This window comes from Lagenorhynchus albirostris, chromosome 15, assembly GCF_949774975.1.
Source record: "Lagenorhynchus albirostris chromosome 15, mLagAlb1.1, whole genome shotgun sequence".
Lineage (NCBI taxonomy): Eukaryota > Metazoa > Chordata > Mammalia > Artiodactyla > Delphinidae > Lagenorhynchus > Lagenorhynchus albirostris.
Genome location: NC_083109.1, coordinates 4,651,813 through 4,792,745, shown reverse-complemented (window position 1 = coordinate 4,792,745; position 140,933 = coordinate 4,651,813). Strand labels below are relative to the sequence as shown.

Below are 140,933 nucleotides of genomic sequence, written 5' to 3'. Positions count from 1 at the left end.
GAAATGGATTGTCCGCTGAAGCCTCCGGAAGGAACCAGCTCTGCCCACACCTTGACTTTCGCCCCGTGAGGCCCACCTTGGTCTTCCGACCTCCAGGACCATGAGACAGCAGATTCGTGTTGTTTAAGCGACCAAGTTGGTGGTAGTTTTTTTACAGCAGCAACAGGAAACTCACACCACCGGCTTTGGAGTGAACAGAACTGGGTATCCGTATCTTGGCTCCGGAGCGGAGTATCTGCGTGCCCCTGGCCGAGGAGCCCGCTCTCACCTTGATTTCCTCATCTGTAAAATGTGTATCTACCTCATCAGGTGGCTCGTCCACTCAAGTCCTATTTCTTGAGCACCAACTACGTGCAGGCGCTTCCGTGTCCCCTGCCTGACGTGGAGGACGAGCTCAGCCTACAACACCACCCGGACCCTGGTCCCCGCCCACGGCGGGCCCTGGCAGGATCTACTCCTTTGGTTTTGCTGTGGAGCTGGGGGCTGAGCAGAGGGTGTTCTGTGGACTCTGACCCCGGACGAGGGGCACAGATGGGTGCACGTGGGCACGTCGATGCTCCGTTTGGTGGGCGTGGATGGACGGACCCACGTGCTCCAGGACTCTTGAAGGCAGCCTCCTTGTCATCAGAGGGTGGGGAGGGCTGAGCTGGGTCAGTGGCAGAGGTGAACAGTGGGGTCCCGAGAAGAGCGGGAAGCCCACGTGGACGGGCGGGCTCTTTGTGACCTTGACGGTTTGGCAACTTCTCCCTCCTCTCTCCTCTCCTTCCTCCTTTTCTCTTTTTCTCCTTTCCTTCTTCTCTCTTCCCTTCTCCTTCTGCTTCTCTCTTACTGTCTTTCTTCCACAAGTAGCAATTATGCTTAGTGAGTGTGTGTGTATGTGTGTGTGTGTGTGTGTGTTGTTTTATTTAATAAATCTCGTATCTAAACCTGGCCCGCTCCTGGGTGGTCCCAGCATCTATCCCCTCCAAGCCCCAGAGTATACACGAGCGAGAACAATCTGACAACACAAAAACGCTTTGAGGAGACATCTCCCGGGGCAGATTTGGGGCTCTGAACCTCCTTGCTGGACGCCTCTCCTCCTGGTTGGATCCCCTTCCCGCCTCCCTCCCTCGTCCTGGGGAGGCCAGCTGGGTGGTGCTTGGGGCAGAGGCCCCGGGCTTCTGAGAACCCTGCAGGAAACCTCTGTCATGCCTTCTGGTTTCATGAGGTGGTCTTGGACGCTGACTAGACCCACCAGATTGGAGCCCAAGAAAATGAAGAATGGGGTCCCGCGAGGGTCTGACCCGGTATAGAGTTTCATTCTGTTGGCTCAGATGCGCCATGGTGAGCGCTTTCTGAAACTCTGGGGGCCCCTGCCATAGCCTGGAACTAAGCACAGTGCTTCCTGCTGCCACGGAAATCACAGCCCCGGACGCCAGCCTCCAGCCTCCCCATCTTGGCTTTCCCTCCACCTCCTCCAAAAGCCCACCCATCACCGTCTGAACTCCACCCCACACGTCGAGGGACTCACTGTCTCCTGCAGACCTGCTCATGCCCCCCTGTTCTCAGGGAGTCTCACCACCATCCCCTCTCCCGGCCACCCAACTTCAAATCCACGCACCAGACTTTCCTCTCTCCCCTGCTCCACAGCTGACCCTGGCCACGCCGCCTCCTCCAAGGACTCTGCTGGCCTCGCCAGGGAAGGTGTGCGCATGCGTGGAATTGGCTCTGTTGCGGTCCCTCCGTCAGCCCCCAGCCAGTTGGCAGCACCGGGATGCGGACCTTGTCGAGTTCACGGCTGCGTCCGTCCCTGGGCTGAGCACTCGGTTGGTGCCTGACGACGTCAGGGTAGATCGGCAAGGAAACAAACGCATTCCTCTGACTTGATCACAGCACTCCAGTCTCTTGCAGAGTTTCGTCAATTCCCTCTCAGAAATAAGCCTCCTTGCCACTGCATGCGGTTGAATTGTATCCCCTACAAAGAGATGCCTGCCCGGAGCTTCAGAATATGACCTCATGTGGCATCAGGGTTTTGGCGGATGTAATTAAGGTAAAACCTGGAGATGAGATCGTCCTAAATTAGGGAGGACCCTAAATCTAATGACAGTTGTCCTTATAAGAGACAGAAGAGGAGGAGACAGACATGGAGGGGAAGGTCGTGTGCAGACGGAGGCGTCTACAAGCCAGGGATTGCTGGAAGCCCTCAGCATCTGGGAGAGCCCTGCGGCAGATCTCCTCAATCTTCAGAGGGAACAGGGCTGCCAACACACCTTGACTTTGGACTCCTGGCCTCCAGAACCAGGAGAGCATACATTTCTCTTGTTTGAATCCTCCCAGCTTGGGGCAGTCTATGGCAGCCCTAGGAGAGCAATGCACCCTCCTTACTGGATCTAATAACCCACCCCAAGGAGCTCCATCAGCCCACCATAGATCCCAACCTCTCATCTACCTTGAAACCTGGTCTCTAGCTGGGGATGTGGCCTGTTCCTGTCTCCCCAGTGCCCCCCACTTGTGAATCCAGCCCATCTCCTGGGCCCCCAGCCACCATCTCTCTGCCCCCTGTGGTTCTCTAGAGAGCAGACTTCCTTGCTCTGCTACTGGAGAAGATGGACGTTGTTGCCTCTGATGGCCTGCCATCTATTCCCCCCTCTTCTGGTAATGGTGCATTGACTTTCCTTTAGGGGTGGGAGGCTATCCTTCCCCTATTTTCAACCCATGAGGTCTTCGTGGGGTCCATGACCCAGGGCGACTTAATCAGAGCAGTCCACTCTCTGTCCACTGTGGCTCGCTTAGAGATGGGCCCATGACTGGTGGGTCAAGGAGATGCACTCATGGGCTTTGGGTGGGACTGTAGGGAAGCAAGCCTTTCCTATGGGATGGCTGAGGTGGGAAGCTATAAACTGGGATCCACCACGAGCCACTGTGTGCGGAGAAACTGACTAAGAAAGAAGCCAACAGGGAGGAAACCAGAGCTCAGAGCAGAGCAAGATACCTACAGCACCTTTAATGTGCCTGGGTCTCCCCGTGTCTGCAATCCACCCTATCCCTCCAGATAGGCGCTTTCATGAGAGAGTGAAGCCCCACGTTTTCCCTTGAGCCACACTGAACTGAGTTTCTGCTCTTGTCAACCAAAAGAGCATTGCTGACCCAAGAAGACAAACTGTACCTCCTCCCAGAGATGAACAAAAACGAGGGCAACAGGGAGAGTGTTTTCTTCTCACACAGCCCTGATCACCTTCGGGTTCCTCTGGCCAGAGGCCACGTCCATGGCTCTCGAGTCCCCACTGACCCTCTCCCCGCACTGGAACTAAACGAGTCGCACTGATCTGGGAGCCGTCTCCCTGTTTTCAGTCCTCCCTCCAAATCACTGCTACGCTTTTCTTCCTAAAAACCCAGGCCTCCTGTCCCCCTCACCTCCACCCCACTTAGTTCCCAGCTCTGTAACTCACTTGCTGCTCTGAGGACGCACAAGCTTATGTCTGAGTTGTTTGCCTGCCGTCTCTGCTCCAGACCTTGGGCTGCAGAGACGGGGATGGTGCGACAGCCGGGGAGCCCCGTCTGCGCGCTGGGTGCTTGTTAGATGCACGAGGCAACGACTGGTCCCAGCTCCGGGGGCCCAAACCCACCCAGAGCACCTGTGATGTGCCGGGCCTCATTCTAAGCACATCCCACGGACTGTGATCCTGGGAAGTGGTGTTAATCGTCTCCATGTCTTGTAGATGAGGACACGGGGGAAAGGGCCGTGGAGTGACTCGTCCATGGCCGCATGCGGCTGGTATGGGATGGGTGGGGGGAGGAGGTCCCTGGTTCCAAAGCCCACGGCTTACCAGGAGGAGAAGGAGAGAGAAAAGAAGGAGGGGGGGAGGGAAGGAAGGAGGGGGAGGGAGGGAAGGAGGGGAGGGGCTGTGGGTGTGTGCACGCGGGCGTGTGTGGTGTGGGTTGTATAAGTGAGCGTGCCTGAGTGTGTGGGTCTGTGTGCAAGGATGTGTGTGAATGTGGCTGTGAGTCAGAGTGAGGTGGGGATGTTTGTGCGGGTGTGTACAGGTGGGTGTGAGTGTGTGTGTGTGTGTGTGTGCGCGTGTGTGTGTGTGTGTGTGTGTGTGTGGCGTCCCTGCTGCTACCCGCCGGCTGCCCATCACCACGTGCGTTTTGCTGCTGGGCCTCATCAGCGTGCGCAGCGCATCTCTGGCCGAGCTGACTCACGCCAGCAACTCGCCGCGCCGCCGGGTGAGTCACTCCCGGCAGAGCCGCAGGGGTGCGGGCCCTGCGGCACCGAATCCCCACCTGCCTCCTGTTCTCAGCCTGAGCCGCGTGGTCCGCCCACACGGCGCCTCTGGCCCTCATTGTCTCGAAAATGCCACTTCGTGGGCTGGGATGGGAGGGTGACGCCCCCAGAGACTGAGGACGCTCTTCCCAGACAGACACAGAGGGCAGAGGGCAGGCAGATGCGCTGTCCAGACTGCCTGCCCAGCAGCCCCTCGGGTGCCGCTCACGTGCAGGCAGGGGGCACCGTCGAGGTCATAGCAGCCCCTGCCCATCGGGAGAGATGGACAGCAGACAGACAGACAGATAAATAAGAAGGAGCAGACCGCACGGCGAGAGCGCTGCTCTGTGTTCCTTCGCAGGTGTTAGGACCGCCTGAGACGTCGTCCCCGTTTATTTGTGTCCTGAGCACACACCCCTCAGTCAGGGCTGGACCCTGTGCCTGCCCCAGCCTTGCCCACCCAGAAGGGGAGGAGGCAGGGGTGGAGGACGGCCAGGCAGCCCCCGAGGGACGCCCCCCCACTGGGCTCTCCATTCACCCCGCTCCCGGCGGTGCCCACCCAGCACTGGGCGCTGCCTGGGTGAGCTCAGTCTACGAACCACATCCAAACACCCAGATTTGCAGAGAGCAATGCAATCAGCTTGACTTTCCCCAATGAGCTTGACTCTGGGGACTGGAGAAGTGACATGTAGCACTTTCCAAACCATTTATAGATCAGTTTGTTACCACTGATGACAGAAAGCACACTATAGTGGCGGGAGATCTCGAGATTTGGGTTTTGGCTATTTCGTATTGCATTGTGGTCCTGGCAGGGCTGTAGGCTGAAGCCACGCAGCCTTGGGCCTTCCTGCCACGCATACTTCCCTTTGCCTGGCACCACCCTTGACTGGGATCCTTAGCAATTTTCTCCTCTGCAGAAAATTGCTGGGCCTCCCAAGTGCCCAGCTCAGGGATGGCTCAAGTTTGGGGTTCGAGACAGGTTTCTTGGGCGACCTGGCAAGATGGTGGAGGTCAAATCTGTTGAAATTGGTTCCATGTCTGTTTGTGTCTCAAACTTTTCCTTCTGACACTCTGGTTCCCTCCTCTCCTTCCATGTCTTTGCCTTGGCTTTCTCCTCTCCCCACCTGCTTCCTTGTCCTCTTCTTCCTCTCTTTCGCTCTCTCTCCTCCTTCTTACAACTTCCCTGTTCCTCTCTGAGTAGAATTCAAGGAACTTTAAGGACAGGACAAGAGTGAGCTCGTCAGGGTCCCTTGCCTTGGTGACCCATCTCATACTGAGAATTGGGTTCCTTGTTGTATCTGCTGAAGTTGCTTTTCTAGAAGAGTCTGTGAGATACACACACCGGACGGCATAGTGGTGCCCTTCAAAGTCATAAGACTAATTCGATTCCCAGCTCCCCTGTAGTGTGCCGGGGCTCACTTTCTTGGAAGGAAGCCAGGCACGGTCCCAGCCGGCCTGAGCGCGAGGCAGAGGGCGGCAAGGCCAGCAGAGGAGCCGAGGAGAGGAGCGCAGGTCCAGGCTGGGAACCAATATGGCGCTGGGTGGAAGTGGCAATGGGGTGGCCCTGGGTGCGGCTCCGTGTGGTCTTGGTCAAACCCCTTCCCCTCTTGGATCCTGTTTCCTGACCAATTAAAGGGAGACCCATTCCCTCGCACGGGGATGACATGAGACATTTGTTGAGTGCCCGGCACACGAGAGGGTTCTGTCCTCACGCGAGGGCTAGACGGAGGTGTCTTCCACCGTGATTCCCACTGGGCAGAAGAAGAAACTAACGCGTTCTTTCCGCATGTTTCCCGCCTCTCTCTTGAGGGCTTCGGAGGCCAAGCTACGGGTTTGGACTCCCCCGGTGGGGTCGGGGGTAGGGACCAGCCCCGGAAGTCTGTGCTGGGCAAGGCGCATCTCATCCCTCGTGGCCTGTGGGGCGAAGGACCTCGGGGGCTCTGGAGCAGCCAGTATGTTCCGGTTTCTGGGAATGTCCCTCTCCGCAACCTCGTTGCTGGGGAGCCTCCTGTCTAGGGTCTCTGGAAGGCTCGCCTCCTTGTATTTCCTTCCACACTGGTGTCCTGACAGCATTGTGTGCTGGGGTGGGGGTCGGAGGTGGCTGTCAGAATATTGTTTCCCTCGAGCAGCTCGCACAACTGCTGAGATATTTGGTGACATGCCCTCTGTAAGGCCTGTGCCCAGAGACCCTGTCTTCCAGTGGCTGCCAGGGCTTTCCATGCCGGGTCACCTTTCCCGGGGACCATCAATATATGGAACTTATTTTTAATTTAAGAGAACAACAGACTCCTCCCTCCCCTCCCTCCCCCGCCCCCTGCCACTGCCCCTGGCTGTCCCAGAAACACAGGGTTGTTGCTACCTCTGGGGTTTTGCTACTGTGTCCAGCCTGGAAAATCTTCTCCACCCAACCCCCGCTTGGCTTGGCCAAACTTTCCCAGGCTTTGGGGGCCACGCCAATGCCCTGGAAGGACCAGAAAAGCCCCACAGACACCCTTGACCCTTCCCACCTCCCCATCACCCCCTGACCTCTGGGCTAGCAAACTGCGTTGCTCTCTCCCTGAGCATCTCCTCTCCCTACCCTTGAGACAGTGTCTGAGAAGGAGAACAGAGACTTGGGAGGGTCTGGATGAAAAGTCCGAGGGGACATAGCCTCGTGGAGCTGGGCGCTGCACAGAAAGTCCTGGAGCTGCCAGCACCAGGAACGCCTACCTGGACTCTTTCTCCACACCGGCCACTTTCTAACTGCCAAGATGCATTATTTGATATCGTTCTCATTGAAAGCCCATTCTGTAGGCGGGAAAGCCCAGTCTCAGGGAAGCTGAGCGGTCTGCCCAAATAGATAGAGTGGTCCAGTGGGGACTTGACCTGGACTCTGACCCCAAAGCCGGGGCCTCCTACCTCCTCCGTGGACTGGCCCCCGTGTCGAGTCCATCACGGCTGCCTTTTAAGACCCAGCTGGGGGAGGGGCCCCTCTGAGTACTTAACATCAGTGACAAAGATGGGTTTTTGCTGAGATTCCTTTTGTCATGAGGGATTTAAGTCAGTTAGGTTTGGGGTGGGGGAAGAGAGAAGGAGAGAGACAGGGAAGGGTGGGGTCATTGTGGCTAATTCAGTGCCTGGCACACCTCCCTCCGGGCCTCTCCTGGCTCCAGAAGCCCCCTCCCCAGCTGGCATGTCACCAGCCACCCCTGCAGATGACAGCCTGTGATTCACTGTCAGCCATCTGCTTTCTCACTGCGGGGGCCCAGAGCGGGACCCATAGGGCTGGGGGGCAGCTGCAGGTTGACCCGACGCAGCTCCTGGATGGTTTGCATTTTGGGAGACGCTGGGAGAGGCTTGGTCTCACCCAAGTCTGCAGATAGCAGCATCTCACCATCCTGGGTTGGAGTTTCTAAACAGTCAGATAACCTCGCTCCCAGAGAAACAGCCTGAATGCCATTTACAGAGAGTGACACGATTTAATGAGCTAAAGCCTTGGGCATCCATGAACCAATGTATGGTGCTAGCCATGATGAAATGGCTGTTTTCTTAAGAGATACCCAAACCGAATGTCATCCAGAGCTCCTAGAGCTTCAGAGAAACTCCTCAGCTCTAGCCTATTGAAATTTCAGGCAAAATCCAAACATTTGTCAGTCTTATCACTACCGTGAAAATGATGTGTTTTTCTAATATTATGTGGAACCCATTTGCCAAGGGAGAGATGCCCCAGCTGCCTTGGGGGCTTAAAGCCAGCATCTTCCCCCTTGTTTCACATAATGCACACACAAAATTCCAATACCAGTTTCTAGAGGAAAGATTTTAGATGGGTGGCTTGTCCTCGAGAAGTTTAAACAGACAGAAGGGAGATAAATATTAAACTTTCATTAACTCCCAGTTGCCTCGAACTAGCTGTTCTTCTAAAGACTCCAGCGTGGGGAAACTAGAGCAAGTGGACAGCTAAATATAAGACCTACTCCTTGAAAAAAAAAAAACAAGAAAGGCTATCCCCCCACATCCCACCATTGTGGATCCCTCGGACAATGACCCCCTCAGACAGTAGCCCTACGGGCCCCCTTTGAAAGGGCACTATCCTCCCCCCAGCCCCAGGTGTCTGTCTCTTCTGCCAGCCTTGGACAAATGGCTCCCTCCCCTGAGTTGCTAAAACATTTATCATCCCTACGATTCATGGGGCAATTAATCATGTGCTGCCTTGAACATGTCTTCTGCTGTTGTATTGAACAGCTGTTTAACCCTTATCAGTGGTGAAGCTTTCGGTATCTTGTCTTTCTAACCAGACGTGGGCTTCCAGAGGGCTGGGCAGGCGTCCACCTCTCTCTCCCCTGCCCGTAGCCAGAATGTGCCTGGTATGTCACCATCAGGGGACGGGCTGTGTCTCCCGTTAAGAGTCAAGCGCTTAGCACAGAGAATGGTTACTCGTAAGTGCTCGAGAGCCTTTGGGTTAACATTATTGGCAGTAGTATTGCTATTTGCTTTACTCAGATAGGCACCCAGCACCTACCATATGCCAGGTGCTTCTGAAACCACCCAAAGACGGTGCCCGTGGAATCCAGTTGGAAACTCTAGGCACTCTGGAATCCAGTTGGAAACTCTAGGCACTATTCCCTACTGAGAGGATGCATTTATCCCCCGGGTGAGAACTTGTCTTTCCTCCAAGGCCCTCGGTTTGTGTCAAGGACCCTTCAAGTCTGGGCAAAGGTGGTTGTTTTGGTCTCAAGAGCTGTGTGTGATTTTCAAAGAATAGAGGGTTTGTAGGCAGATCCTCATCGACTTCTTCCCCAGAGAAATCAGGAAACGGCCCCAAGGGGGGAAGTGCTGCATAGGGGGCATCGCTGGTGTGGCAGGGGCTCAGAGAGGCCCGTGCTCACTGTGGCCAGAGATACTCATCCGTGTCCCAGCAACAACCCTTCCTGGACAAGGGAGAGGGTAAAAAAGCACAGGAGGCTGGGGGAATGTGTGTGTATAGAGCAGCGGTCCCCAACCGTTTTGGCACCAGGGACCGGTTTCGTGGAAGACAATTTTTCCACGGACGGGGGGCTGGGTGGCGGGGAATGGCTCAGGCGGTGATGCGAGCGATGGAGAGCGGCAGGTGATGCCTCGCTCGCTCACCTCCTGCCGTGCAGCCCGGCTCCTAACAGGCGTGGCCCGGGGGCTGGGGATCCCTGGTATATATAGAAACTACTTCCTTGTCATTTTCAATAAAATGGTTATTGTTGGACCATCCAGGAGCGCTCTACCTACCTCTGCCTACGCCAGCTCCCTCATCTGGTTTTTCAAAGTCCCTCTGGTTCCTGTGTGGAAACCTGGGAGCCCAGCGAGGGGACCTGTCATGATGTCATGGAGCAGGGAGGCAGCGGGGGGACCAGGCGGGACCAGATGGGAAGAAGCCGGTGTGTTCCAAAGCCCGCCTTCCTGAACCCCACACCTGGCTTTCCTCCCCCTTCCCCCAGCACCCTGCCTGTGTGTTGGTCTCCGCCATGAACAGGGGGCTCCCTGAGGGCAGTCACTCTGGTTTGACTGCCTCTGAACACTGGAAGGCAGGCAGGCCAGTCCTTAGGTCTCTTTTCCTGGTTCAGATCTTCCCACGAATCCATCTGCGGGCTTCGTTACAGCACCCGGGCCCTGGAATAAGAGGAGGCTTAGCTCCCAGGCTGTATATTATTCCATTCAAAGCCTAGCCTTTTCAGCCATGCTTCATTCCTGCCTGGAGTTTATGACTCTCACGGGGTCCATTCTACCACCCACTTTCCAGCAAAAGCGGGATTCAGGGACAGCTGGGACCAGCCTCAGGCCCAGGAAGAGAGAGACCCACATCTCCCCAGAGGGCACCTGGCCCTGGGGACAATGGGCCCTCTGTTAGCCCGTGGTGATGTTACTAGGACTTAAAGACTCTTCCGTGGCCCTGGCTTGCTTTTTAAGAAACAAAACAAGTTAAAAACATACCACTCCAGAAAACAAAGTAAAAATCAGTGATGATGGAATCCAAGGGGCGGGATGACCCGAGCTCCATCCTGGCCCTAAAGAAAGAAGGCAACGCAGGCCCTTCCTGAAGTCATCCTGGCAAACGGGGCTGCGTAGACCCCATTGAGGGGGGTTGGCGCTGAGGAGGGGTGGGAGGTGGGAGGTGGTACCCACCAGGGCAACAAGCCAGAGGGCAGCTCTGACTGTTAATGTTGCCTTCAGCTCTGGGGCGTCTGGACCTGAGGACAGCTCTGGATGCCCAGGGGCTGCTGTCCACATCCAGCCGCTGTCCTGATCGCCCCTGGCGTGGACCGAATTGTGTCTTCCCCAAATTTCACATCTATCCAGAACCTCAGTGGCCTTATTCGGAAGGAAGATCTTCGCAGATGTACCTAGTTAAGGCTCTTGAGATGAAGTTATTGGTGGGCCCTAAATTATTATTCAGGTGGGCCCTAAATCCAATGACTGGTGTCCTTATAAGAAGAGGAGAGGGGACTTCCCTGGTGGTACAGTGGTTAAGAATCCGCCTACCAATGCAGGGGAGACAGGTTCGATCCCTGGTCCGGGAAGATGCCACATGCCGTGGAGCAACTAAACCCATTCGCCACAACTACGAGCCTGTGCTCCAGAGCCCACGAGCCACAACTACTGAGCCCGCGGGCCTCAACTACTGAGCCCACCTGCCACAACTACTGAAGCCCACTCGCCTCGAACCCGTGCTCTGCAACAAGAGAAGCCACCACAATGAGAAGCCCGTGCACCACAACGAAGAGTAGCCCCCGCTCGCCACAACTAGAGAAAGCCTGCGCGCAGCAACAGAGACCCAATGCAGCCAAAAAAAAAGAAGAGGAAAGGAGAAGACAGAGGCAGAGGGGAGAGGATGATGTGAAGACAGAGGCAGAGATTGGAGGGATGCAGCCACAAGTCGACCACCAGAAGCTGGAAGAGGCCAGGAAAGGATCCTCCCCTAGAGCCTGCAGAGGGAGTACGGCCTTGCCCACACCTTGATTTCAGATGTCTGGCCTCCAGAACTGGGAGAGATTAGATTCCTGTTGTTTTAAGTCACCCAGTTTGTGACACTTTGTTTCAGCAGCCCCAAGACACTGATACAACCCAAAGGAGGTTGAACTGGAGTCTGGGTGGGAAGACAGTTGCAGAAATCAAAGAAACCTGGATGGGACGCTGCACAAAAGATGGGGGACTGGGCTGTGGGGGCTGTTCCAGGCTGCATGGGGCTCTGATAGCCAGAAAGGTGGGGAGGAAATGGGTAGCCTAGAGACCATCCAAGATGGTGGGCCAGGGCCCTCGGGCCTTCTCCAGACGTGGGCTGGGCTCCAGGTCTGTGTCTGACATGGCTTCCCACTTCAGACCAGAGGCCCTGGGATGGCTGTGGCCAGGGGCAGCAGCAGACCTTCTCGGGGTTCCTCCCAACCAAGGGAGAGCCCCTCAGCCCTGAGCCCATGTGGGGAGCCAACGCCTTGACTCTGGCCAGGCCCCACCTGCCTCCCCTTCTGAGACCCTTTGCGGCAGAGTCTCTGAATAAAGAGTACCAGGGCCTGAGAGGGTAATGCCGTCCAGGTTTGAGCCCTGGCTCTCTTGCTTACTAGCTGCGCAGCCTTGAACAAGCAACTTCACTTCTCTGAGCTCCTCTCTCCCCCTCTTTAAAATGTTGGCCAAGCCTCTCTGAGCCTCAGTTTCCCCATCTATAAAATGGAGGTACTGGGTTGTTAGAAGGACTGAAAGGAACTTGGCTGGGGGACTCTTAGCACAGGGCCCGGGCCAGGTGCATGGGCATTAGGGCTTTTGTTCATCTTATCCCGTGCTAAGGGACAATTTCTCCATTGTTTTCCATCAGCCAATGGGTTGGCCGCACCATTGCTTGCCCCCAATGCTCACCCCACCCGCAATTCATGTGGGAATGTTGTGCAGAAGCCAGCTTCTCGGAGGACCAGTGAGCTCACTTCAGGGGACAGGGTTGCTGTACGGGTTTCCGCAGCAGAAGAGTTAACAGCAACTTCAGGGTAGTGACCAGGGTTCCATGAGATGTGCAATGTGGTTTGTTGCTTTCTAGACAGGCTTTGCAAAGGCCTCCTTGTCCCTTGCACCTTCCACGAAACCTTTTGAGCTTCATTCCTTCTTCCTTCTTTGGACAAATATTTATTGATCACCTATAGTGTGCCTGACCATCTGTGTTAGGGCCAGAGTCATGAGCTGCCCGGGCCAACTCAGATCTTTTTTTTTTTTTTTTTACCATTTTCATAGCGTTTATTTTTATTTATTTTTTTAACCATTAAAAAATTTTTATTCATTCATGCAGGCATTCAATGTAGTCATTCATTTATTTTTGTTTTATTGAAGTACAGTTGATGTACAATATTATATAAGTCACAGGTATACAAGAGTGACTCACAATTTTTAAAGGTTATCCTCCATTTATAGCTATTATAGAATATTGGCTATAGTCCCTGTGTTGTGCAATATATTCTTGTAGCTTATTTTATACGTGATAATTTGTACCTCTCAATCCCCTACCCCATCCTGCCCCTCCCCCCTTCCCTCTCCCCACTGGTAACCACTGGTTTGTTCTCTATATCTGTGAGTCTGCTTCTTTTTTGTTATGTTCCGTAGTTTGTTGTATTTTTTAGATTCCACATATAAGTGACATCATACAGTATTTGGCTTTCTCTGTCTGACTTATTTCACTTAGCATATACCCTCTGAGTCTATCCATGTTATTGCAAATGGCAAACTTTCCTTCTTTATGATGGCTGAGTAGTATTCCATTGTGTGTGTGTATATATATATACACCACATCTTCTTTATCCATTCATCTGTTGATGGACACTTGGGTTGCTTCTATATCCTGCAGGCCAGCTCACATCTAGTGGACAACACAAGGTGCTGAGATAGAGACTTATGGGAAGACCCAGCAGGAGGGTGCAGCCAGAGGACTTCTCTGAGGGGGAGTCATTTGAGCTGGGACTTGGAGGTGAGGAAGGAGCCAGCCATGGGAGGAGCTAGGACAAGAGCAGTTTAGGCAGAAAGAACAGCAGATGCAAAGGCCCTGGGGAGGGGAAGGCTTGGCCAGTTCTAAGAATGTATCCAAGGCTCCCGTGGCTGCATAGCAGTGGGTTCCACTGAGGAGCAGGGATGCAGGATTGCCGTGTGATCAGAGACAAATGCCCTAGTGAGACAGCCAACACACTGGCATGCCTCCTCCTCTAGGAAGTCTTTCAGGCTGGCCATGGTGGAAGTGAGCAGTAGCCCCTCAGGAAGCCTAGGCCTTCTGCCATGGCCTCATCTGGCCATCGGCACTCACGGCTCTGCCTCCTAAGGGTCTTTGCTTTATGACGGATGGGTGTCTAATCCTCCCAAGATACACAGAATAGGGTGACAAGACGTCTGTTACTCCACTGATCACCAGGATAGATGTGACACATCTGGCTGGCCAAGTGGGTGACCCCTTATCTCCCAGAGCTACATACTGAGAGACCTTCCCAAGGAGGAGCAGCCCAGAGCTCTACGTCAAACAGAATTCTGGAGGGACACGTGCAGTGAATGATTAGCGATGTCTGCTAGGAGCACGGGAGGGAAGAGAGCGGCAGGCATACCATGTATTCGCCATCCTTCATCACTGAGAGCCTCATTCCCCCTCCCCAAAGCCCCATATATTGTCTAGGTCTTAACCCAGTGGTATATACATGATAGATGTTAAAAATATTTGTTATTTGATCGATAGTTTATTCAACAGTCGTTATATAGCCTAGTGACTACAAGCTAGAATAAGCGAGGGGGAGAAGAGCCTGAGGGGCTGGGAGGATCTGTGTGTTGGAGAGGAGACTGGGCGGGGGGATGTGCCAAAGACCAAGATCTCGCCAGTCTGGGTGTAAAGGAGTCATTCTTCTACGCCTACTAAGTACAGACGACGTGCCTGGCGCTGTCCTGGATGTTGGAAGTACCGTGGTCCCCGCTCAGGAAGGCACCTTCCTGTCTCTAGTTTCATGAACTCGATACCGGGGAAACCCTGCTTGCCTCTCCCAAGGCCAGGTCCTCAGGGCTGAGATGCTGGGCCGGTGTGGGAGTCTCCGCACTCCCTACGGAGGGGGAGTGGGGATCTGTGCTGTTTGACAAACACTCTTATGAAAGCAGCCCTCGGCAGGCAGGAGGGAGAAAGGCCCTATTTAATGGGGCCGCGTGTCAGAGTCTGGAGCTTACATTTTCTTCTTGAGAAAGGAGAAATGCCATTGAGACCCACCCCCCTCAAATGCATACATGGGGGCGTGATTTATTAAGCCACACGTCAGCCAGTGTTTTCTCTGAGTAACTGTGAAATCTTTGCTCCTCTCTGAACAAGACACCAACAGTATGGTCACTGTATACCTTTTTCCACTTTTTCCAGAGCCAAGAACCAAGGGAAAAAAATTAAAAATGAAAGTGTAAGAAAAGTAAAGCTTAGGCCATACCCACCCCAGTTTGGGGAGCTGTGTAAGGGAGGTTCTCAAAGAAACGCCAGGCCCCAACTGGCCTTCCTTGTTGGGATCTGATGTGCTGGAGGGCCACAGACCCCTCTCTCCCCACAGCTCGGGAACACATCTCCCACCGAAACGGGGCTGATGCTCCTGTAGGTCACAGAGCAGCAGGAACACGGGGCCTTTGGGAGGCACCCTGCGGGCCTTTCTGAGCACTCAGAGGAAGTGACATCTTTTCCCAAGAGAAGGGCCTCCTAGGCGGTGATGTGTCCCGGTCCAGGTGAGGGGTTGCCTCGCACCAGCTTGGGGTCCAAGTCTTTCCCGGTTCCCAACAGTGTCAATGTGCCCCAGTCCTTGAGGCAGCAAGAGCCTTCCCCTTGAAGGCCGCCAAGTCCTGACAGCTACCAGCCTTGGGGACACCATCCAGGGCCTTGGGACATAAAGAGCAGTGGATCTCAACTGGGGGTGTCTGACAGTGTCTGGAGACATTTTTGGTTGTTACAGTTCAGGTTTTATACTGGCCTCTCATGGGTGTGGACCAGGAAAGCTGGTCAGCCTCCCAGCAGAGAACCAACCAGTCCCCAGGTTGGGGACCTGATCTAGAGAGATTTCTCTCCAGCTTCCTTTCTTTCGAATGCTTGCAGCCACGTGGAAACTCCTCCTTCTGTCTCTCCGAACTCTCCTGTGGGTCAAGAATATATGTGCTCACCTGAGGAGCGGACAGACTGAGGAGTCCGGTGGGGAAGTGACCTCCTTGAAGGCCAGGGACAGTCATTGGACAGCTGTTCCCGCCCCTCCCCACCTCCCTCACTCTGTCCTACTCGGTTCTTTGATGGTGGCCTGTTGCACCTTTAAAATCAAGTGAGAGCGAGAGCGCCAGAAACATTCCTGCAACCTTTTCCACCAGAGGAAAGAACGTGAAGCCAGCTGGAGATCCGTGGTTGTTAAAAGACAAAAACAAATCAGAAAGAAAGAAAATGTTCTTAATGGTGAATCTCCCTGGAGCAGAGAAGAAAGTGCTGGCCAGCCCTTGTGTCACATGGAGACGTTCTGGAGAAGTTTTGGGAGAAGGGCCTCGGAACCCTTCCATTTCAGGTGACGGCCAGGGCAGGCGACCACAGGGATGGGGGAATGAGACCACCCAGCCGGTGGAAGCCCGCCAGACCCAGCGTGGAAAGGAAAGGCCGACTCAGAAACTCCTCTGTGGCTGTAGCTTGCAGGGACTGGATGGGGGCTTCCAGGCCAGAGGAACTGCTGCTCTCGGACCACAGCCCTTAGGGGCACAAAACGTTTCAGAACCGGAGAGGGAGACGCAGAGGTGGCCCACAAGTAAAGACTCGAGGAATGGGCAACAGCCCGATTAGATTCAGCCAAACCCCAAGTCCTTCGGGCGACATCACAGGTGCTGCTATTCCCTCTCCCTGAGACACTCTTCCCCAGACAGTTTCTCTGCTCCAGGGTCACCTCCTCCTAGAGGCCTTCCCGGATCACCCTTCATGTGATTCTACTGCCTGCCCTGAGGCAGGGACCTTGCGTCTTGCCGGCCACGGCATCCACTGCAGCCGGCTCTGTGCCTGGCACACCCTCAGTGTCTGTCCCACCCCTGTTCCTGGGGGCTCTGCTACGGCTGTCCTCGGAGGACTTGCTTACAAGGTGCTCTTGGCTGGGCGGGCTTAACCAAGGTCATCGTGGGTGGCATTCGTAGATTCCCTCAAAATTTACAACATGATTGAGGGGCTGGGTGTGGGCCCTGGAGCCAGCCGGACCTGAGTTCCATCTTGGCTCTGCCTCTCCATGACCTCAGGAACGCTGGCCCCTAGGACTGTTTGGAGGGTTATTTGAGATGACTCGGATCGGGTGCTGAGCACAGATGTAGCACAGCACCTCCTCCCCGCAAGGAGAAGCACGGTTAGGCAGAGTTTCTTGAAAAATGGGATGCTTTTTCTTCGTGAGCCAAGAGCCTGGGGATGTTTCTTTCCCAGTAGGTCCTTTGGGGGCCACCAAATCTTTCCAGCCTCTGTGTGCCTCGATTTTAAGAACAAGGAGCTGTGAAAAAACTGCTCCCACACATGGGGAACTCAATCATGGGATTTGCATGAAAAGCAGCCCAAAGCAGCCTTGTTTAGCATCCAGACATGCAGGGCCCCTCCCCAGTACCCTTCCCAGGTGTTAAAGATGGCCCATCAGAGCCTCCTGCACTGGAAACAAAGGAGTTGTCTGTTCAGTCACCGTTGCCCATGCCCAGCATTACTGTCAGGGGCCCAGGGAGCCCTGCTCCAGCCAGACCAGCCTCTGGGGAAGGGATGCTGCCCCGCCATCTCTTCGGGATATTGTCCAGGCCCCCCCGGTAATCCACCCCCCAACTCAGGAGACAAGCCCATCGACGATTCTTCATTCTGGGCTGGTGACGGCTCGGCTTCCCAGGAGCGAGGAAATCATCAGGCCTGGGGGCTCCCTCCTATCACTCTGGATCCATCTGTTGCTTGGAAAGTTCCTGCAGGACCAGGGCCATTGGCCAAGGCTGACACAGGGGGCAGAACAGCCCTCATTTCACACGGAGCTGCACCCTGAGCCTGTAGCCCTGCCGCCAGCATGCCAGCTCACGCAGCCTCCGGCTTAGCCTCAAGCCCAGGCGCCTTCGGCAGGGGTGCAGTCAGCCTGCCGGGGCCTCGTGCACTCTCCAGGAGCCAAGCGTGGGGTCCGTCCCCTGCTCTATTCCCACCGTGGGGACTGCCTCTCTCTCCCAGGACATCCATCATTCACTTACTATTCATTTATTCTTTCATTCACTCCACAAATGTTTACAAAGCCCTCACTCTGCCCGAGCATAATATAGAAATGAATCTGTGGTCCCGCAGCTCTTTGTGGTTCTGAAATGGACACAAGGAAATCCTTGTTTGCGGTCTCTGGGGCTCGCTGTTCCTTCTGCCGGCCCTTCTTCCACTAACAACACTCTGATTTTCCTTGGGAAGGCCTCCCCACACCTGCCTCAGCCCTTGTGGGTGAACCAGGCCAGGCCACACAGACCCTCCCTCCCCCAGGGATAAAGATTGATTGGTTCTGGGATGAAGAGGCAGGTGACCTAAATCTGACCAACGAGGCTCAGTTCTGGGACCTTTACTGGAATGACCAATGAGTCCAGAAACGCTGGTCGAGGCCAAAGAATCCATTCATCTTCCATCAATCCAGGAAGGCTTTTTGAAGGTAGAGCTTCGGGTCTTAAATGATGGGAGAGAAGTGAGTGCAGCCAGCCCTCCCACAAGGTGACCAGTCATCTTCCGACCCAAGGGAAGCTGGCTGTGTTCTAAGCCTGTGTATGGCCTGGCTGAAGGGTCCGAGTCCTTTCCCCAGCATGTAAGTGGTTCCCTGCTTCCGTCCCCTCTGACCTGCACCCCCAGCCCACTTCCTGCTCGGGAACAGGCCACGATCTAAGTGATTTAGCGAGAAGGGAGACCCACTCTCCCAGAGACCCACACAGAGGAGATGCTGGTCTTCATCGGGGACCCAGGGAAGGTCCTAATTCTTCTCAGAGGGACTCTAGTGTGCTGAAGGCCACGGTGGGGGTCGAGCTGGGTTCAAGGCCAAATCCTGCCACTGGGCAGTACGTGACCTTGGCCAAATGGCTTCCCTCCTGCGGCCTCCATGGTCTCTAAGTATCTATCTAATAAATTCATTATTTCTAAATCAATTAGATAGAAATGCTGAGGCCAGGAGGCTTGGAACAGGAGCCAGAGACGTGGAGCAATGACCCTTGGGAAGGTGGCTGCCATCTGTTGTGTTCTGAGAGGTCCTCCCTCTGCTGAAAGGGGGCCCAACTCCCCGAGACCATTTCTCCCCTTTCGTTTTTCTTCTGTTCCAGGAAGAGCAGGGTAGGAAATTCTGTTGAAAAAAGGCAGAAGGGCTCCGCGTTGCTAATGGCATCCCGGGGTAATGAAACGTAAAACCGTGTGAGTTATTCAGCTTCACATAATGCTTTTATCAGGGGCCTGGAAAGCACTCCTTGGCAGGAGGAAGTCTGATTTCCTTGGAAAGATGGAATTCTGGTGAGACCAGCAGGGAGCCGGGCCCTCCCAGCACAGGCGCAGGGTGGCAGATCTGCAAGTCAGCCCGAGGCAAAGACCAAGACGTGAAATTTCTCTCCCTCCCTCTCTGACACACACGCACCTCTCCCTCCCTCTCTGACACACACACAGCAAGACCACGGTTTATCCCCACTTCTCAAAGGAAAAGCTGTGTGTGGCCTCTCACGTGGCCAACTTTGAAAGATACCTTGACTCCAGGATGCTTCTAGAATAAAATCCAAACGCCCGACTTCCAAGGCCAACGAGGCCCTCGGCTCTGACCTCACCCCTCACGCTCTCCCCTCCTTCACGACCAGCCAGCCTGTCGGCTCCTACCTGTTCCTCAAAAGCTCTGGCTTGGCCCACCTCGGAGCCCTTGACCTCGACCTTCAGTCTGAGCCTCTACGACTGGCCTTCCCTGCTGTCCTTCAGATCAAGGTCGCTTGTTCTGAGAGGCCTTCCCTGAAACATCCCTGGTCTAAAGCAGGCCACTTTTTTTTAGTTTTCTGCTGGCGAATCCTTACTTTCTGAGATCGCATTATTTATTTGCTGTTTATTTTCTGATTCTTCCTCCTGGCAAGGGAACTGTCGGAGGACAGGCGGCACACTGGTTTGTCCATCCTGTGTCCCAAGTCAGGAACGATGCCTCCAGAAACTTGCAACTCCTTGTGGCCCATCCCGACTACAAACATGGAAGAAAGGGGATTCTAGGAAATGTCGTTCAGCCTGGCCAAGTGCTATGGTCTGAATGCTTGTTTCCCCCCACTGCCCCCCCGAAACTCCTGTGTTGAAATCCTAACCCCCAAGGTGACGGTATTAGGAGGTGGGGCCTCTGGGAGATGACTGGGCTCCATCTCCATGACTGGAGCCCTCATGAATGGGATTAGTGCCCTTATAAAGGAGGACCCGTCGAGCTCCCTCGCCCCCTTCCACCGGGTGAGAAGACACCAGTGATTCACCAGGACGAGGGCCCTCACCCGTGGTCGACCTTGCTCGCACCTTAATCTTGGCTCTTCCCAGCCTCCAGGTCTGTGAGGAGTAAATTTCTGTTGTTTATAAGCTAGTCTGAGGCATTTTGTTCTAGCAGCCTGTCTGGACTGAACCGGGCAACCGAGATACCAAGTTAGCATATTGGAGAGCCATCCTGAATCAGTATTGACTGATGGAGTGAGTGAGTGGTTTTGGATTAAGGTGTGAACTCCTTAGGCTGGAACATCATTCTCATTACGGTGCATTATGGTGTATCTTCTACCTGCCCATCGTCCTCCCAACCATCTTTAAGGGTCTAGGAACACCCAGGCTCGTCTGAGCATCCCGTCCCCCAGAATACTGCTCTTCACCCATCCATTGGCTGGCCCTCAGCACCTTTTAAGATTCAAGCTTCAAGCGATGGCTCCTTTTGGAGTCATTTTACACCAAGGCTGAGTCACAGCCTTCCTCTGTGCTCCCCTGCTGGCTCTCCTCCCTGGAAGCCACCATTATTCCATATTTCTTGCATCTCTTTCTAGAGATGTCTAGTCATTTGCCAGCAAAACACATATATAATTTTTCCTCATGTGAAATAGAGCATACAGCATTTTTTTTTCTGGATCTTGCTTTTTTTTTTTCTCTCTTAACACTGTATCTTGGAGACCTTTCCAAATCAATGTATACTGAACTGCTTTATCCTTTTTAACTGCTCTACAGGATTCCATATGGATGGACCATAACCTATTGCATCAGTGGCTTTTTGCTGGGAATTCAGATTGTCTGCCCGTTTTCACTCTGATAAACAACACTGCAGTGAACATCTTTGTACATGACCATATCATGCTTCTGCCCCTTCCCCACCTGGACAACTTCTGATGCTCTATGAGATTCCCTCTGAGAAGCCCCCATTAACCTTCATTAAGTGAGGCCAGCTGCCCCTCTCTGGCTTCCAGGCAGCTGGTGGGTATGTCCCCTGTAACACTTACTGGAAGATATTTATTGAAGTGTCTGACTTTCCTTGTGTCTGGTTCATCTCTGAACCTCCGGCACAATCCACAGTGCCTGACACAGAGTAGGCATGAGATAAGTGCTTATGGATTGAACGCATGTCACATTTAAACCCCTGACCTTCAGGGGACTCCAGATCTCGCTCCTTCTGCATGGTCACCTCCCCAGTGTTTACGGGGCTCAGTGGGGCTCTCTCCTGGTCCCTCGCCCACCTTCTTCTGAGCCCTGCTTCTTCAGCTCTGCCCATGCTGCTTCCCCCTCTCTGGAATGTCCTCCCCCTTCTGAAGCCCTTTCCCATCGTTCCAGGAAGAGGTCCTCCTCTGCTTCCTTCATGAGGAAGCTTTCGCTGAAATATCAATCTCTCCCTTTTCTGAACCGCTGCTGCCTTTATAGTCACTTTGGCATATTTTTTCAAGCTCCAATGCTCACTAATTTTTTCCCGTCTGTTGGTTTTGTGTCCCCAGCTAGACAGTGAGTTCTTTGAGAGCAGAGCGTCTTCCATGACCCCAGAGGCTCCATGATGCTGTGTTCATGGTGGCTGTTCAATACTTCTGTATTGGGAAAGCAGGTGGTGCCTTCATTGACTGAGTGGGATCTCAAGGCCGATGGCTGGAAATGGTGCTCAGAGCACCAAGGAGGTGCTAAACATCTCAGTCCTGGTAACCTTTGAAGTAGGAGATGCGACCCATGTAGAAAAGTCTGTGGGAGCTTGGCCCCTCCCTAGACCTCTATCCCACCCTGCTTAGACTGGGTCTTCGGCAAGAGTGAGTCCCAGTTACATCAAGTCGTGTCACTCTGTGGTCCCCATGGGCCTGCACACAACTCTCCACTGAATGTTGCAAGTGGCACACGCCCTGCTTCCCCGGCTCCTTGGGGGAAAGAGGGCACCTAGAGAGAATTGAATGAGTTTCACTCAGACTCATGCCCAGTCATATTTCCATAGATAATTTGCCTCCAGTCTGACTCACTCAGCCTCTATTTCCACCAAAAAGACATGAAGCACACCGTTGATCCCATCAGGGGAGAATAGGTGAGTCACATCTAATAGAGCCAAAGGAAACACTTAACTAGGTTTGTAACTGAACTTTGGAAGCAAAAAAAGAGAAAGAGGGTGGGTACCAGAGGCATGTGTTTACCCCCGACAATCCAACCTTGAGGCTCAAATTGGTTTAGACTGTGGCTAAGGATGAGCCGGACTTTCAGAGGAGATCTGCCAATTGGAGACGCAGAATTCAGCTGGAATTTTCTCCTTCTGTCCTCAGTTTATACAAACCTCTCCTTAGCCCCAATACCTCGAGCCATTTGGGCTTATGGATGCCTCCTGATCACAGGTAGCTGGCCCTAAAGACATCTACCTGGACTTCGCTTGGTCCAGCCTGGCCTCACAAACCTCACATCCCAAACCCTGGGCTTTGGTTGTAAAACAAGGATCCATCTTCCCACTGTGATGTGCTATAACCTGCCTCATTCCACATCCCCCATCAGCAGTGCTCAAATGTCATTCATCCAGTCACGCTCAATGAGCAAGTACTTCCCTCGGCAGTGCCTGCCCTCCCCACGGCCCCCAACGAGTGGAGAAGACAGATGTGGAAACAGACCAACACAAGACAGCGTGGCGTGTCCTCCAGGCCATGAATGGACATGGTGCTTTGTGCTCCAAGAAGGGGAAGTGACAGATGTTGCCTGCGGGGCTGGGGACAGGCTCACTGGTGACATTGGAACCTGATCTTGAAAGGTGAGTGAGTCTTCCAGGAGGAGGGGGTGGGAGTGAAGGAAAAAATTCAAGGCAGAAGCTATCAGATGTCAAAAGGCACAGAAATGGTAAACACGGAGGGTGCGGAGAATGTTCCACCAGGCATAGGATTCCCCGTGGGCGTGGCTCGAGAGGCATGGGCACTACAGGCATTTAAAGGCAAAGTTAAGGCGTTCATTTTTTCTCCACATGCCGTAGGATGACAGAGCAGCCGTCTAATCAGGAGAGAAGCACAACCAGATTGATCTTTTTGGGAAGGTGACGGTTTAGAGAACATCCTGCATCAGGGACCAGCATTAGACGCGTGGAGACAAGGCTGAGAGGCCGCTGTTGTGATTTTCCAGGCAAAAGGGACAAGACCAGTGGAGTGGTCGTGGGCGCAGAGGGGCAGAAGGACCGCCCATACGTAGGAGGAGGAATCTTTTGCATTCTGGTTGTGGATGGTACGTTGGCTCAGGCAAGGAGGATCTAGGATGGTGGATGATGGCAAAGGCTCTGCTTAGGGGCTCGGCTGACTGGTGGTACCACTGATGATCAGGAATCCAGGAGGAGGAGTCGGGGGGAAGCCAGGGGTTCACTGTGGGACGGGGAGGACATCCAGGAGGCTCTGTGCTGTTGGACACGGTGGAGTCTGTGGAGAGAACCTCTCGCTAGGTGGTCCCTGAAACCACGGGTAGGTAAAGGGTAAGATAAGAAAAGCAAGAACCAAACATCTGGGGACTGGGCCACAGACAGACTACGAAGGAGTGAGTTTCAAGGAGAGGCAGATGGCCACGTGTGAAGGGCACAGAGTAAGGATTGAAAACTGGCTTGAGGCAGAAACCTGCTGCATGCGAGTACCCAGTGTCCCTTTTCTTGGGTCCAACACACTGATTTCAGAAAGGGCGAACTTGCAGTACATTTTGTTTGGGTAGCTCAGACCCAGCTGCCCTCACCTTCCTGAGTCCAGAAGTGGTCACAGGACCTAAGCCCGACCAATCAGATGATCACTACTTTCTGGCCACAGTTTGGTGTTTAGGGTCCAGGGATGAGGATGGAACTAAGACAGGCCAGTGAGAGTCGGTTCTAGCCTTTTGTTGAAGTTATTGAGAAAGAGAAGCGTCCTTTCTACTGGGGTTGCTATGCCATGAGACACCAGGGCTGGGCTTCCAGGTATCAATTTGCCACCACCTGGGGAGAGCTAGCCCGAGCATGAAACCCACGCAGAGGAAGGAAGAGCTGAGAGATAGACTCTTGTGAATAGCATTTCCCCTCTGGATCCAGCTCTGCCTAGATTTTTCTTTCCTTTTTTTTTTCTTTCTTTTTTTTTTTTTTTTTAGTTATTTGGGCCAATACATTTGCTTTTAAGCTGAAACCAATTTGATTTGGGTTCTGTCCCTTGCAGCCCAAGGAATCTTGACTCCTACTAGGCCACGTGGCTAATGAGAGGCTGCTGGTCACCAGGGTGGCATCTGGAGAAGACTGGGTCCAGGTCTGTACTTGACAACACTCAGAATACCATGGACAGGCCAGTGGTTACCACCATGAGAAAAAAAAAAAAAAGAAATAGATGAGCTGGCTGTGTCTCAACGCCTGTTAACATGAAAACACAATGATTTCCTTTATATTTTTCAAGGGTTGAGTCATCCAGGTCAGCCCCGCCTCGGCACTTTGACTAATTGATCTTGCCAAGGAAGATGGTTAAGATGTGAAGGTTGATTTATTTGAGGACACATGTGTCAACATCATCCCACAGAAGAAAACAGAGCACAGAAGAGAATAGAATGTATGCTTTGCTGGCATGAGCTGTTACTTAAGAGGTTTCTTTGGGGACCTCAAAGATCAAAAGCCATGAGGTTAGATATCTCAGTCTTGAAGTTGATCAAACACAGCCACATGGTATGATGGCCCAGGGCCCCAGGAGAGGATGTTCGTTTCCCAATGGCACAGACAAGGTTGGGGGACTATTTTACGTGGGGTGATCTGAGTCCTGAGTCGTGAGAAGGAGCCAGTAGTGTGAATAGACTAAGTAGGCAGGAGCGGCAAGTTCTAAGGCGGTCTGAGAAGTAGTAGGAGGGCCAGTGTAGCTGGAGCACCGTGAGGAGGAAGTGGGGAAAGAGGACCAGAGGCCTTGACCTGCTGGCATATGCTGGTCCTTAATATATTTCCTCTCATCTTTCCATCTGTCATTCATCTAGTCCATAAACATTTACGACATGTAGACAATGGGTGGCACTAAGAATTGAAGGAAGAGTTCACAAAGCAAAAGGGGAAAGACCCACAATCTAGGCAGAGAAAACCACCTGATCCAAGGCCTGGAAAGGGAAGAGCTTGCTGTTTGGGGTGGAGGGCTGTTGGGAACGGTCTTGAATGCCTGGCCTCCCTCCCCGCAGACCCCCCACCATACAGAACGCCCACGTGCAGAACGCCAGGAAATGTTGATACGTGAAAAAAATGTGTCAGTGAAATTCGTGATCCTGGGATCAGTCAGATATAATCTTACACTATTTTCAGCCAAGGGGTAGCAGTGAACAAAGGCTTAAGGAACAGTGAGGGGAGAAACACTTAAGATGGAGACTATTCCATCAATTAGCTTAATCTGTTTCTGCCAACCAAGAAAAGACCGTCATTAGTTACTATTAGTGATGGCCCGGCTTGGAGAACACCTGTTTTCTGCTGAGCGTCGCTGGTGTGGGCCAGAGGGAGCTGTTTCAGAGCCTCAATCAGGCAGTAACATGATGAGAGTCGCGCTTTGGAAAGGTCACCACGGCTGCAGGGTAGAGGATGGATGGAGGGAAAGAGAGAGTGTGTGTTAGGCTGTTGGAGAAACACACATGATGAGAAGCAGCATTTGGGCACAACAGTGGAGGCTGCATTCCTTGAAGGCCAGAGGTTTGCTCTGGTTCAGCCGTTTTAGCAGTGCCTGGCAAGAGCTAGGCAGAGCCACTGCTAGATTTTTTAGAAATGCTTCCTGAATTGAATTGTCTGCTATAAAAACCTAATGGAGTCTGGACAAAACAAAACTTGCCTCTCTCTGGCATCTCTCTGCTCACGAGAGGCATTGTGGCTGAAGGCAGACAGAGCTAGGGAGTTTCCAGAGGTTGGAAATACTCAAGGTTTTGAGGAGCTATTTGGGGAGACAGATCACAAAGCTCCTGTTTCCTAAATCTGGTCAGAATCTGCCTGTTACGTCGGATCTGTGCAGAGGAGACATTCATGAGGCTCAGGGGCTTCTGCTGCTCATCCTGATAAAAGAATGACCATCTGTCTTCCAAAAGGTGCTAGGAAGGCCCAAGGTAAAAGGTGTCCATTTGAGACTGTTTAAACCCCTTTTCCACCTGTTTAGACACATCTGGGTTCCTAAGACACAGAATAAGAATTTTGAAATGTATTCAGGGAGTACCCAGTTCCCACCACCATGACCTACTATTTGGAGTTTGCCGTGAAGCCTTCCAGGGAGAGTCCAGCCTACGTGAGCTTTGTGTCAGCAAGACGGCTCCTGAAATAAAACACGTGGCCACGGTCGGCACACTTAGTACGCGCTGGCCCCAGATGAGGGCTCCGTGAGCCCTATCTCATCTAAACTCCTTCCCTGAAGGGTGTGGGTCTGGCGCTGCTGACCCATTTTGTCTAACCACTGACCTATCTGCACTTGAAAACCTTCTCCTGCCCCTGCCATTGTCTGGCTTCAGCCAGGAAAGTCCATGTTTATGGTTCCCTTCCTCACTGATTAAGATGACAAGAAGACAATGAAACACTTGTCTCCCAAAGTGACTTCTTGCATCCACTGGCAAAATGTTAGAAAGTGGGTACAAAGCCCAAGAAACAGGACACCCAGGCTCTTTGAGCTTGGGGAGTATTACAGAATCCTATCCCAGGCCAAGAATGAGTCACAATGAAAGCTTTTAAAATATAAAACCATCAACCTAGATTTCAATTCCAAGGAAACACATACTTGGCCATGAGGGAATGCTTGAAAAAAAAAAAAATCAGGCTTGAGCCACTTGACAGGAAAATAAAACAGCCAAGGAACATTCAAATGTAATGATTTACATCCTCCCTCTCCCCCCAACCCACCTCCCTTCCAGTATGGGTCAGGGCGTACACGGACTGGACACGGTCTCCACCAGTGTGCATGCCCTGGCCAGGGCTTCCATTTCACTTAACACTGTTTCATGCACATGATCTTGTGCCTGGACGCAGCCAGGTTATAACTGCACGCTGCCATCTTTGGGTTGCTATGCCAGTCTCACGGATTCTTCATGATTTCCCTGCTCTTGGGCTCTCGGGTTGCTTGAGGTGGCTGTTTGGAGAATACAGGGATTTTTCTTCCATTATTTATGTGGGCAAGCGCCCGTTCATCTCTCTCAAAGAAATGGAAGCTTGATTGATTTCCTAAATGTAAGAACGAGATTGTCCTGCAATAAATATTTAAGACTGACCAGGAAGGGTGACCACCATCTGCTGAAACACAAGCCCAGGAATTACTTTGTTAAGCTTTCCCAGTGAAGGGAATGAATGAATAACCATCCTATATAATATCTGCTCAGTACCTGATAGTTGACAAAGGTTTTCACTTATCTCATTGGATCTTCACAATAGCCCCGAGAGGTAGACAGGGCACGGATTATACGGATTTTTAAACCCCCACATTTTCCCCTTCCTAACCGATAAGGGCTCTAAAGGCTTAAAGTCACTTGAGGGAGGTCAGAGAGTTTGTGGAGGGTATCGCGGGTCTCTAATTCATTCATGCACATCAAAACAAAACATTTATCTGGAGCCTGGCCCCAAATAGATGAAATGGCAGAGGGTACAAAGATGAATAAAACACGGTGCCTGAACAGGAAGATCACGTTCTAGCCTGGGGGAGAAAGCCAGAGATAAACACGTCCCTGCTTTGCAAGGTGATGAGTGCTCAAAAGAAAGGAACAGGGTGCGGACCACGTTTCTAATCTGATGTCTTGCCGAACACCGGCTCGGTTGTTATTTACAATATCTGTCCCCCGAAGCGGGGAGCAGGGGGCTTAGCCGTGCGCCCCGGGTCAGGTCTCACTGCGGGGATCGCACGCGGTGTGGGGACAGTTCTCTCCCTCTTTCGGCAAACAGGCACATATCTCCCGGGGTGCCGAGCTTGCCGGGGGTCCGCACACAGGTTCCCCGAATTTCCCTCCACGAGATAAGCGGGGTCCCTGCCTTTGGAGCAGCGGCTTTCTCCCGCCGCAGCCTCCCGCTCGGAGAGGCAGGCAGCTCGCTGTCCGCGGAGACACGCGGCGGCGAGACGGTTGCGAGGTTTTGTCTCCCCCGAGCATCGTCCACCGCCCGCGAAAGCCCGCGAACGAGCGCCGCTAACCCGCGCATCTCCCTCTCCCGCCGCCTGGCTCCGGAAACCACAGCCCCTTCCTCGAAACGAACGCGCCAGCCCTGCTCGCTGGCTCTCCCGTTTCTTTTTCTTTTATGCATTTTGATATATCCTTCCCAAAGATATGTTTCACAACAATTTTTAGTTACACAACCGATGCACAGAAACATTCTCCTTTAGGAAAGAAAAATGATATATTTCTATCTAGCAGGTCGCCAGCTGCCCGGCGGATGCCCGGCGGAACTCCGCCGGGCGCCCCGCGGGTGCAGCTGAGAGCCGCACGCGGGTCTCCGCGCCGCCTGGGCGGCCGCCCTTTGTGAGCGCCGACACCGGCTTTGTGTTTCCCGTTTTGCTTTCCTTCTTTTTTGCAAACCCGGAGCTTAGCACGCGGGAAACGCTCGGAAAATACACACGTGTGTGTAAAGTTTGTTTAATGCAGGACCAATTGCGGGGATGGGGGCCGTTCCCGAATGCCGGGGCGATTTTCCTTTGTTAAGACCTCAGTCGCGAGCGTGGCACGGCGGCCCCGGCTCGCCCGGGGAGGGGAAGCCTGCACAGCCCCGGGCCCGGGCCCGGGGGAGGCGCGGCCGCCTGGCTCCGCGACCCCGACCCCCTCGGGCCCGCGCGCCCGGCCCAGGCCGTTTCTGGCTCGGGCTTCGGCCTCGGGTCGCCCAGGGGGTGACCTCGTGCCGCCGGTGGGGTGGCCTCGTGCGGCCCGTGGTGTGGCCCCGGGCTGGACACCTCTCGGGGCGACCGCCTAGTCCCTGCTCGCGCGCTCGGGCTCGGGCGGCTCGATCCCAACGCGCCCCGGCGGAGCCCCTGCCCGAATCCCGGCCACCCGGGTCCCCAACCTCCAGCCGCGGTCGTGAGGGGCTCCCCGACCCGACTCCAGCGCCGGAAAGCGGGCCGGGGGCGCGGGGGGCGCGGGACCAGGCTTGGCACGCCGACGCGTGGGCCCACTAGGCAGGGAAAAGTTGCTGGGGGCGGAGGGGGCTGTCAAAGTTTCGGGGAACTTTTCCACTTGAGATTCTACAACCCTGCAGTGCCCCCTACAGAAAGCGGCAGCCGGGGAGGGCGGGCACCCCCCACGACCCCCGACCGCAAGCGGCGGCGCGGCCCAGGCAGCCTGGAGCTCTAGCTGCAGATTTTGCTTTTGCTTTTTTTTTTTTTTTTCCCTCCTGGTTGTTTTTCTGATACATCTTTTTTTTTTTTTTCCAGAATTGGAAAAAAAAAAAAAAGAAAGAAAAAGAAAAAAAGCGAGCGTGAGCCTCCGCCTGCAGTGGAGCGTGCTCGGCCTCCAGAGGCAGTCGTCTCCAACTTTTCCTCTCCCGCCCCAACTCCGCGCGCCTCAAACTACGGCTCTGCAGGAGCCCAAATTTGCCTGCCGCTCGACTCCACTCTAATAACCGCGCCCAGGCCCCTGGCGGTTGTTTGCAACGTGGGGGCCACGCTCTCGAGGCTCAGGCCCGCCCGGCGGCCCGCTCCCGGTGCCTGGGCCCAGTTGGGAAGGGGAAACCGAGCGTCGCGGGAGCACCCCGGGAGAGGGCGGAGCGCTCCCGTGCCCCGGGGCAGGGGGGGGGGGTAGGGATCTCCCGCGCCCGGAACGTTGCGAGCAAGGCTTATGAACGTCGCAGGGGGGCACTCGCGAGAGACGGACAGGAAGAGGGCCAGGGGGGACGCCAGAACCCGGGACCGTAGCACGGAAACGGCCCGGGGCTGAGCAGGAGTCAGATCCCGGGATGGAGGGAGCCGGAGAAGAGGAGTGAGGAGGCCGGGGAGGCAGGCCCTGCTGCCCTCCTGCAGGCCGGCAGCCTGCTGTGGCAGTGCAGGACCAGGCCGCCCACAAAGGGAAGGGGTCAGGAGGTCGGGCCTCGGCCTTAGCAGGCTCAGACCAGGCCCCAGAAGGCAGCAGCAGGAGTTCAGGGCCCAGGCCTGGCTCAGGTTGTCCAAAGGGAACCTCAAGCAGGCCTCCCAGGCCCCTGGTGGGGAAACTGAGCTGGAGACAGGCCTGAGGGCCCGGCCCAGACGCCTGTGTGTCAAGTTAGGCAGAGCCGGCTAAGGCCCTAGGGGGTGTCAGAGACTAATGTGGTAGGGGGCTTCAGGGCCTCCCAGTCCAGAGCCGGATTGGCGAGTTAGACGCTTGTAGATCCAGGGTTGGATTGGGGAGGGGTCTCTGGGAAGTTGGCTAGCAACGCAAGGATTGGGGGGATTTAAGTGCTTAGAGATCGAAGGCAGGTCTTGGGTAGGGGGAGTCAGACAATCGGAAAGCCTAGGTGGTTATTTGGGGAGGGGTCTTTGCACTTAGACGAAGCGCAGAGCAGCGGCTGCTCAGCTGAAGGCCTGAGGCCTCGTCCAGAGAAGCTCCTGTGAAGGGTGGGCTAGACTAGGCCAGGCCAAGAGAAAGAAAGTGAATAAATCTGGAATCGAAGTGGGCGGGGGGCCCCTGAGCGGGGGTCACAAAGGGTGAGACATGGCCACCAGGCGTTTAACGGACGCTTTCTTGTTGTTGCGGAATAATTCCATCCAAAACCGGCAGCTGTTAGCCGAGCAAGTGAGTAGTCACACCACCTGCAGCCCTCTGCATTCACGTAGTATCGCTGCGGTGAGTCTCCCGGCGGCCTCTCCGACACACGCACCGTGTGCACTGCGGCTCTGCCTGTTTGTCTGTCTCTGTCTGTCTCTCTGTTTAAAAAAGAAGATAAGACTAGTACGGAAATGCAGGGTCTCTTGGCTGGGGTCCGAGAGCATCGATCACCCTAGCTGGGGAAGAACCAGTGCTAGGCCCCTGCTCCACCTCTGCCTTGCACTCTCTCCTCACTTCCGCATCCCTCCCAGTCCCCCACCCCCCCACCCCGCCTCCCCGCCGGCCGTCCCTGCGCGACCCGCAGCCTCCAATTTACATATGTTTTAGCACTAAGGTTTGGAAGCTTTGGGCCTTTCTGAAGCCTTTTCGTTCCGTTTTGTTTTAAGCTCCCCTCCCCCACTCCGCCCCCGCAGACTGAGCCTCACTTCGGTTCTGCTGGTCGGGTTGCAGGCTCGCAGACCCAAATCCTTGCAAATGCACGATGCCCTTCCCCCAAAGAGGAAGGAGTTGTTGTTTTGGTTTTTTTTTTTCGTCCGTTTTCTTTTAATGGCCTCGCAGCCCTCTGTGTTTCGTGTTCCCTGTGAATAATTGCTTCGCTGTTTTTCCTGGGGGCTCTCGTTTGTGAGGCTGTAAGGTGCTAGCTTCTTCGTTTTCCATTTCCCAGACAGGAAATTAAGCTTTTCCCTCCATTCGAACTTTTTAAAAAGAACATGGTGTGTATGTGAAAATCAACCCCCCCAAATAGCCCACGGTTTTTGATTTAATTAACCTGAAACTTTCTTTAGCCCAGCAGTAGAATCTTTTACTGGGAGGGCCTGGAAAGATTGCTGTTGCTTTTCTGTTTGTTTAAGGGGCTCCTTTCTCTTCCTGAGCCTCAGTTTCCTGGTCTGTTGAATAAGGGGGTGTGTGTGCATGATCTAAACAGGAGGAGGAAGATGAGCTCTGTGGTAGCCTAAATGGAAAAGTGAAGTTATGAAACTAGTTTGTGGTGGTGGTCGTGGGGGGTCCTTGCTGTAGACGGGCTGGGTTTGAATAGAAGCAGCATTGGAGGAGGAGAGAATAAAGTCACCCCAAGACCAGGTTCTTGGAGGTTATACTTGACATATACAGTTTGGGGAATCTCACATTTATTTCACCTGTTAGGGACTGTATTCCCTTTACATTTTTTCTTTATGACTTGATCTAAATGCGTCACAAAAATCAGGCCATCTGTCTTGATTATTGACAGAGAGTCTACAAAGACAGTTTTTCCTTTTTGTAAAAATCACAAGAGGAAAATGTATTTGGTCAGCTTGCGTATATAGAAAAGATATTGTAAACTGTGAGCAGTTTTAGGAATAAAGTCACAGTAAACTTAGGTCAAAAAGCATAGAAAACAGAGGGACAGAGTGTGTTTAGCTTTTCATTTACTTAAGAATTTGAAGGTTTTTTACGTTTGTAAACTGAAAGAAGTCGTATTATACTGAAGTAAGTGCAAAATGGGAACGGGCTAATTCCAGCGCTAATTTGGAAAAGAATGTTCTGAAATAAGCCAAGAAATAGAGAGTAGAAGTGGGTGGAAAAAAAAAAAAGATCCTCCATGAAACTTTAGTTTTGCTAAATAAGATGTAAAAATTGCATGTTCCTTAAATGACTTGATTTTATGCTACCTCGTGGGGAGAAAAAAACAGAACTAAAACTCCCGTTAATGTTTTCGAAGATGTCAGTGTTTAACTGATTTTAAAACATAATGTTTGCTTTAAAATTTTTAATCATGTAAGGTTCAGAATACACAGAACCATAGGATAACATGAGACTTTTTTTTATAATCATTTGGTCAGACGGTTTAAAAACCTGGTGTCTGAGATAGGCAGCTTTTTAAAAGTGCATCTCTAAGTCAAATCTATTTTTAAAATGCTTTTCGAAGTTAGGTAAATTTAAATATATATATAAACTAAGTCAAATATTTTCAAATATATAGCTAAACTGTACAATTTGGAAAAACAGATATGTCAGAAAATGTACAGGTATATTTAGCTAACTCAGACATTTTCTTGAAAATAGATTTCTAAGTCAGACTAAAAATACATGCCTAAGTCAGAGCGGTAAGAAGTGTTTTTTACATATTATACCATTTAAAATGTTACGTATATTGGTTTGACTATTTAAAATCTTTCTCAGATCATTATGAGCAATTAGATCATTTAAAAGATCCTTGTAGTCAATTAAGACTATCTAAAATATAGATTTTTGCAGTTAAACAAAGATGGTTTGCCTAAGTTAGAATTAAATAGAAGTCACACGTTTATATATTTTAATTGTGTGCATTAAAAAACATGGCATGTCATAAATTTCCGAAGTGTTTAGGGGTGAATTATTATATTTTCAGCTTGCTCACAGTTGATTCTACAGAAACCATTTATACACACACACAGACACGCAAAATTAAATATGTCAAGATGTTAGCATGACTACATAGAGGGTACAATATTTTCAGTTTTTCTGGAAGTTGGAAAAATGTTATAAACATTTTGGGGAAAACTATGTCTAACACAATTTTTAAAACTTTATTAAATAACTGATCTGATATTTTTCACTGCATGTCTAGCTCATAAAAATTTTTAAACCTCATTTCTGAGTTGTAAATTTCAAAATCATGTAGCAAATCAAACAAAATTAATGCTATAAAATTTGAATATGGACTGGGTTTTAGGAGGTATTAAGAAATTGTTAGTTAATTAAACTAATCAAATAAATTTGTTAGCTCTATTAGAGGGGTCTCCTGAAATGTTTCGTATTGAAATGTCAAAACATCACCTAGTTTATATACTTAACCCCCCCCTCCATAAAGGAAACAAATAAGGCAGAGTGTAACAAATTGTTAAGTCTACTGATGAATATGTGGGGAGAGGCTATGCCATTTTACATAGTTTTCTATATGTTTGAAAAATCATAAATAAAAACAACAAATACCTGGCATGTTAAAAACACAAGTAAAACAATTAAAAGGCAATTTGTATATATTTATCTAAAACTCAGGTAATTAAAAAAGGAAGTAACTAAATTCTAGAGTGTAACTTAATTAAAAAATCATAAACTGAAATTTCTACTTCCTAGTTAGAAGAAAAAGCTGTAGACCTTGATTTTGGGGTGTGCAAATTATCTCACAATTAGAAATAAATCACATCTGAAATATTTTTGTTTGTTTGTTTTAAATCTGAATTTGCACATCCTTATTTTAGGTGAAAGTTGTGGAAATTGATTGTCAAGTGGTGTTTGTGTGTGCGTGTGTGTATTACACACCTCAAAACAAAGGGCACTTAAAGCCACATCATTCAAAGAATTTAAACAGGCCTTTTTTTGCATCCTAGTTGGAGGAAAAAAGTAGAAGTTGGTGGGTGGTGGTGGTGGGGTTACTGTGTGTACCTATACACGCATATAAAACAGGTCTGTGCCGCATTCAGGCAGATATGTCACAGCTAAGCAGGAATTTAAGGAGGATGTGCGGTGACAAAACAAACAAAACGTCCCAAGGGCCAGAAGGGACCTAAAGGTCGTTTGACCCAACATCCCCTCTGTGATAACCCCTCTGCCTGCCTTCCTTGACCGCATTATGTGATGGGGATAGGAAATTCCAGCAGCCGTCACCCCTACCTCTTTCACTGCGAAAAAAAGTCCTTGCCTCTATTAACCCCATCTCTGCCTGTGTCTTGCATCCTGTGATCCTAGCCCTGCTTCTGGTCCCCGGGTCTCTGACACAGGAAGCCTCTTCCTTCTCCTGCAGGAGAGATAACCCTGCAGCTTGCTGGTGCCCCGGAGCTTTCTCTAGCTCAGCAGTCCCGGCTCAGGCAGAGACGTTAAGTTTTCTTGCCTATGAATGAAGTCTAGTTTTTCTGTGTGCTTTTTAAAGTTCAGCACCCAGAACTGAACAAAATTCTACTTAATTGTATTCTCGGTTGTGTTGATATTAGTAAAACTAATTGTTAAAAATAGACCAGGGGTTTAATGTTTAGACTGTCAGCAAAAATGCAGCTGTTGGCATTTCCCATTCATTCTGTTTTGGTCTCAGTTTTGGATGCCTCATCACGGTTATGCCTCAGGGCAGCGTGAAATAGAGGGAAGAGCCCTGGAGTTTAAACCTGGGAATTTAGGGCTAAGTTTCACTCTGTGGCTGACCAGAATGTAGGTCTTCCTGCAAGCTTTTAATCTCTTCTGACATCTTTTGCCTTAATTATAAATGGAGGGTTTGAGTTAGGTGATTTCTAGTGGCCCTGTGGATTCAGCAGTGCTTTCTCAGATTCTGTTTCCATACATTGTTTCTCCTGACCAAGGCTTGCATCCCTAGCTTTAACTTGAAAAGGAGGAAATCACAGTCAACAAACAGCATTGCCCTCCTCATCAGCCCGATGTTACCTCAGAAATCCTCAAAAGTAGCTCCAATACTGTGGAGAAGAAGCTTTAACGTTCTGTCTGCCAAGTGCAGGTTTTAAGGCAGCACCTCATTCAGGTAGTTACAGGCAGCTTAGCTTTAAGGAGCTGGAATGAATTTACAGCATTAAATAATCGTTCAAAAAAACGTGTAAAGTCTTGAATGAATGATAAGTAGATGTTGAGTTGCTGTTCTGATCCGATGAGGTGCTGTGTGACTTGTGTGATTTCCTTTGATCTCCTGAAACAGATCTTATAGAGGGATTTGAGCTACTTTGTTAGTGTTTACTGCTTCATGTACTCTCTGTTTCAGAATAATGCACAATCTATAAATGGAAGCTAGAGTTAATTGGTCTTAGATTAGTTTGAAAGTAGCACATTATTTTTAATAAAACATGGTGTGCTTTGGGGAAAAAAACAACTGAGGATTAACTGTGGTTTTAAGAAAACTGAGGTCCTTCTTCAGTCTTGACTATAATATTAGCCAAGATTTATTGAGAGCTTACTATGTGCCTGGCACTGGGCTTAGCCCTCTCCAGGTGTAACCCTACTTCATCCTCACAGAGCTCCATCAAATAGGTGGTGTTGTTTTCTCATGATACAGATCTGGAAACTAAGGCTTAGAGGAGTTAGGAAACTTGCTCAGTATTGCCCACCTAGTGAGCCAGGGAACTGGAATGGGAACTCAGGCAGACCTGGCCCGGAGCCCTGTATTACCTGCTGGGCCGCAGGAGTGCTGGGTGCTTTTCCCGGACTTGTACTGCAGGTCCCGGAGAATGGAAGAACCCATTAAAAAAAATCTTTTTTTTTCCTTACGATGGGATTGCATCTTTATCTCATTTTACAACCATGCAAGTCCATTTTGACTTGCATATTGAAAGTTCTATGTTTTAGTCCATGCTGAGTCTGTTGGAAAGTTAGTTCTCTGTCTTTAGAATCCAAGTATGAAATCATTGTATATTTCTCTTTAGATCTATTTGCTTTTCTGCTTCTAAAGATTCCATTTGAGCAGAGAGGCATACTTGAGAATAAGGGTACTTTGTTGGATAAAAGTGAAGCAAACTTTTACTTTGGTAGTAACAGAAATAAAGTAAGTATCACTATAGCATAGACCTGTATTTCCAACTCATTTTGCTCAACTCTTCCAGACTTCCTGAGTAAACACAGATGGGTTTCCACTTATTTTTCAGTTTTATGTAGAAAGTTCTTTAGACAATAAATTCCACATGCTACTTGGAGTTTTCAGTATTTGCTCGATTGTATGCCATTGGCAGGTCAGAAACCTAGATGTAGACGTTATAAAGATTTAGAAGGTGATGGTATGCAGTACCGTGTTTTCATTTGGCTGTATTTTGGTTTTTCCTGATGGTAATTCTAAATGTTTTAATTCAGGTCTTGACAACATTTTCTGGTAAATTGGTGGCAGGGGGAGTTTTGAAAGGCCTTCTGTTTTTAAGTAGCAAAATGGGAGGGGATAATGCTCTTCAAAAAGATGACCTCCTGAATTTAATTCCCAATGTGGCATGGTAGTAGCTGCCCATCACTAGTAACTCCCTGAATTGTTAATAAAATTAGAGAAACTGGAAGGTGGGGTGGAAAGAGGCCTGAACACCTGGGTCTGTCCCCATCTCAGCCCTGTGACTTTGGGGAAATGGATTTATATATTCCGAAGCTTGATTTTCCTATTTGTTAAAAAAAAAAAAAAAAAAAAAAGAGTCGTATCTAGCCCATGATTCTGATTTCACCTCTTGTCAACTAATAATTGTAGAAACCAAAAGATCAGGGTGTGTGCTTGGTTGATAATCCAAGAGGCCAGGCTCATGTGCAGCAGAGATCTTAACCAGGGTTTGCAGTAATGCTTTATCCAAAGATTGGATGCCAAGGAGCCACTGCAGAACAGGCAGATGTGCAGACTGAGATACTGAATTAGGGGTTTTGCTTTGTGTCTTGTTTTATTAACAAAATCACTTCCATGCTTTCTTGCTGAAAATGTTAAGCTTTTAAAAAAATAAAGAGGTTTTCTTTTTAAAGTAAAAGGTAATTAAATCAGATTTCCATTTGACACTAACTTCTCTATTAATATCTTGTAGTACTACTGTTATGGCAGGGTGTGTATAGAAATATAGTTCTCTTGCTCTCATGGCAAAGTGTAGAAGGAATGAAGAGCACTTTCTATAGTGTCAGCTGATTGGATTTTTACATGGAGGAATGTTGTGGTTACACTGTTATTGCTGTCATTGTTTAATAATATTTTGGCCCTGATAGACCAGTTTCATTTGCACTATTAATTTTTAAAGAAAGAAGTTATGGTTTTTTATTTTCTAAATTGACTGCTCAGCATAAAAAAAAATCAACAGTTGATTATTGAAATTCACCACTAATTATTTCAGTGATCAATACTGTAAAAAAAAAAAAAACCTAGTTGTTCAGATTATCTGTCATTAGTAAATGTCTGTTCAGAAGATAGAGTTCCACTTTGATCGAAAAAAGAACCTTTGGTTTTAAATTGAAACTTAAATCTTCTGCCTGCCTGTGCTGCTTCCTTTCTACTCCTCCTTTAAAAACCAAAACAACAACAGCAAAAAAACCCTCTCCTTACCTTTTGTTTTGTTTTACTTTCCTTTATAATAGCCTAATAAATAACTGTGTGCCTTCTAGACTAATAATAAATAACTGTGTGCCTTCTAGACTAATAATAATGCATGCGAAGCAAATGGGAAGAGTTTTTCTTTTCTTTTACCACCTGTGTCTCTCTCCGGGGAAGAGTGGTTTCTCGGCTTGCTTATTACCACGGAGAAAGCCGTGTCTTCGGGATTTAATCTGTAGAGCCCTTGCATATGTGGTCACTCGAATATTATCTGAATTCGGCCATAGACAATTTGGGGGGTTTTCATTTTCTAATTTTGCTGCATCTGCAGGGCTGATTTACATGTTAAAATTTACATTTATTTGACATGGTAAAATTACATTTCAGCTTTGCTCTCTTGATTTTATCTTCCTCAGGGAAATTTAGAATCTTGTGTATGATATTTGATATTTATGAAACAGTACCATTATATTTTATTGAAACTAAAGCGAGTGTGTTTTATTTGTTTCTATTGTATTTTAATTTTTACAACTATTTATTGTTTGTATCCTATCTCATTTACCAAAACAACAATCATGGTAAATAAAAATAAAAAACATAATAAGGTAAATATTGACGTAGCTTTTTTTTTAAAAAAAAAATGGAAGAATCAGAAGGGGGAGATTTTTTTAAATGCTTTGGTTAGTGGATCTTTATTTTTAGTCAACTTTACAGTTGCGTAAAATCTCAGTGTTTTCTCAACTGACCATCCCTTATCTGTCTGTCTGTCCCCATCCCTCTTTTTTTTTTGCTATCCCTAACTGGATGGGCTGATGGGAACAACATATCTCTCAGGAGCTGGATGAGGTATTGTGTTTTGACTATTTTTGTATGTTAGTTTATAAAATTATGCCTGTTTTTCTGAAATCTTTGGTCATATGTAAAATGCTAAGAGTGTACACATATTTTAGCATTTGTTTTGATTACTTCTAATTGTCGTGTTTTACAATTTAATACTTAGGATTTATTTAATGTATTTTCACGCCAGGTGAATGGATGATCTAGGGAAGGGCTTAGGAACATTATTTACTACTGTCGGGAAAGTGTCTCAACTTTGGAAGCAGTAAAATTTCTTGCACTTAAAATAAGCCAGACTGTTTTTAGGATTATGCGTGCAGCTCCCTTGATTCCTGAGACTGTGCAGTGAGGTTGCTCAGAGGTGTAGAAGGACGTGATGTCTGGCAAAAGCCCTAAGGAAGCAGGACCCGGAGCCACTAGACCTGTTGAGATGTCTGCTGAGGTGTCACTGGCCCCGAGCGAGTGGCCCTCCGGTTGTGCTGACTGACTAATCGTTACGTGCCCCCCCAACTTCCTAGCAGCACGATTTTGGCCTTTTCATCACTTATTAGCAATTCTCCCAGAAGATGGAGAGGGTACGTGTTCACAGCACTTTATTCTAGTCGTCTGAATAAAAGCGTTGAGGAAAAAGGGGATTGAACTGTGATTGTTGGTTTTGTGTTTCTGTTATCTTTTCAGCCATGAAGGGGTTGAAAATATTTTTCCTAAAGGTAGACCTTTTTAAAAGAGTCCTTTTAAAATTGGGGGTGGGAGGGTGTCATTGGTTTTTGTTTTAATTTTAGAAGTATGAACGGTGAGGTGGGGTTAGGGCCACTGTCTTCAAAACCAGTGGGGTCCCTTACTAGTTGATAATAACAACAGATGGGAAACAACCTAAAGGTCCTTCGTGGAGAACTGGTTAAATAAATTATATAGCAACTCTAATTCCCTGTACTGTACCTGTTAAAAAGAGTGCAGCCGGTCTCTGAGGGCTGCAGGGAATGAGCTCCCAGACACATGGCCAAGTGGGGGAGAAGCCTGATGCGAAACACTGGACACCGCGATTCCTACTCTTAAAAAAAAAAAAAATTTATTTTTTTAAGAAAAATAACTAACATTCAGGCTTGTGTGTACTTAGATTTTTGAAAAGAGACAGAAGAAACTATTAACAGTGGATACCTTCCAGGAAAAGTCTGGGATGGAAGGGAAACTGCCTTTCTGTTGCAAACCCTTTCCGTAGGTTGGATATATATTTTTGAACCATGTGTATCTATTACTTGAGTCATTAAAAAACAATTAGTATTTAAAACCAAACCCATCCATCTAAGAATGGATGCTACCGCTTACTGAACGGTTTGGAAATGTGGGACTTGTGGCCCCAAAAAGGAAGTGGGCCGTGGGGAAAAAACAAACAGCAGAACAGCTTAAGTTTGAACACTTCTCCCACGGGGCCTGTCAAGGGTCGTCTTTCCTGAGGGCTCCGCCGTCTGAACCTATTTCCAGTCTCTCCTACTTCCTCTTCAGGCAGCAAGTTCCAGACACCGGCTCCCCCCGCAGAAATTCTCTCTGCCACAATCTCTAGCAGAGACCCCGAGTGGAGAGCTCCTTCCCAGCCACACGCACCTCACGTGCCAAGAGGCCCTCCGAGCTCCAAGCCTTTCCATTCCGGGGCCACGTGGCCCTTCGGCCACCCGAGCCACTCACTTCCCCTTCTTGTCCTTTGTCCAGAACCATTGTATCAGTGAAGTGAATTGTATGTGACCTGTCTTTTATTGACTTCATTCATTCATTCTATTTACTGTTGTCTCACGCAGCTAATTATAATTGCGTGTTTATTACCGCGAAGTGCTAGGCACTGGCCGAGGAGCTGGGGCTGTGTTAGGAACGGTGTCCAGAGCCTCACCTTGCCAAGGCTGCGGTAGAGTTTCGAATCGATCCTGGCGTGGGTCTGATGGAAGCCCACCCCCTGGGTAGGTGAGGCCTGAGCACACTGTCCTGACTGCGTCACGGGTGGCCTCCTGCAGTGTGTTCACATTGGTTTGTCGTTTATCCTACTCAAACCAATTCGAAAATCTGCTGCACCTTGGGGATAGCAGGCTGTGTTCTCCAGGAATACTAAGTAAGGTGTGCCCAGGGAGAAAGCCCACCCACCGTTCACCCTTTTGCCCAGTGTACGGCCCTGTCCTCTGCTCTCTGCTCTCATCTACTCCCTGCCTAGGACAAAGTCATCTCCCAAGTTGTTGGGTTTTAAAATTCATAGGAGGAACTATTAAAAAATAACAAGGTGTAAAATCAGGCTCCCAAACCATATAGCCTGGGAAGGGCAGGGTGAAGTAGCAGGGACGTGGGGGCCACAGGCTGGCTCACTGGTCCCCCTGCTGAGGGCAGCATTGAGAAGGAAAGTCTGTGAGCCCCTCGGTGTCTGTATTTGTAGAACAGGGAGCAGTCCCCTCTGCACTTTTGTTGTTGGGACTAAAATGACCAAGTCAGTGGGGGTCCAGTACCAACAGAGCGCAGGTAGTTGTTGCTCCCTACTTTTTTTTTTTTTTTAGGATGTATATAAGAGTTGAGAAAAAAAGGAAAATCAGTGAAACTAGTAACACTGTATCTGGGTGGTGTGATTGTCAGATTTTTTAAATTTCTATATGTGTTGCACATTTAAAGAAGTGTCAATTTTGAACATTTATTGTTTCATAATCAGAGAAAGTAAACACTTTTAAAACTATCACAGATTAAAAGAAAACAGAACTGTAGGGCTGACAGTCCCTGATTCTCTTTTCTACAGCAGGCTTATTCACTCCCTCAAAGAACTGAGATTTCTTCAGCCTAATTGTCTCAATTAGCCTTCCGAGCCCAGTGAGTTACGCTTGTGGTCTGACTGCATCATACACACTCCCACACTGTCTCAGGTGGAAACCAGAGCTGCCAGGCTGTAATTGTCCACGTCCCTTCTGGACTGTTTTTAAATGTTCGTTGCCACAGAACATTTAAAAAGTCCAGAATTGTCAGTACTGGTTCTTATTACCAGGGCCTTATGGCTGAACTTGGTGTGTTTTTTTACATGGGTGTGTGGCTGGGGGGTGGGAGGGGCTGTGTTTGACTTTCCTAGTCCCTGCAGGGGCCCTGCCATTTCCGTAATCTTACGGTACCCCAAATCAGCCTTCTCGTAAAGGCAGGGTTCGCTAAGAGGAGGAAGGCTGTATGTTTGGGACAGCAAGATTTACAAGACTGTGCTCGTGTGTGTGTGAGTGTGTGTGTGTGTGTGTGTGTGTGTGTGTGTGTGTGTGTGCGTGCTCCGTCCATAGATCAAGCACTCATGCATACTGTCTGGTACTCTTTAAAGGGACAGTTGTCAGTGTCTAAAGTGGACCAGGAACAGAAGGTAATTTTGATGAGCTGAACAAGAAGCCTTTGGGTGCGCCATTGTGAGCACCCATTTCAATCTTCCTGCCTTGATGGAGTTGAGCTGGATGACTGGGTTGTGGTCGTGCACCCTAGAGTTCTTGGAGGACAAGAGTTACAAATCAAAGAGACAAGAATTCTTAATCCTCATAAATAAAATTTTATTAAAAAAATTTTCTTATTTAAAAAGTAAGAAAGATTTTTTTTTTTACTTCAGAAGCACAAGTTCATTAAGAAAAGCTTTAATGACCAACACCATCTATTTGGGAGGGGGACACCGAATGGAGTAGGGACAAGTAAAGAGAATGAAAAGTCTGGCAGCTTTTTAAGGTCTGAACCGACTTGGATGGCAACTTGAAAACTGATACATTCTGGATCTTAAAAATGAGAAAACGTGTTGAGATTGGCAGTGAGGTTTCTGAAGTTGAAAGGGTGATTGTTTTGCATTTAAGATGTATTTTTTTAATGTTCATATTTGTTCCCATTTTTAAGTGACATTTATCTTCAATTAGGTTTTCCCTTCCCAAAACAGTCTTAAAAAAAAATAGTACATACTGTGAAATATATTACAAATCCATACTGATAAAATAAATGCCACATTTCTTCTGAGTCAGGCTGCATTTCTTTATCATGATGAGCTATTGCTGCAGATTATACCATAAAGGGGACAAATTCTTCCCTGTTTAAAGCTCTCAGTCTCAAAGAATCAGCTCTTCTGTCTTATTGGCAACATCCTGATACAGCATGTGGGAAAGCCAGGGCCAGCTAGATGGGCTAGCATCTGTCCCCCTCACGTGGGCATCTCTCGATTAGCAAGCTTCCTTAGGACACTTGAAGAGGGTGTGTTCGCACACTCTTTTACATGCGTTTTTTGGGGGAACGCATCTATGGTGTAAAATCAAGTACTGCTTAAAAAAGATTTGAATCCACTTCAACTGACTTTTCATATGTGATTTATAATTTCTTATTTGTTTCAGAGAAGTTGATACTAATTATCGTGCAGATAAATTCAGGTGAATGCCATCTCTGTATCCTTTTTAGTTTAATGTATGTTAGTAAACCGTAACCGCAGTTCAAAATCGTGAGTTTAAAAACGCGAAATAAAACAAATTCCTATTATTACTTTATTGAGATACGGTGTCATAGTAAAACATAGTGGGTTAGGTGATAAACTGGCGTAGTAGAAACTATGACCCGTAGGTGTGGCTTTGTATGAACAGCTGGAGATGAAAGATCAAGTTCTGCTCGCGGGCAACTCTACAGTGCCTGCTATGTAGCTGGCAGATGCTGGGTGCTGATGTGTGATTTGTCCCTTCCGTTTTGGTCCTCGTGCCCTCCACAGAGTTGCATGGCTCTTGGTGACTTTGGGGCAGGACTTCTGAGGAATACACAGCTCTGTGTGGAGTGAGGTCTGCACCTTGGGGCTGCATCTGCAGCTGGTCCTCGAGAGCGGCTGCTCTGTGGATGCCTCTGTGCTCAGCCAGAGCCTGTCCTGTAGTCCCTGGTGTAGTTGGTAGGGAGTGGATCCGAGGACCGTGTCTGGTGTTATCGTTTAAGTCTGAGGGCTTGTTGTCCTGGTGCGTTTAGCAAGTTACAGTTATATTTCACGCGCCTGCCAATCCGGGTGGACGGTGCTCCTGGAGTAGCCGATCCAGGTTTTAATCTGTCACATAATACGCTGTGACCTTGGGCAAGCTAGTTAACTTTCCTGAGTTTCAATTTCCTCATTTATAGATTGGAATAATAGTTCCTAGCTCACCTAGCTTTTGTGAGGATTAAAATAATAAAGAGAATGTAAACTTCCTGTTAGTGAACTCTTAAAAACAGACGAGGTGGCTCTGGTTGAGAATTACCATGTCACAGACGCAGAGCCCCAGATAGTGCAGGTGGGATGACGCACCATTTGTTTAAGACCTGAAATGACACCGGCCCTGCAGGGTCCACGCGGCGGCGGAATGCGCTGGCCCTGATCACGACTCAGACACTCTGGGAGCACTTCTGGGGCTGCTGGTCCCCTGAGCCAGTGGGGGCAGCGCCACCCCAGGCATGACGGGTGGCAGACGCAGGACTCTCATTTGCTTTTAGGGATTTTGCTACAATCTCTCTGCTCGGGATTTAGGGCTTATTACTTGAAGAGTTCTTTTAATTTAGGCTTTTCCTTATGTGATTTATCTTCCCCCTTCGTCTGAGGATGTTAAACATTTTGCCTTGTTCCTTTATTGTTAGAAAAGCAAACAGGTATTTGCCGAATGAATGAAAAACAATAAACTTAGATAAATGCAGAGGTGGGGAGAAAAGCAATATAAATTCTTCACCCAATTCTGCAGTGTGATTTAGAAAATTTACAAAGTGTTACCTGTAAGGGACTTTCATGTGCTGTTTTCCGTTCTATTTTGATCATCATTTGCATCTTTTGAAACTGGCATTTGTAAGCGCTGGGCTCCAGAGGGTACCTCGGGACCCTTTCAGCATTTACTGCCTCCAGGCCAGAGGGCAGCTTCAGCATGCTGAACCCATGATTTCCCTCCCATTCTTAAAAGCTTCCTCCGGCAGTGTATTATATAGGTAAAGTAAACAAGAACTATCGAGATCATTTCAAAATAAGTGAAAATGTTGCCCGTGGACATTTAACCAAAGGAAAGGACAGTGTAAGAGTGCCTTGAAATTTCAAGGATTGCTTTTGCCAAATGGTGGATAATTTGCTGACTGTTTTGGGCAATTCTTTCACACAGTTTAACACATGGTTAATGATCTTGTGACTAAGATAACTAGATCAGCCCTATTTACAAAATAAGCTAAGTGTATGTAAGTAAACCGTGACCTTTTTGTGTTAGTTCCATTTACAGCCTAGAATTTTTTTTTAACTTGCATCTGTCTGATCAAATTAATTGCTGAGGTTCATGCCATCCCATCATAGTATAGTACTAAGGTTTTTCTTGTAAGGATCTTTTGTTGACTTTTTCATTACATTTCCATAGCCAGAGCAAGTCAAATGCATGTTCACAAGTATGCCCAAGGAAATTAAGAAGTGGTGCATGAAGAGAGAGGAAAACCATTCCATACCCTAGCAGTATCAGAAGCAAGTTTGTAACACAGGGAAGTGCATTTATTCCTCCATTTCTGAATCTTCTTAGGGAGCAGCAGTAAAAGGGAGTAAGACTGTGCTTATCTAAATTGAATTTGAATAATTTTTTAATGTCCCTTTATTTCCCTGTAGCTTGCTGATGATCGCATGGCTCTGGTGTCGGGCATTAGCTTAGACCCAGAAGCAGCAATTGGCGTGACAAAGCGGTTACCTCCTAAATGGGTGGATGGAGTGGATGAAGTAAGTTGAATGTTGGTTTCACACTCTCTTATTTATTGAGGTAATTAGGACATTAACGTATTTTAAGATACCTGCCAGAAAGACTCGAATGAGTGTCCCTGGAAGTACGTTAGGTTTAGGATTATTCTGTTCACATACCACAAGAAAGGGGTGTGTGTGTGTGTGTGCACGCTTGTGATTTTGGTTTTAGTACTAACTACCTGAATTATAGAAATAAACTGAAGAACTGTGTAACCAGGAGGAGTGCTATTTGAATGTCTGGTCGTTTGAATTAAAAGTTGCTCAGGCAGCTACAAGTTGGCTGAAGACTGAGCTCCGTACTGTGAGTGTAGCCAGTTGTCTCAGAGGCAGGCAGACAGATACCTGGCAGGCAGCAGTGATGTTCTGTGATTTCATTTGTTTAGATACAGTACGATGTTGGCCGGATTAAACAGAAGATGAAGGAGTTAGCCAGCCTTCATGACCAGCACTTAAACAGACCCACCCTGGATGACAGCCTCGAGCAGGAGCATGCCATCGAAATAACCACCCAAGAGATCACGCAGGTGAGGACGGAAGGGGCCCGCAGGCGGGAGCCTGCGCTTCCCAGCCTTCTCCCCCTCTCAAAATCCAGAACGCGGTCCGGCTCTAAATCAGATTGCAGATTAGTCCCAGAGTTCCACTTCCCAACCGGAGGTTCACAGAGGGACTCTAGGAGGCCCTGAGCTGCTCCAGGTGGCAGCATCTGCTCCATGCCTTGGAGGAGTGGGGACTGTTTTTCATTTGTTCGTAGATGCTACTGTGGATTGATTTGAAAATTAAATTCAGAACATTATTGAGTTCAATCATTTGGTTTTAAGATGTGTAAGTTCTATTGTATACTAGTGTGCAAAATTTTTTCATGTTAAAAAAAATGGTGGTTGTAACTGAAAGGATGGAGAGCTATTGCCCCAGACTGAGTATATTAGTATCCTAGAGAAACTCAGCATCCTAGAAATGTTTCTTGTAAAATGTTAAATTTGAATAATTTTAAAATAATGTGACTAGTGTGTAAACTAGCACTTACATCTTTCATTTGTTAAATCTCCTGTGTGGCTGATGCGCAGAGAAGCGGTGTGGTGGGTGGGAAAGCCCTGGGGTGTTGGAGTGTTTGGATCCTGGCTTTTAGCGATGTAACAACGGCATGATTCTCATTTAATCCCTTGGACTCCAGTGTTCTCGTCTGTAAAATGGGAGTGATAATAATAATACCTGCCTCTTAGGGTGGTTGTCGGGACTAAATGAGAAGAAGCCCGTAAGGAGTGATGCACACAGCGTGCGCGCAGGCGCACGCGCGCCCCATTTGTTCAGGTCCGGTTCAGCATTGATCTCTTGGCCATTCTCCGAGCCAGCCGGTCTGGACAGAGCGCTGTGTGCCTCACTCTGGCCGGTGAGCGAAGAGGCCGAGGGGCACCTTGGGCCATCCCCGCACACCCGCCGGCCTGCTGTGAGCGCCACCTGTTCTCCCAGCTCTTCCACAGGTGCCAGCGTGCGGTGCAGGCGCTGCCCAGCCAGGCCCGCAGGGCCTGCTCGGAGCAGGAAGAGCGGCTGCTTCGCAACGTGGCGGGCTCCCTGGCGCAGACTCTGCAGGAGCTGTCCGCCCGCTTCCGGCGCGCGCAGTCGGGCTACCTCAAGCGTGAGTGTCCGCCCGTGCAGGGCCTCGTGCGTAACGGGGGTTCCGGCGTTAGAGCCTGCAACAGCTTGGTGTTTTTACCCTTCTCTGTTGCTACTAGTCTCCATTTTGTCCTGTGCCTTTCGTTGTTAGCTTTTGAGCACGTTCCCACCTTACGGAACAGAAAGGAGCTCCCTTCGGCCCCCAGTGGGAAACCACGGCGACAGGGTGTCTAATCGTTCTCATCTAAAACAGAACAAAACAGAAACATAGGCCGCGGCCAGTTTAAAGTGTCTGAAAATCAGCCTGGCACATTTTGAAGCTTGTAGCTTTCTAGATGCTAGGGGCGGGAGAGCTGCTGCTAAGTGGGTAAGGGACGGCTGTAATCATGTTAAAGCTTCGTATTTGCACAACAAGAAGTATTCGAGAGAGCGTCTCAACACCTTTCCTGGGAGTAGTTTAAACAAACGTTTTCTCCCCAGGCACAGTGATTTACTCGGCCTCCCTTCCTTCCTGAATAGTGCCAAGTCAGCCTTCAGCTACACCCTCATTCTGATTACCCTATAAACTGGTTTTTCCTTTATTGCCATTGTAATCAATAGTATCCCCACATGCTCCCCCAAAACTAGTTCTCCCTCCTCCTGACAACTGGCATATTTGTGTTTTAATTTTACTATTTCTAAAATTTGACTAGGGCCATTTGGAATTCTACTAGAGATGGTTTTAGGGAGAGATGTTGATTTTTTTTTTAATGTTTTGTAACAGCAGTTAGATTAAATATTTCTGCTTCTCTTAGAGATTCTCACATGGTTGTGTCATTTTGTCATTCACTTGGCATCCAGCGAGTTATACACATTTACGGTGTGACTTTTGTCTTAGATAACCCCAAGTACTCCATACTGTTGCATGTTTGTAGTCCTTTACTGTCCCCCCCACCTCTGTTGGAGGTGAGATAGGGCTCTTTTAAAGCTGCTAAGAATGTCTCCATTTTGACTGTTGAGTTTTACTCTAGATTTCCCCTTTTTAATGGTGGGACAGTAACCAGGATGGTTTACGTATTCAAGTAAAGTGAATTCCTATCCATGATAGGCCTGAAGAATCGAGAGGAAAGATCCCAGCATTTTTTTGATACATCAGTACCACTGATGGACGATGGAGACGATAATACTCTTTATGATCGGGTACGTGAGGGGCTGCAGAATTGACTGCTGTGCATTTGCGCTCCGGTCTGTTTTCCTTCTCTTCGTGGACCTTTAACTTCCATGCGATGCAAATGGATCAGCCCTGCGTGACGTGCACATCCATCAAGTGGCTTTTGCAGCCGGCGGAAGAACGGTCATGGGGGCCATACTGTTTCTTCCTTTCCAAAGGCTGCAGGGAGACCTTGTCATCTGCCTTCCAGAACCTTCCGGAAAGCAGTCTGCCCACCCCACTCCTGGGAAGAACCCAGAGGTGCGCAGGCTTCTCCCCGGTGGTTTTGCTCCTTAGCCCTTGGGTAGCTGCAAACGCGGGGTTCTCTGTGTCCCCTGCTTTGGCCGCTAGCGCTTTAGAGCCCGCTTGTTTGGGGAATTTGGATCTTTCCTGTTAGGGAAGAATAAGCGCTTATCTGTGGTTTATGTGCTTTATAGCACTAGTTTCAGAATTTATTTCCTTTCAGCGACATCTAAAATGGTACACTGTAGCTTTCCTGAGGGGAGTGGAAGCTAACGCACACATTTCGTCCTTTTTGTTTTGCTAGGGTTTCACAGATGACCAGTTGGCGCTGGTGGGGCAGAGCACGCTGATGGTGGACGCGCGGGAGCGGGAGGTTGGCCGCATCGTGCAGTCTATTTGCGACCTAAACGAGATATTTAGGGACCTAGGGGCCATGATTGCAGAACAGGTACGTGAACTTACCTGCCTCCCCACCGGGCTTTCCTGCCATAGTATCTAGTCCTTCTCCAGACTTTTCTGGTTCTGCACTTCCGTCAGGAAAACGATTTGAACCTACTCCCCTAATGTATGTATATGTGTGTGGAAGGATTGTGTACATATACTGCTATCGTTCCCCATAAAAACACTAATAAACTTTTTTTTAGATAAAAAACAAATGTCAGTGACAGTTCTCCTAGTCTCTGCCTCTACCCCAAGGGTGCTTATGGGAGCACCCCACGGTGGGGGCCTGGTTGGTCTGCCCATGCTCAGCAGTGATTCTGCCAATAGATAAGGTTTCCCTTCTAATTTTGGCAGGTTATTGTGTAATGGCAACTGGAACCACTAGCTCTTGAGTAGAATTAAATTGTTTGTTCGCTGTTGCAATCTGATTAGGGTATTTTATTATCTTGCCAGCAGGGATTTGGGTCCTGATCCCCCTGAAACCAGCCTCAGAATGGAGTGGCGAGGCTCTGGGAGATCTAGTTACATTAATTACTCCCGAGGCTCCCACGGAACTGCTCTTGCTGTCGTCTCCTAACACAGCACGTTTCCATTCACAGCCCTGTCCTTCTGCGTAGCCCGGTGTCCCTTCTTCCTGTTTGAACCAAGAGATTAAACAATTAAAAACAAAATTCTCCCTGAGGCGAGTGTGTAATTTTACATGTGGCTTGGAGCTTACCGTGTTTGTTCTGACCCATGGAGCCGCATGGTGACTGACGTTTATGGACATGATAGTCAATTTCCAGACCTCATCGTAACCAGGCCTGGCTTAACTGGCCCTCTCTGCTTGCTTGAATCCAAGTATTTAAGCAACAAACGGGCACAGACGCAAGCCCTTCACCACTCAGAGCCTATTTCCACTGAACCGTATATTTTTTAAAGCCCCAGTAAGTCTGAATATGGCATATCCTGCAGTGGCTAAATCCAAAAAAGAAACCTCAATTTGTCAGTATCTCTTTCTCCTGAGCTAGACTTTTATTGCAACTAGTGCAGCAGCCTGCCACTGAGTGCCTAGTATTGCACGGTGATGGATTCCAGACCTGGCAGTGTGTACCTTTTCATCACAGTTAAGTAAAACAGATAATTCTGTGGATAATGATGTCTGCAATTTGCATCTCTTATTTTTGAAGTTCCGTTTTCCCAGTTGTGGTTGTTGATCGTCTGTAACTGTCATTTATTACTCAGGGTACCGTCCTTGATAGAATCGACTATAATGTTGAACAGTCCTGTATCAAAACTGAAGATGGCTTGAAACAGCTTCACAAGGTAATGCCATATCTTTCAGTGGTTGAGAATTTGAAGAACTATTATGAGATATCAAGAATTCATGAGAGGCTTCTCTTCCATCATAACTGTCTTCGGCATTCTCGTCTGCCGTCGGCTCGAGATAGGACTGTAAAAATGCACCGTGTCGTTTTATTCAGAGCCGACCACGTGCACTGTTGCCATTTTCCTGCAGTTAATGATTCCGGGTGTACCTCACACGCAGGTCTGAAATTGCCGAGAATCCCCTTTCGTGACAGGGAATTCTGAAGGAATTGGGGTTTTCTCCCTTTTAGAAAGTGTTTTATTCCTTGTTTAGGTCTTCTGGTTTTAGGAAATCGACTTGAGTGGGTATTTGTTAAAATATGTGTTGAGCATTCTATCTGCTTGTTGCTGCTGACTCAGGCCTCTCTTTGTTGTGATACTTTTCTGATAAATTGCTGGTGGGGATTCATTCTGGAGGAGATAAAAATCTATTTTCCCTTTTAATTACCGCAGTATATCTGTGTACTACCTTGAGGAAAGAGTAGTTTGTTGAAGTGAGAGTATTAGCTCTGTGATTCTTGGCTAATAGTAAAGTGGCTGTTTCAGGAATGTTTTTCATGATATTTGTTAAAAATAGATGGAAAACATCTTAAAAATCCTGTAATGAGTTATGAGAAACATACACATACGCTGCTGAGTGACTCTCATATATAATTGGGTGCATGTTTTCTTTAAAAGGAATGTGATACTTCACAAATAAAATAAATTGTGTCCATTTCCTCATGTCTTTGAGACCTAGCAGTATTCCTAGCCGTATATAATGGTCATTTTTCCTAGTACATTCACTAATGTACTTCTCTATCACCTTTCTGAAACCAGCCACTTCCTGTGGCAGAGATGGCCGCATCTGACGGTAGTGTCAGGTTTACAGAAAGACCTCGCATAGGTCTGACCAGAAGCCCGTCACTGCCTCTTCCCCGTGCTTTTGTCACCACATGCCGGATGGGGAATGGCGCTCCAGCATAGACTGAGAAGACAGAGGCTTGCCTTGTACGTGCAGAGGGCTTTTTAAGCGTTGGGTTCGTTCGTTTGCCAAGCTTTGTGTATTAAAAGAGTGAAAACTAACTTCAGTTTGTCACTCTGTAATGCCCGGCCTTTCATATGCTGTTGAATTACGCATCGGTTTTGAAGTTTCTTAAATAAAAACTAGCGAAACTTGTTTTTTGATATAACACAGATAAAGGGAAAAAGCTTTCTCCGCGCGAGTGTACAAATCTAGTGGGAACTAAAAATTTTGTTTAAGGTTCTGCTTTATAAACCGTTGTGAGAGGTTTCGGAGTCTGTCACTTGGTGTCAGCTTCCGTGGTGTTGCCGGTTACTTACTAGAAAACTAAGCACGCGCCGTCCTCTTCCTCCAGGCACGGCTGGCCGTCGCCTTGGCGGTCGGCTCATCTGAGGCTGACGGAGCCTTGGGAGCTGCTCCACACGGGCCGGGCTCTCCAGACGGGTGAACCTGTCTGCGCTGAGGTTTCCTCCTGTGGCTGAGTGGCTCCTGGTGGGCGGGCAGGCTCGCTTAGGAAACAGACGTCCTGGTCAGAAGGTTGGTGGGGACGGGGAAGTAGGGCAGAGGAGGCTGCACGTTCTGAGCAGGTACGGCCCTCAGGCTGTCTCCTTGCTTTTCACCTTCACTATGAAGCAGCGCTGTCCACGGAAGGTCAGGACGTGCTCTCCCCGACGTGGACAGGGACCCCCTCACGACTCTCTTCTCCCCTCTCCTTTCTGTGGGTCACATTCTGCACCACGGGCGTGCGTGTCACCGGACGCACAGCACTGGACTCGGTGGGTTGTTTCTGCGCTTGACACCACAGGGCCAACTTTCCTGTTTCTACTTCAAAGGTTGAATTTCTTCTTGTTCCCAAATTCAGAGGAGGTAGAAAACAAGCTTCTTTGGGACCCTCGGTTCCATCCCTGCTGGCTGTGGTAACTTTAGCCAGGTGTTCGATTTCTTAGTGAAGGAGCTGTGCGTTCATCCAGAGAACTGTGTCCGGAAGCGAGAGGCTTCTGTTGAAAGAGTGGGTCCTTGCGGTCAGTGGAAGGAGAAGTAAGGAGAAGCGGCCCACAGGGATCTGAAAGCAGAGCCTTCTGCCTCTCCGGCGGCCTCCGTGTGATGGCGGGTCCCCAGCGCGGGCGTTAGCGAAGCCGGGTAAATAGGGAGCTCCGGGGTCTTGGGACTCGCGTGGATTGAACCCGCGGGAGCTGATGGCAGGGATCGTGGTGATGGAGCCGGTGGCAGAGGTGTCGGGTGTGTGGGTGCAGCCAGAGGCCTAGGACTGGAAGTGAGCGAGATGCGATTTGGGATTTTGGGGAAAATGACGGCCTTTTTTCCCTCCTCTCTCTGTAGGCAGAGCAGTATCAAAAGAAGAATCGGAAGATGCTTGTGATTTTAATATTATTTGTCATCATCATTGTCCTCATTGTTGTCCTCGTCGGCGTGAAGTCGCACTGAGCAGCGTGGGGTCGGTGTGTGAGGCCCGCGTGGACCCGGGTGCGCGCGCCCGGCGCCCGCGGGTTCCTGCGGAGGCGCGGCCCCGGGCCCGTCGGGGCCACGAGCGTTTCCATGGACTCGGCCGCACAGTCGTGCTCACGCGAGGGGAAGGGGCTTCTGGTTTTCCTTCACTGTCAACACTTGAAGGACCTTGGATACTGCTGCAGATTAGAGATGAGTTCTCTCTTCAGTTATAATATATTTTTTTTTTGGAAAGAGAAAACGAGTTGAAGGTTCACAGGCCTCCTCACGCTGTTCAATATATTATATCTGTATGTGCTATTTTTTTTAGCAGTCACGTCTGAGCAGCATGTTAAAATAATTTTTGGAAAAATTTTTTTTAAACCATCTGGTTTTTAAGAAATTTGGTACCAAAAATTTATGAGTAAAGGCAAAAATGCCTCTTCATTTTTCTCTATATATTTTCCAGTTGAAAACAAACTGAGAAGTCCTTTAAGAATTTATAATCCATTCCCCATTAACTTAATTTAGCTTTTCCATCACTGTTAATGATCAGAGTAACAAAGTGTGAAAAATAAGAAACCATCATTGATGTTGATTAACACATTTAGATGGGCCAGTTAAAACAGCTTTATATGTTTAAATTAATTGTAAATGGAGTATTCCTCATCTAAAATTTGTGCACTGCATGTTCTCCTGTAACCAAAAGGGGTTACTAAGCAAAACCGCCTAAATTTAAAAGTTGGTGATTTGAAATAACCTCACATTGAGAGGAAGCCCGGTAGTGTTGTGAAAGTCGCCAGAAGCAGCCGGTGTGTCCCTGTGCTCGTCCCCAGCCATCCTTGCTCAATGCACTGCTTATGTACTCACTACTTAATGACCTGTTCAAACCAGACACCATTTAATGAACTGTGAATTTACACAGAGGCCATTCTAAATGGGTCACCCCATATAGGATTAGTGGGTCTCAAATTATTAACCACACATCACTCCATTTCAAAGTAAAATATTCCACCAGTGGTTTGATTTATTGGCCCTTCCATTGCCACTTACCATGCCCAGAAAGTGGGCCTATTCTTGCAATTTGTGAAAATCTTGCCTAGAAAAGCCCCTCGTTTGTGTGCGCGTGAATCAGATCGCCAACGTAGGACTTCGTTGTTTACTTACCTATTATCAATATGGTGCTTGAATATATCCCTGGACCTGTGGAATAATGTGGAAAGTGATGATAACTTTGAAAACTGAAGTTGTTCATGTTTTAATGGGTCTTGAGACACCAGTATTGTTTTAATGGTCTTTGCATCATTTTCAATGGCTTTCCATGATTTTTACCTTTCTTAAAATGTTTTAAAAGAGCATGATCTCATTAAATGTGCTGCCGTTTATTTGGACCAGTCACATAAAATGTCTCTCTAGGATTGACTTTGAAGTTATTTCCAGAAATTGAAACTCAAGTCCCGAGATTCAAGTTGTCCAAACAGATCATGGGCTTAAAACCCAGACCCCTGCCCCAGCCTTCCCTTCCCAAGTGGTTTACGATGCCAGGCGGTCACTGGTTTTCTTATTACTGATGTGGCTGTAGGAAGATCTAAAGGTGCCCCTGGCATTTCAGGAAATAGCACGGCATTCCCTGACAGTTATTTATTGGGAAAGAAGGTCAGGGGATAAGAGGCCAGCCCCTCCTCGATCGCCCCTGAAACGGGGGGCTTCTGCGGTCCTCGAGAGTAGCTGTAGGCGTCTTTCGTCTCAACGGTTTTGACCTCATGGAGTCAAGCTGCTGCTAGGAGTGGGGCTGTCGAGATGAGGGGCTTCCCTCCCAGACAGTCTGCGATGGTGATATGGGTTACTGCTGAAGCTTTTCAAGTTTGAAGGAAAGTGACCCATTAAGAAAGGATCACTGTTCATTTGTATGTATTTTCAGTGAATAGGGTGACTAGAGTTGGGTTTTTTACCCAACTCATTTGGGTAAAAGTATGAATCTGACTAGGAATGGTTTGAAGGCTCCTGTGTGGGGTCCGGGCAGCTGACCGGATCCAGTGCAGTGCCAGCTAAAGCCCAGCCGTCCGCTGCCGCCACTGTGGCCCAAGGTGGGGAAGTGGCCCTGAGCCACGCACCGCAAAGCACTGTCCTGCTCTGCTGAGCCTTCACTTGCGGAAAGCGCGGCAGCGTTGCGGGTAGCAGGTTAGTACTCAGCATCCCGGCACCTGAGGGTCCTTCTCGCCCTCCTTTTCCTGCCGGCAGCTCCGGTGGCGGTGATGGCCTAACCAGTTTCTCCCCTCGCCTGGAGTGCGCCCCGAGAAGAGGACCCACAGGGAGGGCTCCCCTGGGCGCAGCCCAGACCCCTGCCCCCTGTAACGTGCCCTGGGTGGCTCTGTTGACCAGGGCTGGAGAGGGGAAACGTAGACATTGACTGGTAGTTCCCCAAAGCTCCTGATCTTTCCCGGGAGATCGTAACTGAAAGCTGCTGTCTCTTGTTTTATTAATTTGGGGTTGCGGGGAGGTGCTGGCTCGCCCACCATGGGTGTGAAGCCGCATACGTCTCTAATTTAACGAATTTACTGCGTTCTCTGCTAACTGAGAAAGCATTATTTATTTGTTTTGACACAAGCGCTTTCAGTGTTTTATCCTGGCTAATGGCTTCTTAAAGGTAACAAAACCCTTCCAACCTAATTGGTCAGATAAGACTTTTTTTCTTGTGTGCTTAAATAAAGCAATTAGTGAAGCGCTTCTATCTAAAATGACTTTTTTTGTCCTTTTTTTAAAACTAATTTACTGTTACTGGAAACTTTTTGTACAATAAAGCAGTCGTGCAGATTAAAGAACATCCTGCTATCCTAGTATTAATTTTAACGATGGGGTGCATGTTTTCTTCATGTGCGTCTGTGTTTCGGGAGAGCCTGGCCTGTTCTGTGATCGTTTGGGCTGATGACTGTTTGTTTTGTGCCGAGGCCTTTGTCTCAGTGTCTGAGAGTCCATCTTTCTGTCTCATGGATGCTTTCAAGGGGACCAATCGATTTGCTATCCACTATACAAAAAGACAGATAATTACTTTCCTTATGAAAATGTATGCTTTCTATACATACCAAGAAACACTGGAGATCTTAGATAAAACCGTAGTTACGTGTGCCTTTTTGAGAAGTAATTCGTACACAAGGGCTCCGGGAGACTTGAACTTCTAAATGACTTTGAACGTTTCCCATCCTATTAATCCGAAAATTTCAGAGGTGGTGTTTGCCAGTCGAACTCAAAGCCAGGACCGTATTTCACCTCGAACGTCCTGGGCTCCTCCAAGGCCGGGATGGTTCTCTGTAAACTCATCGCTGACTCTCACCCACGTATGCCTGGCGAGAGATGCCATCGGGGCGCGCCGGGCGTGTGTCTTCTTAGCTACACCCCAGGGTCCGCACACATGGAAGCGGGAGCTGACTCTGCAGGCGGTCTCCTTGGGCACCAGGCATTCAGTCCTTGGAGGTCGCTGGTGCCCCAGGCAACACGGTGTCTTTGGAGCCCGCTGACCCACACGGAAGAAGCAGCCTCCTCTTCCTGTGCGCTCACCTTGTCTTTGGACTAGAACCACAGCCCCCCAGCTTGCTTATCAGCCATTGGCTCTGTCCACGATCAAGTCCACTCTCCGAGGATACACACCGAAGAAACGCTCCATCCTGATGGGGCCACGGTAGAAGCGGCCACACGCGTGGGCTCTGCCGGACGCGTGTGTTCCTTGAGCGGTAGCCTCGTGGGTCGTGTTCCCGCTGAGGTTTTGGTGGCCTTCTCTTGAGGTGGTGCTCCAGGTACGCGCAGGTACAGTGATTGGAAACACTGCCTGCTGGGCAGAGAGCTCCTTGGGTGCCGACCCTCAGGCGTGACTGTGTCGCGTGTGGGCCGTTGGGTGGTTCCTCTCAGGGACACACACTGACGGTAGGAGGACAGGCTGCGAGTAGTTGCCCCTGTCAGTGTCCTGAGCGCCTTCTCAGAGCTGTGATGGTAACCTGGAGTCGGAGCAGCCTAGAATCCCTCCTGGTTTGTCCGTCACACCTGTGTAGCCACAGCAGAACGACTCACCCAGCCTGCCATCATCTGCTTCTGCATTTATTGGGTAGCGTGTTTCTCTACTTGCTGGCTTATTAACTCTGGTCATCAGGACCCCCTGTTCTAGTCAAATGTGGGACCCATGCAGAGAAACTGGCTCGCTGTCTCCGCAGATCGGACACTCATTAGTCGGGTGTAGGGAGGATGGGGTGGTGCTAATTCATCGTCTGGTTATCCTAAGTGTCCTCTCCTCCTAAGACTTAGAGGGGCACACTCGGTTTGTTTGATGTTAGCTACACTGAAACTCAGCGCTGTGCACACGGGGACATGTGGGCCCGAGGCGTAGATCCCTGTGTGTGTGAGCCCTTTAAAAACTCCTAGTTTCCTCTCTCCAAGTTCCCTGCACCACCCAGGTGCCACCTCGAACCCTGCTGCCTGATGTTTTTGTTTAGTTTTGTTTTTAAATTGGGAGACAACAACCCCCTTCGAAATGATGGGTGTTAGAACTAATGAGGGTGCTGGTGCGGGAGTGTAGAGCCTCTGCTCGTCCGAAGGTGTCTCCGATTCAGGACTTGGAGTCGGACGGTGGGCATCAGCTGTGTGCCGTGCGCATCCCGTCCCCCGACTCCGCACCACCCCCACGGCGGTCTGCTGGTCCGTGGCTGGGTCTTCTTCCAACACAAAGGGACATTCCACAGCGTCAAATGGCAGGGATTTGTGTACAATTATCTGGTCAGTTGAGGCAAAAGAAAATAACCGTTTGTCCAATTGTCCAAATGAGCTCTCTGGCCTGCCCTGAATGTTTAAGATAATTGTGTGGGCCCCCGTTTCAGCTCTGCAATCTGGCTAAAATGGACCATTTAAGTGAGACTCCACTCAATGCGATGCCCATGTAAATCGGGCTTAGTTAAGCTAGACCACTGGGTTTAGTGATTTCTGTTTGTCAACTGTTATGCTAAAATTGCTTTTTAGCTAATTGTCCAAATTCCGCCGTTAGGAATCACTATTTCTCTCATTTTGTAATTGTTGTAATGGAAGCAGAAGGGCTCTGGTTTGCATCATTTGATCTCTTTTGCTCAGAGGAAGTGCTGAGGGAATCAAATGGTTGTTTTTGTTTGTTTTTTTTTAACTTGGTGTCTGATTCGGCACCATAATAGACCTCCATTTTCATCAGCTGTTAGGGAAATAGAGCAGCCCCCCTTCTCCCCGCCAAACCTCCCCCTTTTCCAGATGGGGAAACTGAGAGCCGACAGAGGGTTTGCCAGGGTCACGAGACTAGTGGAACGCACGGCGGGAACTAGAATCTTCGACTTCCCAATTTCCAGACCAGTACTGTTCCTGCTTATGCCCTTTTCATTGTTCATTTCTTTCCATAAAATTAAATGACCTTCTTCCAGAAAGATTTAATGGTCAAGATGTGATTTGGTAAAAGCTTCCTCAAGGATTTTTTTTTTTCTTATTACAAAGATTAGAGCAGACTGAGGCTAAGAGAGATTTGCCAACAGCGGTATGTCATTACCCCGAGCTCAGTTTTTCGTGTAATTGGTGTGAAGAGCTGGCTGCCGATGACTAAGGCTGCCGCCCAGCAGACAGTAACGCTGCTTTTGTGATATGCCTCGGTGTGCGTACGTGTCCATCTGCGGTTGTCCGCATAAAAGGTGTACGTCTGCATAAAACGCTGACCAAGATGGATCGTGTCATGTTGACGTTGTAAATAATAAAAAACAGTCTCGAGCAGAACTGATTTTACAGTTGCCTGAGAATGTAGCGCTTCATTTCCACGATAGGCAGTGGCTAGAAATTGATTTTTTTAAATCCAATTAAGCCTCAAGGTTGGTTATCCATTTAAAAGGTCGGCTGAGTTAAACGATGACAGTACCTTCAGTTCATGCTAATAATTAAATTTACACAGGACTTCAACACTTAACGTCCTGCCTTGTGGAGGCACCCGTCGTGTGTTTTTGCACAACGGCGGCAGGCGAAAGTCCCCGGCGAAGGTGCAGACACACAGCAGATCGTGCACCCTGACTTGCTAAGTGCCAGTGCCGGCTGCCATGCAGCCCTGTCACCCCTTCCCCTTGGGCTGCCGCAGCCCCCCGCGCCGGACACTGTGCCCCGCCCACCCCTCCTCTCCCTGTTCTACGGCCCCAGGAGTACTGGAGGCTGGAGAGTAGCCTCTCATTTAAAGGATAGGGGAAAAAAAGAGGGGAACTCTTGGTTTCATGTGCTGCTGAATTTATAATGTCACAAATCAATCATGTTTTAAAAACAGTGCTTTATAGTGCGTACTTACTACATGTTCCCAACGTTTTAAGAAAAAGCCTTCAGAATGTCTTTTTATGGTTCTCATAGGTGATGTTTAAGTGTTACTGAATTTATGAGGATGTTAGGAGAACCACAGACCTGATTGGAATGCGTTTTACTCTGTTTGGGTTATAATGTCACTCAAGTTTCGTAAATCACCGAGAAGGGATAAGTGATCTGATTTCAAACCTAGCATTTTAACCTGCATGGTAAATACGTGCAAGGTTGCTGCATCTTTGTGCTTCCCATCCATGACTGGGAACCGGCCCAAAATGTGGAGCCTTCCAGAATCAGTGAGAAAAAAATACTGAATTTCCTTCTCATGGGCCTTAAAAAAAAAACAAACCCAACGATTTCTGGTGAATTTTTCCCTCCCCCAGCCTCACCTCCACACTGCTCAGCTCTACCAAAATCATCAGCAACAGATTCGGATTCGTCTTTACTTTTGAAGAGATCCACATTTAGATACTAAGATAGACGTGTTGCTTTACACAAGAGTGTTTCTGCAAAAAAAAATGTGACTCAGGTTTTTGAAGACTGAGTCATTTTCAAGGTACTCGAGAAGCCTACTACTTCAGAGGATCCTATAAGGGAAGCTTTTCCTAAAGAAACGATTTCTTGATCAAAATAAACACGGACCCCTCGTTTCGCTTTCCTATACATCTCCATTTTATAGGCTGAGTTTGCTTCAAGGAACGTGGAACCACGTTTGGTCTGTTAATGATTTCTCTCTTACCTCCTTCAGCCACCCCATCCCCAGGCTCCAGGTCTTCAGTATGCCCTTGAAAACTTTTACAACCACAAAAATAATTTTGCAGGTGTGGAGAAGTAAATAGAAATTTAGTTCCCGAGACATGAGGGTCATTACTATCTGACACTCTCCCCTTCCTGGGAGAATCATTTAGGCTGCTAGCACGGCCAGGGGGCTCCGAGAGCAACTCATTCAGCCCTCATTTTATCGAGAAGCCCCGAAAACTGATGCTAGGAAGGCATGCTTTTTGTTGTTCATAAATGATTCCACTAGTAACGTTTTTATTAACACATTCTGTCGTCCCACTGATCCTGGAAGGTAAAAACAAACACAGGACTTGAGATGAGACTACAGAATGTGCTTTTAAAGCAAAGCGCAGACGATGACGTGCAATATGCTGTCTTTTGTGTAAGACCCGTGAATATATATCATCTTTTTTTTTTTTCCAAAAGGAAACAAGAAAGATAAACTAAAGAGTAATAAAAATGGTTACTGTGGGAGAATGCGGAAAGGGGTGGGACAGGAGATTTCTCTGAGCGTTCCTTTTTACAGCTTCATCTCTTGAACCGTACAAATGTTTTACGTGTTCAAAAACTGAAAATGTAAAAAAAACTACAAAACAGCTGTAAAACAAAGAATGTTGCCCGTCATCCAGTTCTACCTACCATACACCCTGAAAGGAATTCAGGGTGGAGATCAGGAATGAGGCCCTCTGTGCTCTGGGAAAACAAGGAGAACAGGCCCTCAGATAGCTAGATCTTTTCAGGAGAAAATTTCATGAACCTAGATTCTTGTATCTTCCCATACTTAGAAAAGTGCTGAAATCTTGAACTGAGGTATCTGTTCCTCGTGACTAATAGTAACCTTCTACCAAGACGTGTGCTTGATAGCACCTACCCCTTCTCCAATATCACATATATACTGACACCTCCCCCCGCCCCACCTCTTTGGAGCAGTTCCTCAGAGCTCCTGGGCTAGAGTCCTCAGCGAGTCCCCAAATAGAACTGAACGCACGGCTCTCACATTGTGCGTTTTTACTTCAGTTGACCCAGCAAACCCTTATGTTGAATACAAACAGAAACAGGAATCTAGATGGACGTCAGATAGACAGACCACACAGACACGAAGTAATCTTTGAAGATCTCAGTGGGATACATTCTAAGAACATGAAGGAAGAAAGGAAGGAGGGAGGGAGGGAGGGAGGGAGGGAGGAAAGAAGGAAGGAAGGAAGGAGGGGAGGAAGGAAGCTTGATGCGGTAGGTTTGTTGTCAGGAGTGGACGCTATTTGGTGAGAGTTGTAGGAAAGAACAACTGAGTGTCCCTATAAAACAAATTCTACTGCTGTCCTCTAGAAGGATTGGGAGCGGTGACACCCAAGGAGCTGTGAGCACACCTGGAATGCAGTTCTGGGTTTCTCCATAGGAAGCTCTTACTTTCTTACCAGCCATTCCCCCAACCAAAAGGAAACAGGGTTCCTTGGAAGTGGCTGGCTGTAGATGTGGGGCAAGGAAGGGACACTGTGAGCCCGGGGGTCATCTTATTGTTCCAGAAAGGACAGAAGTACACAAAAACCGATAGGGACATGGGAAAAAGACACAGGAGCCTGACTGCTGGGCTCTCATCGGCCTAAGTGGGGACGCTTGGAGCAGAGACGCTGAAAGATACCCACTTACGTATGTCCTCAGTGGGGGAAAGCCCGGCATCCTGGGCTTGCAGCCACTGCAGTCGCCCAGGCCCTGTCTTGGGTTCAATGCTCTTCTGTCACCATCTTGAAAAAGAGGCTCCGCATTTTCATTTGGCCCTAGACCTCCACAGGTGATGGGCTTCTTTACTCAAGAATACCAGGCAGGGCTTCCCTGGTGGCGCAGTGGTTGGGAGTCCGCCTGCCGATGCAGGGGGCGCGGGTTCGTGCCCCGGTCCGGGAAGAACCCACATGCCGCGGAGCGGCTGGGCCCGTGAGCGTCCGGAGCCTGTGCTCCGCAATGGGAGAGGCCACAACAGTGAGAGGACCGCGTACCGCAAAAAAAAAAAAAAAAAAAAACAGGCAGCAAGTGTAGAAGGGATGAGCTAGCTGGAAAATAACCATGCTGCAACCAGTCCTTGATGCAGGCAGAGATCATTATTGGATTTGAAAGCCATGGGGGAAAGGTTGTCAGGAAACAGAACATTCTCATCGTCTCAGAGTGCCACTCCACACATTATAAAGAGGAAGCTGATTTCCATTCTATTCGGTATAAAGGGGGGAGTGTACCTTTACCATGAAGAGATCTGGCCGACCCCGCTTAGACCAAGTTACCAGCCTTGGCCAATAAGGCGAGACAGCCTAGGTTATGCGGTTCCTGATGGAGCCCAGTGGGAAACACAATGTGCACTGTTGCCAAAAACATCTAACCCGAATCTAATCATAAGGAAACCATCAGAGGAGTCCAGACTGTGGGGACCTTCTGTGAGACGCGTCAATGTCAGAAAAGACAAAGGCAGGGATTGTTCTGGATTAAAGGAGACCAAAGAGGCTTGACAACCCAGCAGAACGCCTGATCCTTACTTGGATTCTGGATTTAAAAGGAAAAGGCCATGAAGGACATTGTGGGGACAAATTAAAGAAGTTTCAATGGGAACTGCATATTAGGTGATAGAATGGCTTCTGTGTTAAACGTCCATGGCTGTTGTCATCATGGGGGCTGGTGTCCCTGTTCCTAAGAGAGATGCACAGAGGCATGTAGGGTTAAGTGTGTGCAGCTAACTTTACATGATGCAGAGAAAAATGCCTATATCTACACCCATACACATCCGTACACATATATGTGAACCTAGGTGAAGGGCATATTCATTGTACTGGTTTTTCAACTTTTCCATAAGTTCATGCATTTTTCAAAAAAGTGTTTAGGGAAATGTGATTTTTATGGCAATCAGTTAATTTTCAATCCTTGAGGGAACATACAAATCTTCTAGTTGCCACGTCTGACGCAGTATTTACAAAATGTAACTGGGAGGCTCCCTGAGGTCCAGGCGTGGTGATGGAGGGCACACGCTGGACACAGGCAGCCTCCAGGGAGGTCATGCACGGGTCACCCACCACCCTTCTTGGATGGGAGCTCCCTTGCAGGCCAGCTGCTCCATGGAGGGAGGTGGCTGGAGCCGAGCCTTCCTCTGCATCCTCTGCGAACAAGAAGCAGCAGGTCATTCTCAACCAGGAACAAGCCCTCCCTTGATTTCACGTTGGTCCTGACTGAGGCACGTCCACTGGCTTTCAGTGGCCCGCAAGGTCAAGTCCAAAGGCCAGGGCTCGGCGTACATCTCACGCACACTTTATGTGCAGCCACGGGAGCCACGGTGGTTCCAGATTGGGCCCTGCCCGTTAGTAGTACTTTGGGTCTTCGCGTGAGCGATTCCCTTGTCAGGGCTCAGACTGGCCGGCACACCTGCCCTCAAGACCCAGCTCAGATATCTCATCCAAACTCAGTCTTCTCCCAGTGACTGAATTTCTCGGTTTTACTGCTGTGTTTGTTCCTTCACCCCTGTGCGCACGTGCACACACACACACACACACGCATGTGCGCGCGCGCGCGCGCACACACACACACACACACTGCTGCACATCCCCAAAGCCTGACCTGGCCTGAAGCTCTTCAGAACTGGTACTCATATGTTTTGATTTTATATAGGTAAACTCTGGCATGAAATTAACACAAAAATGCACATTTCATACACAGAGAGCCATCTTACATGATATGACTTAAGTATTATGTTCTAGTGTGTAACCTGTACCAAAAAACTTCCTAATATGTCCTGGGAACTTTATTCTGATTTCTTCCAGAAGATTTTAGTCTTTTCCTCAACTCCTAAATTAAAAGTCTGAAGACCCAGTTGAGTTTGGAATGAGTTTCAAGTCATCAAAAACATGAGTTACTTCTTGGGTTGCATTAAAGAGCCTGGTAAGTTGTTTTAAATTTTCATTTTTTAAGAAAATTAAATTGAGGTGAATTTTTCATTGACAGTGAAATATATACTAAGCTCAGGATTAATACCTTCATAAAAATTTATCTAAACAAAGTGGGGCCTGTCTTATTTATGTTGAAGTCTGCAGAGTCTGCAGAGAAAAGGGGAAAGTACTTTCCTGGAATATAGTTATATCTGTCACAAGCGGCATCTTGAGGAAATTGGCAGGCGTTTGAAGTGGAATAATTCCTTAGTGTTCTGTTTAGTTTGGATTTCTTCGATTCAGGGATGGCTTAAAACCAGAATCAGGAATATCTGCTTCTAACAAGCATCTACCATTTTCTCTTGCTTTGTGTACGTAAGTGTTCAATAAATGTTGGTTACATTTAATCATCTTGTTCACCCTTTCTTGGGGCCATCGGGGTTATTCAGTCTATTATTAAATACGGAAGAATTCTAAAGGGAAAGATGGTCTACCAGCAGTTTCTCTGCCTCCCTCCCGCCCCCCAACTCCCTGTACACAAACACTGCCAGATCTGGCTTTCTGAAATGCGGCTTAGATCCTCCCTCACTTTGCAAAAGTCTATGGATTGAATCAAAGACTCCCTGGTCCCCCTGACCCTGCTCCTTCCCTAGTCTCTGGCAACCCGCTGCTCTTACACTCTGGTTTCAGAGCCCCGTGGACACGGGGGTCCGTGCCTCCCCCCATCCCCGTCCCATCCCATCCCGTCCCGTCCCATCCCGTTAGCCTGCGTAAGTCCTATTTCATCCATCAGGGCAGGGCTTAATGTCCCTCACCTTCCAGGAAGCCCTCCCCACCGCCCCCAAGTGCCCCACACGCCTGTCTGCAGCATATTTGCAAACAGAAGAAAGAGTGATAGATCTTCATACATGCTCTTCGTACCCTTTACAAATGTGTGAAAACATTCAGCTGCTTTAAAATCTTTTGAGGAAAATAAGCTCCAATTAGCGCCAACTTTTGTGTCGGGAAAGCTGAGGGTTTCGAAGGAATTCCTTTCACTCAGTCAGAAACTGAGGGCTGCTCTGTGCCAGGCCCTGAAGAAAGAGGCTCTAGTCCGTGGGATGCTTGGGGCCGTCTGCCCTGTGCCAGGGACAGACGTGGAGGGAGCAGACAGGGAAGATGGGAGTGTGGCTCGTGCGTGGGTGGCGCAAGTCACAAGTCAGGGAGTCAGGGACACGCTGGGAGGTCAGCGGCCGTGGCGCTTGGCTGCCACACTAGAGAGTTGGCTCTGCTGCTTTTTAAGGTTGGTTATGAAGAGAAAACTCTAAATAGAAGAGGACTGGTGCATGGAACTAGCTGAGGTAGCAGAGAGGGGTGCCAACCAGGCCCTTGAGCAATCAGGATGTGGACGGGATGGAGTGACAGGTGTTTATCTTTAAATGACTCCTGGTAGAGCTTCCTCAACTGGGTCCCCACCCCCCGGACCCTCGTACCTGAGCCACAGTGGGAGCCGGGCACATTCACCATCCACCAGGTGCCCCCCACCCTCTAGGGGCCCCTCCACTAGCCTTCCCTCCTCAGCGAGGCGTGGGCTCAGGGGTCTTGTAAACCACTGGCTGTCCCTCCTCTCTCCCTAAGCGCGGTGGGAGGCTGCAGGGACAGCTTCTCGCAAAGGGGTGGTCTGGCGAGGTGATGCCTGGGTTCATAACTGGCCATCCCAGAAACAGCAACCTGAATGGACACCCAGTCCCGGTGCCCTCGTTACATCCAGGACGGGCCTGGCAAATGCTGGGGTCTGACAAAGGTTCAGGAACCCACTAAGGAGAAGGGGACTATGTACACTGCCTAGCATGCCAGGGGGGGCCTCGTGCGACTGGGAGCTGGCCCGAATCCAAGAATCACCCAGCCAGCCCAAACGCGACAGGGTGTGGCGAGGGCTCCGGGAAGGGTCCAGCTGGACCACCACTGCCGCTCAGAGACCCCGGGAGGCCTGCCTCTCCTCGGGGCTGGGCTGGCTCAGGGCCCACCTAGACTGTGGTCTGGTGGACGGGCTGGGGTGGCCTTGAGGTCGGGCCTGCGTCTGCTCAGGAGCTGCTGGAGCTCAGGTCCACTAGGGTCCGCTGGCAGCCGGCCGGGGCTGGGGGGCCGCTTCCCGGAAGTACCGTCTGGAGAACTGTTTCCTCACTAGCACGGAAGGACCCACCTCGGGACCTGCCCCAGGGTCAGGGCCTGCCACGGTCTGAGGCCTGCCGGGGCTTGAGGCCTGCCGGGAATGGGGCCTGGTGGGGCCGGGCCTGGGCCTACTGCCTGCGGTGCGGGGCTTGGCGGAGTTCGGGGCCCGCCACGGGCCGGGGCCTGCAGGTCCGGGCGGCCCCGGGCCGCCCAGCCCGGGCCTGCCCCCCGCCCCGCCGGCCCGGCGCCCCCTCGCGCCCCGGGCGGGCCCTGCACGTCTCGCGAGCGGCCCGGAGCGGCGGGGGAGGCGGGGCCGGCGGCCGGGCAGGGCCGGGGCGGCGCCGAGGCCCGGCCGGAGCGGGAGCCCAAGCGCGGCGGGCGCGGTGGCCGGGGCGGGGGGCTTAGGCCGGCGAAGATGGCGAGCGTGGGGCTGCAGTTCCAGGCGAGCGCCGGGGACGCGGACCCGCAGAGCCGGCCGCTGCTGCTGCTCGGGCAGCTGCACCACCTGCACCGCGTGCCCTGGAGCCACGTCCGCGGGAAGCTGCTGCCCCGGGTCACCGAGGAGGTGAGCGGGCCGCGCCGGCCGCCATGCGCCGCCCTGCCGGCGAGCGGAGGTCGGGCGGGGCCGGGCCGGCCGGGAGGCCGCGGAGGCCCCGCCTCGACCGCCCGGCGCCCCCAGCCCGCCCGCCCGCCGGCCCGGGCGCGCCCAGCAGGCCAGGCCGGCCGGCGAGGCCCGGGGCCGCCCGCCTCCCAGGAAGCGGAGGAGCGGGCTCCCGTCCAGCAGCCCCGCCCGGAGGCCGCGCGTGCCCCGCACCCACCCGGGCCGCAGGCTCGTGGGCAGAGCTGGCCTGTCCTTCGACCAGGCGCGAAGGAACTGCCCTCGAGGGGCCGGGCCCCGGCAGCCTGCGCGGCCCTGACACCACCTTCCAGAACCCTTGTGGCGGTGCCGCCCGCCCCCCTCCAGGGGCACCTGGCTGCGTCCCACCCCAGTGCAGGTTTCCAGCGTTTCTAGCATAGCAGCCTCCAGCCTGGCCGTTTAAGTCCCCACTGTTTAATCCCACGAGGGTGGACGCGTGCTAGCGTGCGCACACAGCGCTTATCTAGTGAGATGCGACACTTCTTAATTAGGGATCCTGGGTGCCACGGGGAGGCTGCGAAGTGCCCTTTTAGCAAGTGAGGCAGGCGTCTGCGCGCAGGGCTCTGGCCGGCGGCCCTGTAAAGGCTGGTGTCTGTCTTGTGTCTCCCCTTCTGATGCAGCTCTGGCAGGCTGCCCTAAGCACGCTCAACCCCAGCCCCACGGACAGCTGTCCCCTCTACCTGAACTATGCCACCGTGGCCGCCCTGCCCTCCAGGGTGAGCCGGCACAATAGCCCCTCGGCCGCGCATTTCGTCACCCGGCTCGTGCGGACCTGCCTGCCGCCGGGAACCCATCGGTGCATTCTGGTGAGTTCTTCTGAGGGGCTGGCCCCGCACGGGCCCCCGAGCTTCGGGTCGCTGCGTGCTGGCCTGTTGGCCGGGGCCTGTGGCTCAGCCCTCCGGACCGCAGAGCACTCCGGCCCACGGTATCCCCGGTGCGGATGATGCTGCCGCGACCGCACCGTGCAACCCCGGCCTTACCGCTGCCGGGGATACCGAGGGTCCCGAGACGGAACGGTCTACCGCAGATCAGATCTGAGACTCAGACCCAGGCTTCCTGAGCCTGTGTCCGCTGTGCAGCGCTGCACGTCCTGCCTTCCTGTCTCGAGAGGCAGTTGACCCCATCTGGTGGCTGACATTTTCTTCTCACATCGTGGGACAGTGATTCCGGGGAAGGCCCCTGGGATGATGGCTTTGCTGGGGCGTCTCCGTCCAGATTGTTTCCACAGTGGCCTCTGACCCAGCTCTGGGGCCCTAGCACTTCCTGGTGGCGGCTCCCATGGGTTGGGCCCTGGGTCCCATCCCCCCGCCCCAACCCCGCTTCGCTCCCCTTCACCACAGCTCCACTCTCTGTGCTGCAGATGGTCTGTGAGCGGTCGGACGCCTTCGCCTCGGCCTGTGCCCTGGCCCGCGCTTTCCCACTCTTCACCCAACGCTCGGGGGCATCACGGCGCCCGGAGAAGAAGACCGTCACAGTGGAGTTTTTCCTGGTGGGACAAGACAACGGGCCAGTGGAAGTGTCCACTTTGCAAGTGCGTGTCTGGAAGTTCAGACCGGGGCCCCATGCCGCACTCCCCGCCACCCCCCAGCTTGGGCAGAGCTTTCTTTCCCACTCGCTGGGAGGACAGGACAGGGCTGCTGGCATTCCCGAGAAGGCCCCCGGGGCCCGTCCAAAGCCGGGCAGCGGGCTCCCTCTCCCCGGGGTGGTCTCGTTCTCAGGGTTCGGTTCTGTTCAGCCAGTGTTGATCGAGCACCCACCCCGCGCCAGGCGCTTTCACGTTTTGATGCTGATGCTCCTGCCCGTGTGTGTATCGCGTTACCCTTCATGGTGCACTTTTACGTATGTTATTTCATTTGATCCTCCTTCGTTTGATCCTTTTGAGGCACGGCGAGGCTGGAAGTGATTTCCAACCTAGAAGTCCTCGTGGGGGCCGAATGCCAGCTTTCCCTCCCGTGGTGACCCTCCCAGCCCAGGGGTGCTGTGGTCTCACCCTCCCCACCTGCAGCCCCCGCTCCAACCGCCAGACTCAGGTGGTCCTTTCCCCTCCCCTCCCTCACCCGGCGCTCTGTCTCCAGCCCCTTGAGCAGCCCCTCATCCGCCCTGTGCCCCCAGGTCTGTAACTGCTCCCCCTCCACCGGGATTCTTTCCCCTGGGAGGAGACCATGTGCCTCATCTCTGCCCTCCTGAGACAGCTCCTCTTTTCTCTTCCCTTCACCTCTCATGGTCCGATTGCTTTGCCTGTCTTAACTCCCTTTCCCCCCTCAGCCCACCAGCATGGAGTTCGCCCACCCCCTTCCTGACATTGTTTTCCAAGGGCCACATCTGTCTGACTTGAGCACTGGTCATCCCTCCTTGAAGGGCACCCGCCCAGCCAGGAGCCTGAGCCTTCTCTCCTCCCCGTACCTTTCCCGCCTGCCCCGCCCTCTCCGCATTCCCTTTGTGGTCGCCACCCCCCCCCAACCGTGGGGGCATTCTGGCCTCACTCCTTCCTCTCTGGGTGGTTTCAGTGCCCCTGGGTTCCAGCCTGCAGTTGGACGCCAATGATCACTCCTTCCCTCCAGCTCCAGGGAGTTCCTTCTGAGTTCTGGGCTGGGGCTGGAGGCCTGAGCCTCCTCTAGCCCCTCCAAGCCCCTCTCCTCCTGCCCGCAGCCACAGGGACTGGCTTCCTGCTGTCCCTTGGCCTCACCAAGCCCAGTCCTGCCCAGGGTCCCTCTCCAGGGCCCCTCCGGCTCTGGTTCTGCCTGGTCTCAGTCCGGCTTCTGCCCGCATCCCTTCCTCGGGGAGGCCTGGCCATCCTGGCTAGCCCGGCCTCTCCCACACTGCCAGACCCTCTGCCAGCCGAGAGCCATCCGCACCGGACATGACGCATCTGAGTTTAGCCTCTGTTCCCTGCGCTGGAGTCAGAGTCCCCCAGCCCCCGGAGGGCAGGGTCCTGGTCCCGTGCATAAGAATCCCCGCACCGGCTTTGTATGTGATGAAGGGTCTCCCCGGCCCCTACGTCCCACCCGTCCTACTTTGCCCACCTGCACCCCACTGTTCTCTGGGACCATGGCGGCAGCCTCCTAACTGGCCTCGCTGCCTCCAGACTCCCCCCTCCGGTTCCGCTTCCCACTGCCTCACAACCAAGCAGGGGCCAGCGCTTTGCGAGTGCCTGTCAGGTGTCAGGCGCTGCTCCGAGCACGCGTGTGCACACACACTTAATTCTCACAACTGCCCAGTGAAATGGGTTCTGTTAACTCTCCCCACTTAGAGTTGAGCAGACTGAGCCTCAGAGGTATTAAGCGACTTACCGGGGCCACGCCAGCAGGGGTGGAGCCAGGCTTGACCCGTGGCCACCGACCGTCAGCCGAGGGGAGAGGGGATGAACATGACCTCTGCGTGTGCACGTGCCCTGTCTGCAGTGCCTCCCGTGGTGGCCGGTGGCAGGCTCCTGCTGCCCTTTTGGCGCTGGGTCGGTGCGCAAGGCCGGTCTGTCTGTGTCCTTCCCTCTGGCCCTGTGGCCAGAGCAGTGTCACATCAGACGACCAGGAAAAAGGGTGGGGGGCTGTGACACTCACATGGGGCCCACGTGAGAAAAACACCTCCCCAGCGGGCCCAGGGACCTTTTCTCCATTGGGAGGATCCAGAGAAGCTCCTGGAGGATATGGCCTTTGAGAAGTACCTCAAAGCGTAGCTGGGATCTTGGCAACAGAAGGGGAGTCGTTTGGTCTGCTCAGGCCACCATGACAACAGCCCACAGACAGGGGGCTTGAACAGCACATGTTTAGGACGTCCAGGATCACGGTGGGTCCTGTGAGGGCTCTCTTCCCGGCTTTCAGACCACCACCTTCTTGCTGTGTCCTCTTCTTCTTTTTTTTTTATAAATTTATTTTATTTATTTATTTATTTATGGCCGCGTTGGGTCTTCGTTGCTGCGCGCGGGCTTTCTCTAGTTGCGGTGAGCAGGGGCCGCTCTTCGTTGCGGTGCGCGGGCTTCTCGTTGCGGTGGCTTCTCTCGTTGCGGAGCACGGGCTCTAGGCCCGCATGCTTCAGCAGTTGTGGCTCGCGGGCTCTAGAGCACAGGCTCAGTAGTTGTGGCTCATGGGCTTAGTTGCTCCGTGGCACGTGGGATCTTCCCGGACCAGGGCTTGAACCCATGTCCACTGCATTGGCAGGCAGATTCTTAACCACTGCGCCACCAGGGAAGCCCGCTGTGTCCTCTTCTTAGGGGCAGTCATCCCATCATGGGGCCCCACCCTCCTGACCTCGTTGAAACCTGATCACCTCCTAAAGCCCCCTGATACCACCCTATTGAGGGTCAGGGCTTCAGGACATTCAGTCCATAACAGAGGGCAACACCGCCTCCTGAGAAGGGGGTAGGGGGTTGGCAGAGGCCAGACATAATGTGTGTTCAGAGGCAGGCAGGAGGGCCACCTGCCACCTGGTGAGGGGCGTGCGTAGCAGGAGATGAGGTTTAGAAAGCAAGGTGGGCCCCTCGTAGGCCGGGCGGCCACACTGGAAGGGTCCCCTGTGATTCTGGAGCTGCGTTGCACTTTATGTAGACGGCTGGAGGGTCACGGGCAAACTTTTGCTTCCCTTCTACCTGCCCTCGCTCCCCTGGCGGCAGCCCTGCAACCTGTCCCGGGTGACGTGTGCCTCTGACACCTCTGGGCCCCTGGCCCTTGGATGAGGAGGGATGCCTTCCACCTGGTCCCGGGGCCCCAGTGACGGCCTTTTGTTTCTCCTAGTGTTTAACAAGCGCCACAGAAGGCGTGCGGCTGGCAGCCCGCATCGTGGACACGCCCTGCAATGAGATGAACACAGACACCTTCCTCGAGGTTCGTAGCCCTGGGGTCCTGCCAGGACTGGGATGGTGTCGGTAGACCCCAAGGAGAGTCAGGAAACCCAGGGCTGCAGGGGTATGGTCCACAGTCTCTGCACCTCGTCTGGGGAAGCCGCGGGCTGCTGCGGGCAGAGTCCTGCCGTCCACCCGGAGCCGAGGGGCCCCCAGGCCTCAGCTGAGGGTGGAGGGAGGGCAGAGCTTCCTCCCCAAGGCCCCTCAGCAGGCCTCCAGCCATGGGCTGCAGGAAATCGCAGATTTGGAGGGGGAGCCGCCTCTCCTGGGTTTAATCATGCTCAGAGCCAAGAGTCAAAGCCACGGCATCACAGCCCATCCCTCTCCCACCGTAAGGCATCTGCTCACCCTGGCCCAGGCCCTGGCCTCGCCCTGATTTAAGCCGTCTTCACGTGTTTGTGTGTTGTTGTTTTTTCCATGAACACATCCAGGAGATTAAGAAAGTTGGAAAAGAACTGGGGATCGTCCCAACCGTTATCCGGGATGAGGAGCTGAAGACAAGAGGATTTGGAGGTGGGTGGGGGCTGGTCCTCGCAGATCCTGGCCTCAGGAGCGGCCCGGGGTATGTGGGTGGCAGGGGGGCACCAGGCTGCATGGTGTGTCGTCCCAAGCTTCGCTCTGAAGGAACCCAGCCCGCGTCCAGCCCCGAGGCCAGACCCTGGGAAGCAGACCATCTGTGGGGGAGAGAGGAGGCAGCGATTCAGATTCTGATTCAGATCCTGGAAGCCTCGGGAGCCAAGGCCTCCCCACCCACTCCCTCTGCAGCCTCCCACGTGCTGCCGTCCTGGCTGCCCGGCTCACCCAGCAGGGCCTTTCTGTTCCTCGAATACACAAGTTCACGTCTACATCAAGGCCTGCACTTGCGGCCCTTTCTGTCTGGGATGCTTTCCCCCGAGATAGTCTCACGACGGGGCCGTCTTACCCTGCACGTCTTGGCCACCTCCTCAGAGAGCCTTTCCTCATTGCCAGGCCCATCCTCCCCCAACTCCCAGGCGCTGAGGTGCGGTGACGACTAGGACAGGAGCTGGGAAGGTCACTGTCCTTGTTATCTGAGGCTGCAAAGCCAATTACCCCAGAAGGTAGCAGCCGAAAGCAACACGTGTCCCTTGTCTTGCAGTCCTGTTGGGGGGGGGATCGGGCGTGGCTTAGCTGGGTCCGGCCCAGCGTCTCTCGAGGCTGCGGTCATCTGAAGGCCCCACTGGGGCTGGCCGCGTGCTCCCAGCAGGGCTTACTCACGGCCCCGCCAGCAGGCCTCCGGGCCCCACTGGCTGTTCCTTGTCTTGGGGGCCTGTCCTTGAGCAACTTACAACGTGGCAACTACTTCTCTCAGAGCAAGGGCTCCGAACAAGAGCCAAGAAAGAGCAAGATAGAGGCAAGGTCTTCTTCTGTCACCTAATCTTGGGAGTGGTCTTGTCATCTCTGCCACACCCAGAGGCACTGAGACCTGCCGTCCTGCCCACGCTTCGGGGAGGGGATCCACACGCTCGTGAATGCCCAGAGGCAGAATCTGAGGCACACGTTAGTGGAGGCAGAGGCCGTAGTCAGAAAGTTTCACGGAGGAGGTGACGTTGGCGGCGGGTCTCGCAGGATGAGTAGCAGTTTGCCAGGCAGCTATTACTGCCTCTTATCCTGGTTGCTACGGTTACTGGTCTGATTACTGGGGGACCGTGAGGCATGGGCTGTGCCCACAGCAAGCCACAGTTTTCTTGAGAAGATGGGGCCCAGGAACCAACAGTGAGGCAGTGGTGGGGGCGAGGTCGGGAAGGGAGGTACCTCCTGAGTGCACAGAGAGGTCAGGGAAGGGAGGGCAAGCAGGGGCTGGAGCGGCCTTGCAGAATTATCCAGAAACCACTTCATTCTGCAATCCTGTTCACGTCTTTCTGGGAATGATACAGTATTTTTTTTCTCAGCGGGTTTTCTTGCCTCACAGTACTTCGTGCAGAATTCATTTGCAGTCCCAGGGCAGTGAACTCATTTGCCTTCCCCGATCCCACACCGGCCAGGGGGCGGGAGGGGGCGGGAGGGGGCGGGAGGGGGCAGGGAGCTCTCCGGGGGGAACGTCCACAGGCCAGTGGCTACTTCGGGGGGAGAGCAGTGTTGCTGGGGGGCTTCCGGGAGTCCTCTGCGGGGTCCAGCCCACGCCTCACTGACGTGTCCTGTGCTTTCCCTAGGGATCTACGGTGTGGGCAAGGCCGCCCTCCACCCCCCAGCCCTAGCCGTCCTCAGCCACACCCCGGACGGAGCCACCCAGACCATCGCGTGGGTGGGCAAGGGCATCGTCTACGACACCGGGGGTCTCAGCATGAAGGGGAAGGTGAGGTGCGGGGCTGGGGCTCGGGCGGGGCCGGGTGGGAGGGCCCCTTCTCAGGCGTCAGAGGAAGGAGCAAGGTTCCTGGGCCTCGGAGTCGGGGCGTCCGGGGGGAGACCGTGGGGCCCAGTCCCCCGAGAGGCAGACGATTTCAAGCCCGCACTTCACACAGGAGGCAGGAAACAGAAAATCTGGAGGAGAAGAAGGAAGGGGCCTGGGGAGACGCCCACCGTCTCCACGACCGTCTGAGGTCCCCCAAGAGGATGCTTAGTGGTGGTTCTCACGAGACCTTCGGAAAGCAGACGCCCTGGTTAAAGGGAGGGGAGTTTGGGCCCAGAAGCCAGGCGCCTGGGAGCGTTGCTGGGAGGCTGCAAGTCCCAGAGTCTCTCTTAAGGGGCGGCCCCTTCTCACGCCCAGGGGCCTGCCCTGCACCAGGAGCAGGGGGAGAGGTGTCTTCATCTGCTCAGCCCACATGCAGGTGCTCCAGGCCCGGGCTGGGCTCTAGGGGGAAACTGGAAGAGGAGAGTCAGCCATCCCGGAGAGGGAGCTTGTAGACGGCTGAGCGCGAGCCAAGCTCGCGCAGGGAAGACACTGACGACTGGCAGCCCTCGTGGCTCTCAGACGCGTCCTCTTGGCCCAGATGGTGTTTTAAAATCCGAATTAGTTACCAGCATTTAAAAACAGGAAGAATTCTCACGGGACTGGGTCTCGTACCTTTTGTAACCTCAGGTGACCTGGCAGCGCCGGTCGTGCGTTGGCACCTGGGGGCGCCCTGCTGGAGCTAAGCGGCAGCTGCCCCTGTGGGTGCGCCTCCTTCCTCCGGCTGGTGGCCGGTCCCGCCACTCCCTGTCGCTCCTCTGACGTCACACCCCAGGGTCAGCTGCTGTCCCTGTCGCTCCTCTGACGTCACACCCCAGGGTCAGCTGCTGTTTAGGGTAGGGCTTGTGCTGCTCCTCTTTGCACTTCTGTATTCGGTACCCAGAGTGGAGGATCTTTTTCTTTTAACATCCCTCCTCTTCTAAACAACAAAATTACTTTCAGGACTAATCGGGAAATGAAACAAATAATAAATGTTCAAAAAAACCAAACACCCGTCGTGAATTCCCCGATAGTGAATTCCCTTTTATTGAACTCCATACCTCTTATCATGCCAATAAAAAATTAAAAATGAACGTTATAGGACAAATAAAGAAAACAGTCATCCATTAACACTTTTAAACAGCATTAATGTGGGCTTACCTGGTGGTCCCGTGGTTAAGACTCCACCTTCCACTTCAGGGGACGTGGGTTTGATCCCTATTCAGGGAAGTCCCGCATGTTGTGAGGTGCGGCCAAAAAAAAAAAGAAAATAGCATTAATGTCATTTTTGATAGGAAACACCTGGCGCTTCCACGTCGTTCTCTCGTGGTGATGCATGCCAGCATCAGGCTCTGCTGCCGGGCTGCGCTTCCGGGGGTTTGTCAGTGACTTTATCAACTCGGCCACCTTCACATCTTTGTGTTCGCCAGACAGAGGTGCCAGGCTGGTCAGTCTGTGTTCACTCATGGTTGATCCAAAACAACACAATTCGTTTTAATTTTGAAGAGTTTCTATCCCATGAAGCAGCTGATACACAAATACTCAGGGAAAGTCTCCAACAGTAGAGTCCCTCAGCAGAGACTGCGAAGAATCCCATTTCCCAAGAAACTCCCCAAATTGGTGTAGCAGCCATGTCTCCGGTCCTTTGAGATCAAGTCCAGCAGCTTTCAGACGTCTGTGGAGTAAAAACATTTTAAACACCACGACCCCAGCGGTTCCCCAAGACTGAGGGCAGCGAAGAGGCTCGCTGCTCCCTGGGGTTCGCTCCGAGCGCACCATCCGAGGGCAGGAACTTGCCATCCCAGGCGCCGTGGACGCTGACCGGCCGGCCGCCTCCGGAGCCCGCCCGACTCAGAACCAGGGCACCTCGCGGAGTCTGCGCCACCGGCAGTGATGAGCATCCGTGTAGGACAGTGTTGCTGGAGTCAGTGTTGTAGGAGTGAACACAGGTGGATTTGAAGCTTTTATTCACGTGATTAGGGCTCGCTTCAGCCAACAGCAGGAGGAATATTTTTTCCACTGATGACAACAGGCAGACTGACTTCTAGTCGGTTTATTACCGTTTTAAATTCTCTGCAGATGATGAGCCCCTCTAGCTGCACCTGGTGCTGGCTCCCCGCCCACACCCTTGACGAGGGCTCTTGCCCTGAGTTCTGGGGGCAGGATTTCAGGCTCATTTGGATGGTGGCTTGTTGGAGGGCAGGAGTGAGAAGCAGGGCTTCCTGGAGATTAGTCATTTTGCCAGTGGTACCCTCTCCCAGTTTTGCAGGAAAAACCCCGGTTTTCAAGGCAAATCAGGATCAGCATGAATTAACAGGTCTCAAGTGTGTTAGACTCAGGACCCCTTCCAGTCTTAACAAGTATTGATTCCAAAGAGATTTTGTTTATAAGGGTGATGTCTGCTGGTATTTACCCTACTAGAAATTAAAACTGGGAGATTTTAAAGATATTTATTAATTCATTAAAAAATAACAATATGACCCCATTGCATACCATTGTAAATAATACAGTTTTATGAAAAGAACTGTATTTTCCAAAATGAAAAAAAATTACCAAGAGGAGTGGCAATGTTTTACATTTTTGCAGCTCTTTAATGTGTGCCTTAATGGAAGACAGCTGTGATCTGCATTTAGTCTGTTGTGATCTGTTTTAGTTGAAATATAAAAAGAAAATCTGGCCTCAGTCCTTCTGTAGTTAGAGAAGGGAGAAGCATTTTAGTACCCTCTTCAGGTAACTCAGGACATTCTTCTTTGCTATTACACCAAAACTCGACAGGTGGGAGCTTCTGAAAGGTTAGTTACGATGTGGAATCTGAAACCACGTCTGTGAGCTTTGGTGTTCTGCTACGTTGAAATCTGCGGGGTCTGTCTTGAACTTTGAATGTATGATTTTATAATATCACCCATGATGTGGGTCATTTGGAAAATATTGTTCACAGAGTTATGCGGAACCTCCAGATTTTGACACATTTCATTATATGATATTTTTAAAAACCATACTCGTTAATATCACCATCTATCTCATGTGAAAAGGTGAGTGTTAGGAAGCCACCATGGAGGCAGATACAAGTTTCCCAAAATTCTGATTTTTGCTTGGCAGCTCCGATTTCACCACTGGCACCAAGCAGTGCCCGGTGCCCTCCTGGAGGCGAGAGGCTCACTTTGATAGTTTTTGAGAAAATGTCTGCAGATACCTGAGTCTAGATCCCCAGCACGTGTCAGTGGTTCCTCCAAGTACAACGGTGTTTGCAAGAACAGGGAGGCTTGCTGTGCTCAGGAAGGACTCAGTGCCCGCTCCCACTTGGGCTCCAGCCGACCCACCGTGACCGACTGCCAGGCGTCGGGGAGAGAGAGCAGGGCCTTCCCGGCACCTTCCGTCTCATCACAGACAGTTTGGGAACAGCTGTACTCCACGGCTGAGATTTTGAAAAGTTAATCGTTTACTGCTTCAGCAAGAAGACTCGAGTGAAATGAGCAGTGCCTTATTTCCCGGAAGGCCTGGAAATGAATCCAGTGACCACCAGTTCCCGTGGGGCCCCGGGCCACGGCTCCAGCCATCACTGCCCCTGCCCCATTGGTGCAAGTGTCAGCCTACCAGTGACCTAGGCGTTACCATGGAAATCGTTTCTCTTATAAAAACAGGAACGACGGGTGGGGTCCGAGAAGCTGACACAGTCAATTGAGCTGCGTTTTTGGTGGGACATCTGTTCTGCCCGTGACGGGGGATCACGGGCTTTCAGGGACCATCTCGAGCCATTTTCTGTGTGGCCATTTTGCAAGGGGTTTGATTCTAGGTCTGAGGCCCTGTTTTTCCATTTAAACAATCTTGTGGTTTCTTGCAGATTAGGTCAAAAGAGATGGCTTATTTTCAGTAGTGCTAGCTGAGTCATTTTCACTCAACTTAATTGGAAAAGCAGCTCCGTTTATATCTAAAGATACTTTCCATTAAAACTCGAGGCTCACGTAATCCAATAAGGGTTCAGAAAAATCTCTTGACACCTTTCAATCCCAAATCCTTACATCCGATGACCTGTTGTTAATTTAAAATACGAACCTGTCAGTTAGTGTTGGGAACCTATGGAATGTAAAAATGCGTAGCTGCTCTCAGCTAGCTTAAAGAAAATCGTGTTGCCTCTGGGGCCGGAGGGCGCCTTTGTCTCCAGTGATCCTCCCATTAGACCCGTCACCGCAGAGACCAGAGACGCCAGCTAGGGCGGGTGGCAGGTATCCTCAGGGTGGGGGTGGGATTGGTGATGTCACAGTGACTGGTGACATTTGGGAAGAGCTCCCATTAACCCGGACGGGGCGGTCAAGGTAGGGGGACTTGGTCATGGCCTAGCCAGGAGCCAGGCCACGGCGAATCCGGCAGCTCTGGACGTCTCCCCCTCCCCCCTCGCAGAGTTCCCTTCAGTAACTCCCAAAGCTCTGCTCCAGCCGGAGGCACCCCGGCATCTTTAGCCCTTGCTTCCCGTTGCTTCTAGGGGACCCCAGGCGACCAGTGGCGTTTCCTGGGTTCTGTGGGCACCAGGTCCTGCACCTCCGGGGCCCTGATGTACGGGCTGCGGCGGGGGCCCTGGCGCTGGGGGGTCAGCATCCGCTCACCTCTCTCTCGTCCCCCTGTGCCACCCACAGACCACCATGCCAGGGATGAAGAGGGACTGCGGGGGCGCCGCGGCCGTGCTGGGGGCCTTCAGAGCCGCCGTCAAGCAGGTGGGTGCGGCCCCATCCTCCCCTCGCGGCCCTTCTCCCCAGAGCGCCCCTCCGCGTCCTTCCTGAGCCTCTGCAGCCCCCTGGCCCCTTTCCCTCTGCACCCCAGCCCTGGGCCCCTCGGGCTCCTCCACCCGAGCCCGAGCGTGTCACCTTCGCCTGCGCGTCTGGCTTCACGGGTACCCGCTGAGTTCTGAGAGCCTCGCCCGTCCGGACCGAAACGGGAAGGGTGCCGTGGAGCAGACTGCCCGCCTGGCCTGCCCGCCCTCACTCGGGGTCCGGTGCTCAGGGTCGGGGTCTGGGGAGGGCCGGGCTGCTGTTCGGAGGAGGGGGCCCGGGGTCGGCCCTGGAGTAGCCTGGGTGGCCACTTTGAGCACAGACGTCCAGGGTAGCCGGAGGGCCCCTCACTCCCCACCCTGGGCACGCCAGGCCTCGTGGAGCCCAACGATTGGAACCAGATTCCTGAGCCAGAGGAGCCCTGTGGGGGGGCCAGCGGCAGTGGCTGCTCCCTTGTAGAGGGTGTTTATCCAGCACAGGGGGGTGGGCGCACACCGGCCGTCCAGGGCCACTTGCCTCTCAGTGTGGCTCCTTCGCGCGCTTCTGAGAAGCCCGGCCCCTCGTGTCACCAGATACAAGCTCTCCTTCCCCCAGACAGGGGCCACCTGAGCAGCGTGGCTCCCAGGGGTGGGCGTCCAGTGAAAAGATGTTGGCAAATAGTTTCTGCCCAGGCACCCCCGAGAGGGGAGCAGGAAGTCCGGGAGGAAGGAGGGCTCGGCCTGCGTCCCGACGGTGCCGGGGGGCCTCCCTAGGAGGGAGAGCTGCGGCCACGGTACCGACCCCCCAGGAGCAGCACGGGGCCCCCCCCCCTGCGGAGCCAGGGGTGGGGTGGGGAGGGGGTCTTGGCCCTCGTCCCCTCGCCCTGCTTGGCACACGCAGGCCCGGCCTGGGGGCCGCACCCAGCTCACCTGCCCACCTGGGGCCCTGCGGGCTGAGCCGGGCCGCCCCCTCGGTGGATGAGCTCGACGGGGATGCGAGGGGAAAGGCCCAGCCGCGGGCGGCCGCTGCTTGTTGTCAGCTCGTGGGGGAGTGTCTGGAGAGCTCACGTGGCCGCGCTGCCCGGAGTCTTTGCTGAGGGGCCCGGGTAACTGCCCGTGGAGGGTCTGTCCTGGCATCCAGACAAGCCGGCCGGGAGGCGCCGCAGCAGGTAGACCCGTGCTGTGTGCAGGGAGCTGCTTGGCAATTAACGCCGATTCATCAGCTGGCGGCCGTGCGTGGTCTCGGGGCTCCTCTGGACCCTCCACCGCCAAGCGTGCTGCCGTGGGCTGCTGGGGGTCCCCACCCCACAGGGGCCGAAGCCTGGAGGCTCCGCTTGTAACTGGTTTTGTAAGGAAGGGAGCGGGCCTCAATACGAGCCCCGAAACGCTTAACGACGGAGACGGATCGTAACCCACAGAATAGCATAAGTATCCCCGCGTCACACGGGCAGGCACAGTCACTATTCACAGCAGAATCCCGGTTGCTTACGGTACAAGTGACAGAAATAGAAAACCAGCATGGGGCAAACAGCAGTGTAGTAATTGTCTCAGGTGAGAATGACCCACAGATGCTAAAACCAGAGGTGAGTGTGGTGAGAATGGGAGCGAGGAGGTGAGTCCACGCAAGGGCTTCTGCGGTGGGACACGGGGGCGGGGGTCACTGTGTCCCCGTGGACTCCACCGGGCAGGGACAGCACACACGACCTGAGGGTAGGCACAAGGAAACGCCAGAGACAAAAGGCCAGCCTCAGAAGCCCGCAGATCAGCAGGTGTGTGGTGAGGGACCGTGACCGCTGGCCACCCTGTGTGGGCGGGAGACAAGGGCTGAGTGAGGCCCCTGGGGAGCGGCCGGGCTGGGACTCAAACCCGGCAGCGCAGCCCTGCTTCCAGGCTCAACGCTGCATTGCACGGACTTTGGTGGCGGACCCCTGGCCTAGAGCCCGCCGCCAGGACCGCGGGGAGTGCCGGAGGCTGTGCTCGCCGCTCCCTGGACTCCTGTCTGCCTGTCTGTCTGTCTGTCGCTGTCCTGGTGGGTCAGAGGGGAGTTCCGGCCCATCCTTGCCCCACCGCCGGCACCCCCAGACTGTACCTGGAGCCTCCGCCCTTGTCCCTACAGGGTTTCAGAGACACCCTCCATGCCGTGTTCTGCCTGGCTGAGAACTCGGTGGGACCCGGCGCCACGAGGCCGGACGACATCCACCTGCTGTACTCAGGAAAGTAAGGCCGACCCCGCCCGCCCACCTCACAGTGCCTGCCCCCCTCAGGTTGTCTCTGTTGTTGGAACTCGCGGCCCTTCCCAAGACCCGGCTGGCAGCCCTGGCCACGCCCAGCTCACCCCGGCCAGGGCCAGACGCAGTGGGGAGGACGCCCTGTGTCAGGAGCCCCTGGGCAGCAGCCGCTTGGTCCCAGGGTAGCCGCGAGCGTGGCCGTGTCGCTGCGCGAGGTGTTGGGCGCCCCGCAGGGGCTTGGGACCCACCCTGCCTTAGGGGGACAGGCCCTTGCCGACCTTTTGGCTTACCGTCCTTCGGGTGTCTGAGGCCTGCCCCCTAGACCCCCAGCCGGGGGGCCCTCCCTGCATCTCCCCCCTGAGAGCAGCCCTTGGGCTGCCTCTTCTCAGCTGCAGGAGGAGGCACTCGAAAGCCGCAGCAGGCAGCCTCTGGCGGAGCAGGTGGCCCAGGGTTCAGAATAGCGGAGTCCGCTCGCCCGCCCGCCCAGCCCTCCCACGGGCGCCTGTCCCCAGGGTGACCCCGAGAGGCGCCGCCTCCCCTCACTTACCCAGGCAACCCTGTTCTCCCATCTGACAGATGAGGAAATGGAGGCACGGGAGCGGGGGGGGGGCGGGCATCGCTCCGGACCCCCTTGCTCGTGGCCCTGGCGCTGCGTTTCTGTCGGGGACAGGAAGGAGGGGCTCTCAGTGGGGTCTCGGCCGCACCCTAGGACTGTGGAAATCAACAACACGGACGCCGAGGGCAGGCTGGTGCTGGCGGATGGCGTGTCCTACGCGTGCAAGGACCTGGGCGCCGACATCATCCTGGACATCGCCACGCTGACCGGAGCTCAGGTGGGGCCCTCAGCAGCGGCCCCGAGGAGCCGGAGGCCACCTTGACTCTGAGAGGGGCGGGGTCTGCTGTCCCTTCATCTTCGTAAGGGGCCGGAGCTGGCCCATGGGGCTCCGTGGGGGTGCAGGCGCGCAGGGCCCGAGGACCACAGCGGGAACGTCAGGGCAGGACAGGGACCGTCCCCCAGGTGGCCGCGCTCAGGCCTCTCTCGCTGTCTTGCTGCCTCACTTTCTGTTGGCCCCTCTTCTGTCCTGGGTGTTCCCCGCCACCCCGACCTGGATACCCTCCCCGCCGGCTCTCTCCATCTCTCCCCACGTCCCCAGGGCATCGCCACGGGCAAGTACCACGCGGCAGTGCTCACCAACAGCGCCGAGTGGGAGGCGGCCTGCATGAAGGCCGGGCGGCAGTGCGGGGACCTGGTGCACCCGCTCGTCTACTGCCCGGAGCTGCACTTCAGCGAGTTCACCTCGGCCGTGGCAGACATGAAGAACTCAGTGGCGGTAGGTGTGGAGCAGGGCGGAGCGGGGTCAGAGCGACCCCGAGAAGCAGCAGCAGGGCAGGGCAGGGTACCCCCCACGAGGCCCCAGATTCGGGCTCCGGTCGGGGGAGGGGAGAAATCGTCCCAAGTGGGGACGCGCCGCTCTCTGGTCTTGCTGCCGGCATGTCCGCTCGGCGGGCGCCGGGGTGTCCTCCCCACTCCGGGCTCTGCCTCCGTCGCCCCCATCAGCTCTTTCGCTGGCGCCCCCCTCGCCTGGCGTGAAGGCAGACCCCATAGCCCACGGGCATGGCCCTCGGGGTCACTCTCTGCCGCTCCCCGCGTGGTCGCTGAGGACGGTGGGGTGGAGCGGGTGCGGGGCATCCAGCGAGGGCCCAGCTGGACGCAGCCCCGAGGGCGCTCTGGGCGAGCCCCTCCTCGGCGTCCCCGCCGCCGGGTGCCGAAGGGTCACGGCCGTCCTCCTCCCCCAGGACCGGGACAACGGCCCCAGCTCCTGCGCCGGCCTTTTCATCGCCTCGCACATCGGCTTCGACTGGCCCGGGGTCTGGGTCCACCTGGACATCGCTGCGCCCGTGCACGCCGTGAGTCCAGGCCCCGGGGGTGCCCCGCCTCGCCCCGTTAGGACTCGCTTGGCCGGCCGGCCGCTCTGCTCCCCTCCCCGGCCCCTCCTCACCCTCTCTTGCGTCCAGAGCCCCTCTCTGGCTCCAGAGCTGCAGGCTGAGCTCATCGGAAACATTGTGTGTGAGGGTCACACGGCCAGCTGTGGTCCCCCTGACCTCTGGCCTCCTCATCCCTGGGAACAGCGTGGCTGCCGCGTGGAGTCCGTCCCAGCCGACCCATCCTCGGCAGGAGGCCCGGGGCCCTCGGTCTCGCCCTTGCCCACCCCAGGGAGACGGGCTGGGGGCAGGGAGCCCAGGGCCGTGTCCACCAGCCCGTTGCCCACCGGCCCGGAGTGTAGCGGGACAGAGAAGGGGGCCGTGGGGCATGTTGGGGGGCAGACGCCCTGGTCCGGGAGCCAGGAGTCCCCACCCACACCCCGGCCGCGGTTTGCCGAGCGGCTGTGGCTCGGCCGCACGTGTTTCCACTGCCCTCGCCCACAGGGTGAGCGGGCCACGGGCTTCGGTGTGGCTCTCCTGCTGGCGCTCTTCGGCCGGGCCTCTGAGGACCCTCTGCTGAACCTGGTGTCCCCGCTAGGCTGTGAGGTGGACGCCCAGGAGGAGGACGTGGAGAGGGACTCCAAGAAGCGCAGGCTCGTGTGACGCGGCTGCCCCGCCCGGCGGCGCTGGGCTCTTTACCTCACTTTGCACTGATTAATTGTAAGCAATTGGAAGATTATACCTTAAGATGAACTTCGGTTTGTTCTGTTTTTAGTTGTCGTGGTGACGGAAAAGGCTCCTTCTTGTAAGGCTTAGGAGGCAGCTCAGGGTTTGGCGGGGGCCCCGGGGAGGGCTGTGCGGGCAGCAGTGGGCTTGTTTCTGTTTGATTTGCCGCCAGCTTCTGCAGACCGCGCTCCCTGCTGGGGCCTCCGCACGACCCCGGGCCCCAGGACGCGTGCGCGGCCCTGACGCTCTGGGCTGCGCGGCCCTTGTGTCCACGGTGGGTGCCGTGGCCCAGTCTCCAGCCCGGGCCCTGTGCGTGGCACCCACATTAGAGAGAGCCCAGGCCCGTGCTCCAGCCAGGGCTGCCGCTGCCTCCAGGCAGCCCTGCCCTTTGAGAGGATGGAGGTGACTTACTTCGGGGACCCAATTTTATGGAGCAAGAGGAAGCTCTACTCTGGCTCCTTAGAATTCACTGGGGGTGGAATTAAATATGGCTGAACCACATCACATTTTTGCCTCCGTCTCACTCTCTCTCCAGCCCGTTTTAGAAAGCAACCCTGACGCCTGCCCATGGGCCTGAGGCTCCGGGATGCCACCACCTTCTCCCAAACCAGCATCTGCCTTTGAGATGCAGCTTGTCAACCTCGTTTTTACAGATGAGCACCCTGGGGCCCTCGGGTCCAGGCCTGCACACAGCCTGGGCCATCTTGGATCTGAGGGTTCAGAGTGTAGACTCCTCGGGCTCTTAGGGCTTTCCCACAACCTGCCGTCTGCAGGGAAGGCTGTCCCGACCCCCTGAGCACATCACGAGGCAAGTGTTGTACGGGTTCAAGTGAAGGTCCCCCCCGGGCATGTTCCTAGGTGCTGAAGGACCCAGTCTGGCCAGGTTTCAGGGAGACCCCTGACCCGGGCCCAGCGGAGGAGATCGGGGACTCGGGCCCCACCCGGCATGGCGGCGGCTGCCCACGCCTCCTCTGCTGGGGACGGGAGGGCGAGAACGCGGCTGCAGGACACTCGTCCCCAGGCTGTGCCCTGACAATCAAGGTGACTCTTTCTGGGTTTGGTCCCAAGCATGTATTTAATGACTGCCTGCCGTGGGCACAGCCCCGCCTGGGAAAACCATGGCCCACGTGTTAAGTCGCAGTAGTAGAGGTCACAGGGTGCTCGGCGGGCCACGCTGTGAGCTCAGGGAGGCGCGGGGGCCGGAGGGGCCAGGAGCCTTCACGGGTCATTAGCGTGCTTAATGGTCTTGAAGTAGGCAGCTCGCTCCAGCTTCCCCCAGAAGCCCTGGAGGAGCCAGAGATCACCGAGGTGGCCCAGCTCCTCCTCCAGGCAGCTGTCACTGTCCCCCACCCCCCCCAGAGGCTGCAGGATGCAGGGTCAGGGAGCCGGGAGGAACTGAGTCTCCCTTGTGTGGGCACAAAGGCGGCCTCAGGCCCGGGGACTCAGCTGGGGAGCAGCTGCAAGGGCTTGGCATCAGGGGGACCCAGGGCTGAGGCAAAGACCCTGCTTCTCGAGGCCAAAGGGCCTGAGGACCTGACGGCTGCTTCCCATGGCCCCTCTGGAGCCCCGGCAACAGGGTGGCTGGGGGCCGGCGGGCGCCGCTGCGTCCACTCGATCGTGGTCTCGGGCGAGCGGTACAGGAAGCTGAGCCTGGCCAGCAGCTTCTGCTCCAGCTGCAGCTTGCCCAGCTCACGGACCGGGAAGACGGCAGCGCAGAGCCCGAGCACGCGGACCACGTCGGGCATCTGGTCGTACATGATGGACCGGGCAATGCCGGGGAAGTGCTCGTGGATGAACTTGGCCGCGACCATCACCACCGACACGTAGAGCCCGACGAGGCTGGGTGGGGGGCGGCCGTCAGCGCCGCTGTCCCGGGAGAGGGGTCACGGCCCCCGACTCAGCCCAGCTGGATAGGGGCGCGAGTGCTAGCTGCTCACAGCCCCCGAGGCCTCCTGTGGGTGGGTCTGGGGTTCCAGCCCCCGCCTGGGGTTGGAGGGTGGGGTGACGGGCACCCGTGGAGCGACACACGTTATTACCCTGCAGACAGGAATGAGGGACAGGACGGTGGGAATGTTTCTTTCTGCTCGTGGCTTGTGTGACAGACAGTAAACCACCGTCTTGGTATGTTTCTGAGGCCAAGGGAACAGGGGCTTGTGCCCCCCCACCCCTCCCGGGGCACTTCTGGGGAGCAGGGGTGAGGAGGGACCGGAAGGTTCTGAAGAGCCCAGGGCACGAGGCAGGTTCTTAGAGCCGGGGGAGCCTTACCCGTATCCCGCCAGGAAGTCCAGGCTCCGGGGGCTGACTTTGTCGTGAAAGATGACCAGCTCCATGTCCTGGCCGCAGCCCCGGCTCTGGTCACAGCCTGGCCGCCACTCCTGGACACCCCGCCACTCGGCCGCCGTGAGGGCCTCCACCGGCCTCAGCTGCTGCAGCCGGACTGCGGCGTTGCAGAAGAAGGCCAGGCGGTCCACGTCCCAGGACCCGTGGGAGTGGGCTGTGCAGGGGACACAGCATCAGGCCCTGGGGACGTCTGCAGGCTCGGGAAGACCCAGTGTCCCCCAAGGTGACCGGGTCAGGGAACTTGCCTCGGATGGGCCCGAGATGGACGTTCAGGGAAACGAAACCTCTAACGCTCTCCGGCTCTCCCCATACGCAATGCAGCCTCCACTCAGGCGCAGCCTGGCCCTGCACCCAAAATGCACCCCTTTTTCCTGCCTTGTTCAGGGGCCCCCCACCTGGAGGCCCCTTCCCCAGCCGGCCCCTGGCAGTGCCTCCTGATGGGCCGGTAGTTGTGGTCTCCCTGGAAGGCTCAGCCTTGTCCCCTGGTGCACACGGATGCACCCCCTAAGAGCTCGCGGGGCCCCCAGGAGCACATCCGCGACCCCACCAGCCCCCTCCCCCGGTCCACGTTGGTTAGGTTGGCATCTGCTGCAGGACACTCTGCCCAGAACCTCTGTTCACACTGTTCCCTGGCAAATTGATGTTCAGCAGTTGTTTATTTGTTTGTTCCTTAACAAAAGGTTGCTTTGGTTTGAGATTCAGCAAAAACACACGCCGCCTTCTGCTTCCTCTCCATTCAGGATTCAGTAAATTAGCTGTTCTCCAGTTGGCTTCGGGGCCTCGCCTCAAATGAGCCTCCCGCAAGCTAATGCGTTTAAAAGCCTCGGAAAAGTACCAGGCAGCACGCACGCGACAGATAGCGTCAGCCCGCGAGCGGCTGGCTCAGCCCTGCGCCCGACCCCGTCTGCCCCAGCAGCGCCATCTGAGGCCGGGCAGGGATGTGAGGGCGGGACGGGCCCTTATCAACTTCCAGCCGGGGGGCCTCTCTGCGGTCCTGCGAGCTTTGGGGATGAGTCCAGGGAGGAGTCTTCAGTCAGGAAAACAAAAGAGACGAGAATGCACAGGCCGCTTCACAGTCACCTGCAGTTAGCATAGTTCCAACACAAGGGGCCTCCGTCTGAAACCGTGAGTTCCTATTGGCTGCGTGAGAAACTCTGCGGGGCTCAGACCCCCCGCCCCCTCACCGAGTCAGCTGAGAAAGTCTCCCCAACTCCGTGACCGTGGCCTCCCTTGAGATGCTTGACTGTCCCTTTCTTCTAATGGGTCGGCTGAGTTTCTGTGGCGTCCGCGAGCATGTTTGGTCCAGCGTGGGGATGGCCTGAAGGCGGCTTCCTCGGCCAGCAATCTTTATTAAGCGCCACCTGTATGCACCCGTGAGACACGCACTCCTCTCGTGGGGTCCTTCCCAGCCTGCAGCCCTGGGGGGCCAGCTTCTAGCTGGGGAGCCAGAGCTGGCCTGTGGGAAGCTGGAGGTGGGCTGCCCCCGGCACCCAGGGGGCCCGAGCTGTAGGCGGCTCGCAGGCCGGAAGCGGCCCTCAGGCCCACCTCAGACACTCGCTTTCTTGTACCAACCATGGAGATGTCATTAGCAACTAATAAAATAGTATCTTGTAAGCAATTTGCCTCGTTCAGGGCACATTATCTTATTCCCACCCCGGGGCACGGAAGCCAGTGTGTGTGTGCGCGCCCGCGTCAGGCAGGCGGGAGATTCAAGCCCAGGGGGCCGGGCTCTTGCTGCATGATTTCCGCCTTCCGTCCAGAGCCCTCTGACCTTTGGCAGCCCTCCCCATAGTGCAGGGCGCGGTAGGCACCCGCCCATGGAAGGATGAGGTGAGTCCACAGATGCGCAAGGCCGAGGCTGGCCAGACAGAAGCGGCCAGTTCGCAGGGCCCGTCACCGGCCAAATGCCCCCGGAGCTCTGCGTGCGGCCCCGGGCTCTGGGCCTCAGTTTCCCCATCTGTCAACTGGCCCTGGACCCTCTGGCCTCCTGTGATCTGAGAGGCTGGATGCTAAGTGTGCTGCTCACGGGCTCCGGGCCGGCAGAACTGGGTTCAAACCCCAGCCCTGCCTGTTCTGTGGCTTGAGAGCTGGAGCGTTAGCCGGTTACCTGTGTCCTAGGGACCCCCTGCGCCTGGGGAAGTGCTGCCCAAACAAGGAAAGGCGCGCACACTGCCGCCCCTGCCCGTGCCCGGCGCGCAGAGGGGACACTTACACGGGCTCGCTCCTGGCGAGGTTGAGCCTTTGGACCAGCTGCCCCGTGTCTCCGCGTCTGTGTAACACCCCGTGTGTTTGCCGGATGCTTCCACGGTCCTGACCAGAGACACATTCCTGAGGGTGGAGGGAAAGGAGACACGATGCTGAGAAACAAACCAGCCAGGGGCATGGGGCAGCTTCCCTCCCACCTGGCTGCCAGGGCTCCCTGCTAAGATGGGCTGAATGACCCTTGTGTTCACCTGGGGCCCCTCAGTCCCCGAAGCCGGAGGAAAGGGTGACAAAGGATCCTGCCACTGGGGAGTCTGGGGTCTTCACCAGGCAGCATCCCCCCTCTGCCCTCTGCCCTCTGTGCGCCCTTCCTCCACGCGGGCCTCACTCAGCCCTGGAATTGCACCTGGGCCGGCGCACACGTCTCCCACTTGCCCCAGCGCCCCTGAGCATCATTTAAGTCCTAAGAGGCCAGCGGGCATCAGGCTTGTGGTCCTTGTGCTCCCAGCACCCAGAGGCTACTGTGAAGTTGCCCAAGGCGGGTGCTTAGCACAGGAGGACGGTGGACACGGCCAGCCTGTCCCGGCCCCTCACCGGCCCCCGAGCCTCAGTTTCCCCGTCTGAAGGTGGGGAGGGAAGGGGTGCTCCAGGTGGAGGTACAGCAGGTCTCCGAAATCAGGGTTTCCTGGTGTTATGACAACAGGAGGTGCCCGGCCACCTTGCACGAGGAGAGTTGTCACGGCAGAGGGACCCCATTACACGTGGGAGCTGCCATCGTCTGCGGCCGAGCCAAGAAGACAGCACGGAAGGCAAACGCCCTGCACTCCCTCCTGCCAGCTGTGCTGGGAACCCGGAGAAGGTGCCGCGTGCAGGGCGAGGGCCCTCCATGCCTCTGTCTCCTGTCAAGGGCTCTTTTGTGTGTGTAGGCAAGTCGTCAGCCAGGGTTGCAAGGGCCTGTCAAAGCACAGTCCCACCAGCCTGCTGGGGCCCCCCCGAGGAAGGCGCCGTTTCCTCCTGTGGATGGAAGACAAGGCAGCCCCATTTCCTCCCCAGCTCTGGCAAGGAAATGGGCTATAAATAAACAGCCCACAGACGACAGTTACAGCAGAGGGGACGGCCTGGCTCTAAGAGGGGGCCCTGGGGAGAGGGCTAGTTGGGGAAGTGCTATCTGAGCTGAGATTGCAAGGATGAGTGAGTATTAAATGATGCAGAAGATGGAAGAAATCATTTCAGGCAGAGGGAACCACGTGTGCAAAGGCCCTGTGGTGGGAAAGGCCGTGACAAGCTGGAGGAGCGGGAAGGAGGCCAGCGAGGCTGGAAGGGAGAGAGGGGTGTGGGGAAGAGGGTAGGGGGGAGTGTGATGGGCAGGCACAGCCTCGCGGGCCACGGGCGGGAGCGGAGCTCTTATTCGAAGAGCAAGGGGAGCCATGGAGATGTTTTGTGCAGGTGAGAGGCAGGTTGAATTGACACCTTCAAGAGCGCCCTCTGGCTGCAGGTCACCAGAAGCCTGCCCCCCGCCTCCCATGCGCAGAAGGGAACCCACGTCGACACCCAGTGTTGGCTGGGATCAACCGAGTTGCTGTGGAGGCCAGGTTTAAGGAGGGCCGGTGAGAGCCAGCATCCTAGGGGCTACGGTTCCCAGGTGTCTGGCCCTGAAAGCTGATCGCCACCTCTGCAGTCGTGGACGCCACGTTCCTGTCCCCCGCAGGGCACGAGTGGGACAGGTTTTGTGGCCCTGCCCGCACTGCCCCTGCCATTTCCTGGTCACATGACCTGGCCCCAGTGTCCTAATCAGCTGCACTTAAGCCCCTCCATCAGTTAAAAAGAACACGGTCTAACATCCACCTTGAGAGGGTCAAAACGGTGTCAGTGGTCATGAAAGACCCATGGCGGGCAAGTCTAAACTCTTAACAAATAGGAAAGACAACAATTTGAAGAAACTGGAGAGTGACAACAGTAGAAAGTTGTTGGAGCCTTGGGGTGGCAGGAATTCCACCAGAAAGCCACAGTCTTACGGGTGGGTGTGTTAGAGAAGAGCTCTGGGCTGCCCAGCAGGCGACGGCCACAGTGATGCAGTTGCGGGGTTGGGGGAGGGGGTGTTCTGCCGGGAAAGAAGCAAAATGCCAGTGTTTAACACCTCCCGAGGGCTGGGTCTGACCTCCATTTCCAGCCAGGTTGGAGGGGAGGAACTGGAGTTACCTCCTGTCTTAATCAAGTGAGAAAACCAGACAAACGTATAGAATGCAACGCTTTTCAGACACTAGAAAACAGGCAGCGTGAGAGGGTCATCCCAGAGAGAAAGGAAGCAAACGCGATGAGCTGCCTGCCCAGTTGCCCCAGCTGATGGCCCAGAGGCCTCTTGGCTACATCACAGCCCGGAGGAACCCAATCAGAGCCCAGGGAGCCTCCTGAGCGACAGGGGGGACAGAGCTGAGGATTTGGGAAGGACCCAGGCAGCTGGAGTTGCAGGGTGGAGACCTGGAAAGCAGAGAGCTGCCCAGAGGGAGGGAAATCCAGAGCTGGGCAGAGGGTTCCCTGAGCCTCCAGCTGAGTCCTGCTGAGCCCATGGCTGGGGGGATGGGGTGCCTGTGGGAACAGAGCTGCACAGGCCTCAGTCCCAGGGCCAGGGGCTTGGGGAGGTCAGCAGAGCTGAGACCTGAGACACCACCACTCAAGTCCATGCTGACCTCTGAGTGGGACGCATGTGGGCATTTGAAACCAGCACCACCGGAGCCTGGCAGCTGAATGGACAGGAGCCAGTGCCCACAGAAGGTAGACGGAGCTTGCAGTGTGAACCCAGCTGCTAAAACAGAACCAGGAGGATGGGGGAGGGAAGGGGGAGGAGGAAATGGAAAAAGGAGAAGGAAACCCACATTCTCCAGGGCGTTTTTAACAGGATCCAGTCTTCTCACATAACACAAACAAACAAGATGTCCAGGATAAAAATCCAGCATTACTCAGCACACCAAGAACGAGGAAAACTCTGACCAAATCTCTAGGGAAAAGGCAATCAAAAGATGACAGCCCTGAGATGACCCAGATGTTGGAATTATCAGACGAGGACTTAGAAGCAGCTGTTCTAATTATCCTCCATGAGGGAAAGCCGTACGGTCTTGAAATGAATGGAAAAAACAAGTTTTGGCAAAGAGAGATAAACTATAACAAAGAATCACTAAATGTGATGTGGTATTCCTGGATTGAATTTTGGAACCAAAAAAAAAAGAAAAGACATACGTGTAAAAACCGGTGAAATCCGAATACAGTCTGGAGTTTAGCTAATAATAATGTACCCACGATGTTATCTTAGTTGTGACAAACATACCATAATTCATGGCAATGAAAGACGTTAACATTAGGGAAAACAGGGTGAGGGGTATTTGGAAAGACTATTATCTTTACAACCTCCTGCAAATGTAAACTTTTATTAAAGGAAAAGTTTACTTAAAAAGAAAGAAAAATTTTAGAACTGAGAAGCAAAGTATAAGATATAAACATTTCACTGAATAGGCTAATAGCAGAATGAAGATGACAGAGGAAAGAGTCAGTACACTTGAAGACAGATCAATGGAAATGATCTAATCTGAAGAACTGAAAGGATGTTTTAAAATGAGGGCCTCAGGATTTGTTCGTCAATATTGTAAGATCTAACAAGTCATTAAAATTCCTAAAAGAGGGAGAGATGAGGGCAGAAAAAAAATGTTTTAACTATATGGAGATATGACTGACAGAAAACTTACAGATAGCTAATGCAGTAAATTACAGATTTATAGTTATAAATTATAATAAAAGATTTACATTACAAATGATAAGTAATTGTGTTTGGAGCCCGGGACACCATCATCACTATCAAATCACTACTGATGCATTAACCTTATTCATCACCTCTGAAAGTTTCCTCCCCCCCCTTCATTTTTCTTCTCCTTTTGTGGTTAAGAGTCCTTAACATAAGATCTACCCTCTAAGCAATTTTTCAAAGTATACAATTTAAAGTATTTTTCAAAGTATACAATACAGTATTGTTAATCGTAGGCCCTGTGTTTTACAGCAGATCTCCAGAATTTATTTGTTTTGAATGGCCCAAACATTCACCGTTTCCACCAGAATGCAAACAAAAAAAAACTTTTTTTGAAAGAATAATGGCTAAACCTTCCCAAATATGTCAAAAGACATAAATTTTACAGGTTCAAGAGGCTTCAAGAACTCCAAACAGGATAAACTCAAACAAAACCACACCCAGGCACATCAGAATCAAGTGACTGAAAGCCAAAGATAAAGAAAAAGATTGAAAGCAGAAAGAGAAAAATGATGCATTACGTGGAGGTGAGCAATGCCTGGAAACGGTTCATCAGAAACAATGGTGATCAAAAGACAGGGAAACAAGACGGCATGCTTGGAAATTCACGACAAAAGGACTGTCAACTCAGAATGCTAAATCCAGCAAAAATATTTTCTAAGAGTGAAGGCAAAATAGAGGCCTAGTCAGAAAAAGGAAAAAATGGAACGTATTCATCACCAGCAGACCTGCTTGAAAAGAAATACGAAAGAATGTTCTCCAGACAAAAGGGAAATGATACCAGAATAAAACTGGGAACATCAGGAATGGAGGAAGCACAACAGAAAAGATAACTATCTGGGCAAATATAATGGACTCTGCTTCACGTCTCTTGAGCACTTTAAAATCCGTATGACTCTAAAAAGCAAACAGGGTGACGTTGTTGGGGAGATTCAATGTATGTAGATGTAAGATACTTGACAACTGTAACAGCAGGTGAGGGTATAGCATAGAGATGGTAAAGATAACTATATGATTATAAGGTTTCTATATTTTACATACAGTACACACATACATACAGTAAAGTATTAGCACTAAATAGATGGTGAAAAGTTGGAGAGATATATATTATCCCTAAAGCAACAACTAAAAAGTAACAGAGATAGAGTCAAAAATTCAATGGACAAAATAAATAGAATACTAAAAAAAAAAAAAAATTCAAAAGAACGCAGAAAAGGGAACAGAGGGAAAAATGAGGAAGATAGAAAAATAATAAAATGGTAGACCTAAATTCAACTATAGCAATAGTTGCATTAAATCTGAATGGTCTAAATACGGCAATGAAAAACAGATATTACCACATTGGACTGGGGGGAAAAAAAGACCCAATTAGATGATGTCTCTAAGAAACGCATCTTAAATTTAACTGTAGAGGGAGCAGCAAACTGGCTCACAGGACAAATCCAGCACATGAACTGTTTTAGAGAATGGTTTTTACAATTGCTACGGGTTGTGAGGAACAGGAGATGGAGATCTTACACGGTCACAAAGCCTGAGATCTACGCACTGGCCCTTTACAGAAGAAGTTTGCTGGCTGCTCATAATGACAGATTAAAAGCACAAGGATGGAAAAAAGACACAGTTAACACGAATCAAAATAAAGCAGAAGTGGCTATATTAACGTCGGACAAAGAAGACTTCAGGGCTTCCCTGATGGCGCAGTGGTTGAGAGTCCACCTGCCGATGCAGGGGACACGGGTTCGTGCCCCGGTCCGGGAAGATCCCACATGCCACGAAGCGGCTGGGCCTGTGAGCCATGGCCGCTGAGCCTGCCATGTGAGCCATGGCCGCTGAGCCATGGCGTCCGGAGCCTGTGCTCCGCAACGGGAGAGGCCACAGCAGTGAGAGGCCCGCGTATCACACACACACACAAAAAGAAGACTTCAGTACAAAAAAAAACCACCAGGTATAAACAGGGCCATTACATAAGGAGAGAAGAACTTACCAAGAAGATATAACAATCCCAAATATGGGTGCCCCAATGACAGAGGGCCAAACTACACAAGACAAAAACTGAGTGAACTGAAAGAAGAAATAGACAAATCCACAGTTATGTTTGGAGACCTCATCACTGCTTTCTCAGTAATCAACAGAATAGGTAGACAGAAAATCAGCAAGGATATGGAAGATCTGAACAACACTATCAACTTGACCTAGTTGACATTTACAGACCTCTCCAGCCAATGGTAACAGAATACTTATTCTTTTCAAGTGTAAAAGTCTGGACTTCCCTGGTGGCCCAGGGGTTAAGAATCTGCCTGCCAATGCAGGGGACGTGGATTTGAGCCCTGGTCTGGGAAGATCCCACATGCCACGGAGCAACTGAGCCCGTGCACCACAACTACTGAGACTGCGCTCTAGAGCCTGCAAGCCACAGCTACTGAGCCCATGTACCACAACTACTGAGCCTGCACTCTAGAGCCTGCAAGCCACAGCTACTGAGCCCACATGCCGCAACTACTGAAGCCCGCGCACCTAGAGCCCACACTCCACAACAAGAGAAGCCACTGCAATGAGAAGCCCGCGCACCACAACGAAGAGTAGCCCCCGCTCTCCACAACTAGAGAAAGCCAGCGCACAGCTATGAAGACCCAACGCAGCCAAAATATAAATAACTAAATTAATTTTTAAAAATAAAGATAAAAAAGTGCAAGTGGAACATTCACTAAAATAACTTATATTCTGAGTCATTAAAAAATTAAACTTAAAGGAATTAAAATTATACAGTGTATATTCTCTGACCATAATGGACTTAAACTAGAAATTGATAACAGGTATCTGGAAATTAAACAACACACCTCTAAATAACCCATGGATCAAAGAGGAAGTATCAAGTAAATAATCTAGAATTCCACTTTAGAAACAGAAAAAGAGCAAATTAAACCCAAAGAAAGCAGAAGGAGTGAAATAAAGCAGCAATTAGTATAATTGAAAATAGAAAAATAGAGAAAATAAAGGAAACCAAAAATTAGTTATTTGAAAAATCAATACATTTGATAATGCTCTAAGCAGACTGAGCAAAATAAAAAGAGAAAAGACACAAATTATAAATATCAGAAATGAAAGATGGAATATCATGACAGATGCTACAGATATTAAAAGGATGATAAGGTGATCTCTCTATGCCATGAATTCATTTGGAAGAGTGAATATTATTAAGATGTCAATACTACCTTAAGCAATCTACAGGTTCCATGGAATCACTATAAAAACCTCAATAACATTTTTTGCAGAAATAGAAAAACCCATTCTAAAATTCATATAGAATCTCTTGGGACCCCAAATAGCCAAAACAGCCTTGAAAAGGGGGGAAAAGCCTGAAGACTCATACTTCCTAATTTCAGCACTTACTACAAAGCTATAGTAATCTAAACAATGTGGTACTGGCATAAAGACAGACATATAGACCAATGGAATGGAATAGGCTAGAAATAAACTCTTGCATATATGGTCAAATTACTTTTGACAAGGGTGTCAAGACTATTCAATGGGGAAAGGACAGTCTTTCAATAAATTGTGTTGGGAAAACTGGATACTCACATGCAAAGGAATGAAGTTGGACCCTTATCTAACACCATGTATACAAACTAACTGAATATGTATCACAGACCTAAAGTAAGACCTAAACTTATAAAGTTCTTAGAGGAAAACATTGGGTAAAAGCTTCATATTAGATTTGGTGGTGATTTCTTGGATATGACACCAGAGACACATGCAACAGAAATAAAAATAGATTAAATGAATTTCATGAAAATTTTAAAATTTGTGCATCAGGGGCTTCCCTGGTGGCGCAGTGGTTGAGAGTCCGCCTGCCGATGCAGGGGACACGGGTTCGTGCCCCGGTCTGGGAAGATCCCACATGCCGCGGAGCGGCTGGGCCCGTGAGCCATGGCCACTGAGCCTGCGTGTCCGGAGCCTGTGCTCCGCAACGGGAGAGGCCACAACAGTGAGAGGCCCGCGTACCGCAAAATAATAATAATAATTTGTGCATCAGAAGACACTATCCACAGAATAGAAAAGCAACTCATAGAATGGGAGAAAACATTTGCAAATTGTATAACTGATAAGGGGTTAATATCCAGAATACAGAGAGAATTCCTAAAACTTGGCAACAACAACCAAAAAACCCCAAACAACTTGATTTAAAAATGGGCAAAGCACTTGAACAGACATTTCTCCAAAGAAGATATATGAATGGCTGATAAGTACATGAAAAGATGCTCAACATCAAGAATTATTTGGAAATGCAATCAAAACTACAATGAACTAACTATAATGGGTACCTAATACCCATTAGTGTGGCTAGTCTCAAAAAACCAGAAGGTGATACTGTTGAAACTTTTGTGCATTGTTGGTGGGAATGTAAAATGGTACCACCTCTGTGCAAAACAGTATGGTGGCTCCTAAAAAAATTTTAAATAGAATCACCATATGAACCAGCAATTCCACTTCTAGGATTACACACAAAAGAATTGAAAACAGTGTCTCAGAGATATTGGTATAACCATGTTCATAGCAGCATTGTTCACAAAATATGGAGATAATCCACGTGTCCATCAATGGATGAACAGATAAGCAAAATATGGTCTATACATACAATGGACTGTTATTCAGCTTTCAAAAGGAAGGAGGATGTCCCTGGTGGCGCAGTGATTAAGAATCCGCCTGCCAATGCAGGGAACACGGGTTCGAGCCCTGGTCCGGGAAGATCCCACATGCCGCGGAGCAACTAAGCCTGTGCACCACAACTACTAAGCCTGCTCTCTAGAGCCCACGAGCCACAACTACTGAGCCTCAGAACCACAACTACTGAAGCCCCCACAGCTAGAGCCCGTGCTCCTCAACAAGAGAAGCCACTGCAATGAGAAACCCATGCACTGGAACGAAGAGTAGCCCCTGCTCGCTGCAACTAGAGAAAGCCCGCGCACAGCAACGAAGACCCAACACAGCCATAAATAAATTTAAATAAATAAATAAAAATTTAAAAAATAAAAAGGAAGGAAATTCTGATACATGTTGCAACATGGATGAATCTTGAGGACACTATGCTAAATAAAATAATCTAGTCACAAAAATACTGTATGATGCCACTTATATATGAGGCTTTTAGAGTACTCCAAGTCATGGATACAGAAAGTAGAATGATGATTGCTAGGTACGGAGGAAAGGGAAGAATGGGGAGTTAATGTTTAAGGGGAACAGAGTTTCAGTTTTACAAGATGGAAAGAGTTCCGGAGATGTATGGTGGTGACGGCAGCGCATTATGAAGTTAATACCACTGAAAATAGCTAAAATGATTAGATGGTAAATTTTATGTGTATTTTACCACAATGAAAAATTGGGGGGAAAAGTAATGCATATTATAATCCCTGGAACAGACATTAAAAACGATGTGTAAAGATGCATATTTGAAAAGATAACAAGGAATTAAAATGGAATATTAAAAATACAGAAACATTTCTGTTAACCCAAGAGAAGGCAAAAAACAGAAAAGCAAAACAAAACAAAACAAAAAAGAGAGAGATTAAAAACAAATAGCAAAAGGGACTTCCCTGGTGCTCCAGTGGTTAAGACTCTGCACTTCCAATGAAGGGGACACAGGTTCAATCCCTGATCAAGGAAATAAGATCCCACATGCCATGCGGCACGACCCAAAAAAAAAAAAAAAAACCATGAAAAATGGTAGGCTTAAACTTGACCTTATCAATCACTATGTTAAAATGTAAAGGGACCAAACACTCTAATTAAAAGGTAATATTGTCCAATTAGATTTTAAAAGCCAAGATCTAACTGCATGTGATCTACATGAAATAATTAAAACACAAAGACAAGGATGAAAAGTAAAAGGATGGGGCTTCCCTGGTGGCTCAGTGGTTGAGAGTCCGCCTGCCAATGCGGGGTGCGCGGGTTCGTGCCCCGGTCCGGGAAGATCCCACATGCCGCGGAGCGACTGGGCCCATGAGCCATGGCCGCTGAGCCTACGCGTCCGGAGCCTGTGTACCACAACAGGGGAGGCCACAACAGTGAGAGGCCCACGTACAGCAAAAAAAAAAAGTAAAAGGATGGGAAAAATTTGCTATGCAAACAGTAAACACAAGTTAGTATGATTACATTAATGTCACACAAGCAGACTACAAGAAAAATATTGCCAGAGATAAAAAGGAACATTTCATAATGATAAAACATTTCATAATGATAATGAAAACATTTCACAATCCATCAGGAAAGCATGACAACCATAAATGTATATGCATCTTAATACTGAAGTTTCAAAATGCATGACGCAAAAACTTGATAGAATCAAAGGGATAGAAAATTCCATAATCATAGATGGATTTTAACACTTACTCTCTGAAACTGATAGTAAAACTGGACCCCCCAAATTAATAAACATGTAAAAGATTCCAACGTTATTATCAACCATCTTTCCTTATTGACATTTATAGAACACCATACCCAGCAACTACAGAACATACATTCTTTCACGTAAACATGTAATATGTATCAAGATAGACCATATGCTGGGTCAAAAAATGTCTCAGTAAATTTCAAAAGATTGAAAACTTACAGAGGTTGTTTTTTTTTTTCCTATGAACACAATGGAATTAAATTAGAAATCAAAAAAGACATATAGTAAAGCTCCCAGATATTCGTAAATTAAGCAACACATGTTTAAATAACACATGGCTCAAAGATGAGATCACGAAGAAAAAATTTAAATACGTCAAACTGAATGACAAGGAAAATTCAACAAATCAAAATCTGTCAGATGCAATTGAAGCAGTGCTTAGAGGGATATTTATAGATTTTAATTTGTTTTGGAAAAGACAGAAATGTTTAAAAATCGATGATATAATTTACCTTTTAAAAAGCTGGAAAAAGAAGAGCAAATTAAGCCTGAGTAAGAGAATAAAGGAGATAATAAAGATAAAAGCAGAAACCAATGCAATAACAAGCAACACCTAAGACAGTGGTCCCTGAGCACCATACTCTATACCCCATGTCTTATGAGGTCTTTCCACTATCATTCATGGGCTTACAAATCATTCCTGGCCAGTTTCAGCTCCAGGTAATATTCCTCCTGTTGCTTTCCAGTGTGTTTTTTCTTTCCACCTTGATAGTTTCCTTGCACATGCTACAGACTCAGAGGAACCCTCTACAGATGTCCAACGTTTTCTCTGTGTTCAGCTCTCTCTCCTCCCTACTCTGACTTGCAAATTCTCACCACTGTGGCCTTCCTAGACCCCAAACTCTGCTCAACTCATGGGGACCATTAGATTCTGTTTGCAGTCCCACTCCCTGTGCTGTGGCCTTGAAACTCTTCCCAGCCGCGCGCGCGCACACACACACACACACACACACACACACACACACACACACAAAGAGGAAAAAGGAAATGAAAAACAAACGGTACATAGTAAACCATGCAACAAGATAATTCAGACTCAACCATGTCGATGATCATGTTAAATGCAAATAGTCTAGATGCACCAGTTAAAAGGAAGAGATTGTAACATTGGATATAAAAATAATAACCAAATCTATGCTGTCTGTAAGAAACCCACTTCAAAACTTATAAAAGGACGGAAAAAGATACATTACTAACACTAACCAGAAGAAGGCTGGAGCTGCTATGTTAAACAAGTCAGAGTGGATTTAAGAGCAAGGACTGCTACAAGGATGAAGAGGACCATTCCATAATGATAAAGGGGACAATTCATCAAGAAGAGCTAATCCTACTAAGTATTTATACGCCAAGTAATAGAGCTTCAAAATACATGAAGCAAAAACTGACAGATTTCAAAGGAGAAATAGACAAGTCCAGAGTTAATTACAGTTTTTGATACTTTCTCTCAGTAGTTGATACAATAGATAGATAGAAAACCAGTAAAGGTAGAGAAGACAATAATACTACCAAAAGCAATGGCAGAACGTAATTCTTATCAAGGACATGTGAAACATTCATCAAGATGGACCATATTATGGGCCATAAAACAACTCTTAATAAATTTAAAAAGACTGAAATTCTACAGATAATATTCTCTCACCACAGTAGAATTAAATTAGAAATCGGTATCGGAATAGCTGGAAAATTACAAATATCTGAAACTAAAGCACACACTTTTAAATAATCCATGGGCTGAAGAAGAATTCACAATAGAAATGAGAAAATATTTGAACTGAGTAAAATTTAGAACATAACTTAAAATGTGTGGGATGCGGTTAATGCTTAGAGGGAAATTTCAAGCATTAAATGCTTATATTAGAAAAGCAGGAAAAAACTCAAATGACCTACAGTTCTACCATAAAAAACAAAACAAAACAAAAACGGTAAAATCAGCCCAAAGTACAAGAGAAAACTGAAAAACAACATAATAAAATCAGTAAAAGCAAAAGCTTATTGAAAATATCAATAAAATTGATAAACCTCTGGTCAGATTTAGCAGGGGGCAAAATGAAAAAAGATATAAATTACCAATAGCAGAATTAGAAGCCATCATTAAAGAGCCTAAGTGAATGTTATGAACAACATTTTGTCAATAAATTCAACTGAGATAAAATGGGCAAATGCCTTAAAAGACACAATCTATAAAAGCTCACTCAAGATGAAATATATAACATGAATAGCTCTATAAACATCAAAGAAATTGGATTTGAATTGGAAAACTTTCTTGCAAAGACAACTTCAGGCCCAAATGGCTTTGCTGGTGAATGCCACCGAACACTTAAGGAAGAAATAATATCAATTCTGCGTAAACTTCCAGAAAATAGGAGAGTGCACTTCCGAATTCATTGCTCTGAGACCAAAACCAGACAAACACATTACAGGAACAGAAAGCTATAGCACAGTATCCCTCATAAAGATAGATGCAAACTTCCTTAACAGAATGCTTTCCAATTGAATCCAATTATATCTATATGTGTAATACCTCATGATGAAGTGGGATTTATCCTGGGAACTCAGGTTAGTGTAACGTTGGAAAATAAATGAATGTAATTCCTATCTATAGACCATAGAAAAAAAGCATATGATCATCTCAACAGGTGCAGGAGAGGCCTTTGACAAAATTCAATATCCATTCACAATAAGAGCTCCAAAAAACTAGGAATAGAGGGATATTAACCCATTAATAAACACTTCAAAAATCTTCAGCTAACATCATAATTTATGGGTAAGGATGGGATGCTTTCTTAAGATTAAGAACAAGGCAAGGATGTCCAACTCACCACTCTTACTCATAGCCCTGAAAGTTCCAGCTACTTTAATAAGACAAGAAAAAGGGAATTCCCTAGCTGTCCAGTGGTTAGGATTCCGCATTTTCACTGCCAAGGGCCTGGGTTCAATCTCTGGTGAGGGAACTAAGATCCCGCAAGCCAAGCCATGTGACCAAAAAAAAGCAAGAAAAAGAAAAGGCATACAGATTAGAAAGAATGAAATAAAACTGTCTCTGTTTGCACATGACATGACTGTCCATGTATCAAATCCGAAGGCATCTTCAAGTAAAACAACCCCGCCTAGCAGTAAGAAATGAGTTTAGCAATCTTGCAAGATGTAAGATCAACAAGAAAAATCGACCACATCTGTATGTACCAGCAATGAACGTGTGGAACCAAAATTTAAAACACAGTGCTGGGGCTTCCCTGGTGGTGCAGTGGTTGAGAGTCCGCCTGCCGATGCAGGGGACACGGGTTCGTGCCCCGGTCCGGGAAGATCCCACATGCCGCAGAGCGGCTGGGCCCATGAGCCATGGCTGCTGAGCCTGCGCGTCTGGAGCCTGTGCTCCACAATGGGAGAGGCCACAACAGTGAGAGGCCTGCGTACCGCAAAAAAAAAAAAAAAATTGGAGCAGTGGTTGCAGAAGGCATGGACTACAGGGCCTTGAGAGAACTTTCTGGGACAACAGAGATGTTACCTGTTGACTGGGATGGTGATGACATGGGTATTTGCATTACTCAAAACTCAGCAAAAATTGTACTCTTATCTGTGAATTTATTGTATGTAAGTTTTGCCTCAAGAAAGTTACCATGAATGCACACTGTCGTTCAGCCTTCAGCTAGCATCGCTGCACCATTGCACCCCATAAAGTTCCAAATTCCTTCCTCAAAAAACCTACAACAAAACGCAAAATAGACTATAAAGCAAAAAGATAATAAAAAGTCCGTTAACATAATGTCAAAATATTGGGGGGACAAGTAATACATTGTTTGTCCCTCAGAAAGTCCATTTTAAAAACATTTTCTTTCCAAGCATATAATTAAAAATTAAACAGATGGTTTTTGTTTTATTCTAGTACTCTGTATCACAAAATAAAAGCAAAACACACTGACTGATTTTTTTTTTTTAACCAAGCAAACCTCATCTGTATTGTTAGAAGTCAGGGTGATGGCTTCCCTTGAGAGGGGGGTAGCGACCCAGGGAACCACGAGGCAGCCTTCTGAGGGGGGGTGAGGTTCTGTTTCTTGAGCTGGGTGCTGGTCACACATGTGTGTTCAGGGTGTGACAGTTCATCAAATTGCACTTATCGTATATGCATATGTATATATATATGTGTGTCTATATGCATCCACTTTTCTCAATGTTTCTCAATTATATGTCTATAAAATTAAAAACAAAACCAAATTAATCTTAAAAAGTTAACCATAGTGAAAGATTGGTGAACAATGAATAAATTCAAAGTAGAAATTGTTTTTTGAAAGAGAGAAGTGAGAGAGAGAGGAAGGGAGGAAGGATGGACACAGTGCCTGACACCCACGTGGTCCTCATTCAAGGTCAGTCATTATGATTATTATTTGTGGACTCCTACGGTTGACCTGTAAGATCTGGGGAGTTAAGACGGGGCTGTGGGTTTGGGTGGCGCCAGATTACCTCTGAGCGGTCCAGGAGGTGGTGATGTAGATGGCAGTGGCGTTGGCAAGCTCCTGGACCATTGCTGTTTGGTCAGCGGGGCTGACGCCCCACAGCTTGACTTCTGATCTTGGCGAGAACGATGTCCTCTGGTCTGAAATCCACTAGGAACTGTATGGCGGGCAGAGGGAGAGAAGCGAACCTGCATCAGGACACGATGCGCCTCTGGTCGTCGTTTGGGTTCATGTCTGTGCGCTCGTTGCATGGATTTGCCCCTTTCCCACGCCAGGTCTATTGCGTTTTAACAATTGGAGCGTTATGAAGTGTTGATATCTGGTCGGGATATGGGAGAAGGAAATGCGTGGTGCCCGGTGGCCCCCCTGGGCTCGGGAGACGCTCACGGGATGGAGGGCGTATTGCTGGGTCAGCCGGTCACAGTCTGCGTCCGAGAAGGCGACCAGATTCCATGAGCTGCTGAGCGCTCATGGAGAACAGGGTCTGGGAGGAAGGAGGACAGTGGGGTAGGTGGGCTTCCGAAAACTGGCCGAGCTGTGCCCAAAGAACTTCTGTTCTCTCTGCGGTGATGAGCGTTGGAAGTAAACACACAAGCTGCAATGAGCTAAAATGCCAAGGGGCCAGACTTGAGGAAGAGACTCAGATCTCTTCTCTTTTGAAACCGGCAGGAGGAGGAAATGGGAAGGGTACGTGTGGGGGAAAGAACAGGAACGAAGGCTCAGAGGCCGGTCTAAGCTCTGAACCCACACCTAGGACCACAGCTTGGAGAACAAGCGTTTCGGTCTGGGAAGCAGGTGCCGGCACCTCCCCCCTCCCCTCCAGCCACCTTGTGGCTGTTGATGGCGATCTTGACCGACACATCCAGGGGCTGGTTGGTCACCCCACCCACTGTCTTCAACAGGGCCATGAAAACCAGGGGGAACCACATGAGGAAGACCAAAGCGCACATGGCGATGCGTCCAACCCTGTACTTCACGGCTTTCTTCTGCTGCCGCCCAAGCGGCCGGGGGTATTTCTGCAGAAGGGGGGCAGCAGGTCAGGGCCAGGCAGATACAGACTCAGTGGGGGACAGGTTGGTAAGTGACCCCCCCCAAAGTTGGGGGAAGGTGGTCAATTCAGGGAATGTCTAGTGGTCCAAAGTGCTGGGGTCAGAGAGAGTTGGACTCAAGTGCCGACCCCTCGTTCTTCCCAGCCGTGTGACCTTGAACCCAAAGCCATGCTGAGCTGCCTGCCTTTCTGTAAAATGGGAAAAAATGGTACCTGCTTCTTCAGGGGGGTTGGGCATCCGTGAGATGATGCTGGGAGAACTTAACATAAAGTCTGCCATTTATGGAGGATATCCTACAAACTCCTGAGCCCCGAGTGAAGCAGGGCCTGGGCCACGCCATGAGGTGAGCACCCGGCCCACTGCGCAGGGCAGGAACCTCACTGCTCCGGGGGGACGGGGTTGAGACCAGGAAAGCCGCCACCTCCAAGCCTCCTGAGAGGCAGGAGCTGCCGCGTGCCCACCTTCTCAGACTCCTGGTAGCACTTCATGATGAAGATGTTGGCATACACGTCCTCCAGGCATATCCAATTGGACAGGTTGAGGGCATTGTCAGTCCACACCCAGTCTATGACAACCCTCAGCTCCAGCAGGAAAGGTACCAGGCGGAACCTGGGAGCAGGGAGGACCACTGTGAGGCTGGAGGGCACTGGTCCACCCAGGGGTCCAGCCCATCCATCCATCCAACCTGTCCGTGCGACTGCATCTCGTCCTTGCCCTTCCCCCACCCCATCCATCCGTCCAGTGCCATCCACCATCTCATGCATCCTATCCTGTCTCTTCCCATCTCATCCCACCCCATCCCAGCCACCCCATGTATCCTCCATCCTTTCAGCAAGTAATCTTACACTCTGCCAGGCCCCATGCTAAGTATCTAGGCTACGCGGGTTAACAAGAGCGAGAGAACATCCTAGTTGGCGGACACCGACACTAAGTAGCTAAACGTTTCTAGATCGTGGTAAGTGCTACAAAGGAAATAAGCAAAAGGGAGTGGCAGAGACACTCCAGTTGAGCAGCTGGGGAGGGTCTTTATGCCGGGACCTAAAGGATGAACAGAGGCAGCTCTGTGGAAGGGGGTGGGATGAGGATTCCCAGGACAGCAGCCCCCCCAGAGGTTAGAAAGAGCTGGACACAGTCTGGGAACAGAGTGGCCGCAGGGGCCCACAGAAGGGAAGGATGCGAAGTGAGGTAGGAGACGCGGGCAGGATCGGGCCACGGGGTCTCGTGCGCTGCAGTGAGGAGAGAGTGTGCAGGGAAGATGTGCAAACACAGCCGGTTCCCTCTTGCCCTGTTTCAGCCTACACAGGGGTCCCAGGACCCCCTCGGACGTGGTCGCATCAGAGAGACTCCGTCCCTCCAGACATGGGCCCAGAATTTGTCCTGGATGGGCCCTGCAAGCCCCAGTGGGCCCCTGCCAGGTACATCTGAAGCTCCGTTCTCTACTCACCCTTTGAACAAGATCAGGTTGATGAGGTTGAAGTGTTTGGTCAGGAAATTTCCGAGGATCTGGTTTGGGTAGCCGCACCTGATCCGGTAGGCGGACGGGCCAAAGTCGATGCATTTCACCAGGTACCAGATCTGAGCCACGTGGTTGAGATTAAACCTCCTGCAAACGCCCAGAGAAGGGGAGCATCTCAGTCACACCTGGGCCTCCACAGCCCCGCCCAGGAATAGGAGGGGGCTCAGGAACCCAGTGCACTGAGCTCATCAAAGCCAGGAGGAAAACTGGGGTTATTATTTCAAGCATAATTGTTAGTTGGGGAAGAAAGGAAGAAAAAAGTAACACTATTTTTCCTCAAATGATTTGATTTGCAGGTGGCCTCTGGGGACACCTGGGCTCCCTTTACTTTCCTGAAAAAGGCAAGTTTTTATTCTCCACTCACCTACTCCTGACAGAGGAGCCAGGGCCGCAGCTGCAGGTGTCAGAACCTCGCCCCGCTCGGGCTGTCTGCGGCTCGGCTGCTGACTTATTCTTAAGATAATCCTTAAATCTTCTTCGTTGGGCCGAAAGGAGATCATCTAATCAGAAGGGCCTCGGGAAGCTCTTGACGTGCTTCTTGGCAGAACGGGGAGAAATGAGCCCCCAGCGAGTTTGCTGCAAACGTCTCTTCTGGAGACAAGTTTCGAGCCAGGCCCTGGGGTCCAGGGGAGGTTTGATGTCTCTGCTGCTCTAAATCTGGGCTTGGAGCCCAGGCCTGGGCTGGCAGGTCAATGCCACCTTGCGTCCCCCGCCGTTTCTCAGCTGGAACCCGGCCATCTCCTAGTCTCCCTGGCAGGCCTGGCGTTGGCCTTTTTCGTAGGGAGGGAGCGAAAGTACAGCTGGGCTGAGCCAGGGGAGTCCCTGGGGGAGGTTTACGAGGCCTGATAAATATTTCTCGAGCTTATTTACAAAGCTGCTCGGGGATACATCAGCGGTCCAGTCCTCTGCTTCTCACTCCATCGGAATTGCAAGATGCTCCCCGTGCAGGTGGATCTTGGCGTTTTTTCTTTTTTTGGTTTTTTTTGCGGTACGCGGGCCTCTCACTGTTGTGGCCTCTCCCGTTGCGGAGCACAGGCTCCGGACGCGCAGGCTCAGTAGCCATGGCTCACGGGCCCAGCCGCCCCGCGGCATGTGGGATCTTCCCGGAACCCGTGTCCCCTGCATCGGCAGGCGGACTCCCAACCACTGCGCCACCAGGGAAGCCCTGCCTTTTTTCTTTTGGCCGGGGGCGTGGGGGGGGTGGCGGGGAGGGAGAAAGGAGGGCCGGCAAGGCAGTCAGGGTACGTCTTGGTGACACCAGGCAGGATGAAGAAGGGCCAGAAGTGGGTGCGGAGGACTCCGAGGACCTGGAAGGCACACTTCCCCAGCAAGGCCTTCCGCGGGTAGAGGGCCCGGTCCCCCAGCATCGTGCCGAACTGGATGAGCCCCATCGCCAGCAAGGCCTTGGGCACCGTCTCCTCCAAGAGCGACTCCGCCAGGTCAGCGGCTGAGTCTTCCTACTGGAACCAGAAAGGCGGCTTAGGAAGCGGCTGGCGGGGGGACGTGTGGCCGAGGGCGCCCCCTCCCCGTCCCCGCCATCCTCACGCTTCGGGCGCTTTAGGAAGCGTCTCCCTTCTCAGCCTGGATCTCGGGGGCCCCTCTCCCCTCACTCCGTGCCAGCCTCCAAGTCCTCTGCTACAGAGGCCGCTACTACGTCCCTCCCTCGGCCCCGAAAACCCTGGGCTCCCCTGCTCTTCTCGCTCTCACTCCTGTCGGCCCCGAAAACCCTGGGCTCCCCTGCTCTTCTCGCTCTCACTCCTGTCGGCCCCGAAAACCCTGGGCTCCCCTGCTCTTCTCGCTCTCACTCCTGTCGGCCCCGAAAACCCTGGGCTCCCCTGCTCTTCTCGCTCTCACTCCTGTCGGCCCCGAAAACCCTGGGCTCCCCTGCTCTTCTCGCTCTCACTCCTGTCGGCCCCGAAAACCCTGGGCTCCCCTGCTCTTCTCGCTCTCATTCCTGTCTTGCCCTTCAAGGCCTGTTCTGATGCTGCTGGACTCCAGAAAGCCTCCTGACCTTCCCGCCCCGTCCCCTCCCATCCCCAAGCAGAGCGGGTTCATTACGCGCCCCAGGACCCCATCTGGCCTCATGGAGGCTGGATGCCCTCCAGCTTGGACTGGGGTTTGCTGCTCCCAGATACGTGTCCTGTTTCCTCAGTTGAAAGCTCAGTTCCTTGAGAGCTGGGGCTGCCCTTCACAATTCCATGAGCCCCAAGACACAGAGCAGAACTCGCCCCCCAAAATCTGAAGCTGGAGGGGACTCTGTCTGCTCCCACTGTCACCACCCCCCTCCCCTTGGACCACGGAGCACAGGCCACAGCTGAGGGAGCTACGGGGTAGGCTTGTCCTCCCTCCAGCCCCACTCTGGCTGGCAAGCGGCCCCGGTTCTTGGAGTGAGGGTCTGGGCCTTGATGAATTCTCAGCACGCAAGGTGGGCGGTGGAGTGGGACGGGGGCAGAAGCTCTGGACAGAGAAGCATGCCACCAGCTCGGAGGAGACCCTATGCCCACACTGCAGCCCCTGCCCCACTTGTATCTGGCTTTCACCTTAATTAGTATGGGCTTTTCAGAGAAGCAATAAAACAGCGACATAGCAACTTGGACGGGGCATGGAAAGCAAGAGCCGTTTCAGTAATGAAGTTGGTGGAATTGCTATTCTAAATAGAGGGACAGAAACGGGGTGGGGAGCGAGACAGACCACCCTCTGCTATTAAGAAAGCCTGTCGTCTGCCTGGTTATTAAGGAACTGACGGCCACACCCACCCCCAACTCCGGAGGGTCACTGCAGCCCCAGGAGCCCAGACGTCTGGGTGGAGGCTCGCAGGAAAGCCAAGTGCTGAGCTGGGCAGTCTGGAAGGCTGTGCGGGCCCGGGGTCGCGGGCTCACCCCAAAGGCCCAGTAGCCAAAGAGGACAACGGCCAAGTTGAGCATCTCCACCAGGAAGGCGAGGGTGTACACGTTGCGCACCCAGCTGGCTGGCGGCCGGCGGAGGTTGGAGAAGAACTGGTGGATGGAGTGGTAGATCTGGAGGGTCCTGCGGGAGAGAGGGTGATGCCGAGGGCTGCCCTCTTGGTTGACCACATCTCAACCAGTGCCGGCCAGAAGGCTCTGTGAGGAGGTCGCAGCTGACAGATGCAGAGGCTGAGGACCATACACAGGTTCATTCTCCTAACACCTGTATTCTCAAAGGGCACAGGGGAGGCTGCCCTGGTGTGCAGGGACCGACCCCCGAGTGACCGCCGTGCTGCGGTCTCTTGATGTCTTCATCTCCACCCCCTTGAGGGCTGGTTGCTTGAGGTCCAACCTAATCACTAACCCAACCGTAAGCTCTCGAGGGTCTCAACCAAAGACCAGTGAGATGCAGACTGGAGAAGAGCTCAGTGTGGGGGACCCTCCTCCCTGCCAGGTTCTCTCTGTGTGACACGAGGCAAGTAGCTCTGTGGCCAAGCTTCAGGCTCCTCACCAGCCCAACGGGGCTGATGAGCCCTGGCCTGACTACGCCATGGGGCGGCTGCAAGGGTAAAGTGTGGGAGTCAATGTGGAACAGCTCTGAGGATGAGACAGTACAGTGGCCATGTTTGATTGTTTGTGATATACAGGGAATCCTACAGGTGAGCAACAGGAGGGCAGGCAGGTGACTGGGTGGATGGATGGATGGGTGGATGGATGGATGGGTGGGTGGATGGATGGGTGGGTGGATGGGTGGATGGATGGGTGGATGGGTGGATGGGTGGGTGGGTGGATGGGTGGATGGATGGGTGGATGGATGGGTGGATGGATGGGTGGATGGGTGGGTGGATGGATGGATGGATGGACGGGTGGATGGATGGGTGGGTGGATGGGTGGATGGATGGGTGGATGGGTGGATGGATGGGTGGGTGGATGGGTGGATGGATGGGTGGATGGGTGGATGGATGGGTGGGTGGATGGATGGATGGATGGCTGGCTGGATGGATGGGTGGATGGGTGGATGGTTGGGTGGGTGGAAGGATGGATGGATGGATGGGAAGAAGGAAGGAAGAGTGTTTGGATCCAGAGTCAATAGATTGATGGAAGAAGGAAAGATGGAAAGACGGAAAGATGGGTAAATGCAAAGATGGTTAAGTGGATGGATTATTGGAAAGACAGAAGGAGAGACCAAAGTATGAATTGAGAAATGCCTGGACAAAAGCAAGGATGGACACACGCTCCGCTACAGCCCTACAGACAGACCAGCGAGAAGGAAAGGTCACAGTAGACGCAAGTCTGGGATCTGGCTCCTACATGGTATTTTCCTGTGGCCCAGGAAGATGTGGGCCCTGGTCTTCACCCAGAAGCACACGGCTCCCCAGTAACCATGAGGCCATGTTTTTCATGCCAGATCTACCGGCAGTGAGGTTCTTGTCTGTGAGGAAGGGGGAAGGATGGGAGCCCCCCAGACTCGCAGTCCCAATGCTCCAGAAGGAGTTCCTGGATCACCTTCTAAGGCCCAGCTTCTGGGCTTCCCGCAGCGGCGGCCCCGACAAGCTTCTGCTGGGCCGCTTTTGTCTGAACGGCAGCTTCCTGAGGAGGCCCCATCTCTTCCTGCACCCTAGGTCTTGGGGACCCCCTGGCAAGACATAATGACACAGGCCTTCCCCTTGACCTTTTCCTCCAGAAGCTGTTTTGGCCGGGGCCACCCTGCTCCCACCCTCAGGCTGGGAGGGAGGGAACTGGTGTCACGTGGTTGCTGCCAGCATCTGGGCCCGGGCCAGGGGCTCCCGCTGTTGCCTCCCCGATACCAAGGGCCCTGGTCTGGACCCCAGGCTGCAGAGAGGAAGGCCTGGCAGGCTGAGGAAGCCGATGGGGAGGCCTGGGCACTGGGCAAGGACAAGGGGACCGCAGACCCTCTCCCAGCCCAGGGATTTGGGGACCCCAATGGCCTACACTTTCCCAGACTCTGCAGCTGGGTTGAGACCAATGAGGACTCCTCCTTGGGCCAGACCTTGGGGGGCTTGGGGCCCAGGGCAAGTGGGGTGCAGCCTACCTCTACATCCCACGCCCCACCAATGCCTCCAGGAGGCCCAGCAGGCGCGGCAGGGGCAATGGCAGCTCCTGGGAGGAGGGGTCCAGCTGGCCTGTCTCTGGAGGTGCCCATTGCCTGGAGCCTCTCTGCTGCCTTTTCTTCTCTCCCTCCTACTCTTCTCCCCCTTGCAATGGCCTGGTCCCACGGCAGCTGGTCCCACAGCCCCAAGCCCTGGAGGGACCAGGGGGAGGTGGGGGCGGGGCTGTGGAGGGGGCGGGGACCAGTGTCTGTAGGAGGGAGGGGGAAGGGCCAGGAGGGAGCGGGCACTGACCCCCTCTCTGAGGCAGACCTCACAAGGCAGCGGGGCCTCAGCCCAGGGGTCCAGAGGGTGCAAGGTGTCGGCCGTCTTCTCCTCCGTTCTGGCCACCATGGAGCCAATGATCAGTTAGCCTGGCAGTCGGCAAAGGCTCTCAAAGTTCCCTGAAGACAGTAGATCTGGGGCGTCTCCAAAGGCAGACAGAGGACCTGGGCCACGGGAGGGTCCCTGGGCTGTGAGCAGGGCATGGGATGGGCAGGATCCCCCCCAGTCCTGACCCCCTCTCCTGACTCCGCCCGGCTGGATTCCAGCCACCGAAGAGTGGAGGTTCGGCTGGGCTCAGGGCAGCATCCCTGCGCCAGGGGCGGGGCCCGCACGCAGGAGCCGGCGGGGGGGGGGGGGGGGGGGGGGGCGGGGTCCCGGGGGGGGGCAGCAAAGGTGAGTGGCAGGAGGGAAGAGGACGCAGCAAAGGGGCCGCATCCCCGGGCAGCTTCAGGAAAGGAGGGCCCGGCCTTCTGTGGAGCAGACTGCCCTCCCCGTGCTGTCTAACTCACCGTCCCGTCCAGCCTTCCGTGGGGAGGAGGGAGTAAGCCCCTGGCAGGAAGAGGGGAAGGAGGTTTCCAGGGAAGGCCAGGACGGTGCCGGGGAGAAGGCTCCGCAGCGCAGGGCCAGATGGGGAGAGCAGGGGAAGGGGCGAGGGGCTCTGAGGCCGCGGGGAGGTTGGGGCGTGGGGAGAAGGGCCTGCGAGTGCAGCCAGGAGGCAGGCGTACACTGCAGTGCAGCCTCCTGCGGGAGGTTACCGGGAACGGGAAAGTCTCAAACCAAATCATTCAAAACTTCACTGGAAAGGAAACACACTCCAACGGGGAACAGAGCAGCCGTACGACCGGAGGCTGAGCCAGGCTTCCGAAATTCAATCATCAGTCTCTGCTGTTGAGATGTCCGGGGCCGGGGGGCTCCCTTTCCTCGTCTGGTGGGCGGGGACAGGTACTCCGGCCTCGGCCAGTCCGCCTCTCTTGTTCATGACTAGCAAATGTGGAGGGTGCAGTCAAAGGTCACAGCCCCCTTCTCGAGTTGGACGCACCTTCACGGTGGAGCGATGCAAGAACAGGGCCAGCGGCTGCAGGTCGCACAGCACCGCCCGGCCTGCTCCTCAGCCCCGATGACGTTGGGCAGAGCAAACGGCTTTTCCCTGTTGATGCCAGCATAGTGTTTTGTGGTCCAGGGAAAGAGTCCAAACTGCGAAAAGTATTTGACCACAACAGTGGCCTGAATAAGGGAAGGAAAAAGAGGCAAGGTCATTGCAACTGGCCTGAAAACACACACACACACACACACACACACACACACACACACACACGCACGCACCCCTAAAACAAGTGAATGCCCAGGAAGGCTCTTTATATAGGCCGCCAGGCTTCACAAATGTAAGGTATTGTCTGGTCATCAGCAGAGGCTAGAGATTAAAGGAAATAAGAAACCACCGTGAATACGTAAGTTGGCCCCATGTGACACTGCTGAAGGCTGGTCAACCTTTTTTAATTTCTCTGAGCTATCACTCCCTTTCTAATTTCTCCTGACACTTGTTGCCTGCTAAATCAATTTGATGCGTGGCAGGCAGATTGAGGCGGCTATCCCAGCCTGCCCCCTCTCACAAGCCAGTAGCGGAGTAGTGATTTTTAGAGACTTCTTTATGCTGAAAATGCTCAAAAATGGCTTTGTTTCCTTTGGCAAGCAGGAAAGGTCACCCGAAGCTGCCAGCCTTTCAGCGCTGCTGTGCTATCAAGCATCCATCATGCCACGCAGAGTTTCTTGAAAGCTTCTGTTTCGCAAACTTCTAAACGTCAGGCTCTCCAGCTAGGTGAACAGCCTCCTGCCTCGAGGCCCCCCACCCCCACCCCTTGCTTCTGTTTGGAAGGGCAGGAAGTGGAGAGGGGCTTCCTCTCTCCTGGGGGTGGGCAGGGGGTGGCCGCTACTCGTCTGTCCCAGGAGTGCGGGCAGCCAGGGGCAGAACCGTGGATGCAGGACCCCCCGCACGCCATTCAATGTACAAAACGTGGTGTGGACTCGAGCCCTCGTCTTAAATTCTGCCTTGGACCCAATGCCCTCTTGGTTTCCTTGTCTGTAAAATTACAGGGCTGGTTTAGAACATCTAAACCAGTTTGGCCCTTGGTAATACCCTGAGCAGAAAAACATATTTTTGTTAGTCCATCTGAACCGAGAGAATCAGCCCTGTCGATAAGAGTGCCCGTGAGGCGGCCGCAGCGGATTCTAGGCCAGTGAAACCCGGTTCGGCGTCTGTGATTGTCTCTCCATTAAGTGCCCAGCGTTGGAAGGCCATCGAAAGCTACGCCCTGCAGGCGGCAGCTGGAGCTTCAAAGACCCGGGCAGGAAGGGAGGGGTTGCCCCGTGAGAGCCACCTTAGATTCATAGGAGGTGAAGGTGATTCCGGGGCAGTGACGGGGTATCATGGGGGAGACCTCCCCACTCACGGTGGATTAGGAAAAGGCCACGTGCACATTAAAGAGTATGGTCCTTTCTGCTATGGTGCAAATGCCGATAAACACCGAGGGAGGAGGGGTGGACCCCAGTCAGTGACCTCAGACCTGTCGTTCTAGACCCGGTGTCCCCTCTCACTACAGTCGGAGACAAGGCCTGGCTTGCCTTCCAAACAGCCTATCCAGAGGCCCCAGTGGACCCCCACAGATTATCCAGACTAAGGCCTTCTAGTGCAAGATGGTATTAAATAAAAGTCAAAATTGTCGGAAGACTTTTAGGGAAATTAAATTTTATTGGACTCAGTGACAAGCAGTAAATCAAAAGAGATCGGTTTCCCTTGTAATTAGGAGGCTCTACTTATATATACAAAACGTAGCACAGACTTTGAAAGGCATATTCCTTCCAGTGGATTAAAATATTCTTTATAATGGTGTTTATTAGTTTTTTTAAGCCACATTTTTCTTCCTAGCTCAGAAACGCCAGGATAGCAGAGCTCAGGGGGCCTGACCAGAGAGAGCCCAGGCTGGCGGCTGCTTCCCCGGGGGTGTTTTCAGTGACTCTGAAGGAGGGAACCCAGAGCCAGGAGGCTCCCCTCCCTCCCTGTCCAGGTCTCTGGGGGGCAGGGGAGTCATAATTCATCCCCCCAGGCTGATAAAAATGATGTGATGGGAGAAGCAACCTAATGACCGGTACTTAACTTTTGCACTAACTAATTTCATGGACACGCTGTCTTCAAGTTTACAAATGTTGCATCCGAGTCAGAAAGAGCAGCAGAGAGCAAGGGCTGCTGGTAAGTTATGTCCAAGATGCTAAAAAACAAAATTAAAATAATACAGACGTGCCTTGCCAGAGATGATGTGGGATAAATCCACTCATGTTTATCGTGCGCCTACCATGTTCAAGGTGCCGTGGGAGCAGCGTTCATCACTGTATCTGACTCTCGAAAGCTACCTTGCCCTTGGGAGGGCATGAGTGTGGAGGGGAAACGTTAGGGGTTCCGTTCTCTGGGTCCCCCGGCCGCATCATCACTGGACACGAGCACTCAGTGTGTTGCCCTGAGGTTGCATCGAAGGTGTGTGGGGAACGGGGGGTGGAGACGGGTGGGCGGGTGCTCACCTGTTGGCAGGAGCTGGGTCTGCGAGGGGGCCTCCTTGGCACCTACCTCTGTGTAATAGATCGCTGCCGTCCAAAATCACCTGGAGGGCCTGGGGACAGAGAGCACGGCCCGCAGGAAAGACAAGACGGGGAGAACCATGGAGAGGTTGGAAGCGCGGAGCGTGTGGTGGAGGATGGTCATAAAATAGCACAGCGTCTCAGAGCTGGCCACGGCCGCCTGGTGCAAGGCGAGGGTCGGCTTCACCCGCCGCCACAGGCTCCGGTAAATCCTGTCCGACTGCTCCAGCTCGTTGGGGCAGCCTGGAGGGAGGAAGACACCTTGCCATTAAGTCCAGGAAAGACAGGCTCACGGCCCTGGATGGGGTGGGCGTGGCCTGGCCTGGAGAAAACCCAGTAGGTAAAAATAACTGTGTTTCCCCAAACTCTACACAGGGAGCAATTTTCCTCTTTCCTGGAGCACTCAGCCACAAAGTTTTCTATTGCACAGGCGCTCCCCAGATGCATTTTAAAAAATATGTGATTTGCAAAGAAAGCGCCTTTGCTCACAATTTCTCTACTGAGTAAAGTATTTCCAAACAAGTAATCAAGTTCAAAGAACCACTTGCTTTGCCTTCTGGTGTGTGTAGCGTAACACCTTCTGGCTCAGCTTGCTAACCTGGACAGCAGTTTGGGCTGCTGCATTGAACAGGAAAAAAGTGTTGGTTCCTGACTTGGGTCACAGGTGATTCTTGCCTTTTAAGTTACAGATGCCTAGCTGGCAACATCCTAAAAGGAGCTCTTCTGCTGGAGCTGCTGGTCTGTGTGATTCTCTGAATGGGTGGCATAGAACAGGAAGGTTGGCAGCTATCGGGCGGGGACGGGGGGCGGCTCTTGGACTCGCCAGCGCACTGGCTACGAGGGACAACCTGCCGGGGGGGGCGTCCTCATCATCTTCTCCTCCACTCTTCCCCCCTCCCGGCTGGCCCCAGTGACTGTGCGTTACCATCTCTGTGACCTCTCTAGACCCCAAAGACATCATTTTTTAAAACCTTGGATGACCAATCGATCACATTTGCATCAGAGGACATTCTAAAATTTAAAAAAAGGCTCATGGATTTTGATTCCAGACTCCTCTCATCTGGAATTTGCAATCACTTGGGACGGTCTGAGATGTATTCCTGCACCAACGATGAAGACTGCATGGCTTTGTCGAACAAGCCAGCAGCAGACACTGAAAGGCTGTTGTGTTCTAGACCTTGAGCTGGGCTGCAGGGGCACAGAGATGGACACAGCAGGCCCCTGTCCTCACAGCGCTCATGTTGCAGGGGGCAGGGGCGTCCCGAGGACGGGTCTGGGGCCCGGGGTCTGGGTGAGAGCCACTTCTGAAGTGGCAAGGAAGTCCAGAGGAGGACAGGGGGCCAGGTGGCTTCCCAGAGCGGCGGCTCGGCTGGCTCTGGAAGGACGAATGGCAACGCCCCCAGGCAGAGAGGCCCGGAGAATGGGCATTCCGGGCACGCATTGTTAGATCCCGTGCAACGCAAAGAACACAGAGCCCAGGGACTAGAGAGCCCGTCAGGTCACGAGGGGCCTCGCGAGCCAGGCTGAGGGTTTGGATTTCATTCTGGAGAGCCATGAAAGACCTGGAAGGGTTAAAAAAGGGGGCGACAAGGGCAGGCTGGGGTGAGCTGAGGTCGGTGTGGAGAGGGAACCATAAGGAGGAGGTGGTGGCAGGGAGGACAGGCTGGTAGATCAGGCAAGAAGCAGTGACAGTCTGAGCAGGGCCGTGGGCACAGGGTGGGGGGATGCGGGTGGAATCCAGAGACATTGTCAAAATAGAGCCCTGGGTGCCACGCCCCCATCCCCCCACCAACCGGATGCGATGAAGAAAGAAAAGAACAAAGCTAGCATCTCCTCCCAGGACTCTTCACTAGGAGCTGGACAGCCTGTGAAGGCTTTGCATGAGTTTTGGGGTAGAGCTTTCGCCAACAGAGACCATGCGGGGAGCACAGCGGGGCACCAGCCCGTGGGGAGAGGGAAGTAATGTGCTTGGGTTTTGCAAGGTCAGAGAGGGCTCCTAAGTGGGTAGAAGCCCTGGCTTGGAGCTCAGGACATGCGCTGGGGAAGAGCAAGAAGGGACAGGAAGGGGGCAGCGGGGGAGGGGCCCGCAGAGCAGAGGCTGCCGAAGCCAGGAGGTCCCGTAAAAACTCGAGGGACAAATAGGGCAGCTGTCGTGGCGAGGAAGCGTGAGGCTGCAACTGACCTTCCGCCCTTTACAAGAAGTCTGGTGGTGAAGAGAGGAGAGGGAGGAGGACACGATCTCTGCAGACCCAAGAAGACCCCAGGCTGCTGGGTCACTAAGAGGAGTGGAGGGGACGGGCTGGGAACAGAAGCCACGGAGAAAGGGGAAAAGGTGGGCGAGAGAAGCCACGGCTCCTGGGACACAGGGAGGGGTCAAGGTGGCAGCTTTCGGGCAGGGAAGATGGGATGTTCCTTCTGGGATGGTGGACCAGCCAGGGCTGCGTCCACAGCACGTGGACGCCCACAGCACCTGGACGTCCGCGACGCAGCGGCACTGAGACGGCAGAATGCGGCCGCAGCGTGACCTTGAGCCACCGACTGTCTGGCCTGTCTGGCCTCAGTTTCCGCTTGTGTCAAATGCGAACCCTCCCTGGGTTCTTGCTGGCTAAGGGGGTTAATCGACACAAAACTGCTCAGGACCCGCCCAGCAAGGGATCAGCACAGGGAAAGGCCACCGTTCCGCCCACACAGCCATCACCACGGCTTTGTCCTCCTCTGTCCCACAGTGTCTAGGACACATGCAGCCACTGCTGAGGAGCTGGATGGTCTGGGGACAAGCTTCCTCGGGTTCCTCGCCAAGCACCCCTCCCACACTCCCTCGTCCTGTCACGTCTGCAGGCGGCAACTGCTCCACTCAGGCCTCCCAGGTGACTATTTTAATGGGACCATTTACAAGGTCACAGCTCCCGTGCGGCTCACTTAACATGCCCAGAAAAAGGGGCCCTGTCAACACCCACTGGGGCAGCCTCCAACTTCTCTAAAAGCCAGATTTCACATTTGAGAAAAATTACATCTCTGCCTGCCGCGGGCCACTGTTATTCGGACTCAGAGTATAATTTCATGGCATTAGCAAAAACGGTCCCTTTTACAGCTCTCTAAATGTCCTTGGCCCACAAAACGCAGTCTTGACCTTCAGAGAGACTGTGGTTTCCCAGGGGACCCTTGGCACCTGAGGTCGTCCCAGGGCAGGGAGGCTCCCGGGAGCTGAGGGCGACCTGTTCCCCGCCTCGGAGGTCCTCCAGCTACTCCTCAGGGCGCCCTGCCTGGAGCTGCAGGTGTTTCTGTGCTGATCCCCTGTGGCCGTTCCCTTTGCCATTTCACCAGGCAATGGGATATCTTCCCGGGGCAGCTGTGGTGTCCCAGGTAACCCTTTGCTGTCCAGACGCCCCTCTTGCCTCTCTTCCCTCCTGGCCGGGGCAGCTCGTGGGGACTCTCGCGATGGCGCATGGCAGCGTCTCAGAATGTTCTCTGTGGTGGCCTTTTTCCCCTATATAGAAATTTCAAATCATCGTTACATTAAGAAAAAAAAGAGAGAGTGAGAGAAGCAGATGCGGTTAAGGGCGGGGAAGGCGGGGAGAGAGCCGGTGTGTCTACTTTCCATGACAGAAAACAGATGGAACACAGTGCCTTGCACCTTGCGTCTCAGGACTCAAGCTAGGATCGCCGAGGGGCTGTCCCACTGGGGCCCCGAGTCCCCTGCGGGAGTTCTGGACGCAGGTGGCAAAGCCCTGCACGCCCCTGCCGGCCACCACAGTCCAAACCTGCAGGGAGGTTGGGTGGCAGGGCCGGGGTGGGCAGTGAGGCCTCCAGCCATCTCGCCAGGAGCTAACGCGAGGCGTAAGTCACGCGTCAGCAGACCGGGTGACTCTCAGAGCTGTCGGCGTGGTGTAATTAAAAGCAACTGATAGGGCAAGAAATGCCAGCTTGCCTGAGTGACAGCTCGCCACCAGCCGTGGCGCTCCCCCCGCAGGGCCTCGGACACGGGGGTGCTGTCCCCGCTGAGTGCGCGCAGAGCCACAGTGACATCGTCCAGCGGCACCTGTCCCAGCACTCAGGACAACTGGGCTGTGGTGATGAGCCTCTGGGCCGGGCCTCCTGCGGGGAGACAGCAAGAACCAAACAGCCCGTGAAACCCCACCGGGAGCATCCCTCTTTCTTTTCGTCAACTTGCCTCATAGCAACAAGACAGTGAACACCGTCCAGTCCACCAACCGCGTCTGGAGGGGCTGCCGTGTGAGAGGAATTTCCCTAGACGTAGTGGTCCTGTCCGCAGTGGGGCCTCCAGGTGATGCCAACGGGCACCGGGGCGAGCCCCAGAGACAGCCTTTGCGTCTGAGCACCCTCAGGCAGCCTCCACCCCTCCTCCCCCCGAGGAGAGGGCCGCCCTGTTACTGTTTGCCGTCTGAATAGCTAACACGAATTAGGCACTTACCGTGTACCAGGCCCTGGTGTGATCTTATGGTTTGGCCTTTAATCCTACAGCAACCCTCTCACTCAGGTCCTCTTACTACTGTCCTCCTTTGGCAAATGGAGAGACCGAGGGCCAGAGGAGTGAAGGAATTCGCCCCAGATCGCACCAGCTAGTGGGGATGGGAGCGGGTCTGACTGCAGGCCGCCCGGGCTTGTGCTGAAGGAAGGGTCACTTGAGATAAGAGATGGAGAGGACTCTGGAGAAGGCGCTCTGCCCACAGGCAGGGATGAGCGAGAAGAGGAGACCCCCTCTGAGGTCTGGCTTTGTGCCGGGTGGTCCCAGCCCCGATCCAGGTGCGGGGCCTCGAGCAAGGCACTGAAGCCCTCTGTCCCCCTCTTTAACTGGCCATTGGCGTTGTGGGTACGCGGGTTGTGCCTGGCACATGGTAGGGCCTGGGTGGGCACCCGAGGTTGGGATTATGGGATTACTGGTGTCACCTTGGGGTGAACATGCGCCTGTCTTCTCCATGCCCAAAGATTCAGGCCTATTCACATTTCTCGATTATGACTTTTCAAGAGGGAGAAGCCCTTTGAGGGGACCAGGGCCCACTCTAGCCTCTAAGTGCGACTTCTCCATGGAAACGAAGGCTCCACCTGATGCTGAGAAGGGCAGGGGCTGCAGGAGCCCACAGTGAAACCCCCTTTTCCTACTCACTTCGGTGACACTGCAGGACATATGTAAAAAAGCCTGGTGAAGTCCAGCAGTTTCCTCTTGAAGGTCAAGTTTTACTTTTTCTCGTCTCTGAACTCTACCCACTTTCATCTCCGAGGGAGCTTGTCAGAGGTCTGCCCTGATCGGTGACGTGCTTTGCCTCCTGTAGTTTTCTGTTTTTCTGTCTTGGACGCGGCAGGGAACCTCCCGGATTCATCTGAATTCTCTGCTCTGGCCTCAACTTCGGCCTCACGAGTTGCTCGTCTCTCACCTCCTGAATCACCAAAGGAAAACAAAATAGACGGCGATTGGAAATTCCCGTCTGTTTTCAATTGACATTTTTTTGTCAATGTTCCTTACATCCCCGTGAGGGTGTCTGTGTGTCTAAGGCAGGCGTGATGATGGGGTCATGGAAATTACGGTCGTCCTGAAACATACATAACATTGCGGGCCCTCTACTGGGGTTGCCAGTACGCTACAAACACTGATATCTAATCACCTGATCTTCATTGCAGACGCTCCCCAGAGCAGGTCCATCTAAAGAGGAAAGCCTTTCAAATTCGTACTGGCTCCTGACCACTACTTGTCAGGGCCCAGGGCTTACCTCCAGCGAATGCCTCACTTAGGAAAGATTGGACACCTGACAGACCACATATTTCTCTCTCCCTGGGTCTGGTCAATGCATTCCAAAGTTCAAGCCATTACGGAAAACAGGCTTGGAAAAATGCATATCTTCCCCCCAATATTTCAGAATAACAAGGTGGCCCGTCAGCAAATGTCCCATTGTCCAAGTGGCAAGGACACCTCCATGAGGCACCCCAACCCAACCATCAGCGTGTATAAAAGATCCCCCATTCTTCCTACGTGCGCCCATGTCCCCATCTTCCCTCCACACTCCACTTGCTGTCGAGGGACCCAGTCACCAGCCAGAACTGATTGACGCCAGTGTTTCCTAGTCGACCATCTATTGATCCAAGTTACCACAGAAGCCCCGCTTTGCCGTCGACAGTACCTCCAGGGTGGCACCGCCAGGCCCCCTCTTCCCCCCGGGGTTCCCCATCCCTCCTCCATCCTCAGAGCAGACGTGGCTCTATTGGTCCAGACATCACGTGCGAGCTGCGGGGAGACCGTCGTAAACCCGGCTCTGTTCCCCGGCAATTTCAGGCATCGCCAGGCCCAGACCCTCCTTTTCTTCCTTAAAGGTCAAAGAATCTAATTAGAACCATCACTAACTGTATATTCTCGTTGTTGGTAAGCCTGAAATAATAAAAATCAGACCGAATGAGACTAATCAAGGGAGATGGAAAATCAATGTCATATTTGTTCCAAGTAATTTCCTTTCAGAAGAGAAAAGGCTCTTAGGAGCGGTTTGCGAATTTAAAAGATGTTTAAAGTTGCATCTAGACATCGGAACATCAAAGTCAAACCCAAACGGAATTTCACTGGATGGTCTCCTCATTCCCGGAAAAGTCAGTGCTGCTTGGTATAAAGGCTGAAACGGGTGATGGTCTTTCTCGTGTCTGCTTTAAGTAGTCCTGGCTTTGCCAAAACACAAAACAAAACAAAACAAAGCAAAAACATTGAAAAATGCATCCCTTAAGACAGGAGCAAAGAGTAAGTAATATATGGGATTTTTTGCTCTTCCTTCAATATTTTTTGGAGTAATTAATTAATTTCAACTAAAATGTACACTTAAGAAAAAACCCTAAATAACAGAATACGACAGAGACACACATGCATAGACATGGTAAAGGAGATTAAGACACACCTTCAAATAACTTATCCTTTTGCCTGAAATACCCCAAAGACATTGGTTGACATCTCCAGATAAGCGCCCCTGTTCTCCACTTGGTTTTGCATGTGCCCGTGGCAATGGGAGTCATTTATACCAAGAAGACTAGTTGACCAATTTGATACAGAAGGACTCGTTAACTGGCTTCCTCATGATTCCACCACTTTCCCCCAAGAGTCAGCAGGGAGCCCCTTCGGTGGGGAAGATACCCACAGAATCACACCCTGATCTCACATAAACGAGCACCCAGCATCCAGGGAGGTGGACCTCCAAAGCACTCGTTGTTCTTTTGATAATTAGAAATCCCCAAACAAACTCGGGCTCAAGTTAAGTTCTAGGCCGTTGTTCTACAAAGTCTGGTCCACCGCGGGCGGATCCAGCCATGCCTTTGGCGCCCATGGAAGCTTCTAAGGGAAGAGCATCCTCTGTGAGGACCATTCAGCCCCCAGGAGGCGTCTCCTGTGCCCGCAGTAGCTCAAATCCAATTCAAAGAAAAGTTACCTGGAAAAAAAGCCGTTCTGAGCTTTGCCTGATGATCTGTTGTTTCTGCCTCGCTTCCTTCTTCTGGCATTTCTTCCTCGCTGTCAGTCTCAGGGAAGCCATAACTGCCAACCTGGAACGAGTGCCCTTCCGCCCCTTTGCCCACAGACCTCAGGACAGGCCTGGCCCCGTCGGAGGCACGCTGGGCGCCTCGACCTGGTGGCCACGTTATTTTATGTGTGGGGTTTCCTCCCTTCCAGCACCTTCTACAACGGAAGGGAACTCTGTCAAAACAGGTCTACCTGGTTCCCTAACTGGATTTAAATGATGTATTAGTATTGACATTTCACATTAGAGGCCTGTGGATTTCCGTCTCCCCTCACTATCAATCTACCTCGTTAGCATGGAATCTCCAAATCCCCGACTTCCTTGGCTGCAGAAACTCCACATCCCTGGTCCTGTATCATCTATGGATCGGCCCCATGCTGCCCTGGCGGATGGAGAGGACCCTGCTCCTCCACTGTCCCCAAAGGCACATACACGGCTTCTTGCGTCCTGTTGGGGCAGCAGGTATGAGCCCACTGCCTGCCTCCTTACCACATCCTTGCTGCCTAAAACGACAGGCATTTCCTAGAGAATGGGCCTATTTTAGGGAACCCTGGAACTGAGGAGGGTTCCAACGGGCCCCCAATTCTCAGTCTCTGAAGGGCCTTGCTCTAGGTCCCAACTTACTGGAAGGATGCTTCATCCAAGGCTGCCACTATTTTTTCTCCTCTTCATTTTCTTTTGTACTGAGATCATCTAAACAAAGACAGAACCCAAATTCATCAGCCATTCCCACCCTGGACCACGTTGTGATTATTCTAAAAATGAATCAGGGCTGAATCATCTACTGAAGAAATCAGCTCATTGAATATCTACTAACTGCCCCCCCACCCCCAACCTTACAAAATGATTCATCTGGACAAATCATTTAGTGCAAATAAGACTTGAAAAGGAAATGTATAAGAATATGTGTTTTCAAGTCTGCCCGGCACGTAAGCTGACGAGATTCCCAGGGAGGTCTGTGCTGGGTGGTACTTGGGGAGAACAGTTCTAATGGTTTCAGGAACTCGAAAGTACTAAAATGGAATCTCTTTTCTTAAAAGCACCATAATTCAGTCTTGTCACTAATTCAGACAGCGTCTCCCCCAATTAGGAAGGTTAAACCACAGATCACACTCTGCATATAAATTGCTAGATAAAACGGAATCGTCTTAGCGGTTGGTAGCCAAGGGGTGACATTATTCTCTTCAACTTGTTCAACCGAAAGAAAGAGCAAATCCTGTCCAATTGAAAAGGAAGAACTTTTTGAAAGGTATTTTATCTAATTCGTGACCAATAAAAAATGAAACGCCTTTCATCTTTAGCCACCTGGCCCTTTGGGAAAGTCATGTTTTCTGAAAAAAATCTCAAAACTGAAAGGAAGAAAATGCTGTTTAAGTAATCCACGGATTTCCAGAGATCCAGCGCCCGATCAGATAGAACAGTTTCTGGGCGAGGTGTGTTTCTATTTTGCAAAAGGGGAGGGGTCCTTTCTGGGACTTCAGTTGGGGTTCAGAATTTCGTCTCAAAGCACTGTTCTAAATCTAAACTCTTCAGGTGCATCAGACAAAAAGACACCTCTATACCCTAGTTCTGAAGGGAGAGACCCATTTTCTTGCTGGCTTCAGGGAGAAGGTGCTGGTGGCAGAGGGCTCGGTTTACTGTCCCTGTTTCAAGCCCCGGGGCAGGTCACATGCCGCAGCTCACCTGGGGCGCAGGGCCCAGCGGCCCCTTCCTCTCAACGAAGGCTGCTCGCGCTAACCGCCAGGTGGGCAGGACTCCTGCAGGTTCGCTTCAGAGCAGCAATTTTCTTTTGCTTCGCTTTGATTTTCTCCATCCTGGCAATTGAAGACAAACAGAGAAAGCCATTCTCTTCTCCCGCGGTCAGAACACCTTTGCCATTCTGTTGGTTTCCGTGCTTGCCTTTTCCCCTAAACCCAAGGCAGAGGAAGAGATGCCTCGATATCCCCTCCTACCTTTCCCTTAGTTAAGAGCTCCCGCCCAACAACCAGTGTCTCGGGCGCCCACGTGGATGGGATCCTCTTCCAGGTGTGCATGGGGTCCATGGTGGGAGGAGCACGAGGGCTGACTTCTCTCTGCTTCAGAAGGCGGAGTGGCTTCACAAGGGGGTTCGCTAACCGCAGAGGACGGCCGGGCAGCTGAGGGGCTGGAGTTGGGGGTCTCGCTGGTCTCAGATAGTTTGAGAATGTAGACTTAAGCAGGCAACAAAACAGAGGTCCACCAACTTCGTCATGCACACATCGTGATTTCCCCAATGTTAATTAATTTTTAAAGTTGATTACAGTCCATTCACTTGTACAACTTCGTCTCATCCTAAGCAATAGTATCCTTAAAGTCACCCACTGGATGGTCTAGATATGCCCCCTCCAGAGTGCATTAAGATAAACAATGTAACCTTTAAGCGAAAAATTCATACATGCGTGACCACTGAAAACCTTCCTGGGTACCACTTGGGGTGCATGGGTTGTAGCACATTGGAAGATGCAACGTGGTCTGGGCTGAGTAGGGTAGCGGGTGTCCCCTCTTAGCCAGGGACAGCCTGAACCAAGGCTCAGACCAAAGAAGGCAAATGGCCTTTTGGGGGAACAGTGACTTTAGCCAAAGCAGAAAGTCTGAGCCACCAAGAGCTTAAAGAAAGCATCACCTCCTCGTCTAAGAATTACATCAGGGGATGGACCTTTCCAGGGGAAGCTCATGTTCCCATCACACTCAAGAACCCGGCCTTTGTTTTCAGGGTTGGAAGAATCAGCCTGCAATTCCTGCTGCCTCCACCCACTGATTGACCCACACTCACAGCTTGTTACTGCCCCATACTCTGAGCAATGGCGCGTTGCCAGTCTGAGGCTTTTACTCTTGGTGAAATTCAAAAATAAGAAAAAGAAAGAAAAAGGGGAAGTCTATAACAAAGAAAGCAATAAGTGATAAGACGGCAGCTCCTTTGCAAGGGCCATGCTTCCAGGGTGAAGAAAGAAAAGCCAACATAACTGCTTCGTGATAACCCATCGGGATTTTTTCTCGTCTTATTTTTTTCTCATCTTCATCACGGCGTTCCAATGTCTCCCTCAAGGACAGTGCCCAGAGCTCAGCACCCCTGTGTGGGCAAAAAAATACATTTAAGAAATCATCTTATGTGCATTTTAAGTATCTTACATATGTGTCTTATATGTAGCTTATAGGGAACATCTAGGGAAGGTCTTTGTACATTCTGTTGGCAAAAAATCACTATCTGGTTTTGCACTAAAAGTCAAGATGACATGCGTCAATCATACATCAATTCGTATAACAAGACAGCTCGAGCCGGCTGCTCAAGATGAATTCTTTTCTCCTTTCTCCCCAAAGAGCGTAAGCCCCCAGAACATCAAGACCAAGTTTAGCTCAACAGATTGAGGACAGAACACCCAACAAATCGTGGGAACTTTGTATAGGGCTGGATGCTTGCAACTTGCCGGAAGACTGGCCGCGCTTGGGCGGGTCTCAGGGTGAGAGGCAGTGGAGTTTGAGGGGACCGTGTGCTCAGCGGCGCATCTGCATTCTAGAATGCTAGCCTGCACTCCAGAAACGGAGGGTGGGACCCCTTGGGGCTGAGCCTGTCCCTTCCCTTTGGCACAAATGTCACTCCCATCAATGAAGGCGAGTAGCCCCCAGGGCTGGTGGTTGATCTGTTTATGTCAGGTGAGGAGCTGTCACTAGAAGGGGCCAAAGGGCAAGCTGGTCAAGCAGCTACGTAAACAGGGACAGAAGCCTGAGACTCGGATGAGCAGGGCTCCCTAGAGAGGTTCCCAAAGCCCCGGACCTCTGCAGGGCTGGGAGGGCTCTGCACAGAAGTCGGCCAACCTCCCCTTCGACTCTGAGCTGAGCCTGGTCCCTCACGGCCATGGGGTTACTGTCGGCAGAGAGAGAAGCTGGTCCTTTGCCTTTGCCCTTCCTCTGTGTTTACAAGTCATTACCTCCTAGGATCTCACGGCCCTACACAATTTGAGGCCCCAAGGAAATGACCAGGACTGGATCCCAGACTTGGGAAGAAGCGGCGTTATGTTGGAGGGGCAGCATCTGTCCTGCTCTGGTCCTGGCCAGATGGACAACCCCAGGCAGGTGACCCACTCTGAGTGTCATCTCTTCCTCTGCCGAGGGGAGGGGTGGGATGAGATGGCCTGAGGTCTCTGAGAGTTCCAAAGGGTTGTGATCTTTCAACTAAATGTTCCTTCGTGTCTAATCGAGCCCCTGACATCTGGTGCCTTTCTCCTGGGTTTCCTGGTACCCGGACGCTAAGGCTTTGCCAGCGTCCAGATCAGCTACCACGTAAAGGTGGTAATAACTCAGGAATATCCGTCGCTGTATTAGCAGGAAGGTTAAACACGTGGCATCCCACAGGACCCCCGCTTCCTTTTCTGGGGGTTCACAGGCTTCATCCTCGGGGACGGCTGCATGGAAGACAGGAGAAACTGGGAGTCTTGTGGCCAGTGCCTGGGGTGTGGCCACCGCTCCGGATGGGGAGAGCTGGGGCTCCTCACCAGGAGGTGAGGTACCCCCCCATCTGCACCAGCACCTCCCTGGAGCCGCAGCATCCCCTTCGCGGTTCCTTGTGGGGTGACTCAGGCAGAGCCCGGGGTAAACAGGGAGCTGATGCCTGGGGGTGGGGGGAGAGGTGATCCAAGGGGCTTGAGAACCTTCCACCTCAGTCTCGCTGGGATGTTCAGAAACCTTGTCTCCGTGGCCACGACATTAAGCCCCGGAGCGCCAGACTTGTTTGTGAGAGATGAGATACGTGAGCTCGCATGTTTTCTTGACAAACCAAGAGAGAGAGAGAGCGAGAGCCGAGCCGAAGATGTCACTCAGAGGCAAGAGTTAAAATAAACACGTTTCTCCTTTTCCTCCGTTCATGAGAGGAAGCCGCTGACAGCTCCAGTCGGGCAGAACCCGGGGCTCTTCCCTCTCTAAACAGGCCCGAAGCCCGGGAGTCAGCGGCGTGGCTGGAGTTTTGCCAACTGCGGTGCAGGGCTCTTGGTACAGGGTGGGAAACTCCCCGAAGCCCAGAGGCCGTCGGCTGGAGGGTGCCGTGCCCTTGACTTGGCATCGGGTCGCAAGGCAGAGTCTCACTCTCTCTCTTCTTTTCATTTGGTCCCTGGATTTTCTCCGAGAGGATGGTGGTCTCTTAATTTCTACCGGGGCTTCCCTCCATGTCACGTGAGACAGTGGTCTGGCAACACGGTCAAATGCAGCCCGTGAACTTGGACTGGATTCTGAGTCCAAATAATAATAATGATAGAAATAGCTGTCGTGACCCATTTAGGAGCAACTGGGGGCATTAGCACGTAGACTGAGTATTAGGCGACTGGGGAGCCGGAGTTGGTTTTCTCAGGATGAGCTGATAAGAATGTGGTTAGAGGGAGACGCAAGAGGGAAGAGATATGGGAACATATGTATATGTATAACTGATTCACTTTGTTATAAAGCAGAAACAAACACACCATTGTAAAGCAATTATACTCCAATAAAGATGTTAAAAAAAAAAAAAAGAACGTGGTTATGTAGGAGAACGTCTTGGTGTTTGCACCTTTCCTCCTGGTGATTTCACAAAAATATGTCCGCACACCCAAGTACAGGAAGAGCAAAAGGTGGCAAAATACGCTGTAAATCTAGGGGGGAGTGGGGGTGACCATTGTACGATTCTTTCCACTCTTCTGTGCCTCTGATCTTATTTTCCTAATGACACAGGCGGGCTCTGCACTGGCTGTGCTGAACTGGGGGACTTACCTAACTGGTACCCTGGGGCCGTGCAGTCCAGGCCGAAACTGTGGACCAGCCAGCAGTGGGAGATGAGTAAGGCCTCCAGGTACACACATGCGCCAACCTGCAAGAGAGGAAGAGTGTGGAAGATTCGCCGCGCCCGTGTCTGCACCGTCCCCGGCGTGGCCTTGCTGTTCAGTGGCATCTGTCATTGGTCTTTGTAGTTGTAACCTCGAGTTTGCTGGTGCCCCAGAAGAGCAGAATTGGCTGCTCAGCCTAAGAGGCCTAATCGTCCTCCTCCCCAAGAACATAAGGAGGGGTTTACCCAGAGCCCATGGAAGAAGCTTCCATGTCGAGAGGAACCGAGCGTCAGCAGCTGAGTGGCCGTGAGCAAAGGTGTGGCCCCTGGAGGGTTATTGCCCTTCCCTCCCCTCGTTCCTAATGTTCTCATCAGCAAAGTCACCACGCCATCTCCGAAGACTCCATCCTGCTCTCACGATCTGTGAGTTTTATAAAGGAAGACCTATTAGCCATTAGAAGATGAAGTCCTAAGATGTATGATACGAAAGGACACGGCGGTATCCCCGCCCGTGGAGATGCAATAAGATAAACTGGGAATACGATTGTCACCATTGCAGTAAAAGCTAGTTTATTGGACAGGCAATCACTCAGAAGTTTTTGGGCCAATGAGGACCAATATTCTGAATGATGACCTGAGGCTTGGAGACCTCCAAAGAATGACTCCAGGGCTTCCCTGGTGGCGCAGTGGTTGAGAGTCCGCCTGCCGATGCAGGGGACACGGGTTCGTGCCCCGGTCCGGGAAGATCCCACATGCCGCGGAGTGGCTGGGCCCGTGAGCCATGGCCGCTGAGCCTGCGCGTCCGGAGCCTGTGCTCCGCAACGGGAGAGGCCACAACAGTGAGAGGCCCATGTACCGCAAAAAAAAAAAAAAAAAAAGAATGACTGCATTATGCTGAGTGGAGTCTTAATGTGTAGCTGGGTTGCAAGTTGTGCCCAAGGGATGGCCAATCAGGCAAAGAACCAGCACTGGGGTCTGGAGATGGGGGGTGGGGGGGCGTCCCAAATGTCTCCTAGACTAGCAGGTGGTACCAGGCTGGCCTCTTCTGGTGCTTCTCTGTCTGCATCTCTCGTGTGGAAATCTTAAGTCCTACCAACACAAGACGGGGGTAGGGAGGGAGGCACCAAATAATCTCTCGAGACCCCTTCCAGTTTCAGACCCATGACTCTCCTAGCCTTCAAACTGCTGCATTAATCTCCTCGGTTCCGTGTTATTCTACTTTGCCCTTTGAAATGTGCACGCTACCACGGTCTAGCACCGTGAACACACCCCAGGTTCGCTGGGGTATCATCTCCAGGTGATTAGCTAGATCGTGAAGCGTGTTTTCTATTGCACATCCTTCCTTTCCCTCTTGATTTCCTCGGGTTCAGAGCTCTTCAACAACAAAAGCTACTCCGCGAAGCACAGCCTGCGTCGTGCGTGACACACGGGGGATCGTTTTACATGTTTCCACCTTTGGTAAACAGATCTTTGAAAAAGGCCTTTTAAGATGACTGTTGATTTTGGCAGTCCCTTTTTTAGGGTATTAAGGCAGTCAGGCTAGGAAAACAAAGAGCCACCTTGAAAGGAGGACTGTGTCGTACCAACAGGAACGTCTTCACAGCAATCACCAGAGCCAAGTAGGCGACCAGGCAGTCCCGTGGCCGGACAGTGATCTTCACAGGCTGTAGGAGGAGGTGGCTCCCCTGCAGCATGAAGTATCCAAAGGCCACCAGGTACCCGGCACCCAAGATGTGGATCCGTGTCGTTCCCGCCATAAACACCAGGCAAAGCACAAACCAGAAATGATACCGAAAAACAGCGACTTTGACCCTGTCCGGTTAGGAGCTGGAAGATTGAAGAGGCGAGGGAAAAAGAAAGAGGATATCATTAGACAGACACAAAGGTACCTCCCACAGGTCATCTTCAGATAGAAGGACACGCAGAAAACAGAGGAGGGGAGAGAAATGCAGCGAGCAGGAGACCCTCAGAGACCCATGACCGCGCTCGTGAGACGGGAAGCTCCATGAGGCCAGGGTCCTTCACAGCGTCAGGCTTATCAAGGTGCAACTTGCATTCAGTAACATCCCCCTTTTTAAGGGTGTAGTTCTTTGAGATTTGACGAATGCATACAGTCCTGGAACCACCACCCCAATCAAGATACAGAATATTCCCATCATCCTCGAAGGGCATTCCTATGCCCTTTGTAGCCATCCGCTACCCCACCTCCAGGCAACCAGAGATCTGTTTTCCGTCCCTATAGCATTGTCTTTCCCAAAATACCATGCCAACGGCACCGGGCAGCGTGTCACCTTTGGTGGGGGGCATGATGCATTGAGAGTCCTCCTGTGTGGTCACGTGTGTCAGTCATTCCTTTTTATTGCTGAGTGATGTCTCAAGCTATGGATGCCCCATGACATAGCCACTCACCAGTTAATGGACATTTGGGTTGTTTCCAGTTTTCAGGGATTATAGGCAAAGCTTCCATAAACTTTCACGGGCAGGTTTTTGTGTGGAACTAAGTTTCCGTTTCCCTTGGTAAATACCTAGGAGTGGAATGGCTGGGTCACATGGCAAACATACCTTTAACGTTAGAAGAAACCTGCCAAACAACAGGTCTTAATGAATAGCACATGGAACTATATTCAATACCTTCTAAAAAAGAATATATAGGTTGCCAAGGGGGAGGGGGTGGGGGAGGGATGGAGTGGGAGGTTGGGATTAGCAGATGTAAGCTTTTATGTATAGAATGGGTAAACAGCAAGGTCCTACTGTATAGCACAGAGGACTATATTCAATATCCTATGATAAACCATAATGGAAAAGAATATTTTTTAAAAAAAGAATGTATATATATATATATATATATATATATATATGTATAACTGAATTACTTTGCTGTATAGCAGTAATTAACACAACACTGTAAATCAACTATAGTTCAATAAAAGAATATATATAAACATTTATATACATATGTGTGTTTGTATATATATAATTGAATCAGTTTGTTATACACCTGAAACTAACACATCATTGTAAATCAACTATACTTCAATAAATATACACACTTTTTTAATATACACTTTATAATAGTCAAAACAATGGAAGTAATTACATGTCTAGATCATTGCTGATTAAGCAAATTAGGACATATTCAAATGATGGAATATAAAGAAGCCATTTAAAATTATGATTACAAAGCATTTTGAAGTCATGAGAAAATGCTTACAAACAAGTCAGTGGTAAATGATCAATCCGTGGAGGCTGTTACTAGCAAGAAACCAGGATGCAAAATTGCTTATAGGACATGATCTCTACTATATAAAAATTATTTTAAGAGACTGGAAGAAAAAATGCTAAAATTTTAAGAGATTATGCCTGAAATTGCAACGATCTTTTTTCTGTTTATGATTTTCTTATTTTTACAAATTACAGCAAGTAAGGGTCATTTGTAGGATCAGAATAGAAGTTAAATGTTATCACTGAAAAAAAGTAAAAAGACACTGCCCAACTGTCTTCCAAAGTGGCTCTACCACGCTGCCTTCCCCCCAGCTACGTGTGAGAGTTCCTATTGACCTTCGTTCTTTCCAGGACTTGGTATTGTCAGGTTTTTGGTGTTTGGGGATTTTCAAAATCTTAACTGTTCTAATAAGTGTATTAGTGGCATCTCACTTTAATTTTTAAATTGAATTTCCCTAATGACTAATGATGTTGAGCATCGTTTCAAAAAATTCTTATTCCCTTATCTTTTTGGGTTAAGTGTTTGTTCAATTCTTTTGCCCATTTTAAAAATTGCTTCCTTCATATTGAGCTACAGACATTCTTTATATATTCAGGATACAAGTTCTTATCAGACACGTGTTTTGCAAATCTTTCCTCTCAGTCAGTGGTTTATCTTTTCATGATCTTAACAGTGTCTTTTGAAGAGCAGAATATTTTATATTTTGATGAAGTGCAATTTATTGACTTTTTCCTATGGTGGCTCCCGCATTTTGTGTACTATTTAAGAAATCTTTCTCCAACCCAAGGTCACAAAGAGTTTCTCCTTTTTTTTTTTTTTTTTTTTTTTTTTTGCGGTACGCGGGCCTCTCACTGTTATAGCCTCTCCCGTTGCGGAGCACAGGCTCCGGACGCGCAGGCTCAGCGGCCATGGCTCACGGGCCCAGCCGCTCCGCGGCATGCGGGATCTTCCCGTACCGGGTCACGAACCCGTGTCCCCTGCATCGGCAGGCGGACTCTCAACCACTGCGCCACCAGCGAAGCCCTCTCCTATTTTTTTAATAGAAGTTTTGAGTTTTACATTTGGGTCTACAGTCCATTTCAAGTTGATTTTTGTATATGATACAAAGTACAGATAAAGGGTTTCTTTGTGCATTGGGAGGGGGTTGGATATGGACATATCCAAACACGTTCCAGCACCTTTGATGAAAAGATTATCCTTTCTGAACCATCTGTTCCATTGATCTAGGTATCTAGCCTTTTGCCAGTAGCACAAAAGTCTTCAACTCCAATTCTGTTCTTCTTTTTTCATAATTGTTTTGGATATCCTACGTCCTTTGCTTGTCCATATAAATTTATTAATTTCTTTAAAAAAAAAAAAAGAGCCTGCTGGGATAACAGCAGAGAGTTTTCTTCCTGTTGAATTCCTAGCGCTTTGAACAGTGCCTGGTACATAATAGGTGCTCAATAAATAATTTCGAATGCGAGAATGAGTGGGTAGCACATGGGAGGGACCCGGCCAACATATGGTATATTTCTGGAAGGGAGTGCACTCAGGGATTCAGAGAAGATGATACAACCACTTGGCAAAACTACTTAGCAGCTTCTTAAACCACTAGATGTGCATTTACCTCGTGACCCAGCAATCCCACTCCTAAATATTTATCCAAAGAGATGAAGGCATATGTCCACAAAACCCTGTGCAAAGATGTTCACAGAAGCTTTATTCATATTAGCTCCGAGATGGAAACAACCCAGATGTTCATCAACTCCTCGATGGGTAATCAAAATATGGAATATTCGTACAAGGGAATGCTACTCAGCCATAAAAATGATTTACCGAAACATGCTAAACAATGGATGGATCTAAAAACTACAACGATGAGTAAAGGAAGCCAGACACAAAAAAAGTACATACCATACAATTCCATTCAGATGAAATTCTAGAACAGGTAAAACTACCCTGCGCTGCAGAAGTCAGGTCAGTGGTTGCCTGCTGAAATAACTTACTGGGAAGGGGAATAAGGGATGTTTCTGGGGTGATGGAAGTGTTTTGTGCCCTGATCCACACCCACCAACGCTGATTGAATATTATAATTACAATCTGGACGTTTCGCTATATGTAAATTATACGTCAATTTAATTTTTTTATTAAAAAAAAAGAAAATCATAGTAACTTCATCTCCAAAGGAAGGAATTCTTGGGCCCGCGATGCTGGGCGGAGGGGGGAGACTGCCTACCCACCAGGCACCCGGGACCAGGAGCCCAGGTCTCACTGGCAGAAGATGAAGTTGGGAATGGGGCCGAGCTGGGTGAGGTCGGCAGGCCTGAGCTCTCAGCTGATGTCCACATTGTCCCCTGCCTGCAGCCTCACTGATGCTGTGTTCTCGTCCACAAACACCTGTCACTGCAGGGAGACCACAAGGAGGAGCGGGAAGTCAACTGCAAAGACAGGAGGAAGGGGTCGTGGTCCTCAGCGGGGGCTGCCCACCCACGGTCATGGGTGTCCACGAGGAGCCCCCTGCGGCCAGCGAGGCTGAGCGCTTGGGAGCCTTGTTCTCCTGCAGCATCACAGGGGATCTTCCCTGCCCCCATCTTCTTGGCAGGGCACTTAGGACAGGAACACTGTGTGAGCTTCCAGGGGTCACTAAGTACCCTCAAAGGTCACAGAGTGTGCTGTGCCTCCCGGGGCCCCCTCACCCACTCAAATCGCGAATCCAAGCCACAGGCGGTGAGAGAGCTGCTGTCCCAGTGGAACTCTGGAATCCAAGGAGGGGGAGAGGCACAAAGTCTGGGTCTATCAGCATTTGATGGATGGATGGATGAATGAAAAAATGGATTTTGCACGGGACGGAATTCAAGGAAAAGGCGAGAGGTGGATGCAGGTAACGAAAACATGGACCATTGCCACAACTTACGCTTACATCCTCTCGTATAAGACTCAGCCAGTTTTCAAGAAGACGGACGTTTTCTAGACCAAGAAGGGCAAACCCCGAAAAGCACACGGAGTGCTCACTCTGGGATGGGTAAGGGCTACCTGACAAAATCCAAGTTTTGGAGGGGTTTTCTTTGAGGCAACCCTTGGAAATCTGATTTGCAAATCAGCCATCCACTTTGGATTTGGTATCTAATTGGATCTCTGGATTTTAAATCCTCTATTGAAAAATCCTCCTCCAACCTCCCAGCCCCATCAGAATAATGCTTATGAATTAAAATTCTCTCCGATGCAAGCATTTTTTAATTAGATTGAGACCTTGGAACCTGGTAACTATATTTCTTCGCTGAGTACTGTCTGGGTGATTACAAGAAGATGAAATGGAGAAATATTGGAAAGAAGGTTGGCAAAGAAGCAAGACGGAAATGACACTTGCCGCGTCCCAAGTTCTCAGTCGCCTGCCTGCTCCGAAGCTTCCCGAGCGAGGAGGTGCTCGGACACCCTCGGAACTCACAGAGTAACAAACTGGCATCTGGCTTCTTGGCAAAGTCTGGGAGATACACAACCGCTTAATGAGATTTGCATGTATTTCTGTACTGATGGTCGTCCATGGGTGATCTGTAAAGGAAGGAGCAATTGTCTGTTTGTCTTCATTATTTTTCTAAAGATCATTGAGTCTGTGTTCTATTAATGCTTCTTTCAAGTTATATGGGATAACTGAGATGTTGGATATGATTTCGCGGTCAAGAGAAGGACTTTAAGTTCAGAGGATGCTGGGAACTGCTTCAACCCCCTAACCCCTGACGGCTAACTTGATCGGGTCTGCCTCGTGGTGCTAGGGGTCCTTCCTGGAGACAACTGCCCACCCGGGCTCCATCTGCAGGGGGCAGACCCGGGTGGACTCCCCACTTTGGGGGGCAGGGGCAGGGGCTGGGCAAGGCTGTGGGGTGAGAGGAGTGTGTGGATGGGCTAAAACCCTCAGCCTTGATCTGGGAGAAAAAGGGGGGAGTGAAGGCAGGAGGGGGGTGATCAGACTGTGCAGAGAGGGGAAGGTAAGGAACGGGGAGCTGAGGGGGGAACCAGAGAGGAAAAGAGAGGGGAAGGTGGAGATTGAGGGCAAGGGGTAGAGAAAGGAGAAGAGGGGGATGCAAAGAAGAAAAGAGGTGAGTGCTGGGAAGAGTCGAGGAGGAGAGAGAGAGGCCAGGGGAACTCAGCGGAGAGAACAGGATGGAGACGGTGGAGACGTTCTTAGGGAGGGTCACTAGCGGACAACACTCGCGCAAGCCCAGAAGATGGTACCCAGGAAGAGAACAGAGGCTGTCAATTTTACTCAGGGCAAGGGTTTGGACCCTTTACTGCATGGGGACAAGATGATCCAAGGAAAAGATGACCCAGGCCCAAGTCCGCAGACCGGGTCCTCCTTGGGCCTGGGCCCCCAAGGGCCATTCCCCTCAGTCCAGAGGTGGCCGCAGCCTGGGGAGCAACATGTGCTCCCTTTCTGTGCGACCTCAGCTTCCTCACCTGTGCGATGGGGATGCTGGCGTCTGATTGGCTCAGGCTAACAGGGTTGCTGTGGGGAAAAGAGGTGGGAAGCGAAGGGGTGCACAAGTGGTAAGGGCGTCGTTCCTCCTACTTCCTTCTCTTTCCATTTTCATTTGCTTTTTTGGGCAGAGTTGGACCAACTCTTCCACTTGAGGCAAGCCTGGGCTAGCTTGGTGGGTTGGTCTCTGTTCTCAGTCCAAGTCAGTGGTGGTTGGTCATTCCCTAGAACTAGATGGCCCAGGTATTGGGCCAAATCATCTCCGAGACCCTGTGAGTCCTCAGCGCAGCAAATTCCCTGCAGAAAGGAACCAAGGCACGAAATCCTTGCTCCTCCACCTGAGGGCTCGATGTGTCCAGAGCAAAGTCAGCATTTGCCAAAATTGGCGTTTCCCCTGAAGAGTCCTGTGGCGGGCAGGAGGCTTAACTTTTTTTTTTTTTTTTTTTTTTTTCTGCGGTACGCGAGCCTCTCACTGTTGTGGCCTCTCCCGTTGCGGAGCACAGGCTCCGGACGCGCAGGCTCAGCGGCCATGGTTCACGGACCAAGCCACTCCGCCGCACGTGGGATCTTCCCGGACCGGGGCACGAACCTGTGTCCCCTGTATCAGCAGGCAGACTCTCAACCACTGCGAGGAGGCTTAACTTTGCAGAGAGCAGTAGGCAGCCCGAGACACAGAAAATACTGGAAGATCATCAGACTGACCAGGAAACCACAGTAGCTGAGCCAGACCTCAGCGACTGCTGTTCTCTGTGAAGGTTCAGCAGATAAATCAGCCAGATGACATGGACCAGGGCGTAGAAATCCATGCACTGCCCTACGGCGTGGAGGGCGGCCACGAAACTCAGCTGTAATGCCGGGCGAGTGACGCAGACGATGCCCGCGAACAAGTGCACTTCGGGGGCAGGAATGGCCGCCACGCCCCTGGGACGAGAAGGTAGTTGGGATCTGGGGACGGCGGGGAGTTGGGCTCGTTCATTTGTTTTTGCTTTATTGCTTTTACGAAGCGCCCGCATCGCTCAGAAATTCATTACAACCATTTGATGTGTTAACAAATTGGATAAATCACAAGACCCAGTTTGTTAAAGACTCAGAGAGAAAACAGAGCAGAATCTGTCAACCACAAGCAGATAAAGAGGCCAGGGGACACTCTGAGGTAAGCGTTGTGGCCCCACAGGGCTCCCAGGGGGTTGGAGATTTAACAAGAAGGGAAGGCAAAGGGCATGGCCCATTGTAAAGACCCCTGGCCATGAAAGCGAGGCATTCCCCCCGGCCAGAGACGGGGCATTCTGAACATCGACGGGACAACAGTAACAATGGATTGAAATGTTGAAAACCCACTGGGCAGCTTGGAAGGGTCCTGCAAAACAAACTCCCTATTTTGAAATATCAAGCATTTTTCTTGACTTAAAAAAAAAAAAAAATAACGGACCTCCCTGGTGGCGCAGTGCTTAAGAATCTGCCTGCCAGTGCAGGAGACACGGGTTCAAGCCCTGGTCCGGGAAGATCCCACATGCCGCAGAGCAACTAAGCCCGTGCGCCACAACTACTGAAGCCCGCACGCCTAGAGCCCGTGCTTGCAACAAGAGAAGCCACCGCAATGAGAAACCCGCGCACCGTAACAAAGAGTAGCCCCCGCTCGCCGCAACTAGAGAAAGCCCCTGTGCAGCAATGAAGACCCAATGCAGCCAATAAAAAAATAAATAAAAATAAAAACTGCATCTCAGGGAAATCAAATAATCAAACGCAAAATATATATATATATTTTTTTAATTTATTTTTGGCTGTGTTGGGTCTTCGTTGTTGCACGCAGGCTTTCTCTAGTGGCGAGCGGGGTCTACTCTTCATTGCGGCGCGCGGGCTTCTCATTGCAGTGGCGTCTCTTGTTGTGGAGCACGGGCTCTAGGCACGCGGGCTTCAGTAGTTGTGGCTCGTGGGCTCTAGAGCGCAGGCTCAGTAGTTGTGGCACACGGGCTTAGTTGCTTCACGGCATGTGGGATCTTCCCGGACCAGGGCTCAAACCCATGTCCCCTGCATTGGCAGGCGGATTCTTAACACTGCGCCACCAGGGAAGCCCTGAGGAATATTTTTTAAGGGTGGATAACGGTCTTGTTTTTGCTGTTTGAAGAATTTGTGTCTTTGAGAGATAAACATGGAAGTATTCATGAAGTATGGCATTTCCTTCAAAATAATCCCCGAGACAGGAGAAGTTGAGGGAACAGAAGGAAAGAAGATGGGCCATGAGTTGATAATTGCCGAAGATGGGGAGGAATGCATGGGGGTTTATGATATGATTCTCTCTACTTTTGTATATGTTCGATGTTTCCCTTATTTTTTTAAAAAAAATTAAAAAGCAGGAGTCTATAAACAGGAGCAGATGCAGAGACGTCACCTCAAGCCCAAACTTGCAAAATCCAAAGTTGGCGAAAAGCTGCAAAGCGCTCCGCGGCCCACTGTCCAGGTGCTCTCGGGCGGCGGTGTCCGAGGCAGCGCTGGGGAGGGGCTCCGGCAGCCCATCCCGAAGCCGGTGGAATCGCTGGTGCAGGCTCACTGTCACCTCCAAAGTCACGAGGGCCAAGGCGGCCCCGCCAAACACCACAAACACGAGTCAGCGCTGCCTGGGGCAGAAGCCCTGCTTCCCAGGGCTGCCCGCTAGGCAGACCACCGAGATGGACACCCAGACCCTCCACCCTCAGTTCTCCAATAAAATTGGGGTTTGGATGAGCTGGCCAGGCCGCCTGCTCCCAAGAGAAGGAGCTGGTCTCTGCACCAACTCTTACAAAGAGGGGAGCCTGATTCAAGACCCAGACTGTCAGAAGGACTAGATAACATCCCCCAACCCTGTTTCCCAAATATTTCCTCTCATTTCTCCCTATCAGAGATGCTCTCCACAAATACCGAGGTATTGATTTTCCAAGTGATCGAGGTGGGAAATCCTCATACAGTTATGACTCTTGACAAGCTGGGAATTAAAAGCCAATCATAATGACTTCATTGACTTTGTCTGATTGTATTACTTTATAACACGATGCGCACACCAACAGCCCCTTCCAAGGACGGCTTCCCTTCTTAGCTGCCGGCTCTTAACAATGCTGTTGGTTTGTGCTGCAATTCATCTCGTGACACGATGTGCGCATTTAAAAATCATTCTTAGTGGGCTGCATCTTAGCCTTTTTTTTCTTTTCTTTTTTCATGTGTTAGCCATGCTAGGAATCTTTCCTGCACCCAGGAAGAATTGATGGATGGAGGGAGGACCACTCAGATACGAGGATGGGGTTTATAAGAGGGTGTTTGTTGATGAGCTATGGGGGGAGGGGATGCAGTGAAAGCCTAATTGTTGGTTATAAATATGCTGTATTTTCCCTATTGATTATGTGACGCTCAAGTGAAAAGGATTACCTTATTAGATCATATTTAGCCATGAGTGTGCCCTGTGTGCTACAACTCGGGGCCACTTGCGAGAGACTAACTAATTATTCCAGATGAAGAGAGAGGTCTGTTCGGTGCCCCAGACGGTCCGAGCGCGCCCCGTTCCTATGCAGATGTGGCTGGACGCCTCACTGCCCTCCATGCACTTCATAGAGATTCTCTGTTCCGAGCAGCCTCCCGTGGCTGTGCGGAGACCCCCCGTGCATCCTCTCCGCAAATTAGGAGATGAGAATCAATAGGACTTCTGTCTGAGGGTTTGGACGGCCAGCTCGTCCTTTTCCATAAGCTTTTGGGGGGCAGGGTCTGGAATTGCGTGGTAACCGACGGGGGCTGACATTTCATAAAGTGTCTGACGATACAACCTCTGCTCCCTGCGCTCCCAGGAAGTGGATGGGGGCGGGGGCCGCAGCACCACAGAGCCTTGCGCTTGGTCTCCTCGGTGCCTTGTTGAAAAAAACCGGTTCTGCTCTTCCCTGGCCTCCTAGAACCGTGCGTACCAAACACTATTCCTCCTGCCCTGAAGAGCGAGGTCAGCCTCCCCTGCCTTCTGGGGCGCAGCCGGCCCACGGATCACGGGGCGCCTCGGCCCTGGTCTCATTCTGGGAACAGGCTCTAGAGCCGGGCCGACGTGGCCTCCTCTTTCTGTGGGGCTGGAGGGGTGACCCGAGCCCTTTGGACCCCAGCCCTCCTCTGAGAAGTGTCCTTGGTGGAGGGCCAGGGGCAGAACTCAGAAAGGAAATGCAGGGTCATCTGGGGAGGGCGCCAGGGAACAGGACTCCGGGCATAGCCTGTATCATCAGCACCCCAACTTATTTTTAATATTTTTTAAAATTAATATATTTTATTTGTATTTATTTTTGGCTGCGTTGGGTCTTCATTGCTGCACGCGGGCTTTCTCTAGTTGCAGCGAGAGGGGGCTACTCTTCGTTGCGGTGTGCAGGCTTCATTGCGGTGGCTTCTCTTGTTGTGGAGCACGGGGTCTAGGCGCACGGGCTTCAGTAGTTGTGGCACACGGACTTAGGTGCTCTGCGGCATGTGGGATCTTCCCGGACCAGGGCTCGAACTTGTGTCCCCCGCATTGGCAGGCGGATTCTTAACCACTGCACCACCACGGAAGACCAGCACCCCCAACTTCTTGCACTAGAGACGTTTGGCAGGCACTTTGGCTCCCTACCTGCTTGGACAGTGACTGGGGCCTCCTTTCATTTGCTGTTTAAGTCCTCTTTGCTCCAGGCTGAGGCCTGGAACGCTTGACCAGCTGGAGGGAAGGGTCGTGCATGCCCCCTCCCTCCGTGCACCTGTGGTTGCTACCTGGACTCCTACCACTTGGGGTGGGACCTCCCCTACTTCACGCATCTCAGGCGTGACCTGGCAAGATGGGCTCTTCCAGCCAAGGGGCGACCCTGAGATGGGATCTCCATCGGGTCCCACCGTTCCTGCTCTGTGTGACCTCAGACAAGCGATTCTGCCTCTCTGAGCTTCAGGGTCCTCCTCTGGAAAATAGAGCGCCACCCTTCAGTCACAAGGTTGAGCTGAAAGAGTCAGGATCACAAGTTGCAAACTCCCAGCTCTTTGGAAGAGGCTCCAGGAGGGGAGCGATTCATCTCCCCACTCACACACTCAAGGTGCTACCAGACTTCGATTTTGGCTCAGTTGTTTAATTTTCACTTCTGCTAACAGCCTGTCTTTAATGTCACCTCTGTCCTTACTCATTCCTGGCTTTCCGAGCTGCCACGGAAGCCTCTCTAGGCAAAACAGTAAAAGAGAATGGTAAGTCGGAGCCAGGTTCATCTCGGTAATATAGAATTTTCTATATTGCCACCAGAATTTTCTATATTGCCACCAAGGCAATCACTTAATGTAACGTTCCCTGGGAAGAGAAGGGGACGCTAGGCTTACAGGGGTGGTGCCCGCCACGTACCAGGCCCGGCCAGGCACTCCATCTCGACCCGTCCTCCCTGGCGCTCAGATCCCAGAGGTTTGCGTGGCTCTGACATCCCCATTTGTCTTTGCCCACTAATCATGGGCCATTATTTCATCCCTATCTTCAGACAAGGCACCACTCGGCCATCACATTTCCTTAGTGCTCCGAGCCACTCTGCCGGGTCCACGGGCCGCAGGAAGACCATCGATCCCCCGGCGAGCTGGGCCGGTGGGAGCATTCTGCTTCCTTGCCACACCTTGGGGGAGGCAGAAATGATGCCGGGGCACTGGGTGGTGTGGACCCCAGAAGTGACTCAGGCTGCAGGGTTGCCTAGGAAAGACTTCAGCTGAAGGACCCCAGGCAGGCCCCCGAGCCTCAGTTTCCCCATCTGTAAAAGACCTGGATGGACCAGACGGCCCTTCCAGCACCTTCATTCTTCTTTGCGAGCCCTCGAGGCCGACAGCCAGGCTTCCCCCCACCTCCACTACGGAGGGGTGGCCGGCCACAGGCTCTCTTGGGCCCAGAGGTCCTGGCCCTCAGGCAGCTGCGCTTCTCACCTTGCCTCTTGCAGGCACTGTCAACAGGCCAGGCACAGGGGGCGCAGAAGGAGGGCCGGCCTGTGGCGCAAGGCCCGGGACTCTCCTCCCTGCCCTGTCCCCTCCCCGTGCCCACCCCGCCACGACTCTTCCGTCCCCAGATTCAGCAGCAGCTTCCCCAGCCTCCTCCCACCACCTCCAGTACCAGCATGTCTGTGTCCCTGCACGTGGCTGTCTGTCCGTTTGGAATCTCATCCGCGGGGTCTCCCGAGTGCTCGCCCCCAGCACAGTGCCTGGCACGGAGCAGGCCCGCCATCGGTGTTTGTTGAATGAATAAATGGACGTAGTGTGGCTCTTAGATGAGTCCTTCACACCCCTCCCACCCAGACCTCAACTGTCTCATCCTTGAAATGGTCAAGATCGCCCTAGATGGCTTTTCCCAGACCACAGTG

The 140,933-nt window shown here is 51.8% G+C and overlaps 2 protein-coding genes across 15 annotated transcripts; both read left to right on the top strand.

The window, feature by feature from the left end:
• Nucleotides 1–29,499: 29,499 nt before the first annotated feature.
• On the top strand, nt 29,500–55,040 carry STX16 (syntaxin 16). 11 transcript variants are annotated; one of them, XR_009535788.1, is made up of 9 exons: nt 29,500–30,401; nt 44,813–44,920; nt 45,325–45,465; nt 46,409–46,574; nt 47,640–47,731; nt 48,289–48,432; nt 49,436–49,530; nt 49,650–49,730; nt 52,114–52,167. XR_009535788.1 is itself a non-coding variant. In XM_060124873.1 (9 exons), exons 3-9 carry the CDS (start codon nt 44,828–44,830, stop codon nt 52,216–52,218), a joined length of 822 nt encoding a protein of 273 aa, XP_059980856.1. In that variant the 5' UTR covers nt 29,500–30,350; nt 44,574–44,691; nt 44,813–44,827; the 3' UTR covers nt 52,219–55,040. The 11 variants fall into 11 exon arrangements, 10 of the variants coding, with proteins under 10 accessions (XP_059980856.1, XP_059980854.1, XP_059980852.1 ...); XM_060124873.1 differs by lacking the exon at nt 49,436–49,530 and adding an exon at nt 44,574–44,691 and having other exon boundaries at nt 29,500–30,350; nt 52,114–55,040; XM_060124874.1 differs by lacking the exon at nt 49,436–49,530 and adding an exon at nt 44,574–44,691 and having other exon boundaries at nt 30,306–30,401; nt 52,114–55,040.
• Nucleotides 55,041–65,702: 10,662 nt separating this feature from the next.
• NPEPL1 (aminopeptidase like 1) lies at nt 65,703–86,801 on the top strand. 4 transcript variants are annotated; one of them, XM_060124868.1, is made up of 13 exons: nt 65,703–65,940; nt 66,633–66,818; nt 67,373–67,543; nt 70,740–70,829; nt 71,278–71,359; nt 73,018–73,160; nt 77,864–77,941; nt 80,090–80,190; nt 80,911–81,034; nt 81,356–81,532; nt 81,999–82,109; nt 82,723–82,844; nt 83,386–86,801. In XM_060124868.1, the coding sequence occupies exons 1-12, from the start codon at nt 65,791–65,793 to the stop codon at nt 82,840–82,842; spliced, it is 1,533 nt and encodes a 510-aa protein (XP_059980851.1). In that variant the 5' UTR covers nt 65,703–65,790; the 3' UTR covers nt 82,843–82,844; nt 83,386–86,801. The 4 variants fall into 4 exon arrangements, 3 of the variants coding, with proteins under 3 accessions (XP_059980851.1, XP_059980850.1, XP_059980849.1); XR_009535786.1 differs by having other exon boundaries at nt 65,704–65,940; nt 82,629–82,844; XM_060124867.1 differs by lacking the exon at nt 83,386–86,801 and having other exon boundaries at nt 82,723–82,877.
• Nucleotides 86,802–140,933: the final 54,132 nt, after the last annotated feature.

What these genes read in the sequence shown, in the direction of transcription:
- NPEPL1 (XM_060124866.1), top strand. Translation starts at nt 65,791, where the DNA reads ATGGCGAGCGTGGGGCTGCAGTTCCAGGCGAGCGCCGGGGACGCGGAC. An exon ending in TGCCCCGGGTCACCGAGGAG is followed by an intron (nt 65,941 to 66,632) that starts GTGAGCGGGCCG and finishes CTTCTGATGCAG; the next exon opens with CTCTGGCAGGCTGCCCTAAG. An exon ending in ACACAGACACCTTCCTCGAG is followed by an intron (nt 70,830 to 71,277) that starts GTTCGTAGCCCT and finishes GAACACATCCAG; the next exon opens with GAGATTAAGAAAGTTGGAAA.
- STX16 (XM_060124869.1), top strand. Translation starts at nt 30,270, where the DNA reads ATGGCCACCAGGCGTTTAACGGACGCTTTCTTGTTGTTGCGGAATAAT. An exon ending in CCACCCAAGAGATCACGCAG is followed by an intron (nt 45,466 to 46,408) that starts GTGAGGACGGAA and finishes CTGTTCTCCCAG; the next exon opens with CTCTTCCACAGGTGCCAGCG. An exon ending in GCTTGAAACAGCTTCACAAG is followed by an intron (nt 49,731 to 52,113) that starts GTAATGCCATAT and finishes CTCTCTCTGTAG; the next exon opens with GCAGAGCAGTATCAAAAGAA.